The sequence below is a fragment of the Amphibalanus amphitrite genome, unplaced genomic scaffold (genome assembly GCF_019059575.1).
Source record: "Amphibalanus amphitrite isolate SeventyFive unplaced genomic scaffold, NRLGWU_Aamphi_draft 000485F_arrow, whole genome shotgun sequence".
Taxonomy (NCBI): Eukaryota; Metazoa; Arthropoda; class Thecostraca; order Balanomorpha; family Balanidae; genus Amphibalanus; species Amphibalanus amphitrite.
The window spans coordinates 1-144,179 of NW_024881979.1; the positions used below are offsets into that span (position 1 = coordinate 1).

Here is a 144,179-nt window from a genome sequence, read left to right on the forward strand (position 1 = left end):
GAGAGGGAGAGAGAGAGAGAGAGAGAGAGAGGAGAGAGAGAGGAGAGAGAGAGAGAGAGAGGAAAGAGAGAGAGAGAGAGAGAGAGAGAGAGAGGAGAGAGAGAGAGAGAGAGACCCTGGCGGTCATCCCCGTTCAAAGTGAAGCTAATTTGTGGCACCTTCTCTCCACGTCATGGATCTAAAATCCATTTAACCCGCGCCCTGCTGGGGGGGTGTTTGAACACCCCCTCTTGTGGTTTTTTGCGAATATCTCAAAAACGGCGGCGCGGAGCGCCGCCGTTTTTGGTACACCTTATCATACATCAATTCTACACATGTTGTAAAAATTTCAGAGAAAGGTCATTCAAGGTCAGGTCACCAGGTCACTTGAAGTGACCTCACCTCATAAAAAGTTTCAATGTCTGCCATAGCTACACGAGTGACCGATCGCTTTGAAACTTTCAGCGATCGATAAGGGTAACAGTATCTATCAAATGTATATCTTGGAATTTTGATATCGATGACCTAAGGTCAGGTCAATTTTGCGACCTCCCCATTATAAGTCAATGGGAGAAAATTGAAATGCGCCTCTTTTGAACGAAAGACATTATAAACACTCCCAAACACTGAATTACAAGTGGTTTAGACACACTGAACATGAAAATGGTGTCCGTGACCCCTATTTATGCCCCTAAGGTCATCTCAGGTCACGAATGGTGTCTAACAGTTTTTCGCAAATAACTTTTGATAGAGGCATGCTAGAGCGGTGAAAACGCCTTAGATGTGCTCAGCTCGACGATACGGATCGACTTATATGCAACATGACCCTTTCCGGTCAGGTTATGACCTTGGCCTGAGGTCAAATTTTCAAGTTGACCTTTCAAGGTCAAGTTATAGTTCATTCGATGCGCCTTGACGAGAGGAACACGATGCCGGTAAAAGTAAGCTCGTACAAGGCTTGGGTCAAAAGTTATTGCAGAAAAACTGTTTCCGAAAAAATCGGCTATTTTTGCAGTTTTTGCCCCCTGCAGGCAAAACCGTTGACTTTAGGTCAAATCTGAGAGAATTACTCAGAAAGGGCGTTAATAGGGCTATCGAATGCGCTTTTCTGCGGCGCTGTAGCTTTATTGGTTCCCGAGTTATGCGTTGGCTACTTGGAAATTGTCGACATTCGACCTGAAAATCGGCGAAATTTTGCCTTCAATGACCTCTGGTGACCTGACCTTTGACCTGACCAAAAAAGTGACCGAAGTGATTTCGTCATTATTTTTGGCGCTCTTTCGAACGCCGCCTTCCGCGTATCGCTACGTGGCCCAGGAGCCGAGTTAGAAGGGGGGGGGGTGTTCAAACATCCCCCCCCCCAGCAGGGCGTGGAAATCCAGGACCCCCAGCCGGGTGCGGGTTAAGGCAGCCTTCAGCGGCCTGTGCTGAATTTCCGGGACCCGTGTGTCCCCCTGTGCGCGCCCTCGTCCAGTGAGGAAGGTACTGAGAATGGCGGCGCAGCTACACGTCCCCGGGCCGACAATCGATGCTCAGTTGTCGCTGGACATCTCGTCAGGAGACGACTGGTGGCGTCCTCCGTTCGCCTGACCGGGCATCGTTAGCCGGCCGGCAAATCAATCGTTTGCTGAGATTTTCACCGGGCGGGACCTGCCGCTGTCAAAAGCCGGCCGGTCGTCGGCTTGGAGACCTGCTAGTCTTCAACAGAGCAGAGCAGAACAGAGCTGAGAGAGAGAAAGAGAAAGAGAGAGAAAGAGAGAGAGAGAGGGGGGAGAGAGATATCTAGGCAGGACGACTGAGTGCGTGGCCCAGCTTTGAGCTTCTGGGCGAAGAGACAATTAAGAGCCCGTTAATGAATCCACCTCGGCTGGAGACCTAATCGAATGGTGAGGCCGTCAGTAGATTTATTTCGACAGAATGCTGCAACCCATTACCCACGCACATTGTGACTTGCAAGTTGCAAATTCAAAATAGCGCGACACACCACACGCTAATAATGCTGTCATGTAGGAATCGGCATGTTGATTGTGTGCGCATGTAATAATGCGTCACAAAAAGCAGGGGTTGGTATTCGTTTAATTTTCCAAATAAACAAACTGTTCACGAACGATTGTGTTCGCATACAAGTGACGTCATTCAGGCGCGCACACAGGATTTTTGAATGGGGGGGGCACGACCTTCGAACTGGGCCCCCCATGCCGAAGGGCCCCCCCCCAAAAAAAATACGGCCCACGGGGCTATATTTCGGTTGGTTTGAAGCTTTGGGCAATTGGTTTGTCAATGCATGGTAAAACAATTATTTCGGTACCAGCTTAATTTTCAAAACATATATATTTTTACGCTAGGCTGTTTTTTTCTCAAATACGACTCAGAGCCGGTACATATACCCAATCATCTAATTTATTACGTAAAACATTTCATTAATAAACATTTTTGCAGGTCCCTCAGAAATCAGCCCCGGGCAGCGACTGACTGCCGGCCGGCCGACCGGCCCCGGGTGGCTAGAAGCAGGGGCCGGTCACTGTTTGGCCCAGATGTGTAGGAGCGGGAGCAGCACTCCTTTTTCACGTATATTCGCATATTTTTTCTAGGCACATCGACATGTAATGTCATTATATCTGATACGATGCGGGATCACAGACTAGAGATCCAGCTTATAACTTATATTTAATGCTTAACCAATGAATCAAATCAACAGGACTATGTACGATGCATGTCGGACACGTACCCAGAATTTCGCCCAAGAGGGGGTCACCTGCTGGTCACCTGACCCCGGGCCCGCGAGTTACCCGGGCGCCCGGGGTCAGCTCAGGCAAGGATGTACCCAGGACCTTTCGATGGGAGGAGGGAGGCACGGTGGGTCCAGTCTCACTGGCAGACGGGTCTCTTTAAAACGGTCTTTGCATGAGAAAATGTGGAAAATTGGCAAGCAAAAGCATCGTTTATGCCCGAGGAGTGTGCCTAATGTACACTAATGCCTAATTTACATGGTATTTTACGAGCGAGCGAAGCGAGCGAGCTCCTCAGAGTCACCGGTGTGTGGCGCGTTCAGAGGTGCCAGTGAAAGGCCGTCAGATGCGCTGGTGTTGGGTCCTCACAGGCGCCGTTGCGGGGTCTTAGGGCTTAGAGACACTGGTGGGGCCATCATTGGCATGTGTGTGGCCCTGCAAAATGGCCTGCAAGTGGAAAGTGGCCCGTCATAGGCTGGCAAGGACACTCGGAGGCTGGTAAGAGGCCCTCAGAGTCACTGGTACGTGGCCCTCAGAGGCGTCGGTGTGGGGACTTTCAGAGCCGCCGATGTAGGCCCTTAAGATGCGCTGGTGGGGGTCCCTTGGAGGTGGGGCGAGGGGCCTCGCAGTTGCCGTTGTGGGTGCCTTTAGAAACACTGGTGTGGACCGTGTGTCTATCACAGACGGATGTGGAGCCATAGCAGCCAATCCCTCGTTGGCCGTTACTACTTAGGGCCCTGAGCGGCCGGCGAGGTCTCTCAGAAACCGGCATTGGGCCTTAATGAAGAAAATTGTGGCTACATAGGAGCCAATAACGTCCCCCCACAAGCCCTGTGGTGTCCTTCCGAGTTGAAGTGCGGCCAGCGCGAACCCTCTGCTACCAACTGGCGCCGCAGGGCCCCTCGGTTTCGAAGGAACCCTAAACCCGAGAACGGGCACGTACCCCATCGCTCCCTTGCTATGTCACTGAATCCAAGTGATGGGACCCTTTAGGTAATCAGGGGCGTTTCAGATGACCAGGGGTTTTCAATTGATCAGGGGCCCACCAGGTGACCATAGGCCCCTCTGGTAACCAGGCGCCCCTTAAGTAACCAGGGACCCCATCAATAACCAGGGCCCTCAGTAAACGGGGGCCACTCAGGTAAGTGTAGGAGTCCCGCAGATAACCAGGGCCGGCAAGGTTTCTCAGGTCCGTTTTTTTGACAAGGCTCTTATTGACTCAGGTGCGAGCCCTTTGCCATCAGCAGAGGGCCCTTTCAAGCCTTTTGAGGGCCGTTTAACGTCTCTTGAGTTCCCATTGAGGCCTTCTAAGGGCCCTTTGAGCAGTCGAGGGGCCTTTGAGGCCTTTTGAGGGTCTCTTGACGTCAGCTGAGGACCGTTGGACGCCAGCTGAGGATCGTTTTTGGGCCTTCTGATGGCCATTAGACGCCAATGGATGACCCTCTGACACCAACTGGGGCCCTCTGACACCAGCTAAGGGCACTTTAAGTTTGACGCTAGCTCAGGGCCCTCTGACATTAGCTGGGGGCCCTCTGACGCTAGCTCAAGGCCCTTTGACGCTCTTTAAGGCCTTCTGAGGGCCCCTTGAGGTCTTCTAAGGGCCCCTTGAGGCTTTTTGAGGGCCGCTTGACGCCAACTGAGGACCGTTTGAGGCCTTCTGATGGCCATTTGGCGCCAGCTGGGGGCCATCTGGCACCAGCTGGGGGCCCTCTGTCACCAGCTAAGGACCCTTTAGAGCAGTGGTCGGCAGGTCGTTCGGGGTCGTGCCCCCTTTTTGGGCGCCAGGCAGGGCCATTACCCCCACCTACCAGACCCCATTGCTGACACAACTAAGTTTACTGAAATTTCATACCGTCCTGGAACTCTTTGGGTATTTGTGCATTTCCAATGCATCAAATTTAAAACATGACACTTCCTCCACAAAACATTTAATGCCTATATCCCAGTAGCGGCGGAACACCTCCAATTAAGGGGGAGGGGGAGCACTGCCGACTTTTGGTCCCATTCTTTCCATGCAACGCCCATAGGGCTAATGTTAAAATGCAAAAATCAAAGGGTGCACGGTGCCCCGGTGCCCTCCCCGTTCCGCCGCCTATGCTATATCCCATTAACCCTTGTACGTATAGGGGCGGCGGGTGGTTTTTCGTTAAAAGCTCACGTAAAAGGCATTGGATCACGACCAAATTGTACCCTCGAGCCCATCATTTTTTTTTTCGACAGCCCGGAAAATATCATGACCTGAGACCAGTTTTACCAACAGAAAAATAACCGCCTGCCGGAATTTTTGCCTCAAGACCGCTTCACATACGGAGCGTAAACGCGATGGGCTCGTAAGCGGATAGGGCTTTACCGTTTACGCTCCATATGTGAAACGATCTTTAAGCAAAAATTCCGGCAGGCGGCTGTTTTTCTGTTGGTAAAACTGGAATCTGGACCCATAATGACCGTTGGCTTATGAGCTTTTTCTGGAGATCATCTTGAGCCATAAAATCTCACTTCAAGAAGTTATAGCGGGTCCCGATTTTCTCGACACTTATCATTGCCCTCTTGAATGAGACGGAATGACCAAAGACCTTAAAAATGGGCAGCAGCGGCTTCCTATGGTTACGGGTAGTACGCTCGTCTTTTTTATGCACAGCTCCATATCAGAGTCCGAGAGGCCGCGGGGGTCCGATCGACTCCTCCCCCTTACGTTAGCGGCTGTTGAAACGCCAACAGACGGGCGACGGTTAAAAGTTGCAGCTGCTTTTGAACGACTGTACGGAGGGGTGAGATGGTGAGGCGAGCAGGTACGTGAAAATTGGTATCTAATCAATGTGTGCTGTGCCTTTGGCCTGGGCTAATCTTTGAACCCTGGGATGCAACAGTCACGATGGCTCCATCACTGGAGCTACAAACTCTAAAAAGATAGGCTTTCTCAGAATCCCTCATTACCCCCACCGAAAGGGCTCCATTACCCCCAAAGGGGGCATGCCCCACCATTTGCCGACCCCTGCTTAGAGCATTCGGAGAGCCATTTGACGCAAGGGCATGGCCCTCTGACGCCAGCTCAGGGACCTTTGACACCCTTTAAGGCCTTCTGACGTCCGTTTGACGTTAGCTGAGGGCCCTTTGAGGCTATCTGAGGGCCCTTTAAGGCCATCTGAGAGTCCTTTGAGGTCATCTGAGGGCTCCTTAAGGCCATCTGAGGGCCCTTTGACACCATCTAAGGGCCCTTTGACACCAGATGAGGGCCCTATGACGCTAACTGAGGGCCCTTCGAGGCCATCTGAGGGCCTTTTGAGACCATCTGAGGGCCCTTTAAGGCCATTTGAGGGCCCGTTGTACACGGTCTTCGGTGGTCTAAGGATTAGTTAGAGGTCCATTTGAGGCGGCCTTCGGCCGCCTCAAATGGGCCCCTTCCTTCGAGTTGGGCCCCCCAACTCGAATGGGGGGGGGCACGGGCCCGTGTGCCCCCCCTTGTGTGCGCCCTTGACGTCATTGGCCAACTTTTAGCGAACAAACAGCGAACAGTTGGCGGTCGTTCATGAACTGTCCGCGAACACGGTAAAAATGCGGTTGACTAGACCCTGTAGCCGTTTCGCTCCTATTCGAGCTAAGCCTTTGCAGAAAAAGCGAGAGTGTGCGTCGTTGCGAGACACATCAACTGGTATCCGATTTTAAGGTCTTAGGCCAGCCGGTGACCCCTAATGTCTGGTCAAGTGTCCCAAACTAGTTATTTAGTTTTGGCAAACAGCTTCGCCACAAATGGTGGCACAGCCGCTGTGGTACTTAGTACTTACCATCGTTCTCTTCGTGGCCAGACGCGTCTAATGATGTACTTACTTTATGTTTGGATTGGGTACAGAGGCGGATCCAGCTCAGAGGTTTGGGGGGGGGCAAACCATAAAAATTTATCGATTCTTTCCATGCATCGCCCATAGGCGTAATGTTAAAATCATGCCGTTTGGGGGGGGGCAAATGCCCATTTTGCCCCCCCCCCCCTGGATCCGCCACTGATTGGGTAACTTCAAAATGTTGACCTCAGGTCAAGGTCTGATCAAAGGCACTCCGGTTAAGTTGCATGGATGATGCCACACTGCATATCATTCGCTTTGACAGTTCTTTCTCAGCCATTGAAGGCTCAACCGACTCGCTAGCTCAATTTGATCGAGAGTTATTATAGTTCGTTTTTTTTTTCAAAAGGACGCTGGCTCAAAGTTCAATATCGAAGCTCTCACGTGAGTTTTGGCAGCTTGAGTGTCTGGCGAAGAATTTCTTACCGAAAAAATAACCGATTTCAAATTGTGCACGGTAAGTAGCTGGAAATTGTTTCTTAAAAATGAACATACTATGATGACGTCAATGGTGGCAGCAGGCACCCAAATGTCCGTGCAATGGGACAAGTGTCAACGAATTTGGGCGAAACTTAGTTTTTCACTGTTGTCGAGCTTATAATCGAGTAAGCAGTTCCGTCCATGATAGTTACCAGTAAAACGCCTTTTGGGCGAAGGACGAGCGAGCGAGATAGCGAGCCCTGCACGTGCGGAAGGGCGAGAGGGTACTTCCAACGGACTTGTGCAAAGCACCGTTCTAACCGGTCGCTAGCGGTGTGCCAAATTTGAACGCAATCAGCCCAGCCGTTTCTGAGATCTGGAAGCGGCATTCTGCACGTGCGCACGTGCAAACGGGGTCCAAACTGACTTTTGCACGGCACCCTCCTAACCGGTCCCCAACCGTGTACCAAATTTGAGCGCAATCGGCCCAGCCGTTCTCGAGATCTGGAAGCGCCCCCTGCACGTGCGCACGTGCAGTAGCACCCTAACCGCAACACATGGGAATGCATTGCCTGGTGGGTGCCTACCTGTATGCCAAGTTTCAGCGAAATCGCCCCAGTAATTACCGAGTTATTGAAATGGGAACAAATTTGACACCTCTTATTGTTGTATTTTGCACGTGCACTGGGGGTCACTCACATAGATCAAGAGTATCCGACCTTTGGGAGAAGGGATGCAGCTACCCTATAAAAATTACCGCAAGACAATCGCTCAAGCCGCTGCTGAGATATGGGCCTCTCAAAATCACTACTTTTGCAAAACTGCTTGAACACCCTTGACTTTTCACGTGGCACGTGCCACGACGGTCACTGAGATGTATCAAAAGTAGTCAATTACGGGGTAGAAGGGATGGGGCTACCCAGCAAAAAAGACCGCAGGGCAATCGGTCCAACGGTTGCTGAGATATAAGCCTCTCAAAAGCGTTACAGGCCGGGCCGGGCCGGGCCGGGCCGGGCCGGGCCGGGCCGGGCCGGGCCGCTCATACTGAGATTTTTCCCTTATATTGAAAAGACTTCGCTTCGCTCGCTGCGCTCGCTCGCTCGTAATAAGTTACATTGCAATACATGTTCGACAGTATGACGTCACCACTGTTCTCATATATGGTTCTAAAACGCACATATGGAAATTATCGGGAAGAAATCACATGTTAAAATTAGTCGACGTTCGATTTTCTCAGGCTCAGTTTTTGCTCGTTTTGCTCGCTAAAACACGTGCTTGTTCGGAAAACATACTTGGAGCCAGCGTCCTTTTGAAAAAAAAAAACGAACTATAGCGACAAACTCCGATTGCACCGAACGGCCTAAGTCAGCTCTCTTATGACGTCATGCAAGGTCTGAAATGTTCAATTAAAGACCCAGCGTTGCAAGAATCATGAAAGATCACGATTCTATGAGCTTGAGATAACATTGGTGCATTTTCACATGTAAAAGATGTCTGCAACCGTGTGTGCTACTGTAGGAGAATGATAACGCGAAAGATATCAGAAATGATGACTTGTTCATGAACGTTCATGAACGTTCACGAAATATCCGTGAACAGAACATCGTTCGCAATCATGTAACCTGGAATGAAGGAATTCGTTAATTATCATATGTATAAACAAACAAGCCAACGCTGTTCACGAACTGTTCACGAACAAATATACAAACACCAAACCCTGTAAAAAGTTGTCATCAATCTGCAAAAAAAACTTTCTGAACCTCCTTTACTTGACGTCGTTATTTCTGGTAAAAGTTCCGAAGTTTAAGTATGCACGCAACTTTGCAGTATGCCCGATCTTCGAGGTTGCTAAGGCTAATCCGCTTTACCTAGTTCGGGCATAATAAGGAATAAGGATACTCCAGTAGAGGTCATAGAGACTTACGGACATAATAGAGCATGAGGTCCTCACAGAGACTCTAGTCAGACCGTGAACTGAAACGTGAGGGCACTGCTGTCCTAATAGATAGGTATAACAGCCATTATCCTGCACCGTAGACAGTGTTTACAATTGCTTCACGTGCAAAGAGAGAAAATTATCAGGGCCCTGTTCATGAAGTCTGCGGTCGCTGCGGCCGGCCGCAGGTTCTAAGCCCCTCCCATTATTGAAACGTCATCACTCACTCGGCCGCAGCAGCGTTCCTATGAACAGCGTCTGCTGCCGAAATAGTTTCCGACAATTGTTTACAACCATAGAAATAAAGACTAGAAGGGACAGCTGCCTCTGCGGCGTACGTGAACTGCGCCGCCATTGAACCACAGTCAAGGACTGTGGTTGTTTACATGGGACCCTATGGCGGAATCGTGTAGTTGGGTGCTTTCGTGCTCTATTACATGAAATTAAAGGGGTGCAGGGAGATTTCGGATAGAGTCCCATGAACAAAATTCATCAGAGAAAACGCTGAAACACATTTTGGGTGAGTGATTGACTGTTTTCTTTGATATTCTGGAGGTTAAATATGAGGAACTCCACGCAGACGTGACTTGTAACAGTTGTGCTATCGATGGGCATGTTATTAGTATCATGTACTGACAGAAACTCAACCTTTGTGTTCTTTACATTCTAGTTTACTTCAAAAATAGTCATTTTATTCATTTATTTAATTATTTTGTGTCACGCTTATTGTCTGAACGACTTGCTCTCAGCTGAGTCTCAAGCAGCTATATTTCTGGCTTTATATGCACCCATGGCTAGAAAGTTTGATGAAATACCAAGTAAATAAAGTTCAAAAGAGCACGTTTTATACTTGAACTGCTCTTAAGTGCTTAAACCTAACTTTGTTATGCCTGCGACTGCCCCTCGCATGACAGTCGTTGATGGTGTTTGTGGTTAATTTATTCAAATAGCTGTGGTTAATTTATTCAAGAAACAATCATTTTGTATCTTTATTTGAAATGCCTCCAGTTTTTTAAGTAAAAAAATATGAATATTACCATATGTATTTCATTTTGTCCCTGAATTCTGGATTTGGACTTGGTGCAATTCATTCAAACCAATCCCTACCTTGACCTACCACCTGCAATGAAAATGATTGCAATATGAAAGTGAGATCTTTGGCTTTTCATGAATGAGTTGTATCTCAATTTATGTCTTTCTCTTTTTCAGTTCTGAAGCTCAGCTCACCAGTGGATGCAAGAAGATGCAAACAAGAAGTTGTATTTTTTGGATTCCACTTCCAGGCATAACTGTCAAGTGTCGAGCAGCCCAGTATTGCCCCATGGGTATATACTGCCTTGGCCCCATGCAGGTATGTGCTGCTCAGTCAGCATGAGTTTATTATTCACATGCTAATGATAAATTAAAAGGAATGTCTGAATGTTGAACAGTGAGTGCAAGCAGCTGTTGCGAATTGCCACTAAATACACATTACCCACATTTATTTTTTATAGAAATAATTATTGTACACTTCCAGCTACCTAATGTCAAATTTGATGTTGTAATTATGTTAGATGTGAAAACATACTTGTTTGTCTTGTCAGTTTGGCTCATATTTAATTCATTTTTATCACAAAAGGACATTTTTACCTCAGGTTCATGCAGTACTGCAGCTTAAATGACTGCTTAATGTGTCATCTGTCCATTCCATGCACACTGCACAGACATTATCTGTTCAAAAAAGTTAAATATCTCTGTTTTGTCTTATCTTTCAGTTTTCCTAAGGATCACCAGGAAAGTAAGGAGTGGCGAGGAAGAGGCTGTTCTACCCTGGTCAGACACACAGCAAAGCTGACACAGCCAGCAGAGCTCTGCAACAGCAATGGGTCTGCTACCACTTGGTTGAAAGCATCCTGGCTTCTGGAACGATAAGACTGGGCTGCAGCAGCAGCTGCAGCTCTGTTGACGCTTTTGGTTGACGAGTGACAGTCTAAGTCGGCCTCGGTTGTCGGCCAAAGGCCGCCGCGGCGCCTAGTGTGGTGATGGCTGCAATGTCTGATGGCGTCTGTGTGAAAGCACATGCTTATAGCAGAGAAGAACTTTGTTTCACACAACGCTGTATGTTAAAAGTGATTTGTTATACGGTGCATTTCTAGATATCTCGGTCAGTGTATTTGATGGTGTATTTTCTCTCGCTGCTTGCCTCGGATTCCGCATCGTTCATTGTGAGCCGTGAGGGGATAGCTAGGTAGCGGCGATTCGCCACTGTGCACATGATTAACAGGGCCAGCGTGTGCTGCATTGTTGGGGTCCGTCTGTTGTTTGGCATTGCATAAATATTTGGTCAGCTCAGCTGTGGCCATTGGTTGGGAAAGCTGGCCTGCAGGGACGATTGCCGGACGGTACGTGGCGGGGCGGTGGTCTGTCGGTTGCTGGGACTGAGTCGAGCCGACTGGGTGCTGCGAGACGCGGACGTAATGTCTACTACAGACCTACACAATGCTTTAAAGGCCAAAAATGTTAATGTAGGCATTTTATGTAAACCTCCGTAAAAATCATTTGACGCAAGGCTGGTTCGTTATAAGACGGCGAAAATCGAGCGGGTTATTTGTGTACTGTATACTTATCCCCTTTCTGAATGATTGTAGCGATTGTAGCGAGAGTCAGTGTCGTCGACTATGCTCGAGGCTGTGAGACACGGTAGCTGGTGTGGTCGATGGAGGGGGGGGGGGGGGGTGGCAGCAGGAGGACGAGACTGAACGGAAGACGTTTGATGTGAAATGCCTTATGCCGTAGTATCAAAGTAGTATCCACTAGTGACTTTGCTTGCTATCGCTGCGCATGGAAATGATGATAAAATTTGAAAACGATTGGTGTTTTTCCCGAGTCGATTGGACGTCTAGAAGCTGAAAAGGGCAAATTAGGTCACGCTGGGTCATGCCTGGTCACAAAGGGTCATGGCAGGTCACTATGAACCCCTCAGGTCACAGTAGGTCAGGTCAGGTCACTTCAGGTCATCATTGGTCATGACAGGTTACTGGGACCCCTTAGGTTACGATAGGTCGGGTCAGGTCACGATGGGTCATGCAAGGTCACAGAGGTCGCCTCAGGTCACGATTGGTCATGTCAGGTCACAGAGGTCATCTCAGTTCACGATATCAATTGTTTGTTCGTTCTTCTCACTTCTATGCGAAAATCCCCACTGACCCATCTAAAATATCATTTTCCCCATTGCCATAACATTAGAAGCCGACACTGCAGTGTCCTCTTAGGAGGGGTCCTGCAAGCTGTCAAGGGCATGTCAGCCACTAAAAACCCTGGCAGAGGTGCACAAATAGCCCAGCCTGTCTCCTACACGGTCTCCGATGGCTCCGGTTTGTCTCACCGATCATCCTTAGGTATATCCCAACATATCTATACTTTCAAGTAAAGCTGGTTATTTACATTACAGTTATTAATAGTTACAGGACGTAAACGCTATTCCTGAAGTGTTTTTATTTCTGAAGCTATCCGCAGATATATCGTCATTTTTTTAAGAAGCCGACAGACATACGGTATGCGCTGATTTGGGCAAAGTGCGAGGCAGGACTTGGTACACCTCCACCTGAAATGCATACTGGTGGTGTATAAATAGACTAGAGTGAGGCGGTCTGGTTGTTGACTGTGTCTGGAAACACTGGAAAGTCAAGAACTACCCTCATAAAACCACCGGGACGCTCAATTAATTCCTCTCATCCAATGAGGGTTCAGTTCCACATGGACCAGACGGGCGTCCATCTGCCGTCCCATAGCGTCCCTCTCCCGTTTAGTGGGGCAGTTACTACTTGGCGGGCTGAAGGTGAAGTGACGTAACGCTGCAGTGTACGGTGCACATAAGTGTTTCTGTTTAGGAAATTGAAACTTTAAGGAGTGTGTAACAAGTTTTTTTCCTGGATCAACATTACTACATTTAGGTAAGAAAACATTATTTGAGGACGATTTTGCAATATTTGCTAATGGGACGAAGCCCATTAAATTGCTATGGAATACCTATCATATTGAGGACCACAAACGTTCAGAAAACGTTTTGACTGTAGGCTTTAAGAAGCGGCTTTAAATCCTTTTATAATCCATCGCTGACTACATCTATACTGCAATCTATACACATTTCACGTGCATCGCTAATCTCTTCGCTAATACAGATCCTGGTCTATTTTTTCTTGCTTAGCAAACCTCAGCTGTCTTGTAAAATTTTCACGACGCATTCATACATTACAGTTTAGAGGCAGATAAATCCGATATTCCTGTTTTCTGCGTGGCTCTGTGAGGTCGGTCCCTGCCATGGATGGTGTGAGACCATCCATGCTGCCGATCGTTCGACGCGCTAGTTTTATTGGGGGTTATATGACCGAAGGACATCGACGGCCGACGGAACTGCCTCGCCTGGCGGGGTCACCAATGTGGAACACGCTGCCGGTTTTTCCGAAGTAAAACTGGAGATTTGCTAGACAAAGTTAGACTAAGTGAATTAATGTACTTAGCCATATGAAAGCAAATGTTTGACATTTTGTCGGCCATTTTGTCGCTGCTGGAGACAACTGCCGGAAAACTAACTGCATTCCCGCAACATCCAATTACTCATCGATACGTATCAAATGAAGCAGGGCAGATTACCATCTTATTTTTCTTAGGATGTCGGAATATACCTAACAACATGTTAAGATACCAAAAAGGTGCAATATCCTTGTTTATAACACAGCCTTTGTTCCGAGTCTGTGCCTTTGGATGGATCTCATGTGCTTAAAATCTTTAGAAAAATGCACTAAGTATCCATTTGAATTATTACTTATGCCAGCATGAATGGTAGAAGAATAATCAATTGTAATTTGTTGTCAAGTCTAGATGTGTTTTCTCCATTGTCAATGACTGATTTCTTCTTGCTGAGTAATGTTTTGCAACCTATTAATTTCTATGCCAATGGTGGCTCAAATATTGCTGTTATAGCTATGCAATGTGTAATCTTATATTGTTTAAATAAAGTTAGGCAAATTCAACTGAAATCATGACTGTACCTAATATTTGAAATATGTCATCTGATTGACCTTCATCATACCAACATATAGCCTGGGCCAGTCTGCAAAACGTGGCAGGGTTCGACGAGATCTCGTCGGGCAGACACAGTGGGGCGGGGGCAGATATCGGGGCAGCTTTTGAGAAATCGGGGCAGAGTTCGGCAATTCCGGGGCAGACCGTTTGCAGTCGGGGCGGACCGGGGCGGGGTGCACGCTACCGGTGGAAAATAATAAAGAAGCAGAGTATTGTTGAAACGCGCGAGAAAAAGTGAGCTGCGCCACAAACGTCGCTGAAGCGTAGAAATTGTCATTTGTAACTGTTACCATATTCGAGTTTTCCCTTCATCGGGGCTATGAATGTTTTACGCGCCGTGTTTCGTATTAGCAACCAAGGAAAGGCGCTACCCGCAGATACCTACTCCTTTCTAGCCTCACCAAACCAAATCAAACCAAACCAAACCGAACCAGACCAAACCTGACCTAATCGAACACTCGTAAATGTGCTGTATAGCCCTCACGATGATTGCCGTCCCCGTCCGGCTAAATGATATCCACATTTCCACTTAGAAACGAACGCGTGCTAAAACGCTTAACTGACCGGCTGCGAACCCGCGACCTACAGATTAACCCTCGCCGGCCGAGGGGGGGGGGGGCGGGTGCCGCCCCCCCATAGGGTTTTTTCGCGATAGCTCCGAACACGCTGGCGATAGAGAGCTGAAACTTGGCATACCTGAACTTTGATCCAAGCCGCATCTTTTGACACCAACCGCATTTTTGGGTCAGGTCAGGTCACTGACCTATGACGTCATAAGTGAACCTCTGCACGGTCTTCAGATGTCGCAACTTCGCAGCGCCCTCACTGCCAGAGGAGATGTCACAGGGAAATGAAACTTGCAGGATCTAGTATCCATTATGAGTCCCACAACTTGTATATCTCGGATTTTTCCTAAAGGTCATATGAGGTCAGGTCATTTTCGTGACCTCACCATTATAAGTCAATGGGGAAAAATTCAAACTGCTATTCTGGCGCCGGGAACGATCTCCAACTATCTCAAGCACACAGAATCGTGATTTGATGCACTCCTTGCAAGGTTAGATGCGTCACTTTTGCAATGTTGACCTTCCGTGACGTCATTTATGACGTCATCAAGGTCATATTAGTTTTTCGTCAATAACTCCCGATCAAATTGAGCTAGCGAGTCGGGAAAGCCACCAATGGACTCAGGAAGACCTGCCGAATCGAATGCTATGCGACATGACCTCTTTCGACCAGCTTCGTGACCTGGGGGTGCTGACCTGACCTTGACCTGAGGTCAACACCCCAAGTTGACCTGACCAGGACAAAAAGTATATCATTCGACGCGCCTGATCAAGGCGAACACGATGCTGCCAAAATTGCGGCTCTGCGGCCGTTTTTTGCGAAGTTATTCACCAAAAACTGAACCGTACCCTGGGGCACTTGACCTGACCTCAGAGGTCACCGGTTGACCTAGGACCTTAAAATCGGGTACCAATCTCTGCGTCTCGTAACGGCGCACACGCTCGTTTTTTTCCGCGACGCGCTAGCTCCACCAGGGGCGAAACGGCGAGGGGGGGGTCGTACCCGCCCCCCCCCCCCCCTCGGCCGGCGCGTATGTAGAAAACCAATAGGTCCGGCGAGGGTTAACCCGCGCCCGGCTGGGGGTCCTGGATTTCCACGCCCTGCTGGGGGGGGGGTGTTTGAACACCCCCCCTTGTAACTCGGCTCCTGGGCCACGTAGCGATACGCGGAAGGCGGCGTTCGAAAGAGCGTCAAAAATAATGACGAAATCACTTCGGTCAATTTTTTGGTCAGGTCAAAGGTCAGGTCACCAGAGGTCATTGAAGGCAAAATTTCGCCGATTTCCAGGTCGAATGTCGAAAATTTCCAAGAAGCCAATGCATAACTCGAGAACCAATAGAGTTACAGCGCCGCGGAAAAGAGCATTCGATAGCCCTATTAAAGCCCTTTCTGAATAATTCTCTCAGATTTGACCTAACGTCAACGGTTTTGCCTGCAGGGGGCAAAAATTGCAAAAATAGCCGATTTTTTCGGAAACAGTTTTTCTGCAATAACTATTGACTCAAGCCTTGTACGAGCTTACTTTTACCGGCATTGTGTTCCTCTCGTCAAGACGCATCGAATGAACTATAAGTTGACCTTGAAAGGTCAACTTGAAAATTTGACCTCAGGTCAAGGTCATGACCTGACCGGAAAGGGTCATGTTGCATATCAGTCGATCCGTATCGTCAAGCTGAACACATCTAAGGCGTTTTCATCGCTCTAGCATGCCTCTATCAAAAGTTATTTGCGAAAAACTGTTAGATACCATTCGTGACCTAAGATGACCTCAGGGCATAAACAAGGGTCACTGACACCATTTTCATGTTCAGTGTGTCTGAACCACTTGTAATTCGGTGTTTGGGAGTGTTTATAATGTCTTTTGTCCAAAAGAGGCGCATTTCAATTTTCTCCCATTGACTTATAATGGGGAGGTCGCAAAATTGACCTGACCTTAGGTCATCGATATCAAAATTCTGAGATATACATTTTGTACATGCTATTGCTCTTAGCAATCGCTGAAAGTTTCAAAGCGATCGGTCACTCGGTGTAGCTATGACAGACATTGAAACTTTTTATGAGGTGATGTCACTTCAAGTGACCTGGTGACCTGACCTTGAATGACCTTGGTCTGAAATTTTCACAACATGTGTAGAATTGATGTACAATAAGGTGTACCAAAAACGGCGGCGCTCCGCGCCGCCGTTTTTGAGATATTCGCGAAAAACCACAAGGGGGGGTGTTCAAACACCCCCCCCCAGCAGGGCGCGGGTTAAGAGACGAGCGTACTCTGCACACTTAAAACTAAGCCACCAATTAGCTGATCATCGCCGAGACGAGGTGTAATATCAGTTTTTCAATGATGCATTGGGGTATTGTCCGAGAAGCGCCTCTCTTTGGTTGCAAAAACGAAATGCGCCCCTCGCTGCCGATTGATTCGACGTTGCCATGGCAACATGAGGCAGTTTTGCACCCCAACTGCTTCATCACCACATTTTAACCGGAACACTAGCCGCTCTATATAATATAACCTTGACCAATGATCAGACCCTTTCGTTTAAAAATTGTTCGAGTCTCATTACCGCGACCGACTTAAATTTGCGCGGGTGATGTATTGATATGAAGTTTTTATGCTATATATAGTACATTTAGGGCATAATCTAACCTGCCCCAATTAGATGCCCCATTTGGGGCAGAAATTCGACTGCCCGGGAGGCTAACTGCCTCATTTGGGGCAGGATTCCGGCTGCCCCAAACACCTCGTCGAGCTGGCTGCCACGTTTTGCAGACTGGAGCCTGGGCAAGGATTATGTCAAAAATGGCAAGGCAAGAGGAAAATAGAACAAGTCAGATTGTATTGCCACTTCTTTAGTCAGAGAATGAGGACAAGTTATAAGCAAAAAGCACAGATCACCTTGAAATCTTGAAACCAATGTCAAAGCCTACCTACCTGACAACTTGTATGGTCTCCCTCTTTTTAAAGTAATGCAATGCATTAGGTAGGTACATTGCTAGGTGTGAAATTTATGGAGAACTTCACAAACCCCATTACAAATCAGTTTTATAAGCATATGCTTCAAATTGCTATGCTTCCCACACTAACTGAAAGGTTTTTGAGCAAACTCATGAGCAAACTCCATGCCAGCATATCTTGTTATTGAGTAAACATGTTGACTACTTAACTGACCATTCCTTTTTCTATAATCATATAAATTACAATTCTACACAGACCTGTAGACAATTCATGACACATTTTCCACCCACAAAATTATTATATACACAACTGAACACAAAGCCTATGTTTAAAATAATCACATATCTGTTGCATTTTTGCTGTATAGGTACATGTCTATAGACATGAATAATTTGATGTTGTGAGCCTTGTGCCCAGATGAATGTTTGTGGTATTGGTGTTACAACAAGGAAATTGAAAATTTGTCATGCAGTTTAGGGAAGTTATACCTACCTAGGTAATGTTCAAAATGAAGTGAGATGCCTTCAATTACTAAATCTCCAGTACATTGAAGAGCCATATATTCTTTTGAAGGAAATTTTTAGGTACCTATTTACATTAGAGCTAGGTAGGTAGTTACCTGCATGTTGGCATCTTTCAATGTTGTTCTTTATCAATCAAAATGAGTGGAAAATTTAAAAAAATAAGTAGAAGTGATCAGATTGGATAGGTAAAGCAATTTCACAATTCATTTGACTTTCAGTTTCAGTTCTCATCAAGCCAATTAGGTTGGGTACCTACCTACTTACCAGCACCTCCATAATCGCTCCCCAAAATGCCCCCTGCCACGAACCTCTTATGAAGAGTTTATAGAAGTGCAGGCTGCAGATTTCCGGCCCATGCAGAGTTTTCATTTCTTTGGCAATTCCTCAACTCCATGCACTTGGAGCTCACAACCTTCTATTACCACACCATCACATCACAAAATATAGTGTGAAAGTCCTTATACACTTCGCTTACACTGCACAAGACACACATCCACAGCACAGTACAGCAACTGAAGCGAGCTGTTCACTGTTACAATTATCTTTCAAATTCAACTGACACCGATAGCTGGTTACCACGCAACGCGCTAGCAAATGGCGTCAGCTTGTCCCACGAATGGCGGTTGCTATGGAAACCAGCTGACGAAACTTTACCAGAACCCATTTTCGAACAGGAGTTTTGTTAAGGCGCCCCAAGAATTTGTGCGCCGTTTTTCGAAACATGCCCACCACTTTCGCAGTTTTTCATCCTACATTTTACCTACACGGTGTCTCATGAGACACAATGTTAATCCAATGGGAACTGTCTCGTGGGTGTCTCATGGAGGAGATTTGTAGGAACTGTTTTTGAAGACACGTAAAGAAATGTAATGACCAAATGCCGTTGACAGCTGATTGTACCGACCAATTGCTACCAGTTAGCTGTTTTTATAGTCATTTTTGTACAGAAAACACAAACTGAAATCTGTCTCGCGGCTACCCTCTTCGGCTCTTTCCTGTCTCCTACATTGTAGGCAAGTAGGAAGGTTTGTGCACCTCTGAACCCTGGATGCTAATAAGAAGACGGTCCAATCTTTCATTTGAGACCCTTTATGACATCTAACTCGCATTCAAAAACTCGTACGAGTCCGTCAAAAATGCTCATTTTAACATGGGAAGGCATTAGCGACTCTATGATGTCGACTGTGGTTGGCCGCCGGGCCGCTTCACGTATCTAGCGAGCGGGTTTTACACAGGGCTGTCCTATCTAGTCTTTATATCTATGTTTACAACTAACGCACACCGCTAGATAATTTGTTTACAAAATCGTCTCCATGACAACACGGCTTGCGCCTATTTGACTTCAGTGCGCCAAGTTCAGTGCAATTAGTTTTCTTGCGGCTCGGCGGTTGCTGGATTGCGGCCGCAGAGATCGCAGCGGCCGCAGTAAGGTGACGTCATACATTCGTCATACTACATGAGCCCCGCCCCTTTTCGTGACGTAACAACCCGGCTGACCGCAGCGACCGCAGTGGCCGCAGCGACCGCCGGGGTTCATGAACAGGGCCCAGATGTCGTTTAAATGCCGGCCCTGTTTCACCGGTGATAGCACTAGCAGCACGCTGCTATCACACGTGTCAAATTGGGTTTCCATGGAAACATCAACAAGCCACGACGCCGTCAATCTGTGTGATGTCATCAAATATTGCTGCTAACATCTTCACGGCTGTGCGATCAAACAAGTGTATCAAACGCAATTCAACGAGACAGCAACTCTGTTCCAAACGCATGCAGCTCACGGATTACACGAAACGTCATTAATGTGACCTCATCACATTACGTCAGCTCGCGCAATTTGATAGTAGCGTGCTGCTGGGGCATTCCACGATAGATCGTACCACTTTTTTCCAATTTGACACCCTCATCTCTCGGAATTTGACGAGAATTGGTCTCAGGGGTAATCAGGGGCTCTGAATCCACCTGTAACAATTTCAGGCTTACCAGATAAGTATTTTTTGAGTTATGGTGTATAACATTTTTTGGATCTTGCTTTGCAGCGCTAAGTTTGGCGGGCTGTAACTCTAAGACGGATTATTCAAATGCCAAATGTTATATAACATTGAACTTGCAATGAAACAGAGATTAATTTGTATTTTTGAAATTTCGAAAAATACGCTTTTTTTGATATATGACATATCGAGTTTTCTTTCATTTGTATTTTTTGGACTTTGGGACCAAACTTTTTGGAATTTTTATTTCTTTAAAAAATATTTGGCTCATTGTTAAGAAGTATGCAAAAAATTAGGAAGGTGTTCTTTCTATAAATGTATTTATTTTACGTCACGATAACGGTTTCGAATAGTGATTTCGGGAGGGGAGCTTACAAATGGCGTGGTAAAGCTGCCTAGTGACATCACGGGTTACTGAAATTTCAATTCAAGTCTGAGTCATCTGAAAAAAAAGTGAAAAGAGGGTTCATTTAACCCTCTTTCCAGTAAGCGCGAGGGTCAAAAAGGCTGTTTGGTTCTGACATTGTTTTGGACGCCAATGACCATAGCTGTCCGAGGTGAAAGTTACAGGACGCATACATGGTGTCCTCCAGAGGTCTCACAACTTGTATATCTGAGAATTTTACAAGGTTACATGAGGTCAGGTCGGTCACGTGACATCACTGTTATAAATCAATGGGGAAATATAAAAACTGTTATTTTGGCGCCGAGAATGATCTAAAACTATCCCACGTACATGGTATCGTGATTTCATGCACTCCTTGCAAAGTACAATGCTTTACTTTTGCATTGTTAACCTTGCGTGACGTCATTTATGACGTCACTAGGGTCGTACGAGTTTTTCGTCAATAACTCCCGATCAAATGGAGCTAGAGAGTCGGGAAAGCCACCAATGGACTCGGGAAGACCTTCCGAATCGAATGATATGCCATATGATACCCTTTGCCCAGCTTCGTGACCTGAGGGGCTCTGACCTGACCTTGACCCGAGGTCAACTACTTAAATTGACCTCACCCTAGCAAAAAGTATACCATTCGATGCACCTGAGCTAGGCGAACACAATGATGCCAAAATCGCGGCTCTGCGGCCATTTTTTGCGAAGTTATTTACTAAAAACCGAACCCGTAACTTCAGTCACGTGACCTGACCTCAGACGCTACCGGTTAACCTGAGACCTTAAAATCGGGTACCAATCGCTGCGACTTGTAACGGCACACACGCTCGTTTTTTCCGCGAGGCTCTAGCTCTATTAGAAGCGAAACGGTGTGCTGGGGTCGTATCAACCCCTCCGAAACCCATTTTGTTTGCGGGAAAATGAGGACCTTATAGAAAGAACACCTTTCTAATTTTTTGCATGTCGATTTGCAATGACATGAAGATTATTTTGAAAAAATAAAAATGTGAAAAATTTTGGTCCCAAAAGTCATTAGAGGCAAATGAAAAAAGATTAAGGTTTTTGCTCAACAATGAAATTTTTTCTTTGTAATTTTTAAATAGTAATATTAATTTTTGATTCATCGCAAGCTTAGTGTTGTTTACTTTTTGTTGGTTGCTTAACCCGTTCTTGAGTTATAGGCCATCAAACTCACCGTTACATACCGAAGTTAAAAAAATGTTATGCAATATAACTCAAAAAGTTTTGATCTGAGAAGTCTGATAGTTTGCCAGGCGTCTTTGGGGCCTATGATTACCCCTAGGACCGATTTTCATTAAAATCTGAGAGATGAGGGTGACGGGCCTGGTACGATCTATCGTGGAATGCCCCTGCTATCACCGGTGAAACAGGGCCCCGGTTTCGGGGGAGCCGTATGGCCTCCCCCGACAACCCATTTATGGACTGGCCCGCGCCCTGGAATGTGTGACATCACAGGTCGCGAGCTCGTCTGGACGGGAGGAACTGCTCGAGGCTCTTTTCGTGACCGGTCTCGGTGGCGACCGGTCGTGCACGCATCCTGCACCTCCGCCCCATCATCCGCCGCATCCCACCTCCGCCCCATCATCCGCCGCATCCCACCTCCGCCCCATCATCCGCCGCATCCCACCTCCGCCCCATCATCCGCCGCATCCCACCTCCGCCCCATCATCCGCCGCATCCCACCTCCGCCCCATCATCCGCCGCATCCCACCTCCGCCCCATCATCCGCCGCATCCCACCTCCGCCCCATCATCCGCCGCATCCCACCTCCGCCCCATCATCCGCCGCATCCCACCTCCGCCCCATCATCCGCCGCATCCCACCTCCGCCCCATCATCCGCCGCATCCCACCTCCGCCCCATCATCCGCCGCATCCCACCTCCGCCCCAGCATCCGCCGCATCCCACCTCCGCCCCATCATCCGCCGCATCCCACCTCCGCCCCATCATCCGCCGTGGTCAAAATGTAATGTTCATAGATTTGTTTTGGTGGTAAATAGCTATTTCAGCGACATTCAAATAATTCATGTCGTCCGTTGGCACTCGTATCAAGTCGGTGAATTTCATCACAATACGCACTACTGTAATCATTCGGGTGTTTGGAACTTCGGAATGTAATCGTATTGTCATGGTGGGCGGGCCACCTCACCCATAGTGACATGTGATGTGTAAGATGTACCATTTCGAATACAATCCAAATTCACAAGCAGATGTCTTTCCTGGGGGCGGATAGGTGCATAAATGATTTGTTACACGTCTAGACGTTTAACCCGCGACCGCCTGGGGGGGGGGGGGTCGGATCCGACCCCCCCCCTCCGTTTTTCTTGAATAACTCATGAACCGCTTACGCTATCTACTTGAAACTTGGCATACCTTCTCCCCCATCAATTTGACGTCTCCTGTGCAATTTTTAAGAAAAAATTTCCATTTTTTAAAATATATCGATTTTAGTGATGTAACTACATGGCGTTTTCAGTCAAAAATGGTAAATGTTTAAAAAATCACCAAAAAATCGAGGTTTTAAGCAAATTGCAAATTAAGGACATGAATAGTCGCATCTTAACGAGTTCTTTAAAATGGCTATCTCGGATTTTCCATAAAATGCGTTTTCTACCCCTAAAAATTCAAAAAACTATATTTTTTGGAAAACAGCTAATAAAATCCAAAATTTTGGGAATTTTCAAAAGACCGGAATACATGTTATAGAGCTCTATTAGAACATTAGAGGCCCCAAATTTCAACTTTCTATCTTGATTTTTGACCCCCAAATTGTAAAAAATAGCTCCAACATGCATAGGGCATGGTGACGTCATAAGCATTTTCGTGAATTAGAGGCACTTCTGAACATCGCACGTGAAAACAAATGGCACCACTAGATTTCTGGGACAAAGCTCATCTAGAAAAGTGCATTTTAATGTCAAAATTAAAAAAGTTGAAAATTTGATATTTTTTTTCTTGACCCTCGTTTAGTTATGTATGGTATAAACGATTTTCTATATAACCTTCGCGCTAGCAAAGACCGATGTTAGTGGTTTCGGGACTGTATTGTCATATTGCATTGGTCTTTGGGTGAGGGTCCAAAATGCCCACACTTGAACATACAGTCCGATACACATATACACCGCATAACATGTAGGTGTACACTGTACATAACAGTCGTGCAGCAACGCATGAACCGACAGTATAAAGGTGTAGGTAGAACAAACAATGATAACAACGCATTACTAGCATTCGTTGCATTAATAGTGTGATACTGAGGCGAAGGCGGGGTGGTGGGCGGTGTTGATCTCCGAACCCAACGAGGTTTGAGGTAAAAGTGACCGCTCCCCGCGGCGGCCGCCGCCGAGCGCTCATAGGTCCCGCCCGACCCCTGGCGGCGGCTCCCCGCTAAACCGCTGCCGCATTTGGTAACTTCGCTGCCGCGCCGGATACATAGAAAAACATTTTGCGTTCGGAACGCAAAATTACATTTCTATATAACCTTCGCGCTAGCAAAGACCGATGTTAGTGGTTTCGGGACTGTATTGTCATATTGCATTGGTCTTTGGGTGAGGGTCCAAAATGCCCATAACCCCCACCCGAATCCGCGAAGGAAAAATTGAAATGAACCTGAGATATATGTATTGCAGACTGCAGTAAGGCACGTATACAGCCAGCAATACGCAGCGCGTTCTCGACGGACCGGGAACCGGGGACAAAACCAATCGACTGACCAACCTAACCACAGGTGGCAAAAAAAAAAAAAATCTGAACAAAACTAACTTGAACCCTATCCCACATGAGCACCACAATAACGCTGGCCACAGGCCAAACCGCTGGGATCTCTCGCGGCTAAGAATAAGCGTAAGAATAAGCTAAGAATAAGTGAAAAATAAGCCATAAAACATGTGTCGCACGCCCATGTAGCAGAAAGTGAAAACCGTGACCTTTCGTGACCTGACCTGACCTTGACCCGTACTTAGTATGACCCCTATACGCACATGGTACCTTCACTAGGCCTTTGAGGTCATTTTTGGTGAGTTTCGAGCAGCAGCTATCGATTCCGCTGTCCGAAAGCTTAATCATGCAAAACCCCTGAATTTGACCTTTGACCTGACCTTGACCCGAAAGTTGACCTCAATCTTAAAATCTTAAGAGTGCTTTGGGAAAAACTCGTAGAGACCTTTCGAACGCCGCCTCGCGGAGCTCGATACGACCATTGGTTCTCGAGATAACAGGGGGGGGGGTCGGATCCGACCCCCCCCCCCAGGCTGTCGTGGGTACGGAAATAGCCCAGGCGGTGCCGGGCTATGGCAGGTAGCACTACCAAATCCCACACACGACTTAGGGCACCTATTTGACACTTGAACTGGGAGTTTAAGATTCCAGTGATTGGAGGTCAGGTCACAAGGTCACAAAAAGCGGTACATTGTCAAAATGGCACTAAAAATGAACTATTTGTTCATGGAAACTAGAGTTCTTCATCGATTTGATTCAAAATTGCAGGATATGCTTAGGTTGCCGAGTGCCATCATGATATGCACCCCTGATTTTCAAATTCGGTTGACCTGAGGTCATATAGAGGTCATGACAATTTTTCAGGAAATTTGCCCGAAAGTGTAAAGATAAGAGATTTGTGCTTTATTTTAACGTTTTTGTGTTGTACTTCCTTGATTTACATCTACTTGATGTTTGCAAGCTGCAAGAACGCTATAGGATCGCGGGTCAACTGAGGTCAACTAAGGTCAAACTACGTATTTGCTAATAACTTGGCACACAATGAGGCTAGAGCTTCACAAATGGTGTCGTTGTGTTCCTTAGGGTTGGTGTCAAGGTCACCTGAAAGTCAGGTCAGGTCATTAACCTTTGATGACCTCGGTTCACTTTAAGAGTTTTACATGCTTCTGGGCTAGTTTTTGGAGCTGATTTCGAATTTAGCAACCATATGAACATTTGCCAAGTAGTTTTAGTGCCTTCGTAACATGTTACGAAGCTGTCAGAGGCGGTTGACACCTACTACAAATACCCGGCATGACCCTTACTGGTTGACCTGACCTGACCTGACTCGACCTGTCCTAAATGCATGAACACATCATCTGTGATCAAAACGAACCTGATATTCGTTAAACCATAGCCATAGCCCGAAAAACCATAGCAACCACACTTTGCGACTTTCTAACAGGTCCTGATTTTCCCAACTTTTGGGTCATTGACCTGACCTATGGAAGGTCAACCGATGACCTAGTACCTTAACCCGCGCGGGGCTGGGGGGGTAAATTTTACCCCCCCCCCCTCGCGAATTTTTGCATTTAAACTTTCATTACCTTTTCTTACATCAATTTGACACGTTCCCTGAAAAATTGAGCGAAATCCGTCGGAAAATTTTTGAGAAATTGACATTTTAGTGACGTCATGTTCGCCATTTTCGCCTCAAAAACGGCAAAATTTCAAACGCCGCTAACATCTTCATTTTTAAAGGAATCAAAACGTAACAAAAAAGGTTATACGTAATTTTACTTTGTCTATCAAATGGCTATCTCGGTTTTTTGAAAATTTTGGATTTCGCCCAGAGTTTTTCAAAAAACTGACTTTTTTGGGAAAGTAATTATAAAATCCAAAATTTTGATTGTATCGAAAAAACCGGAATACATGTCAGATAAGTGGTCTATGTGCACCTACATACCAATTTTTAGAAGAATCGGTTCAAAAATGTGGGAGTTATTCAAAATTTTATGACGTCACGACACACAAAAATTTTGAAAAATGATAATTTGGAAGTTCTAGACCTCGTAGGGAAACAAAAATAGCACCATTCGATTTGCCGTGAAAAACTGCATCGGATAGACACCTTTTTAGGCCTTAACAACCAACTTCAAAATTTGACCTCACTTGACCTGACCTTGACCTGACCTCGACCTGAAATTCATTCAGAGGTGGTCCATATCACTTATTGAGTGTGCCTATTGAATTATATGAGTAAAATGACCCATAAAACATGTGTCGCACATGCCCTTTTCTATATTTTGTTTTTTGGTGACCTGACCTGACCTGACCTGACCTTGACCTTGACCTCTGAATGATATTGTATGCAACGAATATTGTCTTGGTAGCCTAAGAACACGTTTTGGGCAATCAGTCTCAGTCCATGACTCCATTCTTCGGCAACTACGGTGCAAGGCCGCGTGTAGAAAGTTGCAATTTGTACCCTTGACCTGACCTTGATATTGACCTCAAACTTTAAATTAAGTACATGTTTTTAGTTGTTCGTGATGAGAGCTTTCGATTGGCGTTTGAATTTTCCAAATGGGACCATTTGTTCGGGAGATAACAGGGGGGGGGTAGACCCCCCAGCCCCGCGCGTTCGGCTGGAGACCCCAGCCCCGCGCGGGTTAAAATTTGATATCATCGGTTTCCTCTCGTCACAGGCAACACGCTCGTTTTTTCCGCGAAGCTCTAGCTCGATCAGGGGCGAAATGGCAAGGGGGTCCAACAGACCCCCCCCCCCGCCCCTATTACGTTCGCGGCTGCCAAGACACGAATACGGGCGAGGGTTAAAACATGGATTTCCGTTTGTAAATGGTTTTAACGCACGCCGAAAATGGCGCGGGGGAGGTGGCAACCTAAAGGTGCGTTCTAAGATGGTAAAATCGCTTGTTCGAGCGTCAGGCGAGGGTTAACAAAACAGCAGTGTTGTCATCATCTTTATCGAACACATACTAGTTTACACTCTATTGGTTAGGCAGTTTGACAGACTACCAAAGCGTCGTATTGTCCAGAGGTAGGAACTTTATGCCACTGGGTCAATACACTATCCAACACGACAGCATCCTCACCAGTGAAGCTATCAGCTTCCGCCCAGTTGGTGTAGGTCATCAGTTCGCCATCATCACCAATAAACTGATCGTCTCCGATACTGAGAAAACACGCACCAAGTTTGAAAGTCAAATGATATGCGTCAAACAATGCACGAGACAGTTACTCGTATGTACAATTGAAGGTATACACGGCACCAAATAGCTTTCTTGGCGTCTAGCTGAACAAATCTCTTTGGCATTTGACATGCCTAAAAATTAATACACTTTATTGCACAACAAGAATCAGAATTCTTCTTTATTCTAGTTGTTTTCAATTTCATTTTATTTATTGCCGCAAAAATTGTTAATAGATATAATATTTTCTTGACTTTGATTTCTCAAGTTTCCGTCACTCTGATAAACGCTCTGCAGTTGCCGGGGGGGGGGGGGGGTGCGTCAAAGGTTCTCGTGCCTGGCGACATGCCCCCGAGCGTAAAATGCTATGGACTGGTTTATCATGCATGTGCAGCAGCATTCGTTATGCCTGGGCCTAAGTAAGATTTCGTACTTACCTCATATAGCCAAGATAAACTAAATGGTCACTTGTGAGGTTGAAAGACAACAGACACGCATCTTCTTCTGCACTTCTTGGTGTAGCCAAGATGTAGCCCATGGCGTGACACACGTTCTGAAAACAGATGCAGAATCATTAAAATTAAATAAAGAAGATCTCTCTCAAACCTCACATACGTCTTTTCCACAACGTCGCGGAGAGAAAAAGGATTTGATACATTATCCCTACCTGCAGCATAACCTGTGCATCTTGCATCCTGTTGATTGGCTTTTTAGACGTTGATCTGACGTTGACATTTAGACGTTAGACGTTCAAAACTTGACTTTTTGACCTGAAAGTGTTTGGTTTCAGCTATATTCAACTGAAAACGACCCCAAATGACAAAGAAGAATCAGTTTTCGAAATATTTGGCTGAAATGGACCATAAAACATATGCCACATGACCGATGCATGATATAAAATTTCCGTGACCTAGGACGTCCTGGCCTTGACCTGACTAAGTAGATGGCGCGCTACGGTACTCACCAAAGCATCACTCAGTTCAGCCTGGTATTTGGTGGCCCTGTAACAATGTCCGGCGCAGGAGGTGAAGTCGGTCGGACAGTCGCACGTGCCGGTCTCTGTGTTACACGCCCCCGTGGCACACTCGCCGTCCTGTGCGCAGGCCGCTCCCAGAGCCAGTGCTCCAGTGGGTGCGCGGCAGACCCAGCCGTCTGCTGCAAGGCCTCGTCTAACATGTTAACTGGGGGGGCCAAACCCCCGCAGTCATCGACCTGGCCCCCCCAGTCAGGGCAAAAAGTCCCTACTGGGGGGGCCGGCAATACTCAAAAGCAAACGAATTTTTATTTCGAGGCGTCAGTGCACATAAAAACAAATGCGTAAACGAAACGATGCAATGTGAGCACATTGAAATACCCCATTACCTAGGGCTGTTATGTGTTTATTTTGTTTACCTGAACCTTTTTTTCGCTCAGCAATACGTTACATTTCGTCTTTTCAGGCGACCAACTCCGTGTCCCGGATATTCTTTTTTCATTAATTTAGTCCGAGCCTTTTGAATGGAGGATTCACAAGTACAGAGCCCCCGCTAAGCAGAGCTTTGCGTTGGCCCTGCCCTCTACCCTCCGATCGCGCAATTCGTGATCTATGACAGAATTTAGAGCCCAAAGTTTAACGTATGCACATAGCCGCGCACGGCCGGTCCCCTCACTGACTTCGAATGGCTACGGCCTGCCACCAACCGTAACCATACTCGCCAGGAGGCTCATAAAGATCGCGCGATGTCGCGCTTCGAACCTGGACTGTTATAACCGGGACGCGTGCCCTCACCACGCGGAGTCCAAGGCTCTACCGGCAAAAATTTCTCCTTTAGGTATCAATCTGTTGTTTCTGTCCTCGGGGCGTCAATCTCTTGTTTTTGCCTATCGTCGTCCTCGCTATGCGGCGTCCAACTTCTGGCTGGACGGTCACCGGTGTGCGGCTAGAGTAGCTCTTAATCGTAATGAAGCAGGCTCCCGTTCTGGGTGGTCAAACGTAGGCGCAGATGCCAGATTGGTGGTCTGTCTGTGGGGACGGGAACTCTGACAGCTGGATTATCTCAAGAAGTCGGCATGGAGTCCTGAAGGGCAAATGCCAGCCACTTCGGGTCCCAACTCCCAACGGGCCTCAAAGCACTACTATCTTCATTTTTGCTTAGTTTATAGCCTCTGACGACCTTAAGGTTGTGTCGAAGATCCACGGCGATTACGGAGAATCCACCTGAGAAAACATCAGTCTCCAAGTTGATACACAGGCATTACACTGGTCTGAGGGGGCCCTAGTGGGAAAATACGGGCTCCACTCAGATTGACCCTTAAAGCCTGGTATTGATCATATAAAACCAGTGTGGGCTACTATAGAGGCCGAGTGCCGACGTAGGTCCAGAAGCTGGCATTAGCCCTCAGAGATCGGCATCGAGCGCTCAGAGGGACCCATCAGAAACCGATGTGGTTCTAAAAAAAAAAAAAAATGCGTATGGGCCCGCGACATAAGGCTCGGCATGCAAATTCCTTAGACACGGCACTGCCACTCAAACACACGCTCAACAACGAGAAGTGTGATTATTATTGTCTGATGAGGCAATGTGAGGAGGCTATAAACTAATATACAAGCATGGGTCGGATGGCCTACTATTTTTTTTAGTTTAAAAAAAAAAATATTCATAGTGTCAGGGCTGTGATGAAAAACAAGTGGTCTAAATCCGGTGAGAAAACAGGATTTGGGGGTACCCTAGGTTTAGCTCCTTCAGTCTCTGGCCCCCCCAGTGAAAATTCCTTAGACGAGGCCCTGGTCTGCTGTGCTGACACACTCCTGGCCAGTGCCGCAGGCCGGCTGGTTGGAGCGACAGTCCCCAGTGCCGCGATGGCACAGGCCGAGACGGCAGCGGCCGGAGCGGCACCACGAGTCGGACAGACACAGCGTGCCCGCTCCGCGCCGCTTGTAGCACCGCCCCAGCAGACTGTACCGGCTGGGCCCACACCCGTCGGAGGTGGGTTTGGTGCGCGCCGCGGCGCCGGCCACGGACACGGTCTCGGGGCTAGCCGGCGTGGTGGAGCACCGAGTCGCCTGAAAACATGACATTGGCTACATGAGTTGATATCAGACATGCGCATGGATCCGAGTGATGGATCTATGATCTCAGTGGATCTCGAAGCAAACTGCAGGTTCGGATCTATGATCCCACCGGATCCGGCGTGAAAAATTTATCCTCACTCAAAACTTTTTTACCACCTCCTGGAGGATTCATTTTCACCAAACCCGCAAGATAAGAGTATATTGAAAGGGTACCTCGCTACTAACATTATGTGCATGGTAACGGTACGTGGTTCAATTGAAGTTATTCGCCAGCAAAGAGTGTTATTACCATGTAAATATCAATATTACTCTCGCAATCCTTGACATGACGAAAACTCTTTCCTCCTGGGTATCGTGCCTCGTGTGCAGGTGGTCGTTTCATGCGTGGATCTTGTTTACCCTCGTGAAGATAATATTTGAAAGAGTATCAATCAGCCAATCAAAAACGAGATCGGCCGTTTGAAGGTTGAAGGCCGCGCGCGCGCATCTGTCAGTTTTCCGTCGTTGGTCTCCGAGGGAGGGTGTGAGCAGTGTCGGTGCGGCGCCACGTGGCCGTTGGTGATTGTGCTTGTGTGCTGTTCATCGCCTATAGAGCCTCTGCGGACATTTTATTGTAAGTACCGATGTGATAGAGCATTGCGTGCTGTTGAGTGGTGCTTGTTTGATCTGGCTAACAGAACCCCGTGCACGGCCACGTGGCAGAGTGTTGTAAGTAGGTACATACATTTTGTTGTGATGCATTTTGTTGGCGACTTAGAAAAAGCCATGCACTGTAGTGATGCAGTTTAATTATCCCACGTAGACGGGCGACAATCCAGGAACGCTGCCGTTCACTTCAAATGTTGTGCGCTGTGCCTTATCCAATTCGAGGGAGCTTTATTATTATTTATATTCAAGTACTCATTTTAACCCTCGCGGGCCCGGGGGGGGGGCGTTTTTCGCCCCCCCTGGCGAATATTTGCGATAGCTCCCGAACGCTTAGGGATAGAAAAGCGAAACTTTCAGTACCTTTTCTCCCATCAATTTGACATCTTCTGAAGCAAAACATTTGGACCTAGCCCCCTTGATGACGTCACAAGGTCCATTTTTCTAGACCTCTGCACGGCAAACTTCGGCGTCACAGACGCAAACTTCAAATAGCTGCTAAAAATAGAGTTTTGGAGATAAAGACAAATTACGAGCACGGCTGTGTAGCGTTTGACATAGAGAAAAATAGAAAAATAGTTTTGATGACCTGAGGTCAGAGGTCAGGTCAACGACCCCGAAATGTGGTTTTAGTTTTTCGCAAATAACTTCGACAAAAATGGTCCTAGAGCTTCGGCAGTGGTACCATCGCATTTGCCGTGTCAAGCCGCGTCGAATGATATATATTTTGTTCGGAAAAGGTCAAGTTTTAGGTTGACCTCATGTGACCTCGAATGACCTCTGGTTGACCTTGACACATGAAAGGTCGTTTCTGATGGATTTGTACCCGCTGATCACGAATCTGGCATCTATTTTCCTCTAAGCCTTCATTTAGAGCTTCCGGATGGCAAAATTGTCTTACTTATTATTACTAACTTGAATTAGTGAAATAGCCTCTAGCAGGGATACTCTTCAGTTACCTTGACCTTTGAGCAGCCTTGTATCGTAAGATGAACCACAAATAGGGAACTGATAAGCCTCAAAGCATTTCAAAACATCTTGGAAGTTAGCACGCAAGGTGTGCGAAAAAGTGCCAAGTTTGAGGTCAATTTTGAGCGTGACCTTGACCTTGACCTTTGATTTTGAGCACATTTTCGAAATCCTCAGATTCTCTTCTTTCGTTTGACACCCAATTTTGCCGGTTTGATGCAGCCTGCCGTCCTCTAGAAGGCTTACTTTGAGATCACTACACATGTGCCGGTTTTTGCCTTTGACCTTGACCTCTGACCTTGAAAATTGACCTGAGGTCAAAAATTTTAGGTGCTTTAGAATCGTCTCGTAAGGACCTTTCGTTTGGTATCGCTTTTGTTTCCGTAGCTCCCTTATTTACGGAGTTAGACAGGGGGGGGGCGAAAAACGCCCCCCCCCCCGGGCTGCGGTGGTTGGGATTACCCCCCGGGCCCGGCCGGGTTAAGTGTTCATATTCAAATTGCATTCAAGTTGTATCGTAATGTTTATTTACCGCGTGTGCATCGCTGAACGCTTTGTTCACTGAAAACTTTTTTCCATTTCCTGAAGGGTAAACCCGCCATAGCATGGTATGCTTGACACACAGACGTTTTTTACCACCCTCCAGATGGTCAATGTTACTCTTTCATGAAGAGTAAACTCGTCAGTGAGGGGTAACGTGACACACAGACGTTTTTTACCATCTTCTGTATGGTAAACTCTTTTGATTTACTTTCGTCTTGAGGGTAACATTTTCGAAGTTACACGCCGTGGAAGGGTAACTCTTTAACTGACCCTCCTCTAAAGAGTAGCATGCCATATACTCCGTGTTTACCCTCTTGCAGAGAGTATACCCTTTTGGCTTACCCTCAGTCAAATGGTAATGCTTACTCTTCCCTAAAGAGTTTACCCCCCAGAGGATGGTAGCTTGACACACAGACGTTTTTTAGCACCTTCCAGATGGTAAATTTTACTCTCTCATGGAGAGTTAACTCGTCAGGGAGGGGTAACGTGACACACAGACGTTTTTTACCATCTTCTGTATGGTAAACTCTTTTGATTTACTCTCGTCTAGAAGGTAACATTTTCGAAGTAACACGCTGTGGAAGGGTAACTCTTTAACGTGACCCACCTCTTAAGAGTAGCATGCCATCTACTCTGTGATTTACCCTCTTACATAGAGTATATCCTTCTGGCTTACCCTTAGTCACATGGTGATGTTTACTTTTTCCTTTAGTGTAAACCCCCCCAGAGGATGGTAACGGACCCACAGACGCTTTCTTCAGAAGCTTCGCGAAGCTTCTGATAACCGGAGTTAATCAACATGCTTCAAGAGCAACACTATATATTTGGCATTCCGTACAAACAATACGAGGGGTTCACCAGCCATGAACATTGTGAGACTCTCCACTTATTCATACGGAGTTATAACTCCGTATGAACATCGAATGAGACTCTCTGCACTTATTCATACGGAGTTATAACTCCGTATGATTAAGTGGAGAGTCTCACAATGTTCATGGCTGGTGAACCCCTCGTATTGTTTGTACGGCATGCCAAATATATTGTTGCTCTTGAATCATGTTTTTAGTTGAACTCCGGTTAACAGAAGCTTCGCGAAGCTTCTGAAGAAAGCGTCCGTGGGTCCGTTACCATCCTCTGGGGGATTTACACTAAAGGAAAGAGTAAACATTACCATGTGACTAAGGGTAAGCCAGAAGGATATACTCTATGTAAGAGGGTAAAGCACGGAGTAGATGGCATGCTACTCTTTAGAGGAGGGTCACGTTAAAGAGTTACCCTTCCACAGCGTGTAACTTCGAAAAATGTCACCCTCTAGACGAGAGTAAATCAAAAGAGTTTACCATACAGAAGAAGGTAAAAAACGTCTGTGTGTCACGTTACCCCTCCCTGACGAGTTTACTCTCCATGAGAGAGTAAAATTTACCATCTGGAAGGTGGTAAAAAACGTCTGTGTGTCAAGCTACCATCCTCTGGAGGGTAAACTCTTTGGGGAAGAGTAAGCATTACCATTTGACTGAGGGTAAGCCAGAAGGGTATACTCTCTGTAAGAGGGTAAATCACAGAGTAGATGGCATGCTACTCTTTAGAGGAGGGTCACGTTAAAGAGATACCCTTCCACAGAGCGTAACTTCCGAAAATGTTACCCTCTAGACGAGAGTAAATCAAAAGAGTTTACCATACAGAAGATGGTAAAAAACGTCTGGGTGTCACGTTACCCCTCCCTGACGAATTAACTCTCCATGAAAGAGTAAAATTTACCATCTGGAAGGTGGTAAAAAACGTCTGTGTGTCAAGCTACCATGCTATGGCGGGTTTACCCCCCAGGAAATGGTAAAAAAGTTTTCAGTGCTGGATCTATGATCTCTCAGGATCTGATGATAAACCAAGAACATGGATCTATGATCTGAGTGGATCCCACCATGCACAACATTTTAAACCAAGTTTGCAAGTGTTTCTATGTCAATAAGTGCCATAAAAATATGGCTTATGATGTGTTATCACCAGGGATGCGGAGCCGTGGAAATTTCAGACGGCTCCGGCTCCGGCTCCGGCTCCGGAGAAAAAAATCGGCTCCGGCTCCGGCTCCGGCTCCGGGTGAAATGTCATGGCGGCTCCGGCTCCGGCTCCGGCTCCGAGTAAAATGATCCGGCTCCGGCGGCTCCGGCTCCGGCTTCTACTCAGTACATCCCCCATGCGATCAATTAAATACGGGTGGAAGAAAAAAGGCGATGGGATTGGTACACGTTGCTTCTGTATTTGTATAACAAGGCTATTTTGAAATTTTGAATACCACATTGTTTTACGCCTTGTACTGTCAAACCGAACTAGGTAAATAATTGTTTCCTCTTAAGAAAAGGAGCCGGAGTCGCCCCCCTTTTTGGCGGCTCCGACTCCGGCTCCGGCTCCGGGCTATATTGTTTCACAGCTCCGGCTCCGGCTCCGGGCAAAATATGCCGGCTCCGGCGGCTCCGGCTCCAGCTCCGGCTCCGGCTCCGCATCCCTGGTTATCACATAAATCACTAAATAAGAACGTTTGTGAGTTGCAACGAGCGATTTTTTTGGGATTTCTGTGTTGACAATAAATAAATGAGGATCGATGATCTCACTGGATCTCAAGCAAAAATATTAGACTCGGATCTATGATCCCTACGGATCTGTCGATAAATTTAAGAACTGGATCTATGATCCCAACGGATCCGAGATCAGGATCCGTGGGATCAGATCCCAGATCCATTTTTTTCGGATCCACACACATGTCTGGTTGATATGACATTGAAATGACATGCACATGATGTTACATACATGACATGACATGACAATATATAGACAATGGAAATTGGACAATGGGCATGCCATTGATATAACTTGACATGCCATTGATAGGTATGGCATGGCAATGATAACCCGCGCCCAGATGGGGTCTGCCGAGCAACGCGGTCTGATGGGGGGGGGGGCCATTTTGCCCCCCCCTCAGATCTCGAGAACCACGCAACATAGCGACAAGCGGTAAACGGTGTTGGATAGCCCCAACGGGGAACTACCTTGTGACCAAATTTCATTGACCTCGGTCAAACCGATGACGTCACAGGTCAGGTCAAAGGTCGAATTTTCACCGTTTACAGGCATTTCAAGAAATGCGTTGTAAAATCGTGTAAAATGCATTTCATTGAAAATCATCGATGGGGAAATGTTCTTCAAACACATATTTTGCTATTTGAGGTCACTGATACCAGGTCAGGTCACAGAGGTCAGGTCACTGGGGGGTCACAATATGAAAGTGTCGTGTGATACATGTTTTATGGTCCATTTTACATGACAAATGCGATTATGTGGGTCAGACAGACTTTAGGGCCAGCTTAGGTCACGTTTTGGTCAAGGTCAGGTCAAGTTCAGGTCAAGGTCAGGTCAAATTAGGTCAAATTTCAAAGTTGATATTTTTGCATAAAATGGGTATCGATTCGATGCAGCTCGTCACGGGGAGTTCAATGGTGGTCTCCGTTTTGCGCTACGAGGTCTAGAATTGCTAAAAATTGAGTTCAAAAATTTGACGTCATCAATTTTTAACAGTTTTTTCGCTATAACTTGGCCAAAAAAAGAGGTATCGATCTAAAATTTGGTATGTATATCGAAGAGCGCAGGGACTATCACATATATTCCGGTTTTTTTCGAAATTCGAAAATTTTTTGGAAATTTTTTGAGTTTTTCTAAAAAAAAAATCAATTTTTTTGATTTTTGGGGGTCAAAATCCCAAAATTTTCAAAATCCGAGATAGCAGTTTTGAAGCGCCGTCTTTTTTCTACACAACCACATAAAGAACTTTAAAATTGCTTGTTAACTGTAGAATTGGTGAGCGTTTCAAGATGTCATGTTTTTTGCTCATTTTTACTCGAACATGACCTCAGTTTGACCTCAATAACTCCTGACCTGAGGTGACCTGTGACTTGAAATTTTGTGTGAAGGTGTCAAATTGATGTCCGGTAAGGTACCCTAAATTTGGCGGCGCGCAGCGCCGCCGTTTTCTCGCTATTTAAGAAAAACCACAGGGGGGGCCAAAATGGCCCCCCCATCAGGGCGCGGGATAAGCAGTGTGCCGTGTGGGATGCAGTACAAATGTCATGTCCATGTCATGACATACCATGTCATTGATTAGAGGCTCGTGTGGGCGGTGCTGGGGAGAGCATTCGAGGGTGCAGCTGCACATCTAAAATTGACACTGGTTTAAAATCATAACTGTAGTTTGTGTGATTCTTATCCGTGGGTCATAGTTCGTGCAATATAACTAAAGCGTCATGGAATAAACGTCATTTATATTGAGCTACATTACAATGCGTCCAACACTCGACAGATCGACCCCGATCAAACCAACCGCTGAACAATGTCACACTCGCGTTGCCATGGTGACGACCAATAACTGGGGGTCGCCCATGGTAGCAATACAACTCTCCGAACCTCACACCTCCCCCCAGGTCGGTCCGTATGTCTTCAGCCTCGGATCGACCTGGAGTCTCTCTGGGGGCTGACGTCGTCGGCTGCCCGTCGTGGGGAGAGCTCAGACTCGCCCAGAGAAAACCGCACCGTCTTGCGGCTTACCGGAGCCGGGGTCGGTGACAACGTCTCGCCTCTTCTCTGGCTCGGATCTGCTCGGCTTGGATCTGGATCTGCTCGCTGGGTCGCGACGATCCCACGGAATGGCCGGACATGCCTGCGGTTACGCCATAGGGTGCGGCCACTAGGCGTCTTGATCAAGTAGCTTCTGTGGCTCCCGATCCCCACTACCTGGCCGGTCCTGTCCCATAGGCCTGTGTCCGGATCTTGCAGCGATACGTATGCTCCTATACGTAGAGGTCTCAGCGGCTTGGCGCTGGTGTTGTATGATTCTCTGGCTGCCGCTTTCATCTCCTCCCCCTTTCGGTCGCAGTCTTCCGCTGACCTCTGCCATCTCTGATCGAAGGCACGATAGTGCATGGGAACTGCCGACCGAACTGGATGTCCATACAACACCTGGGCGGGAGAGCGTCCGTCTCCTCGGGGCGTGTTTCGGATTTCCAGGAGTCCCCTGGGGAATTCGTCACAGTCTGTGTTTCCTGCGACAGACGTCTTCTGGAGCAGTCGCTTTACGAGTTTGACGGCTGACTCGGCGTGGCCATTCGCCTGGGGATAGTGTGGACTGGACAATATATGTTTGACTCCCCAGCGTTTCAGAAACTCCTTTGTGTGGTGCGCTGAGAACTGTGGGCCTCCGTCACTCCTCAAGACGTTCGGCACGCCTGTAGAGGAGAAAATCTCGCGTAGAGAGCAGACGAGCGTCCGAGCAGTCGCTTCTCTCTTACAGGACACGACGATGGGCCAGCCAGATAGCCTGTCTGCGTACAAGAGAAACGTCTTTCCAGCGTGATGAAAGAAGTCTACCGACACGGACTGGAAGACTCTCGTTGGACGGGGATCTGTCAAGAGGGGTTCCTTTGGCAGGCTGGGAAGTCTCGCATGGCAGGCTGCACATGCCGAGACGACGTTACTGATGTCTTGGTCGATGTTGGGCCAGTACACTGACTGTCTGGCGCGTCGCTTAGTTCGGTCTACGCCCTGGTGACTGTCATGTAGACGTTCCAGTACTTCACGTCGTAGACTGTGTGGGATGACGAGACGTGCTCCGCAGACGAGCAGGCCGTCGTCGATCGATAGCCGCTCGCGAACGCACCAGTAGGGGCGAACCAGGCTGGGGAGGTCCGCCTTGTGTTCAGGGAATCCGTTCATGACTGTCTCTGTCACCTTCTGGTACGTCTCGTCTGTTCTGCTGGCTTCCCTCACTTTCTCCAGGATGATGTCTTGCATCGGGGAAGCTGTCGTCTCGTCACCGTCCTCTTCATTTCTTATTCGAGCCAAGAGTGTGCTTCTCGTCTGGTGCACGACCTCTCGCTCTGCTTCCTCGTCTTCAGGGCTCGGCTGCTCCACCGGTGCCCGAGATAGGGCATCTGGGAGATGATGCTTCTTACCAGCTTTCCAGACTGCTGTGAATGTGTAAGCCGTGAGCTTCTCCCGGAGTCGTTGGAGTCGCGGGTTCTCGATCTCCGCAAGTGACTTGCTGTTCAGGATCGGTACTAAGGGTCTGTGATCAGTGATGATGTCGAACTCCGACATTCCAGCCAGATAGATGTGGCACTTTCGCACTGCCCATGTGATTGCCAGCATCTCTAGCTCCACGACGGCATATCGTGACTCAGCATCAGACAGAAATCTGGAGCCGCACTGGACCAGTTTCCACTCTTGGTCGTGGCGCTGTAGCAGCGCGTAGCCCAGGCCGCCGACTCGCGAGGCGTCTGTGTGGATGGCGGTTGGCAGTGACCGGTCAAAGTACGCCAGCACGGGAGGGGTGACAAGTGTGGCTTTGACCGTCTCGAACGCTGCCTGGTGCACCGATGTCCAGCTCCATACGTTTCTTGGTCTCAGCAGGTCTCGCAGGGGCTCGGCTGCCCTGGATGTGTCCGTCGAGAATGATCCGAGCTGATTCACCAGTCCCATGAAACTCCTGAGATCCGTAAGGTTCTCCGGGACAGGGAAATCTGCTATCGCCTGCACCTTCCTTCTGTCCGCTGTGTATCCAGTAGGGCTGATCACGTAGCCACAAAAATCGAGAGCCTCAGCAGCGAATGTCACCTTAGCCGGGTTCAGAGTGATCCCGTGGCTGTCACAGCGCCGCAGAATCTCGATGACGTGCTGCAGATGCGTTGAGTAGTCGCTGTCGTATGCCAAGATGTCGTCTACCACTTTGCCCGTCTTGGGTAGTCCGGCTAGCGCGACGTCTCCGCGCCGCCCGTACTCGTCTCCGGACGTGCATAGCCCCATGACGGCTCGTTTGAATTTGAATCGGCCCCAGGGTGTTATAAAACACGTCAGGTCCTGGTCCTCTTCAGCGATTGGGATCTGAAAGTATCCCGACTTCGCGTCCAGCTTCGTGAAGAACCGACTATCCCCTTCGATCCCGGTGATGACGTCATGTGGAGTAGTCACTGGGTGTGCTCCGCGCCGCACATACAGGTTCAGCCGGGTCAGATCCACACACATTCGAACCGGTGATTTGCCGTCTTCTCCGCCCATCGGCGGTTTCGGCACGGGAACCATTGGGTGGCACCATTCTGTGGGATGGGTCACGGGCGTGATGACGTCCTGGCTGACCAGCTCGTCCAGCTGGCGTCGTATATCTTCCCTCCATGCGTGCGGAATATTCCTGGCGGCTGTTGCGGCGTACGGACGGGCGTCTGGTCGCAGCTCGATCCGCATCGGGCCGCCGCTCATTTCCCGCAGAGGTGGCTGAGTGCTGAACACCCTTGGGAAGGACTCCTTCAATGCTCTCAGGTGCTCTTCCTTCTGTGCCGCTGTCGGGTCACCCTGGTCTGCATTCCAAGTTGGCAGGACTGGGCTGCGGCTGGTGTTCTGGTCCCTTGCAGGCTCTGTCTTAGATGGAGGCTCTTCGGCTGTGGGCTGTTCTGGTGTCTCAGAAATGCCGTATATTTGTCTCGGGAAGTCTGGCGGGATGATTCCGACGGCGATGGAGTCGTACCAGGACAGGAGGGCTGCATCCAAGTCCTTCACAACTGTCACGGTGGTGACAGTCTGGCGCCGTCCCATGGTCAGCGTGCACTGAAGTGAGCCGGCGCACTCCAGTTGATGCCCCCCAGCGCCCAAGAGTCTGTTGGTGGGCTGCGTCAGCCGGGTTGTGTCGATGCCGATGCGTTCCGCTTCTCTCGATCCGATGACGGACACCTCTGCGCCAGTGTCTGGTGTCCATGTCATTGTTCCCTCGCCTCGCTGGTGGCGGACGTGCAGGGTAACTTGCGGTGTTTTCTTGGCCGTCACGCCTTGAACTCGCACATCGTTCAGTTGGAGTCTATCGGACGTCTGCTCTCCGAAGTCGGTCACAGTGTTGGCCCGTCTGGCTTTTCTGCAGACTGATGTGTAGTGTCCCCTGATGCCGCACTCTCCACAGGTAGTGTTCCTCGCTGGACATGACACCAGCTGCTCCCTGGGGTGCCATTTTCCGCCACAGTATCCGCACCGTTTTTCTTGACTGGGCGATCCGTCCTGCCGTCTGGCTTGCCTTTGCCGTGTTTCTCTGTCGTCCCGACTGTCGCGTCGGTGCCGGCCGTTCCTGCCGTCTTGACCGTCCCAGCGGCCTCTGCTGTCCCGGCTCCGTCCACGCCGGTACGCAGATACAGCGTGAGCGAGGCTGCCACGGAGCTCGGCGCTGTTCTGCATTGCGTTCTCTTTTGCCCGACAAATGTCTATCGTCTTCTGCAGTGTCAGGGCTGGCTCAGCCAGAAGGAGTTGTACCGTTTCTTCACTGCGAATTCCGGTCACGATTCTGTCACGGAGCCTGTCGTCCATGCAGTGACTGCAGAAATCGCAGAATTCCGCCAACTCCTTCAGAGCCATTAGGTAGTCGTCAAACGGCTCTCCGTCCGCCTGCGGTCTTGTGTAGAAGTCCTTTCTGTCAAGGATGACGCTTCTTTGGCTTCTCAGGTAGCTTTCCATCCTGTCCAACACAGCGTCTACAGCTGTGGCGTCGTCTACATCCAGAGAATAGCGTACGACACGCGTCCATTCGTCATCCAGGAGTGCCAGTAATGCCGCGCGCTGTTCGGGAACTGACATGGAGTCTAGACCTGTGAGAAGTCGATATCCTCTGTACTTCTCTCGCCATGCCGAAAACTCTCTGAGGCTAGCTGACGTCATCAGGTGCGGGGCTGGAGTGGCTGACGGTGGGAGACGGATTCTGCTAGCTGCAAGATCTTGGGAGCCGACATCGTCTCCAGACTGGCCACCCACTACTGCTCTGCCCTGTAAGGCCTGCGTCACGAGTTCGGCCATTCGTTGTTCCCTCGTGTTCGCAGCTTCGGCCTGTTCCCTTAACAAGCTTGTCAAACTAGCATCCACAGCGGCAAAGTCGTTGTCGCAGGACATTATTCTTATTCGAAGAGCTACGGCGTTGAAAAATTTGCGTCCCCGCCGGGATTCGCACTCCGGACCTTTTACGCGAAGACAAGCACGCTAACCACTGCGCCACGGAGACCAGATTCGGAGCGGTCCACTAGTAGTAGGTATATAACCAGCTTGTTACTCTTCTCGGCTGACTGCCGGCCATCCCCATGAGTGAACACTGTTGACAAGCGACATGCAGGTATGACAATTGACGAATGTGCGTTACATAATCGAAACTGATTCATAGCTGATGTCACCTTTTACCTTTTTTGCTGCATCTTACTTGACGTGTAGCTAGTAGCGTGATGCTTTTGAGGTATTTTCATCCGTCACATGCCATAAGTAGATACCGCGCTAGGTCATAGGCGGCGGAACGGGGGGGGGCACCGGGGCACCGTGCCCCCCCTTGAATTCTGCAAGGGGGGCACCAATAGCAAGGTGCCCCCCCCCCCTTAAATTTGATGTACCTATTAGTACTAGGGGCAGATTCGGGAAAAACTCCAAGGGGAGGGCCATGAATCGAAGTGGTGCCCCTACCTATGCCCAAAATTAAAACCTCAACGGATTTCGGCCACTTAATTTTGGTGGTGCCCTATTTTCAGTTTTTTTTTTTATTTTCTTTATTTTTGGTTAGTCATGTGATGACTGGTGCCCCTGCACCTGCTAGGCCGCTGATGCCCCTGGAAAGACTGTGGTACCTACCTACCCTGCCCCCTGACAAGCCTACGGTGGGCCCTGACATGACTTAGGTGCCCATGGGCCCTGACAGGCCTGTGGTGTCCTTGCTAAGCCTGTGGTGTCCCTGGGCCTTGGCAGGTTTGTGGTGCCCCTGTTAGAACGCAGGTGCCCTTGACAGGTTTGTGGTGCCTCTGACAATCCTAAATTGCCAACGACAGGCTTGTGGTGCCCTTGACAGGCCCATGGTGCCCTTGCGAGGCCGGTGGTTCCCCTGCGAATCCGATAGTGCCCCTGGCAGGCCTCTGGTGCCCCTGGCAGGTCTGTGGTGCCCCTGGAAGACCTGTAGTGCTTTTGCTAGGCCGATGGTGCTCCTGACAGGCCTGTGGTGCCACTGACAGGCCCGTGGTGCCCCTGCTAGGCCTATGGTACCCCTGGCGGGCCTGTGGTGCCCCTGTCGGCTGTCAGGCCTGTGGTGCTCCTGGCAGGCATGTGGTGACACCAGGCCCTAAGTCATGACCCATGTGACCTCCACCCTGGGATTCGCCACTGATTAGTACCATGCGATGGCTTCTTGGTAATTTGTTACATGTAGGATTAATGGAATTTATCAAACGAGAATAAGGAAGAGACAAACACATAGGTACTTGGGGATCAGCTTAAAGTTAACCACACATACGGGCAGGGGTGTAATTTTCCTAAAATGATTGTGGGTGCCCAGCTGTAGGGGCGCCCGGCGCCAGGCCGTTTTGGGGCGCGATAGATATTCTTTATGTGGGAGCCTAAATTAACACCGAATTTGATAACATTGCTAGCCGAATGGCGCTTCAAGTGACGTGTCTGACTAAGCAAATACACGCTTAAAAGTGGAAACTGACCGGAAGGACGTAAAAAGCTGTAGAGGGCGCCATCCAGTAGGAGGGGCAACAAATGTGGAGGCACCAGACGGTTACGACTTACGAGGGCGCCGTGAGACGATGAAAAGGGCGCCATTCTCTTGGGAGGGCGCCGAGTGATTGAAAACGCTATGTGGTCCAGGGGCGCTAAGAGGCCAGAAGGGCGCCGCACAGTCAGTAGTGCTACGTTGGTGGGGACGTGGGGACGCCAGATGGTTACGAGGGCGCATTGAGATCATGAAAAGGGCGCCATTCTCGTAAAAGGGTGCCGAGTGATTGAAAACGCTATATTTGGTTCAGGGGCGCTGAGAGGCCAGAAGGGCGCCGAACAGTCGAGGGATGCACGGTGAACAGAGACCTAAGGACGCGAGACGGTCAGGAGGGCGCCGTTAGACCATGAGAATGGCGCGGTGCTGTCAAAAGTGCGCCATTCTCCCAGAAGGGCGCCGAGTGATTAAAAACGCTATATTATCCATGAACGCGAGACGGTCAGGCACGGTCAGGAGGACGCCGTTAGAGCATGCGAAGGGCACCGTACTCTCGAAAGGACGCTTGCAGCCTTGTAAAAGACTTGTGGGTGCATTTTCATCATTGTGTGGGCATACATAATTCAGGATTGTGGGTGCATATGCCCCCACAAAGAGATATAAAATTACACCCCTGCATACGGGGGTGAACTGCCATTTTCGTTTAGTAAAAAATAAAATTAAAAAAAAAAAATCATCGTGTCAGGGCTGTGACGAAAAATAAGTGGCCTAAATCCGATGAGAAAACAGGATTTGGGGGTACCCTAGGTTTGGCTCCTTGAGCCATGGTGCCCCCCCTTGTCTCAAATCGTTCCGCCGCCTATGCGCTAGGTGCAATAGAGAGCATGTGTGGTAACGCTACCGACCGCGCCATGTGTGATTCTTATCCGTGGGTCATAGTTCGTGCAATATAACTAAAGCGTCATGGAATAAACGTCATTTATATTGAGCTACATTACAATGCGTCCAACACTCGACAGATCGACCCCGATCAAACCAACCGCTGAACAATGTCACACTCGCGTTGCCATGGTGACGACCAATAACTGGGGGTCGCCCATGGTGGCAATACAACTCTCCGAACCTCACATAGTTCGTTTATTTTAAGTTCAACCCTCACTGTAAGCGTCTCTTTGAACACAGCACGAGAATTGCTGGCTGAATTACTGAGAAAACTGGTTGGCGCACATTGAATTTCACTGACGATCAACCAACGATCAAATATATCAAAATTATTTCTTCCTGGCTCCTAGTTCCCAGACTCGCAGCTCGTATTTACTCATATTTACAGCCCCACAGGGAAAGACGATTTGTCAGGAATGATATAACTGAACTAATTAATTAATCGCACGGCGTTTAACGTAACGGTACATCATCGGTGTTCAAACTTTTCTTGGAAATATCATTCACATATTCAATACAATGTGCTCTGACCAGTGTTCTCAGTGATTCAGGCAGTAATTTTCGTGCTGTGTTCAAAAAGATGTTTACAGTGAGGTTCGAACTAAAAAAAAACGAACTATGTAGTAAAATTTTGTCACTGCAGACAATAACAATACAAACCCAGCAAAACTAAAAACCAGACGTTTCAGATAACAAAACCTCTCGATAGTGGAAAATTATAAACACATCTTTTTATAATGGTTAAGTATGTATTACATATTTATATACCTCATCAACGTATAAGATATGGAGGATTCTTCATGGGTCAAGTGCATGATACGGATATCTTTTCCAAGCTGATTACTGAAAAGCCGAGCGACGAAGGAGCGATGTTTTTTTTGGCACGCGAGGAAAACTTATCCGATCTTCCACGAGTGAGCCATGAGGAACCCTATGTATATCTTTCTATGTAGAGGTTTATTCTTGATTGATTTAATGTTATATTCAAATGCAAAACTAGCAAAACAAAATATCTATGCAAAAACAGATTTAAAATACTTTGTTTTTAAATCAAAAGTTTCATTCTAAATTCTCCCGTTACCCGGAATTGCGCGATCGGACGGTAGGGGTCGGGGTCTACGCAACAAGCTCTGCTTAGCGTAGGCTTCGGCTCTGTCAATCCGTCCATTCAAACATTCGAGCCAAATTTATTTTAAAAAATCACACACAACCTTTAAAAATCATTCGGTTATTGACGCATCATCACTTGAACTCTTGATTTTTGGCTATCCGAACCCTTGAGACTCTATCTTTGCATTTCAGAGGGGTGCAAAGATAACAAATTCTTATATTTGCATATCAGAGCAGTGCGAGATAGAAAAGCCTCGTTATAGCCCTGCACTGTAGACCTAATGGCAAATAAATCTCTACTAGAAAGATAAGGATATCTTTTCCACGCGGGTTTAAGAAAATTGAGTAACGAAGAAGGAGCGCTGTTTTTTTTTCTGCAACGCGAGAAAAAGATATCCGAGTTTCCTCGTGTAAGCCAAGGATAATCTTTTATCTCTCTATGTAGAGTTCTTTTTCATAGTTCATTTAACTATTATGTTCACATACCTGTAGTCATTTTTGCCCACAAAAAAAAACATATTAACCCTCGCCGGACCTATTGGTTTTCTACAAACGCGCCGGCCGAGGGGGGGGGGCGGGTACGACCCCCCCCCTCGCCGTTTCGCCCCTGGTGGAGCTAGCGCGTCGCGGAAAAAAACGAGCGTGTGCGCCGTTACGAGACGCAGAGATTGGTACCCGATTTTAAGGTCCTAGGTCAACCGGTGACCTCTGAGGTCAGGTCAAGTGCCCCAAGGTACGGTTCAGTTTTTGGTGAATAACTTCGCAAAAACGGCCGCAGAGCGCCGATTTTGGCAGCATCGTGTTCGCCTTGCTCAGGCGCGTCGAATGATATACTTTTTGTCCGGGTCAGGTCAACTTGGGGTGTTGACCTCAGGTCAAGGTCAGGTCAGCACCCCCAGGTCACGAAGTTGGTCGAAAGAGGTCATGTCGCATATCATTCGATTCGGCAGGCCTTCCTGAGTCCAATGGTGGCTTTCCCGACTCGCTAGCTCATTTTGATCAAGAGTTATTGACGAAAAACTAATATGACCTTGATGACGTCATAAATGACGTCACGAAAGGTCAACATTGCAAAAGTGACGCATCTAACCTTGCAAGGAGTGCATCAAATCACGATTCTGTGTGCTTGAGATAGTTGGAGATCGTTCCCGGCGCCAGAATAGCAGTTTTCATTTTTCCCCATTGACTTATAATGGTGAGGTCACGAAAATGACCTGACCTCATATGACCTTTAGGAAAAATCCGTGATATACAAGTTGTGGAACTCATAATGGATACTAGATCCTGCAAGTTTCATTTCCCTGTGACATCTCCTCTGGCAGTGAGGGCGTTGCGAAGTTGCGACATCTGAAGACCGTGCAGAGGTTCACTTGTGACGTCATAGGTCAGTGACCTGACCTGACCCAAAAATGCGGTTGGTGTCAAAAGATCCGGCTTGGATCAAAGGTCAGGTATGCCAAGTTTCAGCTCTCTATCGCCAGCGTGTTCGGAGCTATCGCGAAAAAACCCTATGGGGGGCGGCACCCGCCCCCCCCCCCCTCGGCCGGCGAGGGTTAATGGCGGTTTATATTTAATTCACAAGTTTCATCACAACCATCAAAAAGGGTTTGGTCATTGATGCATTATACGTAGAATGCTTGATTTTTTGTTTTTGCTATATGAACCTTCGATATTTTATCTTGTCATTTTAGAGGGATGCAAGGATAACAAATTCTTGGCTTTGCATCTCAGAAGAGGGCAAGATAGAAATTGTATTGCACCGTAGACCCCGAGCAAATAAACCTCTACTATAAGAATGCATCATAATGCATCAAGAATGTATAAGAATGTATGTATTATAGAAAGATGTATCCGTAATTATCTGTCCGAAGCATATTCATTAATATATTTGCCAAAATGCAATTGTTTCAAAACAAAAGACACGACAAACAATGTTTAGGTTTTGCTTTTTCGCCGTAGTTTTAGACTTTTTAGCTCCCTGCATGATAAATTTATTAAAAAGAACCATTTATTAGTTATTTCAGACACTACATCGATTCAATATAAATTGGCATTCATGAACAATTCCAAAATGACCTCACCTCGAGAATGCATACCACGAGCAGGGTCGCCACCAGCAGCAGCTGCGGCAGAAGCAGTCGGCTCATCTCGGAGCTGTGGAAAGCTGCGCTCGGAAGCTGCCAGTAGGTGACGGGAAGCTGTCAGAAGCTGACTGGAGTCGGCCGCAGATTTCGGCAGCGGATGCCTGCCGCGGATGGCGGTTAGATCGGAACTGCCGCCCGTCACCCGGCCGGCCAGTCACCCCACTTTGTTTACCAGCACAGACCTGTTTACGTGTTTACCATGGGACCAACGGGCTGTTCGCCAAAGGGCTGAGCCGGGCCGAGGAATGCGGACGTGTTTGTGTGTGCGTGTGTGTTTGTGTGTGGAGCCCTTAGCGTGACCCGACCGTCGTGCTGCGGTTGGGGCGGATGTGGGTCGGCGGTCTAATGGAGTAGCGGTCCACGCATACACACACAGTCGCTGTGGTGTAAGATGTGTAGCCTAGCACGGCATTTCCCTTTGTCAGTATGAACCTCACAGGTAGCAAATGCATCAGAGATTCACAACCTGTTTGTTCTAACTGCATGACTGCACCGCACATATTATTGGGCTTGCTGCCTGCTGGTGCTTTTTACAATGAACACAAGCATAAACCTCTTATGAGGACTGGACATTGGACAATGTCTACATATGTATACATATAAAAGTAAGGGGATTGGTCAGAGAAACTTATTGATAGTACATCAATCGATATGTTTGTGATTGTTAGAGGAAGATAAAACAAAAAGGAAGTAGAGGATCGTAATTTGTCTGCTTGCCATGCGAGTTCATATATGATTCGAATCACAAAATGTGTTTCTGTGAATATTTAAGATAGCGCTTTTGTAACACCCACTGATTATTGACTATCATTGACTAGCTATGGAATCATAGGCACATGAATAGACACAACCGGGTTTCGTTTGATGCCATTACTCGCTGCATTCTCCTGATGTGTTCTATAGGTGACATCAGGCATTCTTACTAATGCACCCCATTGTGAACTATGACTTGGGCTCGCCGGCGCTGGCTCCGGTCTGCGCATCGCTCTGCATAAGTGATGGATCACACGAAAACTCGAGATACTTTCCCGGGCGGCCGTATTTCATTCCGTTTGACGGCGAAACAGCGGGCTGGTGGCTACTGACGAGCCGAGGATCCTAGCCGGGAAGTGTTTAAAACGCCCTGCGCGGCCCCACGTGATGGATAGCCGCAGCTGCAGACGCCTTGTTAAACGACTGTGACCATATGAAGATTTGGACGTTGATATTTTAATATGGCCGCCGACCGACCGATGGCCGCCGTTTTCACGACGGCCATCTTGTACACATTTGGTGCACATCTGGTACAGATTAGGTGTAGATCTGGTCAAACCAGGTTCAGTGTGTCTCTTAGCAGCTATCAGCTAGGGTTGCACTAATTGCTTATATGCCTGCCTTGTCATATTATCAGAGAGCATCATCAATTAAAACACTGAAATAAATTCAGAAAATGAAGATATTTGCTGTAAAAGAAATTAGGTGCAGATTTGCTCAAATCAGGTGCATTCGCCGGATAGCCCGTCGTGAAAACGGCTATTATGGTCAGCCAAAGGCCTATAGGTGGTTTGCTAAGTTCAAGATGTTATTAGCGGTTACTGGTCAGCTCTCATGGGATGAAGGTCCAATGAAGGTCCAATGGGATGAAGGTCCAATGAAGGTCCACATCCAATATTGATTGTTCATGGCAGTAACTCATGCAAAATCGAATTATTGTGCTTCGGTTGTCGAACTGCGCTGAGTTATTGATGGAACTGAATTATTGTCTTCTGTTCATACTCATTACCTACGGCTGATGGAGGAAACATTTTTATGAAGCAGAGCTCACATAAAAATAAAATGATATTGTGAAAGCATTAGTATATTAGGCAATGCCGCATTTGCACTTAGTTCGTTTCTCGTTTGTATTTGCAGGCACTGTGTGCTAAAGACATTCAAGGCTAGCAGGACCAAAATCCTAAAGCAAAGAAACCTTGTATTTCCTGACTACATGTTCTCTCGTGCATATTTCAACCGGGATGTAAGGATTCTAGCCCGTGGTCAGCAGTGTCGTACCGTGAGCCGGCCGCGCCGGTGCTGTGGGGACCGACCCGCGGCGGCCCGGTCGACCTTGCCTGCGGCGAGTACAGGTCACGTGGTCGGGCACCGGGGAGGGAGGTCAGCTGGCCAAATACACTCAGTTTGGAACCGGAGCTCGCTGTGTCACAAGAAGTAAGGATCACTGTTTACAAGTAAAAATCCCGAGTGTTGTAAAACACGGAACAAATAAAGCATGAATGCGTTTCGATTATTAACGCTTGCGTGCTATATTTGTTCCGTGTTTTACTACTTGTCTCTATCAATACTTATACAATCCCGAGTGTGTTTTCGGCCAATGGCAGGATTCCAATTACTGTGCTGCGCTTAGTAATAAGCTATAGCTGGATATGGATGCAAATGCAAGCTTTTGGACATTTTTAAGCTAAATTCATGCGTAGCTCCACCTCATGCGTAGCACCATGCCTGGCTATATCATTTATCTGTCGTCTCTCGGTCAAGTGTTGTGTCAATTCTGTTTCAAAGGAACCACCTAGTCTCGACGAAAGACCAAAAGCACGCTGGTTCAATCGCGAGTCCCGAAGGTCTTGAGTGAGTTAGGATGGGAAAATACCTGTTGCTGACTCTGATTAAGAATAGACCGCTATAGGGGAAGAATAATGAGACCCACCGGAACAGTCGTCCGCGTTGGAGATAAGGAGCACATTAATTTCAGCACACACCGTGCAGGAACTCCGGTCGGTGATATATCGGTGCAGTATATCAGAACTTTACCGCGCCAATGACCTCACGGCAATTCCAGAATATGGAAAGGATGTACTCGCCAAGTGTCAGTCGGTATGCAGTTAATCTCTGAGTCAATGTGATGCTTTGTGGCACGGGTTATTTTTCAGGTGACTGGATGCAGACACAGTATGTCCCTGACTTGCAACCGTTCCGATCACTCGCCGACTGAGACTCAGAATGCAGTAAGACGGCCCTAGCGAAATGGGTTGTCGTAGGCACAGGAAGCTGCAGGAAAACATTCTCAGAGATATATGTGTACAAGCGAAGAAACTAGCAATATTTTGTATAGAGATGTCGATTCTCATTTGCCACAATATTTATTAAGGAGAAGGGAAAAAGAAAACAGAAAGAAGGAACTGCATCGCATAGAAAGAAAACGTAATAAAGAAATAATGAGAAAGCGCGAAGAGAAGTGGACGAAGAGAGGCAGAGGGAGAAAGATAGAGAGAGGGAGAGAGGGAGAAGGAGAGAGAGGGAGAAAGAGAGAGAGAGAGAGAGAGAGAGAGAAAGAAGCAACGAAAGAAAGAAAGAAAGAAAGAAAGAAAGAAAGAAAGAAAGAAAGAAAGAAAGAAAGAAAGAAAGAAAGCGGAAGGAGAGAGCGACCTTGCCTCTCCTGCACACGGTGACAAAGGCAGCTGCAGCTCTGCTCAGTAACTGGCACCCCCGCCAGTGAACTCGCCTCGTGAGATGGCCCTCGGACGACCAATAAAGCTCCTCCTCGGCAGAAGAGCCAACGCCCGGTGCATAGCACGTCGGCCGTGCAGATTGGAGCGGTCTAGTGTGGCTGCTGTCGGAGGGAGGCACTGGGGAACTCTCAGTAGCACGGGTGCTTCCTCGGTATTACGGTATTACGGTGACTTGAGTCACACCTCCCATATGGGCTGTAATGGTCTACAGTCTACACAGTAGTGCCCTTGAATGTTGACTATTACAAGAATTGAAACGAAATTTTCAGCTCTTCAATATTACGCCGCTCTGCGGGCCATGATTTTCTTTAACACGCAAAAACCGGAGGGTAGCCACAAACTTTCCACCCCCGACAAAGGTGGAGAGCAAAAAAAGCAATTTTGAAAATGAAGTAGATCTACAGCAATAACTCGCATTCAAACATTTCTCAGTATTCTCATCATTCGTTCTGGAAGGGACGCGGCTGACTGCTTTTCCGACGGAGCAGTGTCGCTAACATCTCATTTGGTGTGCTGCCCGGTCGATGTAATTAAGTTGTTGTTCCGTTCCCATTCTCCGACCCTCAGGAATGAGGGTTTGTTCGAAAATGTCAGGCCCGACGACACTGGCCGACTCAAAGCACAAATACGGCTGCGCTGCTTGTCAGCACGGCCGACATTTCTAATCGTGATTTGAAACCTTCCTCTACAAAATGTGTGGCTCTGTGTGCAGTAAAACAACGGTGACCTGCAAGATATACAGGTGGCTGACGTGCAAAAATAATTTAATGGTACGGCCAGACGCTTCAATGTAGCTAATCGCTCTTTGTTTGCTAAAACGACCTTTGATGCTACATTTGTGCCAGCCTGGCTTCATCAAGCATCGGGTTCTACTCATAAAGCCAAACCGCGAATGAAGGGTACTCTCATGGCTTATGACAAGGGATGTGAAAAGGAACGACAAGTTGGAATAATGGGCATTGATTAAGTGAACTAATTTATGAAAACAGCAGCAATATTTGATGCATGTTCAATACGATAAAAACATGAGCTAGAAATATAATTTCAAGGGTATGGGAAGGACAGAAAGAAAGAGGATATGTTCAACATTTTTTTTGACATTATGTTAAGCTTAAGTTTGAGCCGGTCCCGTAGCTCAATCGGTAGAGCGTTGGACTTCGCGTGGTGAGAGCACGCGTTCCCGGTTATAAGAGTCCGGGTTCGAAGCGCGACGGACACTCGATGTTCATGAGCCTCCTGACAGGTATGGTTGCGGTTAAAAGACGATATTCAGAAATTTTATAAAAAAAACGCAGTTGGCTGCAAGAATCCTACATGCATCTTCTCGAAGTCGAGTGCTTCTCCGATCACATCCCTGATCCCAGACCAAAAGTTGGACGTGACACTATTGCTTTAGACACGGCTCTGGGCTTGGGTTTCGGATGGCGCTCGGCGTAGCTTCCAGACTTGTGATTCGAGTCAGGGTTACTCCGCTTTGTCGGGTAGCCCCACATGCCTTATAAGGAAGGGAAAGGTCGGGTCACTGGAGATGCGACATTTCCTACGGACGGGACTGAAAGGGTGCGTGTTCCCATATTGGAAATCTAGCATCTCCACACGCCAGCGCTCGGAACGATCTTGGCATCCTGCCAGGTCACGAAGGGTTGCTCGACAAAGCGGAATAACCCTGACTCGAATCACAACTCTGGTAGCTTCTAGTGTCGGACACGGCAGTTTTTTTCGGGAGGCAGCGTCCGTAAATAGTGGGCATCCAGTGGCGCACGGGCGGCGCCGTCCGTTTATTGAGCCCTCTAAATTACCGCTCTGCCAGGCGGCGGATTTATTAACACAGCCGCTCGGCGCGTGTGCAGCGCCGCTGAAAGTTTCAGCGCAGCCGCCTGCGGCACGGGCGCCGCCGCGCGTCCGGCCGACAGCAAAACAAGCCCGCTGAGTTACCGCGAGTCACGACCGCCGGCCGCCCTCCCTCTCCTCCCATTTGCTCCTTCTCCTCTCCCTTTTGCTCTCTCTCTCTCTCTCTCTCTCTCTCTCTCTCTCTCTCTCTCTCTCTCTCTCTCTCTCTCTCCCTCTCTCTCTCTCTCTCTCTCTCTCTCTCTCTCTCTCCCTCTCTCTCTCTCTCTCTCTCTCTCTCTCTCTCTCTCTCTCTCTCTCTTACCACTTACCACCTCTCGGCCTTTGCTCACCTTCCCTCTCCGCGGGTGGGTTGTCCGGTAACCAAAGCTTTCGATGGTAGATCTAAAATCTACGGATCTATTTGTATTATAGGCCTATTCACAAGATTGATATCGAAAATATGTAGAATGAACGATTTAATTAATCGTGCAATAAAGTTATACTACATACCTATTGCTGAACCAGAAATTAACCCACGCATGACTGGGGGAGGGGCTCTACAGAGCCCCCTCTCGTTTTTCGGCAATATCTTCTAAACCGTTTGACGGATCAGCACGAAACTTGTGGTACCCTCAGCGACATCAATTTGACACCTTGTGTTAAAATTTCAACTTTCCACTTACCATAGTCTGACCCAGGGGGGTTCGCTCCCGTGCCTTCAGCATTACGAAAAATGGCAACAACCCGTGAGCAGCATCAGCGCTCACGCACATGTTCAAGGAAAACAACGTGTAATGGACTGCTAACGACGGCCCTCTCCACCAATCAGCGTTCGGCATCTCGAGCGCTGATTGGCTGGTAGCAAACGCGTCATATGTGGGTCTCATTTTTTGCTATCAGTGAACGCGTTATTTAATACACAGTGGCCTATGGAAAATGGCACGCGGAATTGAAGGTCAGTGTTTTATTGCTTCGTACATGCGAATGGGGGTATTTGAGTGGCATTTGACACCATTTTCGAAATTTACAGTGAATTTCTGATCGACTCATGTATATAATTTTATTAATTTGACAGTATTAGTGCTACATAGTCCGTGTTTTATGTTGGTGTTGTTTCTCTCGACCTTTGTCTTTGACTTAAATCATATCTTTTCTCGAAAATGCTTGCCATAACCAGGTCTAAACTATATCTGTATAAAGGGAATATGTGTTGAATATGAGGAGAAAGTAGTAATGACCATTCTGCCTATCAAACTGCCAGAAGGTGTGCTTGTAAGGTGATTGAAACTGCAGTACGGGTTGCAGATGTGGGTTTGACATTAGCATTGTTGTTGTAACCCCACTTGCTCTAATAAAATGGCAACATGGGGTTATGTACACACTATTGCACAGCCTGGTATCAAGCTGGTTGATATGTGGAGGATAATGAAAGCATAAAAACCTTTCCTAAGTGAATAGGAGCGTTGCGTCTTGTGACTTATGTCAAGTCCTTTTAAATCAAATGATTGTGATTGTAACTTTTACTTCAATTATTATTGCGAGTTTTGACCTTTCCAATCATCAAGTTTTATGTGTACCAATTTCATATCCCTGCGTAATGTCCGTGCTGCTTTGTGCAGTGTGCGTGTCTTGAAACAAACCAATTTATTTTGTACCTTTTTGTACTTCAACAATTGTATGTCAAAGGCCAAAAATGTCATGTCTATTATCATTGACACTACTACTGCTAACTTTGCCTGTATTCCTATCTTTCAGAGGCATTCAATTCAATCTGCTTTCCAGTGCAGTACCCAGGAGGCTGCAACTGAAACTCGCACAAAGGCAATCAAGTGTCACTTCATCAGCCTACAGCAACAGCCCATCTGTAACCAAGATATGGATGAAGTGGCATAGAAGAACAACCAGTTAAAACATGGAAAAGATGTATTTTGTTTTGGACTATTTCTTAGCATGACAGAACAGCACACTTGCTGCTTTTTATGTTTGCCCTGTGTGCAGTTTTGAATAATTTTAACTATGAAATGCTGTTGCCAACTCTTCTCTTTACATAAGCTTCCTTTGTCATGCATGTGTAATTTTGAGTTTACATGCATGATGTAGGCATATTTCCCTTGGCTTCATAAAACTACTTTGCAAGCTTTTGTTATGGACATTGGTGCTTCCTCAGATGTGTCCAGTAGTTGATGAAGGGAGAAGAGGAGTAGGACAGCTGATAGCTATTACCAAAAATATGTGCCTGTCTGCACTTCGGGCTGTTCCATCATATGCAACCTCTATTTACCTCTATTTACACCTCATCTTTTGTTTCTTTCCTGTGTGGCCATTGTTTCCGTGGTGCTATAAACGTCAAGTTTGAAGTTGGTATCCAAGTGAGCAAAATGTGCATTATTTCAGTCCGTCTTGAATCATCCGTCTTGAATTATATCCCTTACTGACATCCTGTTATTTGTCCTCCAATGTCTGTGCCTGTGTCCGCCCTTACCTCCGGCTCCAGCCTCCAACCAGCCCTGCTGAGCTCTGTCGCCGGCGCGGTGTGTCGCAACGTGGTTTCTCCACTCCAGCCGACAGCTGCTAGGAATCGTCCTGTGCCATGCGCCATGCGACACAGCAATTGTAAGCTGCAGGTCACATTCGGACTGATTGGCTCCGCATATGTGCATCCGACCGAGTGCTAGTCGATATCAGGGACGTTGGTCGGACTGTTGTGGCGGCGTGCATTGTGCTGGTTGAAGTTGTTGTATTTCTGTTAGTGAAAAGCATTAATACATAACCATGGCCGCAGCCCAATGTTATTGTGGATTTCAGAGGGAGTGGCCAGTCAGGAGGGCCCCATGTGGGTATGGATCCAGTGTCCAGTGGGATTGGCTAAGATTTCCGGCGATTGATAAACGCTTCTATGATAGTAAACCTAGTCCTATTGAGTTATGAGGAGAGGTGACGTGAGGGACCTGACCTTACTAAACTCTTGTGAAAAACACGATACATACGAACGGTAAGAAACCGACAGCCATTCTTTCCGCCAAGTGTCATCTTTCTGTGAAGGATTTCTTGGCACTGAGTGTTCAGAAATTGCGTTGTTTTTGGACTGTGTAGAGGCTCACGAGCGACAACATAGCTCAACAACCTGACGTACCTTAAATATGCGACTTGTACCAGAAGATCCAGCTTGATCAAAAGATTGGACATGTCAAATTTCAGCTCTTTAGCTCAAAAGAATTTTGAGCTGTCGTAAAAACCGTCAGTGTGGCACCATATCGCCTCCCCGCGCGGTCGGAAGGTAAAAGTTCGCCGGCTCTAACTAAACAAATAGTCGTCGTATCGCAAATTCATTGACCGCGTTCGAAGCGTCGTTCAATTTACTTTCGAAACATATCCTAACATTAACATTTAACTGCCTAGCGCAATCTCCAACAAGCAAAAGTTCCGTGCATTCATCCTCATACAGTGTTAGCGGCCGCCGGCCGCCGGCCGCTGACCCACATTCGCGTCATCAGGGAATGCCGCAACTAATTTATTGTTTCCAACTTTTTTCCCGGAGCGTTCTACCTGGTTTATATAGCCTTGGTCTGACCGGAAATGACGTCAGAGTGACGTCATGTCGGCCGATTTTGATGCAAAATATTGAATTACGAGAGACGCTCTCAAGAGCTTAGTTTTAAAGCTAGATCCAATTTCTTTGCATCACTGGACTACAAATACACTTAGCTATCAAACTGATATCTCGAATGTTCGAAATTTTGAAAATTTTGAAAAGATATGTTTTTACCATTACAAAAAAATGTATTTTTTGTTTTATGATTTTTCGCAAAAAAAAACCGGAATATTTGTGATAGAACCCACACTGGTGTCTTTTGATGTGTGTTTTTAACGGGTCGGTAAAAGCTAGCTGGCTAATAAGCCCTTTAAATCTATGAACAATTTCTTTCACTGCTGAAAAAATGTGACACCGATTTATAGGTCAATTAGTTAATGATTTCCTTCACGCAATACACAGGTCTTAATTCCATTGTGATTTACCATATTCATGCCAGCTATTCTTGCCGGTAAAATTTTCCAAACATAAGAATCAAAGAAATTGTGAACTCTTCCTTTTTCAGGTGAAAAACAGTAAACAAAAAACCAGCTCATGTCTTGCCACCATTGGGCCTATTTGATTGGTCAAACAGATCTGATCACCAATTGGATGGTCGCGTTGCGTGCGCCACAATCGTCCTTCGTTGACGTCATTAACGATACCCGATCGATGACGTCAGCTGCTGGCATCGCGCTCTGCTCCAATCACCGAGATGCGATCATGATCTGATCGATCTCGGGAAATGTGGGCTGCTGCCAACATAAAACAAATATGCTTATGCACATCAGTGCTAGATCCCGAAATCAATCAACGCAATCGAATGTTCACTACTCGTTTTTGAATGACCGTTTTACATGACACTGGGCTACCGAGCGACGTCAACCTTGAGCAAAACATCGTCCTCCTTCAACCGACGTTTTCAATTGAAAAGAGAACGTGAAAAGTGACGGGTCCGCCTCCACATGGAACAGGATTTTTCCGCGACAAAGGAGCGTGTGTTAGCTTATAACATGGTCTTTTTGACGTCACTGAAGGTCATAAAAGCAGCTCGGTTTATGACACAGATGGCTTCAGGACCAATTTGGCCGCCCGGATGGCGGGGAGGACTCAGTGTGGGACGTGCCGGCTATATCTCCGGCCGAGGTCAGTTTCCATTAAAAAAAAAATCCTTCTTATGAATGAACCAGAGAACAGGACGGACGGAAGCCAGCATTCTGAGGCTCTGCTCGTGGGATTTTTAAAAATTTCAGATGGTATTTATTGTATATGCAGCCCCCGGTCAACAGACATGGTAGCCCAAACCTAGTCGGATATGAATATTCTTCTAAATCCATAGACTTTAATGCTAAATTGACTATATTTGAGAGGGTTTTATGAAGATATATGACCAGATACAGAAAAAAACGAGATGCTATCTTGTAGATTAAATCGTCTACTATCTGCGACTTTTGAAGTGTTTTTCAATATAAGGTACGGAAATCGTGTTCCCAAGAGACTGAAAGTAGCCATGCTTTACATTAGACCCAATGGCAAAAATTCGGAATCTGACGAAATTGGCCATTTTTACGTCTGATTAATGAACATTTTGGACAGGACATATAAAAACCCGAGATGCTATCAGGTGGGAAATTTCATTGTCTATTACCGCTTTTTGAAGTGTTTTTCGATCTGAGACCGGTAAATCGTGTTCCCAAGAGACTGAAAGTAACCCTGTTCTACAGCAAGACAATGGCAGAATTGTAATATTTGATGGAAGATATCTTAGGTGACAATAACCTTACTACTAATTGCAATGCTTCATTGGGAAGCTCAACACTGGCACTATTATCGGTCTTTGCATTGCTATTTCACAGAACAACAAGAAATAATGTTTTGAAGCCTTTGAATATTGACTTACTTTTCATCGACGGGCTCGATCCCCATCACCACCAACAATTTTCCGGGAAGTCAGGATTTTGCAGATATTTAAGCAGAATTGCAGAGCTGTGTTAATACCGGCAACTAGATACACATTTTAAGAAAACTGCTTTTTTCTTAGCATGAGTTAGGTCTCAGAAACAGCAACATGTCGATATAATGAGGAAAAATAAGTGAAAATGGTCGCGCAAGAGAGTATCCTTAGCTCCCTAGCAACCACCTAGCAACGTAAGGCAAATAAGTAAACAACTCCTGTTGATGTCAGGTACTCAGCCTTGGAAGCACACTAGACGGTCACCATACTGGGCTTCATACTGAATTTTGCATACCAGAATGTATGTTTCCAACTAAAATTATTTTTTCGCGAAATTTATCTTTGTTGCCTCACTATTTTTCGTAAAACCGAGATATATAAACTTCATGATATCAAAAATAATATTGTGATAATGAAAACTACCATATAAAACAAGACAATTGCTGAGATCATGCCTACTAAACTTGGTCCTACCCCCTAATTCAATATACCCTGTGTATATGTGCATTTTTGACCAATCTGAAATTAACCCACGCCCGGCTGGGGGTCCTGGATTTCCACGCCCTGCTGGGGGGTGTTTGAACACCCCCTTGTAACTCGGCTCCTGAGCCACGTAGCGATACGCGGAAGGCGGCGTTCGAAAGAGCGTAAAAAAGAATGACGAAATCACTTCGGTCAATTTTTTGGTCAGGTCAAAGGTCAGGTCACCAGAGGTCATTGAAGGCAAAATTTCGCCGATTTCCAGGTCGAATGTCGAAAATTTCCAAAAAGCCAACGCATAACTCGGGAACCAATAGAGCTACAGCGCCGCAGAAAAGCGCATTCGATAGCCCTATTAACGCCCTTTCTGAGTAATTCCCTCAGATTTGACCTAACGTCAACGGTTTTGCCTGCAGGGGGCAAAAACTGCAAAAATGGCCGATTTTTTCGGAAACAGTTTTTCTGCAATAACTTTTGACCCAAGCCTTGTACGAGCTTACTTTCACCGGCATCGTGTTCCTCTTGTCAAGACGCATCGAATGAACTATAACTTGACCTTGAAAGAGCAACTCGAAAATTTGACCTCGGGTCAAGGTCATGACCTGACCGGAAAGGGTCATGTTGCATATCAGTCGATCCGTATCGTCGAGCTGAACACATATAAGGCGTTTTCATCGCCCTAGCGTGCCTCTATCAAAAGTTATTTGCGAAAAACTGTTAGATACCATTTGTGACCTAAGATGACCTCAGGGCATAAACAGGGGTCACGGACACCATTTTCATGTTCAGTGTGTCTAAAACACTTGTAATTCAGTGTTTGGGAGTGTTTATAATGTCTTTCGTCCAAAAGAGGCGCATTTCAATTTTCTCCCATTGACTTATAATGGGGAGGTCGCAAAATTGACCTGACCTTAGGTCATCGATATCAAAATTCTGGGATATACATTTTGTACATGCTATTGCTCTTAGCAATCGCTGAAAGTTTCAAAGCGATCGGTCACTCGGTGTAGCTATGACAGACATTGAAACTTTTTATGAGGTGAGGTCACTTCAAGTGACCTGGTGACCTGACCTTGAATGACCTTGGTCTGAAATTTTCACAACATGTGTAGAATTGATGGATGATAAGGTGTACCAAAACGGCGGCGCTCTGCGCCGCCGTTTTTGAGATATTTGCGAAAAACCACAAGGGGGGGTGTTCAAACACCCCCTCCCCCCCCCCAGCAGGGCGCGGGTTAATATGCAGCCTAGACAATAATAAAACATCACTCAGCGTTTTGGAATCTAACTCAGCGGAGAGCCACCAGTTATAGGCAGCTGATAAAAAGTAATGGCACAGAGGTAGCGGAACGGGGATGCTTTCTGCTTCCAATGTAATTAGATCCGTTCCTCATCAGGTTATGGGTATTTGGCGTTAGTCTTCGCAACTAGCTAAGAACTCATTTGCAGCGTAGGCCGCGTCAGTTAGCAGCCCATTTTCTTCGCAGTGAGGATCCTTCTCTTTACCTGCCATCACGTTTCAGCGTGGGACCGACAGAATGGAATTCTGAAGCCATGAAACTGCTGCTTTTCTCGCGGTCGGTCCTCCACTGCCCTGGCTAATGGGACTGTTTTCGTCAGTGCACCCTAGCCGCCCGTCCGCGCACGCGCTGCAGTTGTCCACCGTCTCCGGCTGGTATATGGCTGCCCTGGCCGGTCGGCGTTTCTCGCTGCGCTGAAGCCGTTTTAATATTTTTTTTTTTTTAGAACGTAGCGGTGATGTCAGAGATATTAACCCGCGCCCTGCTGGGGGGGGTTTGAACACCCCCCCCTTGTGGTTTTTCGCGAATATCTCAAAAACGGCGGCGCTCCGCGCCGCCGTTTTTGGTACACCTTATCATGCATCAATTCTACACATGTTGTGAAAATTTCAGACCAAGGCCATTCAAGGTCAGGTCACCAGGTCACTTGAAGTGACCTCACCTCATAAAAAGTTTCAATGTCTGTCATAGCTACACCGAGTGACCGATCGCTTTGAAACTTTCAGCGATTGCTAAGAGCAATAGCATGTACAAAATGTTTATCTCAGAATTTTGATATCGATGACCTAAGGTCAGGTCAATTTTGCGACCTCCCCATTATAAGTCAATGGGAGAAAATTGAAATGCGTCTCTTTTGGACGAAAGACATTATAAACACTCCCAAACACTGAATTACAAGTGTTTTAGACACACTGAACATGAAAATGGTGTCCGTGACCCCTGTTTATGCCCTGAGGTCATCTTAGGTCACGAATGGTATCTAACAGTTTTTCGCAAATAACTTTTGATAGAGGCATGCTAGAGCGATGAAAACACCTTAGATGTGTTCAGCTCGACGATACGGATCGACTGATATGCAGCATGACCCTTTCCGGTCAGGTCACGACCTTGACCTGAGGTCAAATTTTCAAGTTGACCTTTCAAGGTCAAGTTATAGTTCATTCGATGCGTCTTGACGAGAGGAACACGATGCCGGTAAAAGTAAGCTCGTACAAGGCTTGGGTCAAAAGTTATTGCAGAAAAACTGTTTCCGAAAAAATCGGCTATTTTTGCAGTTTTTGCCCCCTGCAGGCAAAACCGTTGACGTTAGGTCAAATCTGAGAGAATTACTCAGAAAGGGCGTTAATAGGGCTATCGAATGCGCTTTTCTGCGGCGCTGTAGCTCTATTGGTTCCCGAGTTATGCGTTGGCTTCTTGGAAATTTTCGACATTCGACCTGGAAATCGGCGAAATTTTGCCTTCAATGACCTCTGGTGACCTGACCTTTGACCTGACCAAAAAATTGACCGAAGTGATTTCGTCATTATTTTTGACGCTCTTTCGAACGCCGCCTTCCGCGTATCGCTACGTGGCCCAGGAGCCGAGTTAGAAGGGGGGGTGTTCAAACACCCCCCCAGCAGGGCGTGGAAATCCAGGACCCCCAGCCGGGCGCGGGTTAAGTACTTACAAAGTTGTAAACTCGTTACATCCCCCGCAATTGCAAGGCCACTGAAATTTTTGGGCCCCTTCACTTTTTCAAAGTGAATCATTTGAAAGTCTAGCTTCATTGTGTGCCAGGTTATTAGCAAAGACGTAGTTTGACCCTGTTTGACCTCCGTTGACCCGACCTATTCGGACAAATTTTCTTAGAAATTATCATGACCTCGGGTCAACTGAATTAAAAAAAACGTTGGGTTTCTTTGGGTTAAAAAAAGTTTCCTGGCATGTTATGGCATTTGGTGAGCTTGGCATATCCTGCAAGTTTGAATTAAATCAATGCATAACTCTATCCTCCATAAAAATAATGAAATTTCAGTGCTATTTTGACAATGTACCGGTTTTCCGACCTGGTGACCTGATTCATTATGGTTACTTGGACCCAAAACTCCCAGGATATCAGTGTCAGATGAATGCCACAAGGAGTGCTTGGAATTTGATTGCGCTACGTGTCACGGTGCTTAGTGCTCACGCTGATAATGAAAAATTTTGTAATTCCGTTGCTGCTAAACTAGTCCAATTTTACCCAAAAGTATGTACTGATACCCAAAAGCTTTGAAATTTTCAGGGAATGTGCCAAAAGGATGCCCTAGATGGTATTGACAAATCTGACGCCATTTTTAGATTAAGGATAGGAGATTAAGGATAATATAATTCTCCTAGAAGGATCAGATATATTCAACCACTAGGTATATAAAACTCCAGTGTACCGAATCCTTTTTATTTTTCGTGATCCGTCGCTTAACTATGCACTGTGACACGAAATGGGAAAGAAATTCGACTTGTAAATACCGTACTACAAGTATGAGAAATGACGAGGGATTGAATCGAGTGAGAGGGAGAAATAATTACAAGGATGGTTGGGAGTAAAATTTTGAGTATGGGCCTCTAAGATCTTTTCCAACGTCAGCTCTTCGCTACAAACTATGTATATCGATAGGACATTTGGTTATAAATTTGCGGACGCAGACCACTAAGGAACTGCCCTATCGTTTCTTTGTTTATACGCTAACGTAACTTGCATTTTTTAGATTATTTTATTTAGATTTGCATTTTTTGTTTCAGTTTCAATAATTGCTTCGATCAGTTGTTTTCTCAATTATGGCAGGAGATGATTATTCATCAGTGAGCACGTATTTGTACACAATTTTTGCTGATTTTGATATGAATTTATTGCAGGCTGGTACTGATAACGCTGCTGATGCGGCTAGCATATTCCTTCCACCCCCTCCTTAACCCTCGCCGGCACAGGCCATTTTGCGTCCCTCGACGGCACAAGGGGGGTGGGGTGGTACGACCCCCCCCCCTCGCGTTTGGCCCCTGATCGGGCTAGAGCTTCGCGGAAAAAACGAGCGTGTTGCCCGTCACGAGAGGAAGCCGATGATACGCAATTTAAAGGTCCTAGGTCATCGGGTGACCTTCCAGGTCAGGTCAATGACCCGAAAACCGGGAAAATCGGGACCTGTTAGAAAGTCGTAAAATGTGGCTGCTATGTGGTTTTCCGGGGTGCTGATCACGAATATCGTGTTAGTGTTTATCAGAGATGATGTCTTTAAGCATTTAGACCAGGTCGGGTCAGGTCAGGTCAGGTCAACCGGTAGGGGTTGTGACGGGTATTCGTAATACGTGTCAACCGCCTCTGACAGCTTCGTACCATGTTACGAAGGCACCAAGACTACTTCGTAAATGTTCAAATGGTTGCTAAATTCAAATTCAGCTCCAAAAACTCGCCTAGAAACATGTAAAACTCGAAAAAGTGAACCGAGGTCACCCGAGGTCACCAAAGGTCAATGACCTGACCTGACCTTCAGGTGACCTTGACTTCCACCCTAATGTATGGGAGCAACGTCAAATCACATGTTTGAACGTTTGAAACCACGAAAAGCTTGCAAACGCGCGGCTAATGCGAGCCGACATACGCCGAATCGCGATTCCGGCCAAACATGGTCTCGGAAAAGAGGTCACAGGTCAAAGGTCATTTGGGTCAGGGTTATGAAATTTTCAGGGTATGTGTAACATTGATCAATGCGAGGGTATTGAAAGTTTCGTCGCGATCGGCCGCCTTTTACGCGAGTTATTCGCGAAAAACCTTAGGGGGGGTTGCATCAACCCCCCCCCCGTGCCGGCGAGGGTTAATCCCCCGGAGGCCTGCCTCGGGTAACCCAGTCATGGTTTTGCCAGTGATTTCCAGTGGTCAGCGGTTTCCAGTGGCTCGCCAGTGGTTTCCTGGCATTCCACTGATACCAATTCCGGTCCGAAGCCCAAGGGAACACACATACGGAACGGGCCTCCCGACCCAATCTTGTAACCAGTGGATTCTACCGGTTGTTTTGCTTTGAGCTGCTGCTGCGGCTAATTATTCCTACTGAAACAGCTCGCAGCTGTGACATTTTTCTCGTACATCTAAATCCATACGTGAGATGGACTTGCACTCTGTCTGCCGCAGCTCTGGATCGGAGAGGGGCGGCCGGTCAGAAAATCTCACATCCTGCCCACGGTCTCCATTGGATGTGCGCAAACATGACCGTCGGGACAGACTCCCTCCCCGCCTCGGTGGAACCAGCTGGGCGGGCGCCGGGCCGCGCGAAAGTCAACAGGCGCCCCGAGCGGACGTGCGCATCGGGTGGACGGCCCCAGTAGAGGGGTGCCATGTCCGACGGAAGAGCAGGGAGGAGGGCTGTAGTGACCTTCGGCGGGACGGAGGTGGCTAGGCGCCCCATGCACAGCTCTTCCGGTGCCGGAAGAGGCGCCGCGGTCACGTATGTCACCCCGATCCTGGCCTCCGTTCCGGAACCACCAATCAACACGACACAGATGCTTATAAACCGCTGGGAAAGGAAGGGAGGGACCTTCTTTCGCTCAGGCAGTGGCCTCAACCAAGCAAGTGCACGGTATCCGCGCGGGTAGTGTTCTCTGCAGGCAGTCGTCGAGGTCTGCACTTGTGCCGAGCGATCCAGGTTTCAACGTCGGAGAAAAAGTGAGTCCGAAAGGCTGCCTGCCTTACGCCCATGGGCTAGAGGTCTGCGCGGCTGTATTTTCCACGGCCTAACCGCCGCACATCCATGGCTAGTTGTGAGTAGCCACTAGCCACTAGCCAGCCGTCAGCCGGCTGTGGGTATATTTTTACAAAAGTTAACCAAATGGTATGCGTAAGAAGTTAAAAGCAAATAGATAGAAACACATGGGCCATGGCGATAGGCTGTATAGTTTCTCAAACTCGCGGTGCAGCATAAACTGAAATATCCATGAACTAAAAACAACCGATGATCACGATAAAATTCGACAAAGTTTGGGTACCTATTATTACGGCAATGTTTGCATGCCAAGAAAGACTAAAACTCACATATGCTTTGCAATACCTATGACCCGACCGACATGCATGATGGGTAGACAAACACCTCTGTGCCGGCACGCGCTTCAATGGCCCGTCCCTTTAATATTTTTCGCGGAACATATTGGAGTAGTTTGGTTATACAGATACTGCTCTCAAACTGGATCTTAAATATCCAAGCCAATGATACCACTCATTACTTAGTGTTTAACCCGGCAGTTGCTGGGGTATTTCGCCACCCACCGTTTGCTGGGGGGGGGGGGGGCGTTAAACGCCCCCAGCCGATAACTCGAGAACCAATAAGCGCAGCGAAACGCACGAGGCGGCAAACGAAAGAGCGCGACGAAACGCTTCAGATGAGTACTTTAAAGTTGAATTTTGAGGTCACAGGTCAGGTCAAGGTCAGGTCAAACACCTGAAATCGGGCTTTCAGTAGCATGGACTTCAGGACTTCGCAATGGGCGCCTCTCGTCATAAACTCTGTCAAAACGGTGCACAATCTATCATATAAGGCCTACAAGAGTGTCAGCTCCATGTAGGGGTCAGTCAAGCATAGGTCAGGGTCAAGGTCAGGTCAACCGGGCAGGCACATATCCCCGAAAATCAAAACTAATATTCGCAGCCTGTGACACATGTTTTAAGGTAATTTGGAGCGTAGAACACGATGGTGACATTCCTTTTCTCATATGTGTACGTACGTGTTTGGCTCAAAAAGTTCAATATAAGAAATGCATGTATCATGGTCGTGAAGTAGTCACGAGAAATTGCCAAGATTCAGTTCAAGATTTTGGAAAATGCGGAACAATAATCAATAATCGAAGATAGCCATTTGATTGCTCAAGGTATTGGCAGTCTAATGGCGTTTACGGCATGTCTGTATATCTATTCTGTGATTTTATATAATTTTTTGAACATATGCCGTGTTTGGTCGTAAACTCAGAAACCATGACGTCACTAAAACCTCGATATCTCAAAAATGTTCCGACCGATTTTTTTGAAACTTTGTCACAATAAACTTCAATCAATTCCCTACAGGTACCCAAAATTTGGCGCGCCTGCGGCGCGCCGTTTTTATGCTATGGCCCGGCGAAAAAAGTGGGGGCGTTTAACGCCCCCCCCCCAGCAACTCTCGGGTTAAGGTTGCCAGAGCAGATTGACGGAGATCCGAAATCCGAACGCACAACACGAGGGCCGGAGTCACTGAGTCACCCTTAAAATATGTGTCGCACATTTCCTAGTCTATATAGTTGGTCTTTGATGACCGGAGTTTGAACTTGACTTTTGCATGACCTTGTATGCAATGCATCTTAGGCTTTGTTCAAAACTGTGATGCATTGAACGTAGCCTAAGAACGCGTTTTTTGCTAATAAAGCTCAGTCAATACTTCGCCAACTGTGCTCTGCAAGGCCGATAATGTAGAGATTTGCAGTTTTTACCCTTGACCTGATCTTCCTGATCTTGGACCTACTGATGCAATAAAATGTTCTAAAGGTATGTCTAGTTGAATACTTTTGATTGCCGTTTTCCGCGTCATTCTACGTTAATCGGTTCGAAAATTTGACGGGGGGGGGGGCACAACTGCCCCCCGTCTCCGCAGGTCGCGTATGGCTGAATAGCCCAGCGCACGGGCGCTGACTAAGAAGGGGGAGGGCGTTGTCATTAATTAATTATGACAGATGTAGTCGGTCAATCGGAGTGAGTCGGAAACAGTATGGCCGGCGATGTGGATGGCTAAGTGCCGTATTCATTTTATCGATCAAGGAAACAGGAGCACTGAAATCACACGGATCATGGTACTTTACCTACTTGAACAAATGGAGGAGTCGACCGTGTGCATCCTTATGCATCCTTACAGTTGCATAAATGCATAAGGATGCAACTGTAATGGATCCTAATGCATCCTTACAGTTGTGTTCTAAATAAATACGTTGTCATTAATTAATTATGACAGATGTAGTCGGTCAATCGGAGTGAGTCGGAAACAGTATGGCCGGCGATGTGGATGGCTAAGTGCCGTATTCATTTTATCGATCAAGGAAACAGGAGCACTGAAATCACACGGATCATGGTACTTTACCTACTTGAACAAATGGAGGAGTCGACCGTGTGCATCCTTATGCATCCTTACAGTTGCATAAATGCATAAGGATGCAACTGTAATGGATCCTAATGCATCCTTACAGTTGTGTTCTAAATAACCGCAGGTTGTTTGAAAAGACAAACACTATTCGTTAGAATTGTGTTTTTCTATTGAAAAACAACCGGAGCGGTCGTTCTCCGGTAACCGCAGGTTGTTTGAAAAGACAAACACTATTCGTTAGAATTGTGTTTTTAACCGCAGGTTGTTTGAAAAGACAAACACTATTCGTTAGAATTGTGTTTTTCTATTGAAAAACAACCGGAGCGGTCCTTCTCCGGGCTATGTTTTGCATGTCTGGCCGCGAATTGGGGCAACTTGGGTCAGGCCTAAACTTGTGGCTCGATTTTCTTAAAAATTTCAGTGTATGGGCTCCCGCAGGCGATCTACCTGTTGGCACCGGTCGCTACTCGCTTAAAACCTCGTGGCACGTGGCACGTGCGATTCCATTTTCCCCATGTTAAGTCAACGGGGTTTTGGACACTTTTTGCGCGATCGGGAATAGCGGAAAAACGAGCCAAGGAAGAGGTGGTTTTCTTCCCAGCATTTTATGGCAAACACGTTTGGGTACACGCTGGTGTGCGCCGTATACCCCTCAGAACTTCGTAACGTGTCTTTGCACGAGGTCAAAGTTGAATTTTTTTCGCTCCCCATGTTAAGTCAATGGGCGTTTTTGCAGAGACTTTTTCATTCGCTCATTGTACAAAATTATATGATACGATTTTGTTTAAACTTTCAGGACTTGTTGAGAAAAGACCATAGAACATGTTGTTATGCTTCTTTAAGCTGTGCAAATTCGTTTGTTGTCTTTAGGCTTCTTTAAAAATGAAAAATTTTAACATGGAAAGTCAATGGGAGCGTCTTTGGTGCTTAATAACTTTGTACCTTGAAGACATATTCAAGTGAAAAGTTGATATTTTATACAACTTTTGATGCTCTTTCCAATGATATATACAACTTTATTGCACGTGGTGCCGTTTTTGAGAAATATAGTAAAAAAGCACGACATTACCGAGATTTGAGCTCAGACCTATATCGTTACGGTGTCAGGCGGACACGAGGACAGGTGGCGCCGCCGCCGCCCGCATAGCGGCGGGAATGTGAACTAACCTGTTTACCATCTATGGTATGGTACCATCGGGGGACCGGCCGCCGTCGGCACCATTTCGGGACTTTGCATCGCAATAAAAGGCTTATTTACAATTGAAAATGGACTAGCGAGAGTCGTTATGGAATCAGAATTTGATGCTGTACAAAACTAGGCGCCTATTTTCATTGTGATGGCATCACAGACTACACCGCTAACCCCAATAAAGCAGATTTATGTCGCGTCATCGATGATTACATATAATGTTTCTTTGATATATATGTAGTCGGGTCTTTCAGCTGCGTTCCTCCCCTCCCTCGCCGCGCTGGCGGGTCGGCCATCCGCGCCCTGCCGCCCGCCGGCTGCTGGCCGGTCAGCTGGCCGGTCAGCTGGTCGCCCGCGGCTGTCGGTGCAGTGCGGGATGCCTACTTGCGGGGGGCCGTCGTGGCGGCGGCCCGGGTGGACTGGGCGAGCAGTGAGTTGGGGAGCGCTGCGCTGTCGGTGCTCTAGTTTGCATTGCGTTCGCATGATACGGCTTGAGCCAATACAGAGTGAACTGATTGAGCTGAGCAAGTCTTTATATACATTGAAAAGTAAAGCACTTTTTACTGCATCTACGGTGAGATGCTAGATAAAATTTATGGTCTACCTAATGGTACCCATTACTTAACAATTAAGTGAATCATTTCGTCGCTAAACTCTCGTAAATTCGTATGTCCGCCTCACTATGGAGTTTGGACCGTAACGTATGGTCTTTGCTCAGACAGTATACGAACAGGTGACGGGGATACCTCCCATAGAAGGATGCGACACGATTTTACTGCTAAATAGCGGCCGGCCGCCGTGGGGACGTTTTTGTACGACTTATATCTCGGCAACCACTGGGCTGATACACGTGCGGTTTTTTGTGTTGGGTAGCTTTTTTCCTTCTTTCACATAGTGTGCTACTCTCGATGCATATGGGTGACCCCTAACGCACGTTCCACGTGCAAAGCCAAGAGGTGCCTGTTTTGTAATAAGTGCAATAGCTCGCGGTAATTACTGGGCCGATTGCGCTAAAACTTGGCATGGAGGTAGACACATTCCAGGCGATGCATTTCCACGTGTCTTGGTAGGGGTGCAACTGCACGTGCGCACGGGCAGGGTGACGCTTCCAGATGTCGAGAACGGCTGGGCCGATTGTGATCAAACTTGGCACACCGCTAGAGGCTGGTAAGTAGGGTGCCGTGCACAAGTCAGATGGGACCCGCTATGCACGTGCGCACGTGCAGGCTGACGCTTCCAGATCTCAAGAACGGCTGGGCCGACTCTGCTGAAATTTGGCATACCGCTAGAGACTGGTTAGTAGGGTGCCGTACACAAGTCAGTTAGTATGTATTTTCATGTGCCACGGTTGGGGTGCAGTTGCACCAGCGCACGTGTAGGGGTCGCTTCCAGATCTTGAAATTGACGGGGCTGATTGAGCTCCAATTTGGTACACCGCTAGAAACCGGCGAATAGAGTGCCGTGCACAAGTCAATTGGGGCCTAGGCTGCACGTGCGCACGTGCAGGGTGTCGCTTCCAGATCTCGAAAACGGCCGGGTCGATTGCACTCAAATTTGGCACACCGCTATAGACCGACGAATAGGGTGCCGTGCACGTCAGTCCGTAGCACACCGACTGCGGTCTGCACGTGCAAGGCTCATCCTCTCGTTTGGTGGCGGGCGTTTTTGCTGCGTTTACAAAGGTGCTTGCTCAAACAACCTGCGGTCCCGCGATGCGGAGCCCGGCATCGCAGATGCCGGGTAACCGCAGGTTGTTTGAAAAGACAAACACTATTCGTTAGAATTGTGTTTTTCTATTGAAAAACAACCGGAGCGGTCCTTCTCCGGGCTATGTTTTGCAAGTCTGGCAGCGAATTGGGGCAACTTGGTAGGGGCCTAGACGAATCGCTCGATTTCCGTAAAAAGTTCAGGGTATGGGCTCCCGGAGGCGATCTACCTGATGGCACCGGTCGCTACTCGCTTAAAACCTCGTGGCACGTGGCACGTGCGATTCCATTTTCCCCATGTTAAGTCAATGGGGTTTTGGACACTTTTTGCGCGATCGCCAATAGCGGGAAAACGAGCCAAGGAAGAGGTGATTTTCTTCCACGCATTTTATGGCAAACACGTTCTGGTACACGCCAGTGTGCGCCGTATACCCCTCAGAATTTCGTAACGTGTCTTTGCACGAGGTCAAAGTTGAACTTTTTTCGCTCCCCATGTTAAGTCAATGGGCGTTTTTGCAGAGACATTTTCATTCGTTCATTGTACAAAATTATATGATACGATTTTGACCAAACTTTCAATACTTATTCAGAATAGGCCGTAGTACATGCCGTTATGCTTCGTTAAGCTGTCAGAATTCGTTTGTTCTTTTTAAGCTCGTTTAAAAATGAAAAATTTTAACATGGGAAGTCAATGGGAGCGTCTTTGCTGCTTTATAACTTTTTACGTTAAAGATATGTTTAAGTCAAAAGTTGATATTTTATACAACTTTTGATGCTCTTTCCAATGATATATACAACTTTGTTGCACGTGGTGCCGTTTTTGAGAAATATAGTAAAAAAGCACGACATTACCGAGATTTGAGCTCAGACCTATATCGTTACGGTGTCAGGCGGACACGAGGACAGGTGGCGCCGCCGCCGCCCGCATAGCGGCGGGAATGTGAACTAACCTGTTTACCATCTATGGTATGGTACCATCGGGGGACCGGCCGCCGTCGGCACCATTTCGGGACTTTGCATCGCAATAAAAGGCTTATTTACAATTGAAAATGGACTAGCGAGAGTCGTTATGGAATCAGAATTTGATGCTCTACAAAACTAGGCTATTTTCATTGTGATGGCATCACAGACTACACCGCTAACCCCAATAAAGCAGATTTATGTCGTGTCATCGATGATTACATATAATGTTTCTTTGATATATACCTATGTAGTCGGGTCTTTCAGCTGCGTCCCTCCCCTCCCTCGCCGCGCCGGCGGGTCGGCCATCCGCGGCTTGCCGCCCGCCGGCTGCTGGCCGGTCAGCTGGCCGGTCAGCTGGTCGCCCGCGGCTGTCGGTGCAGTGCGGGATGCCTACTTGCGGGGGGGCCGTCGTGGCGGCGGCCCGGGTGGACTGGGCGAGCAGTGAGTTGGGGTGCGCTGCGCTGTCGGTGCTCTAGTTTGTATTGCGCTCGCATGATACGGCTTGAGCCAATACAGAGTGAACTGATTGAGCTGAGCAAGTCTTTATAAACATTGAAAAGTAAAGCACTTTTTACTGCATCTACGGTGAGATGCTAGATAAAATTTATGGTCTACCTAATGGTACCCATTACTTAACAATTAAGTGCTTTCGTCGCTAAACTCTCGTAAATTCGTATGTCCGCCTCACTATGGAGTTTGGACCGTAACGTATGGCCTTTGCTCAGACAGTATACGAACAGGTGACGGGGATACCTCCCATAGAAGGATGCGACACGATTTTACTGCTAAATAGCGGCCGGCCGCCGTGGGGACGTTTTTGTACGACTTATATCTCGGCAACCACTGGGCTGATACACGTGCGGTTTTTTGTGTGGGGTAGCTTTTTTCCTTCTTTCACATAGTGTGCTACTCTCGATGCATATGGGTGACCCCTAACGCACGTTCCACGTGCAAAGCCAAGAGGTGCCTGTTTTGTAACCGCAGGTTGTTTGAAAAGACAAACACTATTCGTTAGAATTGTGTTTTTCTATTGAAAAACAACCGGAGCGGTCGTTCTCCGGGCTATGTTTTGCAAGTCTGGCCGCGAATCAGTACAAGTTGAGCCTCTCCTAAACGAATCGCTCAATCTTCGTAAAAAGTTCAGAGTATGGGCTCCCGGAGGCGATCTACCTGATGGCATCGGTCGCTACTCGCTTAATGTTAAGTCAACGGGGTTTTGGACACTTTTTGCGCGATCGCGAATGGCGGAAAAACGAGCCAAGGAAGAGGTGGTTTTCTTCCCAGCATTTTATGGCAAACACGTTTGGGTACACGCTAGTGTGCGCCGTATACCCCTCAGAACTTCGTAACGTGTCTTTGCACGAGGTCAAAGTTGAACTTTTTTCGCTCCCCATGTTAAGTCAATGGGCGTTTTTGCAGAGACTTTTTCATTCGCTCATTGTACAAAATTATATGATACGATTTTGTTTAAACTTTCAGGACTTGTTGAGAAAAGACCATAGAACATGTTGTTATGCTTCTTTAAGCTGTGCAAATTCGTTTGTTGTCTTTAGGCTTCTTTAAAAATGAAAAATTTGAACATGGAAAGTCAATGGGAGCGTCTTTGTTGCTTAATAACTTTTTACAGTTGAGATATATTTAAGTGAAAAGTTGATAGGTTATACAACTTTTGATGCTCTTTCCAATGTTATATAGAACGTTATTGCACGTTGTGCCGTTTTTGAGGAATTTGGTAAAAAAGCACGACTTTACCGAGATTTGAGCTCAGACCTATATATGGTCTTGGCTCAGACAGTATACGAACAGGTGACAGGGATACCTCCCATTGAAGGATGCGATTTAATACTAAACATTAGCAGCCGGCCGCCGTGGGGACGTTTTTGTACGACTTATATCTCCGCAGCCACTGGACCAATACACTTGCGGTCTTTTGTGTGGGGTAGCGTATACCCTTCTTAGAAGTATTTTACTATGGACGATGCATGCGGGTGACCCCCATTGCACGTGACACGTGTAAAACTGAGATGTGTCACTTTTGTTGTAATGACAGTAACACGGCAATGGCAGGGCTCATTGCGCTGAAACTTCACAAGGATGTAGGCACACACCGAACCATGCGTTTCCATGTGCTACGGTTGGGGTGCAACTGCACGTGCGCACGTGCAGGGTGACTCTTCTAGATCTCGAGAACCGCCGGGCCGATTGAGTTCAAATTTGGTACACCGCTAGAGACCGGTTAGTAGGGTGCCTTGCACAGGTCAGCTGGGCCCCAGGTTGCACGTGCGCACGTGCAGGGTAACGCTTCCAGATCTCAGGAACGGCTTGGCCGATTGAATTCAAATTCGGCACACCTTTAGAGACCGGTTAGTAGGGTGCTGTGCACAAGTCAGCTAGTATGTATATTCATGTGTCACGGTTGGGGTGCAACTGCACGTGCGCACGTGTATGGGTCGTTTCAAGATCTTGAAAACGGCCGGGCCGATTGAGATCAAATTTCGTACACCGCTAGAGACCGGCGAATAGGGTCCACTGCACAAGTCAATTGGACACAGCTTGCACGTGCGCACGTGCAGGGTGACGCTTCCAGATCTCGAAAATGGCCGGGCCGATTTTTACAAAGGTGCTTGCTCAAACAACCTGCGGTCCCGCGATGCGGAGCCCGGCATCGCAGATGCCGCGTCTATTGAAAAACAACCGGAGCGGTCGTTCTCCGGGGTATGTTTTGCAAGTCTGGCCGCGAATTGGGGCAACTTGAGCGGGGCCTAGACGAAATGTACAATCTTCGTAAAAAGTTCAGTGTATGGGCTCCCGGGGGCGATCTACCTGATGGCACCGGTCGCTACTCGCTAAAAAGTCTTTTGCGCGTGGCACGTGCGATTCCATTTTCCCCATGTTAAGTGAACGGGGTTTTGGACACTTTTTGCGCCATTGCCAATGGCGGAAAAGCGAGCCAAGAAAGGGGTGGTTTTCTTCCCAGCATTTTATGGCAAACACGTTTGGGTACACGCTCGTGTGCGCTGTATACCGCTCAGAATCTCGGAACGTGTCTTTGCACGAGGTCAAAGTTGGAATTTTGCTGTGTCCCATGTTAAGTCAATGGACGGCGATGTCGAGACTTTGCAGAGACATTTTCATTCGTTCATTGTACAAAATTTTAGAGATAGATTTCGCCCAAACGCTTATATCTTGTAAAGGAAAGAGCATAGTACATGCCGTTATGCTTCGTTAAGCTGGCATAAGTCATTTTTTCTTTTAAAGTTAATTTGAAATTTAAATTTTTTAACATGGAAAGTCAATGGGAGCGTCTTTATTCCTCTATAACTTTTAGCTTTAGTAAGATATATAGGTGAAAAGTTAATATAATATACAACTTTTGATGCTCTTTCCACTGATGCATAGGACGTCACTGCACGATGTGCCGTTTTTAAGAAAAGCTGTAAAAAATCAGGGCTCGACTGTGACTTGAACCCAACCACATTAGAGTATACGAACAGGTGACGGCGATACCTCCCGTGTGCGGATGCGACACTGATTATTGCTAAATATTAGCAGTAGGCCGCCTGTGGGGTGCCTTTGCACACCTTATATCTCTGCAACCACTGGACCGATTCACTCGCGGTCTTTTGTGTGGGATAGCTTCTTCCTTTCTTACACGTAGTGTGCTGTTTTCGATGCGTATGGGTGACCCCTAATGCACGTGCCACGTGCAAAACGAAGAGGTGTCAGTTCGGTAACAAGTCTAATAACTCTGTAGTTAGTTTGCCGATTGCGCTGATACTTGGCATGGTTGTAGGCACCTGCCGCGCAATGCATTTCCATGTGTCACGGTTGGGGTGCCGCTGCACGTGCACACGGGCAGGGTGACGCTTCCAGATCTCGAGAACGGCTGGGCCGATTGTGATCAAAGTTGGCACACCGCTAGAGGCTGGTAAGTAGGGTGCCGTGCACAAGTCAGATGGGACCCGTTATGCACGTGCGCACGTGCAGGCTGACGCTTCCAGATCTCAAGAACGGCTGGGCCGACTGTGCTCAAATTTGGTATACCGCTAGAGACTGGTTAGTAGGGTGCCGTGCACAAGTCAGTTAGTATGTATTTTCATGTGCCACGGTTGGGGTGCAGCTCCACGAGCGCACGTGTAGGGGTCGCTTCCAGATCTTGAAATTGACGGGGCCGATTGAGCTCCAATTTGGTACACCGCTAGAAACCGGCGAATAGAGTGCCGCGCACAAGTCAATTGGGGCCTAGGCTGCACGTGCGCACGTGCAGGGTGTCGCTTCCAGATCTCGAAAACGGCCGGGTCGATTGCACTCAAATTTGGCACACCGCTATAGACCGACGAATAGTAACCGCAGGTTGTTTGAAAAGACAAACACTATTCGTTAGAATTGTGTTTTTCTATTGAAAAACAACCGGAGCGGTCGTTCTCCGGGCTATGTTTTGCAAGTCTGGCCGCGAATCGAGACATTTTGGGTGGGGCCTAAACGAATCGCTCAATCTTCGTAAAAAGTTCAGTGTATGGGCTCCCGGAGGCGATCTACCTGATGGCACCGGTCGCTACTCGCTAAAAAGTCTTTTGCGCGTGGCACGTGCGATTCCATTTTCCCCATGTTAAGTCAACGGGGTTTTGGACACTTTTTGCGCGATCGCCAATAGCGGGAAAACGAGCCAAGAAGGAGGTGGTTTTCTTCCCAGCATTTTATGGCAAACACGTTCAGGTACACGCCAGTGTGCGCTGTATAACCCTCAGAATCTCGGAACGTGTCTTTGCACGAGGTCAATGTTGGAATTTTGCTGTGTCCCATGTTAAGTCAATGGACGGCGATGTCGAGACTTTGCAGAGACATTTTCATTCGATCTTTGTACAAAATTTTAGAGATAGATTTCGCCCAAACTCTTATATCTTGTAGAGGAAAGAGCATAGTACTTGCTGGTATGCTTCGTTAAGCTGGCATAAATCGTTTTTTTCTAAAAAAGTTCGTTTGAAAATGAAAATCTTTAACATGGAAAGTCAATGGGTGCGTCTTTATTCTTCTATAACTTTTATCGTTAGCAATATATATAGGTGAAAAGTTAATATAATATACAACTTTTGATGCTCTTTCCAACAATGTATAGAACGTCACTGCACGATGTGCCGTTTTCAAGAAAAGTTGTAAAAAAGCAGGGCTGGACTGTGACTTGAACCCAACCACAATGAGCATACGAACAGGTGACGGCGATACCTCCCGTGTGCGGATGCGACACTGATTATTGCTAAATATTAGCAGTCGGCCGTTGTGGGAGCGCCTTTGCAAAGGTTATATCTCCACAACCGCTTGACCGCTTCACTCGCGGTCTTTTGAGTGAGATAGCTTCTTCCTTTGTTACACGTACTTTGCTATTCTCGATGCGTATGGGTGACCCCTAATGCACGTGCCACGTGCAAAACGAAGAGGTGTCAGATCGGTAGCAAGTGTAATAACTCTGTAGTTAGTTTGCTGATTGCGCTGATCCTTGGCATGGATGTAGGCACCCGCCCCGCAATGCCTGTCCATGTGTCACGGTTGGGGTGCCGCTGCACGTGCGCACGGGCAGGGTGACGCTTCCAGATCTCGAGAACGGCTGGGCCGATTGTAATCAAAATTGGCACACCGTTAGGGCTCGGCGAGTAGGGTGCCGTGCACAAGTCAGATGGGACCCAGTTTGCACGTGCGCACGTGCAGGATGACGCTTCCATATCTCAAGAACGGCCGGGCCGATTGCACTCAAATTCGGTACACTTCTAGAGACCGATTAGAAGGTTGCCGTGCACAAGTCAGTGAGTATGTATTTGCATGTGTCACGGTTGGATTGCAACTGCACGTGCGCACGTGCAGGGGTCGCTCCCAGATCTTGAAATTGAATGGGCTGATTGAGTTCAAAGTTGGTACATCGCTAGAAACCGGCGAATAGAGTGCCGTGCAAAAGTCAATTGTAACCGCAGGTTGTTTGAAAAGACAAACACTATTCGTTAGAATTGTGTTTTTCTATTGAAAAACAACCGGAGCGGTCGTTCTCCGGGCTATGTTTTGCAAGTCTGGCAGCGAATTGGGGCAACTTGATTGGGGCCTAGACGAAATGTACAATCTTCGTAAAAAGTTCAGTGTATGGGCTCCCGGAGGCGATCTACCTGATGGCACCGGTCGCTACTCGCTAAGAATTCGTTTGCGCGTGGCACGTGCGATTCCATTCTCCCCATGTTAAGTGAACGGGGTTTTGGACACTTTTTGCGCCATCGCCAATGGCGGAAAAACGAGCCAAGAAAGGGGTGGTTTTCTTCCCAGCATTTTATAGCAAACACGTTTGGGTACACGTCAGTGTGCGCTGTATACCCCTCAGAATCTCGGAACGTGTCTTTGCACGAGGTCAAAGTTGGAATTTTGCTGTGTCCCATGTTAAGTCAATGGACGGCGATGTCGAGACTTTGCAGAGACATTTTCATTCGATCTTTGTACAAAATTTTAGAGATAGATTTCGCCCAAACTCTTATATCTTGTAGAGAAAAGAGCATAGTACATGCTGGTATGCTTCGTTAAGCTGGCAGAAATCGTTTTTTCTAATAAAGTTCGTTTGAAATTGAAAATTTCTTAACATGGAAAGTCAATGGGTGCGTCTTTATTCCTCTATAACTTTTATCGTTAGTAAGATATATAGGTGAAAAGTTAATATAATATACAACTTTTGATGCTCTTTCCACTGATGTATAGAACGTCACTGCACGGTGTGCCGTTTTCAAGAAAAGTTGTAAAAAAGCAGGACTCGACTGTGACTTGAACCCAACCACATTAGAGTATACGAACAGGTGACGGCGATACCTCCCGTGTGCGGATGCGACACTGATTATTGCTAAATATTAGCAGTAGGCCGCCTGTGGGGCGCCTTTGCAAAGGTTATATCTCCACAACCGATTGACCGCTTCACTCGCGGTCTTTTGTGTGGGATAGCTTCTTCCTTTCTTACACGTAGTGTGCTGTTCTCGATGCGTATGGGTGACCCCTAATGCACGTGCCACGTGCAAAACGAAGAGGTCTCAGTTCGGTAACAAGTCTAATAACTCTGTAGTTAATTTGCCGATTGCGCTGATACTTGGCATGGTTGTAGGCACCTGCCGCGCAATGCATTTCCATGTGTCACGGTTGGGGTGCCGCTGCACGTGCACACGGGCAGGGTGACGCTTCCAGATCTCGAGAACGGCTGGGCCGATTGTGATCAAAGTTGGCACACCGCTAGAGGCTGGTAAGTAGGGTGCCGTGCACAAGTCAGATGGGACCCAGTTTGCACGTGCGCACGTGCAGGATGACGCTTCCATATCTCAAGAACGGCCGGGCCGATTGCACTCAAATTCGGTACACTTCTAGAGACCGATTAGAAGGTTGCCGTGCACAAGTCAGTGAGTATGTATTTGCATGTGTCACGGTTGGATTGCAACTGCACGTGCGCACGTGCAGGGGTCGCTCCCAGATCTTGAAATTGAATGGGCTGATTGAGTTCAAAGTTGGTACATCGCTAGAAACCGGCGAATAGAGTGCCGTGCAAAAGTCAATTGGGACCCAGTTTGCACGTGCGCACGTACAGGGTGCCGCTTCGAGATCTCGAAAACGGCCGGGCCGATTGCACTCAAATTTGGCACACCGCTATAGACCGGCGAATAGGGTGCCGTGCACGTCAGTCCGTAGCACACCGACTCCGGTCTGCACGTGCAAGGCTCATCCTCTCGTTTGGCGGCGGGCGTTTTTGCTGCGTTTACAAAGGTGCTTGCTCAAACAACCTGCGGTCCCGCGATGCGGAGCCCGGCATCGCAGATGCCGGTAACCGCAGGTTGTTTGAAAAGACAAACACTATTCGTTAGAATTGTGTTTTTCTATTGAAAAACAACCGGAGCGGTCGTTCTCCGGGGTATGTTTTGCAAGTCTGGCCGCGAATTGGGGCAACTTGAGCGGGGCCTAGACGAAATGTACAATCTTCGTAAAAAGTTCAGTGTATGGGCTCCCGGGGGCGATCTACCTGATGGCACCGGTCGCTACTCGCTTAAAACCTCGTGGCACGTGGCACGTGCGATTCCATTTTCCCCATGTTAAATGAACGGGGTTTTGGACACTTTTTGCGCCATCGCCAATGGCGGGAAAACGAGCCAAGGAAGGGGTGGTTTTCTTCCCAGCATTTTATGGCAAACACGTTCCGGTACACGCCAGTGTGCGCTGTATACCCCTCAGAATCTCGGAACGTGTCTTTGCACGAGGTCAAAGTTGGAATTTTGCTGTGTCCCATGTTAAGTCAATGGACGGCGATGTCGAGACTTTGCAGAGACATTTTCATTCGATCTTTGTACAAAATTTTAGAGATAGATTTCGCCCAAACTCTTATATCTTGTAGAGGAAAGAGCATAGTACATGCCGTTATGCTTCGTTAAGCTGGCAAAACTCATTTTTTCTTATAAAGTTCATTTGAAAATTAGAATTTTTAACATGGAAAGTCAATGGGAGCGTCTTTGTTGCGTAATAACTTTTTACGTTGCAGATGTATGAAAGTGAAAAGTTAATAAAATATACAACTTTCGATGCTCTTTCCAACAATGTATAGAACGTCACTGCACGATGTGCCGTTTTTAAGAAAAACTGTAAAAAATCAGGGCTCGACTGTGACGTGAACCCAACCACATTAGAGGATACGAACAGGTGACGGAGATACCTCCCGTGTGCGGATGTGACACTGATAATTATTGCTAAATATTAGCAGTCGGCCGTTGCGGGGGCGCCTTTGCAATGCTTATATCTCCGCGACCACTGGACTGATTCACTAGCGGTCTTTTGTGTGGGATAGCCTCTTCCCTTCTTACACGTAGTGTGCTGTTCTCGATGCGTATGGGTGACCCCTAATGCACGTGCCACGTGCAAAACGAAGAGAAGTCAGTTCGATAACAAGTCTAATAACTCTGTAGTTAGTTTGCCGATTGCACTGATACTTGGCATGGTTGTAGGCACCTGCCGCGCAATGCATTTCCATGTGTCACGGTTGGGGCGCTATTGCACGTGCACACGTGCAGGGTGACGCTTCCAGATCTCGAGAACGGCTGGGCCGATTGTGATCAAACTTGGCACACCGTTAGGGATCGGCGAGTAAGGTGCCGTGCACAAGTCAGATGGGACTCATTTTGCACGTGCGCACGTGCAGGCTGACGCTTCCAGATCTCGAGAACGGCCGGGCCGATTGTGCTTAGATTTGGCACACCACTAGAGACTGGTTAATAGGGTGCCGTGCACAAGTCAGTAACCGCAGGTTGTTTGAAAAGACAAACACTATTCGTTAGAATTGTGTTTTTCTATTGAAAAACAACCGGAGCGGTCGTTCTCCGGGCTATGTTTTGCAAGTCTGGCAGCGAATCAGTACAAGTTGAGCCTCTCCTAAACGTGCATTGCGATTTTCGTAAAAAGTTCAGTGTATGGGCTCCCGGAGGCGATCTATCTGATGGCATCGGTCGCAACTCTCTTAAAATCTCGTGGCACGAGGCACGTGCGATTCTATTTTTCCCATAGTAAGTCAATGGGGGTTTGGGACACTTTTTGCGCAATCGCCAATAGCGGGAAAACGAGCCAAGGAAGAGGTGATTTTCTTCCAAGCATTTTATGGCAAACACGTTCTGGTACACGTCAGTGTGCGCCTTATACCCGTCAGAACTCGTTACCCTGAGTTGCACGAGTTTGAAGTTAAACTTTTTTCGCTCCCCATGTTAAGTCAATGGACGTTTTTGCAGAGACATTTTCATTCGTTCATTGCAAAAAATTATATGATACGATTTTGTTTAAACTGTCAGGACCTGTTGAGAAACTACCATAGAACATGTTGTTATGCTTCGTTAAGCTCTCAGAATTCGTTTGGTCTTTTTAAGCTCGTTTAAGATTGAAAATTTTTAACATTGAAAGTCAATGGGAGCGTCTTTGTCGTTTAATAACTTTTTATGTTAAAGATATATTTAAGTGAAAAGTTAATAGGTTATACAACTTGTTATGCACTTTCCAATGATATATAGAACGTTATTGCACGTTGCGCCGTTTTTGAAAAATTTAGTAAAAAAGCACGACACTACCGAGATTTGAGCTCAGACCTATATATGGTCTTGGCTCAGACAATATACGAACAGGTGACGGGGATACCTCCCATTGAAGGATGCGATTTAATGCTAAATATTAGCGGCCGGCCGCCGTGGGGACGATTTTGTACGACTTATATCTCCGCAGCCACTGGACCGATACACTTGCGTTTTTTTGTGTTCGGTAGAGTATACCCTTCTTACAAGTATTTTACTATGCACGATACATGCGGGTGACCCCTACTGCACGTGACACGTGTAAAACGGAGAGGTGTCACTTTTGTTGTAATGACAATAACACGGCAATGGCAGGGCTCGTGGCGCTGAAACTTAACAAGGATGTAGGCACACACCGAACCATGCGTTTCCATGTGCTACGGTTGGGGTGCAACTGCACGTGCGCACGTGCAGGGTGACGCTTCCAGATCTTCAGAACGGCCGGACCGATTAAGCTCAAATTTGATACACCGCTAGAGACCGCTTAGTAGGGTGCCGTGCACAAGTCAGTTCGTATGTATTTCCATGTGTCACAGTTGAGATGCAACTGCACGTGCGCACGTGCAGGAGTCGTTTCCAGATCTTGAAAACGGCTGGGCCGATTGAGCTCAAATTTGGTACACCGCTAGAGACCGGCGAATAGGGTGCCGTGCACAAGTCAATTGGGACCCAGGTTGCACGTGCGCACGTGTAGGGTGCCGGTTCCAGATCTCGAGAACGACCGGGCCGTTTGCACTCAAATTTGGCACACCACTTGAGAGAGGTTAGTGGGGCGCCGTGCACAACTCAAATCGAAGTATCCTATCCCAAAGGTCATGCGCATGGCTCACTCTCCCGCTCCTTCCTTTGTCGCCCTAAAAGGCGCGTTGCTGGTATCAACCCTCACCGGCCGAGAGGGGGCAGATGCCGCTCGCCCCCTAGGTTTTTTTCACGATAGCTCGGGACACTCCGGAGATAGACAGCTGAAACTTTGCATACCTGAACTTTGATTTAAGCTGGATCTTTTGACACCAATTGAATTTCCAGGTCAGGTCAGGTCATTGACCTATGACGTCATAAGTGAACCTTTGCACGGTCCTCAGACATCGCAAATTTTTCGACCGATTTTTTAAAACTTTGTCAGAATAAACTTCAATCAATTCCCTACAGGTACCCAAAATTTGGCGCGCCTGCGGCGCGCCATTTTTATGGCCCGGCGAAAAAAGTGGGGGCGTTTAACGCCCCCTCCCCAGCAACTCGCGGGTTAATAGGGCTATCAAATGCGCTTTTCCGCGGCGTTGTAGCTCTATTGGTTCCCGAGTTATGCCTCGGCTTCTTGAACATTGTCGATATTCGACCTCAAAATCGGCGTAATTTTGCCTTCAATGACCTCTGGTGACATGACCTTTTACCTGAGGAAAAAAGACTGAAATGATTTCGTCATTATTTTTGACGCTCTTTCGAACACCGGTTTCCCCGTATCGCTACGTAGCCCAGGAGCCGAGTTAGAAGAGGGTGTTCAACCCCCCCCCGCCCCCCAGCAGGGCGTGAAATTCCAGGACCCCCCGCGGGGCGCGGTTTAGCTTATAAATACGCGGTGAAGTAAAAACATCCATTGATAATCAAATTCTTAAGTCAATTTTTTAAAACGCGACCCAGTGGCGGTCTCAACCAACTTTGCCTTATTGGTGGGAGGGGGGCATATGTTACCACCCACCTCTAACTCAAAAACTAAGAGGGATAGAAAGACGCAGTAAAAGCAGTCGATAGCTCCCATTGCATACGTTTGAAAGTATTTCAGTCATTTTTCATCTTAGAGCAATATTGGGGTCACTGGAGGTCATCAAAGGTCAAAATTTGCCAAATGTCATTAAAAAAAAAAATCCTGATAAAAGTGTTATCATTAGGAAACATAAGGTACGTTTTGTCTCTTTCAGGCGATGCAGGGGCCAGGGGAGGGAGAGTAAATATTTGCTTTAAACGCCCGCTCCCTGGATCCGCCAGTGGACGATGTAACGCTTTTCGTATTGCTGTATTAGAAAAAAGCTCCAATAGAAAAAGTTGTGCCATAACCCGATCGCATATCAGATTTTGAAGAACGGTTCCAAACCTTTTGAAGTAGGCGAGCGCTATTCTTCAATGAGGTAACTCGTTACCATTTCCTCTGTTCATTTTACGTTCGATTTCCGTTTAACCTTCCTTTAAAAGTATTTCTGAGACAGATATCAACTGAACCTAGCTCACAGCGGGAAGAGACCGCTCAAACATTCAGAGACAGTCGGTCGCACTCGCATCTACTATACTATTTGAAGTCTAAACCTATTGGCACAGCGATCCGCCAGAAACCCTCCCCAAGGCAGTAGTTCGCCAACTAAGCTCACCGAGACGGGCTGTCTCGATGGGTTTATACAGTAAGCCTACAGCAAGGCTTAACTAAGGCCCAAACGCTCGTCAATGAGCTGGGAACAGAGGGCTGAGGTGAGGGAGCGTGGCGGTGAGCTGGGGTGAAGGAACGGTGGACTGGAACGAGAATCCAGAAGTTCTGGGTGGGGCGTTTCTTTATTAGGGCTTTAGGGTGCGCTGACTGCGGTAAGGTCCAAATTATCACACCAAATTTTGCCACGACATCTACCGGTTCAGGCACTCGAGAATCAGCCGCCAGTGATATCTGCAAAGACGAAGCATTTCCAACCCAGCTTCAGCCTGGTGTCAGGGCGCCTCAGGTGGCTTTAATTACAGTTGCACATACCAAACGACCTCGGTGCAGCCAGTCTGTGGCCGAAACCATTCGGAACAGACTTCAACAAAAAGTGAGACAAGGTTAGTGCTATCGTTAAGTGCCATTATAGACTTGGGTCCCGTTGGCTTGACCCACTGGAAGGTGGTAGTTATCGGACGCTGCGGGGCATACTCATTTTTCCAAAATGCCTCAGATTTTGCTTTCGTGTTCATAGGCGGCGGAACGAGGAGGGCACCGGGGCACCGTGCCCCCTTTGATTTTGGCATTTTAACGTTAGCCCTGTGAGCGTTGCATGGAAAGAATGGGACCAAAAGTCGGCAGTGCCCCCATCCCCCCTTAATTGAAGGTGTTCCGCTGCTACTGTTCGTGTTTGATGCTCTTAATTATATAGTCAGCCTTTAGACAGAGGGGGGCCACTAATGATCAGTGCCCTAACCCTCAAAAGTTTCCAACATTAATTTTTACTTTTTTATAGTGAAAACTGAAATAAAGCGGATACTGAACTGTGAACATCCAGTTTTCACACTGGCCCCACACAAGCCTCCGAATGCCCAAAGCAGATCTCTGATGACTGGCCTTTGGGTTTCATACCATACCGTACATTGGTCAATGTCGTCAATGTGTACTACCTCGCCGTTTACCATTTTATGCGCTGGAAACTGTTGCGCTCGAAAAAAATCAGGGGAGTGGCTTATTATGAGCGCTCATCAGCCCTAACTACCCGCAAGCGAATGGCTAGCCCTTCCGTCTCTGCCCGCTTGCGATTTGGCACTTATGTAGGAACAAAATAGAGGCAAACGACCACTGAAGGTATGAGTTGCGTCTCTTGCACACATCTATAAATCGAATCTGAAAAGACAAAAAAAATATATAAAGCGGAAATGGTTAGCATTTACACATATTCAAAAGGCACCGTTGGACAAACTGTAGGAGCACATAGCTGCAATATCAGGTTATATAAATTTCCTCATGTTTAGGGCACAAATTATGGAGGGGCAAGAATATGCGTTTGCCCCTCCTCCAAAAGTTTCTTAGGGAACGATGCCTCCTCTGCCACCCGTATCCGTCGCCCCTGTAAGCGGTCAGAAGGCCTGGGTTGCACTTGCCGCTGCGTCACGTTGACGCTTATAATGCCTCCAAAACTAGGTTGAAGAGAGGAAAACTTCAATTGAACGTGAACGCTTGCCATTTAAGAAAGGCAACGTATGATAAAGTATATGGGCATCTGGTTACATCTTCAGATGATCGAACAGAATAATCAGATATATGGTTTCTTGTCTAAGCTTTGTCACAAATTATGGGGGGGCAAAAAGATACTTTTGCCCCCCCACGAGTTTACCAGGGGGGGGCAGCTGCCCCCCCTGCCCCCCCGAATCCGCCGCCCCTGATTAGGTTCAACTTAACCCTCGCCCCGTTGGGGGGGGCCATTTTGGCCCCCCCCCCCTGTGGTTTTTCCTGAATAGCAAGAAAACGGCGGCGCGCAGCGCCGCCAAATTTTCAGTACCTTCCCGGGCATCAATTTGACACCTTCACACCAAATTTCAAGTCTTAGGTCACCTTAGGTCAGGAGTTATTGAGGTCAAACTGAGGTCATGTTCGAGCAAAAATGAGCAAAAAACATGCAATCTTGAAACGCTCACCAAATCTACAGTTATCAAGCAATTTCAAAGTTCTTTATATGGTCTAGTAGACAAAAAGCGGCGCTACAAAACTGCTATCTCGGATTTTCAAAATTTTTGGTTTTTGACCAAAAAAAAATCAAAAAATTGATTTTTTTTAGAAAAACTTTGAAAAAATCCAAAAATTTTCCGAATTTCGAAAAAACCGGAATATATGTGATAGTCCCAGCGCTCTTCTATATACATACCAAATTTCAGATCGATATCTCGTATTTTGGCCAAGTTATAGCGAAAAAACTGTTCAAAAATGATGACGTCAAATTTTTGAACTCAATTTTTAGCGATTCTAGACCACGTACGGCAAAACAAAGACCACCATTGAACTCCCCGTGACGAGCTGCATCGATTCGATACCCATTTTATGCAAAAATACTGACTTTGAAATATGACCTAATTTGACCTGACCTTGACCTGACCTTGACCTGACCTTGACCAAAACGTGATCTAAGCTGGCCCCAAAGGCTGCCTGACCCATATAATCGCATTTGTCATGTAAAATGGACCATAAAACATGTATCACACGACACTTTCATATTGTGACCCCCCCGTGACCTGACCTCTGTGACCTGACCTGGTATCAGTGACCTCAAATAGCAAAATATGTGTTTGAAGAACATTTCCCCATCGATGATTTTCAATGAAATGCATTTTACTCGATTTTACAACGCATTTCTTGAAGTGCCTGTAAACGGTGAAAATTGGACCTTTGACCTGACCTGTGACGTCATCGGTTTGACCTAGGTCAATAAAATTGGGTCACAAGGTAGTTCCCCGTTGGGGCTATCCAACGCCGTTTACCGCTTGTCGCTATGTTGCGTGGTTCTCGAGATCTTAGGGGGGGGGGCCAAAATGGCCCCCCCCCCCCAACCGGGCGCGTTGCTCGGCAGAGCCCAACGGGGCGCGGGTTAATAGTTTGTCTAGGGCTAACAAACGCCGCTTGAATTTTGACAATCGGCCCAGTAGTTTCGGAGCTAGGAGGGATGGGCTATGAATGCCCCCCCCCCAGTAGCGCGCATTATGAGAAGACCCCAGTGGGGCTGGGGTTAAAAGCGTTACAGGCCGGGTAGGGGCGTGACGCTGGTCGATCCCCTCGGTCCGCTCATACCTACTGAGATTTTCATGTTACATTGCAAAGACACGCATCGCGATCGCCCGAAATGAAGGTGCCCAGTTGAACGAAGTCATGTGCTTTTGGAAAAAGTGAATATGAATCTCTTGCATCGCTCAGCGGCTCAGCATCGCTTCGGGACCCTTGACGGCTGCGGTTGTCAATTGTGATAGAAGTGATTAGATATTATTTAAAAAGAAATCGTTAGACATTGTTGCTGTCATAGAATTTCATAGAAAATTGTGAGCTTTGTGAGCTTGGTTTTGCTAGAAGAATTGAAGACCCGTGAAAGAACAGGCACGGTGAGTTCGACGCTGCACTGCAACGCTTGGCCATCTCCGTCGGCTCGGCTAACTTGTTTAGCGTCTGTTTACTTTTTTTGGGGGTATATTTGTTTCTGGTCCCTAAAAAGCTGTTTCTGGCACCTAATTGCTGATCAGCCCCAAAATGCTTATTCGACCCTAATATCTGAATCTGGCACCTAATTGCTTCCGCACAGCCTAAAGTTGCCAGATCGTCTAGTTGAACTCCGTATTTGCTGTTTGCTGATTCAGCACCAAAACCAAAACATCCAGCACCTATTTTATTCCACGTTTGCCTACCTAATTCGCGTAATCTTCCTGATTTTATGTATCCTAACAAACATGAACGTTGCATTCGGTGATGTCAAGTGCCATTTTCGCCAGTGGAGATAATGATTAATGCCATTTCTAGCCAAAAGAGAATCACTAGCCAGCTATGGTGCAGCATAGCAAGACGCTCCTATACCTACCAGCCCGCTATGTAGAGATTATTGCACCCTCAGCCATTTTAACGTGAAAAGTTTGGATCCGTCACTTCCAGCCAGGCTCTCAGGTCATAAACTGGAGTAAAGCAAAATGTCAACTCTGAACAGACATGCCACGCAACCGGCCCTCTTTTCAATATTATTAGCTTTCTGCAATCATCGTCTGACTCCATCTCGATCAAACGCAGCATCCGGTTTCTACAGGGGCGTTTGACTGACCGGCCACACAATAACCAAAAACAAAATCAAAGCTTCATGCACACATAAGTAAGAAACGGATGAAAAAGGCACAACCACGGCACAACTCTGCGCGGCGAACAACGGACAATGTCCCACGTAAGATCCCGCGTTTCTTCAGCGGCCTTGAACGGAATGAAAACATTACATTTCTTTTTTGGAGCTATTTGATGACGTCAAAAAATACAATACCCGTTTTAATGGTCAAAATGGAGACAATTACTCACAAAAATGTTTCCCTTTAAGCATTACAAATAAATACTTTTAGATATTTAAAGGAAATAGTTCACTTTTTAACATGGGTTTTGAACTGGAATAGCAGTTCCGTAGCCTGGGCTGAGACGAGCATAAATCAGGAGCTTTTACAGCCCAACGATCACCCTAGGCAAAGATATTCTATTTCTCGTCCCGAAAAAGGTGTCGATGTGTGCCTTGCATATATTCGCATCCAGTATGAAAAGAGCATGGGTACCGAAAATTCTTCAGAAACTAGAGAAATTATCTACGAGAACTCTAGAGAAATTCTCGTACTGATCAATAAGGACATTCAGCAGCAGCAGATCGCCCAAATGCCGGTGGCCGCGATAATTTCTCTAGTTTCTGAAGAATTTTCGGGACCCATGCTCTTTTCATACTGGATCGCCTGTGCCTTACAGAAACTGAAAAGTTCTTCCTATATCAAAATATAGAAAATAATCTTTTGTTATAAATAGGTTTTATTTTCTTTGCTGATCATTTTGAACATAAAAAATCATAAATCCATTGCAAAAAAATAATTTCGTGAAAGTGAACTATTTCCTTTAAATGACATTGTTTTTTCAAACAAATCAATATTATTTGCTTACTTAAACGTCATATACAATGCTGAGATCACTACGGGGCTGTCTTAGAGTGTAGCTGCACTGGCAACCTTTAGGCTAGACTCCAGGGGTCATTATACCAGAGCAACATGATTCTACCAGCCAGTAGTTCATTTTGCTACTAGATTGGTGCTACGCTCAGCATTTAGGTGCCAGATTCAGAAAAAAGAGTAAGGCATACCGATGAATAGGTGCCAGAAACAGCTAATTAAGGTCATTTTCCATGATTGGTGCTGGTATCCACCAAATAGGTGCTGTGGACCAATTTTGGGGCGAGTCAGCTTTTAGGTGCCAGAAATAGCTTTTCTGGGACGCAATTAAATGGCGTCCCTTTTTTTGAAAGGTAGTTAGGCATTAAACATGAATTTCGCAAAAATCGTCCTTGTCGATAGTCAAATGGTCATTCTGTTTTGCAACATTCATTATGAGGCCCAGTATAACAGATTATGGTTAGATGCTCTGCTCCGAAATCTGCGCTTCTGTTGGCGCTTCTGAGACAAACGAAAGTTGTTTACAGCTTTGTTTCACGTTGCTAGGTGGTTGCTATGGAGCTATGGATACTTCCTTACACACTGTAAAAAAGGGGTAAAAGTATACATTAAGTCCGAGTGACTGTTAAAAGATAAAATTTTCATATTCTTACATTATTTGACATCCTGAATCCAAAAATGATACTTATAGGTCCTGGAAATAAAAGAAAAACATAATCAACCTGACCTAACCTTACCTATTTACCTACAACCTACCAACCTTGAACCTACAACCAACAATCTAACCTAACCTAACCTAAAAGTACAAACCTACAACCTAAAACCTAAAACCTACAAACCTACCACCTAACCTAACCTAAAACCTAAAATTTTTGCTGTTACATATTTGTTTCAACAGCGTCACAATTGTCCACTCGGACCTAATATATACTAATACCAAAAAAGGTTAGCAGTTTCACCTGCTATTCTCGCGCCAAATTTCAGCACTTTATAACTGCTATTTTCGGCTGCTATCAGCCCTGTTAATCGGTTCCTGCTAAAATTTTAGTAGCCTTGAGCTGCTAAATTACCTGCTATTCGTGGTGCTAATTAACGTGTTGCATTTACTAACCCTACCCTCGGCGCCAAATTTCAGCCGTTTTAAGTTCGTTAGTTTGTGCTAAATGACTGCTAAAAACGAAAGAAGTCACCACTTAGCACCATATTAACAATTTTAAACTGCTAAATTTTGCATCTCATAAACTCAATTACAAGTTATATTCATACGTAAAATTAACGCAATGCGAAATAAATGGCCGCTGACAATGCCGAACGCCTGCATACCTACCCCTATTATAGGCACGCACGTTGATTTGTTGAAGAGGATAATGAACTGTATGAATAGAGCTCTGCAATCTTGTTTTAATTAGTTTAGCGGTAAGCGGCATTCAAAAGTGCGTCAAAAAACTTGTCGGACGGTTTTAACCTTCGACCCTGGGCGTTTTTGGCCACACCTGCCAGTTTTTTTTTTGTAGGTGAATAAAACCACGATCAAATTTACATAAATCGAAATTACAGCTTATGTAGAAATGTAGGTGGTGACCGATAACAGTCTTCGAGTTATTCTCTATTTTGTAGAAAAAAAATACCTGCCACGCAATGACAAGAGGGCTGTATATTGTATAATGTGTATGCAATGCCTACATTGATTCGAGCCGGCAGGGAAGGGGGATGTTTTTGGCCACAAATGTCAGTTGTATTCTTCGTGTGTGTAACGAAAACCACGGCATTATTGAGGAATTGAAATGCTATTCTTTTGAACGAAAACACCCTCAAGCATTGTGATTTGTGATACAGGTAAACATGACACGCTGAACCGGAAATTCACACCCGTCATCCCTTTTCTCTCCCTTAACTCCCGAGCCACTGGGGGTGGGGGGGGGGCATTAGGTTGCCTCCCTTTACGTTTGGTGTGGTATCTCCGAAAGCTCATAAGATACGCAGCTGAAATTTGGCATAGCTTCAAGTGAATACTCAGACCAAATGAATACTTCAAATGAATACTGTGAGGGAATGTTTGTGGTTGTAGGCTGTAGCACCTAAGGTGACGTCAGGGGGGTTGCATCAACCCCCTAAGTTTTTTTTTTCGCGAATAACTCGCGTAAAAAGCGATTGATCGAAACGAAATTGTCAGTGCCCTCGCATTGATCAATTTTACACCTACCCTGAAAATTTCATGACCCTGACCCAAATGACCATTGACCTGTGACCTACTTTCCGAGACCATGTTTGGCCGGAATCGCGATTCGGAGTATATCGGCTCGCATTAGATTAGCCGCGCGTTTGCAAGCTTTTCGTGGTTTCAAACGTTCTAACATGTGATTTGATGTTGCTCCCATGCATTAGGCTGGATGTCAAGGTCACCTGAAGGTCAGGTCAGGTCATTGACCTTTGGTGACCTCGGTTCGCTTTTTCGAGTTTTACATGTTTCTAGGCTAGTTATTGGAGCTGATTTCGAATTTAGCAACCATTTGAAGATTTACGAAGTAGTTTTGGTGCCTTCGTAACATGTTACGAAGCTGTCAGAGGCAGTTGACACGTATTACGAATACCCGTCACGACCCCTACCGGTTGACCTGACCTGACCTGACCCGACCTGGTCTAAATGCTTAAAGACATCATCTCTGATCAAAACTAACACGATATTCGTGATCGGCACCCCGGAAAACCCCATAGCAGCCACACTTTACGACTTTCTAACAGGTCCCGATTTTCCCGGTTTTCGGGTCATTGACCTGAACTGGAAGGTCATCCGATGACCTAGGACCTTAAAATTGGATATCATCGGCTTCCTCTCGTGACGGGCAACACGCTCGTTTTTCCGCGAAGCTCTAGCTCGATCAGGGGCCAACGCGAGGGGGGTTGTACCAACCCCCCCCCCCTTCTTGTGCCGTCGAAGGACGCAAAATGGCCTGTGCCGCCGAGGGTTAAAATGTCACTATTTTTATTATGCTGTTTATGGTTTGTTCAATTGTGGTTAAATTATGATATTAAAATCCTTCGCCCCAGTGGGGGGGGGGGGGGCAGTGGCGTAGCCAGAAATCAGCGAAAGGGGGGGCCATGGTGCTCGAGGGGGCGACTTTTTCCCTTGAGAGGGGCGCCATAGTGAGCTAGTGACAGGGGGTCAGTCTAAAATGTAACGTCATATAGGTATTCATGCATGATTTACTAGGTGTTACTAGTTACTACGGAACCGGCACGAGTAGCAGAACGTTTCGCTGATTTTTCATAAAATCCAATTAATGCAATTTGCAGCTCAGTGTTTTTTATCAAAAGCGATAAAAATCTTTATGCATATTTAGCACGATATAGGAAACGAGCTCAGGCTACGGACATGTTATTGTCAAAATACACACCCATTCGAATTCGAAACGGTAAAATATGCGTTGATCGATTGGCACAATCTTTATTCTTTGCAAAAAAAAAAACATATGTGTTCACTCACTGAACCAAAGTGACCTGTGGACTGCAGCCTCTGGTCGACCGGGGTGGCCGTGCTTAGAATCTCAGACACTCATGACTGCATGAGTGCCAGATGTGTGAGGCGTGAGACTGTCCCATATAGTGGCACGAAGGTTAAAATGTCTTCGGCCGGCGTAGTATAGAAGACGACTTTTGATGATGTGAGTGTGCATGGTCGACTTTGAATAAGTGCCATAGAAACCTGCTGATCTCGCCGAACATTCGCCTTGCGTAATCCCCAGACCAAATATCTTCATTGAGGGCCAGGTCAATTTTGCGACCTCTCTATAAGTACCTATAAGTTACCGATTACCTATAAGGTAACCCGCGCCGTGCTGGTGGCCTGTGCTTTCCGTGTCGTGCTGGGGGGGGGCTGTTTTCACGTCCCCCCTCTAACTCGGCTCCTGGGCCACGTAGCGACACACGTTAAGGGGAAATCGAAAGAGCGTCAAAAATAATGACGGAAAGACTTCGTTTCAATTTTTAGGTCAGGTCAAAGGTCAGGTCACCAGAGGTCATCAAAGGTAAAATTTAGTCCATTTCAACAATTTTGGAAACTGCCAACGGCTAACTCGGGAACCAATAGAGCTACAGCGCCGCGGAAAAGCGCATTCGATAGCCCTTTTACAGGCTTTTCTGAATATTGCTCTCGGATTTGTTCTCAGGTCAATGGGTTAGCCTCCAGAGGGCAAAAATTCCAAAAATAACAGTTTTTATGAAAAACGTTTTTTTCTGCAATAACATTTGGTTCAAGACAGTGACGATATTTATTTTGCCTGCCTCGTGTTCCTCTCGTCGAGACGCGTCGAATGAACTATACGTTGACCTTGAAAGTTTATTTTAAAAATTTGACCGCAGGTCAAGGTCATGACCTGACCGGAAAGGGTCATTCTGCAGATCAGTCGATCCGTATCGTCGAGCTGACCACATCTGACGTGTTTTCACCGCTCTAGCACGTCTCTATCAAAAGTTGAAGCCAAAAAACCGTTTATGGTGATAAAATAGGTGACCGTTTATGACCTGAGATGACCTCAAGGGCACATAAAAGGACACATGTGCATTTTTACGATTCAGTGTGCTATGTTTACCTATGAACCGATGTTTAGGGGGGGGGGGGGGTTAAACGACATTCGTCCAAAAGAGGCGCATTTCACTTTTCTCCCAATGACTTGAGGTCCCAAAATAGACCTGACCTTAGGTCACAGAAATAAAAAGTCCGAGATGAACATTTGATGCATATTGTTAGTCTTATCAATTTCTAAAAGTTTCAAAAGTGATCGTTCAGTCGGTGTAGCTATAGCGGGTCTTTTAACTTTTTTTTAGGTAAGGTCACTTGACGTGCCCTAGTGACCTGACCTTGAACGACCCTCATCTGAAATTTAACAAGCTGTGTAGAAAAGATGTATGAACAGGTGTACCAAAGACAGCGCAGGCGCTGCGCGACGCCGTTTTTGAGATGTTCGCGAGAAAAAAACGTAAGGGGGGCGTACCTCCCCCCCCCCCTCCACCACGGCGCGGATTAATGGGAGACAATTGAAATGCTCTTCTTCTGAACGAAAACAACCTCAACCATCGGGATGCAGGTAAATATGACACATTTAATCGGTAAATGTCACTCGTGATGTGACCACTTTTATGTTACTGAGGTCATCTCAGGTCATGAAAGGTCTCCAGTAGATTTTGGACAATAATTTTTGATAGAGATATGGTAGAGAAATGGAACACCCTATATAATTATTTTCCTTCTCGAAAATATGGATCGACTAATATGCAATATGACCTTTACCGGTTAGGTTATGACCTTTACCTTAGGTCAAATTCTCAAATGCCCTTTTAATGTCAAATTCTAGTTCATTTGACTCATCTGTCTCGAAAAATGGAACACGATGCTGGTTGAACTAATCTCATGCAGGTCTGAGCCAAAAGGTATTACAGATAAACGTCCTCCGCGAAAACGTATATTTTGAGGCTAAAACGTTTACCTTAGATCAAATCTGAGATAATCAATAAGAGAGAGCATAAAAAAGAGCTATCGAATATGCGCTTTGCTGCGGCGCTGTAGTTCAATCTCTTTCTGAATCCTGACTCAATTGGGGAGAACGCTATGCGCCGCTTTGTCGAAAAATGTCAACATCGGCGAAATTTGATTTTCGGTTGTCGCTGGTGACCTGACCTTCGACCAGTTCGACCTACCCTTAAAATGATCTAAGTAGTTTTGTTATAGTTTCTGACGCTCTTTCGAACGCCGCCTACTGCGTGTCTCGACGTGGCCCACAAGCTGAGATAGAAGTGGGTGTTCAAACACCCCCAGCAGGTTCAATAAAAAAACGCTTACGCTGGGGGCGGTACCCCACTGCTAGGCGTTGTCGGCATCGCAATAATGGGCGGCACAGCGCTGAGGGGCGCCACTTGCATTGAGGGGTGGCATTGTACGGTGAAGGGGCAGCGTCGCGTTGAGGGGCGGTATCGCAACGAGGGTGGCACTTACAAGGCTGCCTAATAAGGAACGCTTGGCACATCCAAGCTCAGCTCGGCGCCGCCTAGCTGCTGCATCTTGAAAAGGGCCCTTGTAGTCGATGAGAAAGCCCCATTGTCAAAAAATTGCCTAGCGTCAGTGGTTTCGGGGGGGGGGGGGCGACCGAAGTATCCAATTCAGTTTCGCGTCAGTGACTACTGGAGGGCGTCAACGACCTCGGATAGGGCGAATGTGATCTTCAGAAGGGCACCGGGTGCTCTAGAGGGGTGCAATGCTTGGATGGGGTCACTGCTGCCTTCAGTAGGGCGTCGGACGCTCTGGAGGGGCGCCATTGATCTCGGATGGTCCGACTGGGATTTTCAGAGAAGCATCAGTGGTTTCAGAGGGGCGCCATTGATCAAGGATGGGCCGACTGAAACCCCGGTTCAGGTGGGCGCCAGTGGCTCTTGAGGGGCGCCAGCGACCTCGGATTGATGGGGCGACTGTGATCTTTAGAACGGCGTTGAGGGCGCCATTGGGCATGGATGGGGCCACTGTTGCCTTCAGCAGGGCGCCGCAGGGAGGCTCTGGAGGGGCTTGAGCTTGGGTGGGCCGACTGTAGTCTCTAGAGGCGTTGTCTCGGATGGGGCGAATGTGATTTTCAGAGGGGTGCCGGGTAGTCTAGAAGGGCGCCATTGGCTTCAGAGGGCTGCCATCGTTCTTAAAATGGGGCAGCTGTAACCTTCGTTTAGATGGGCGTGGCGTGATCTTCAGAAGCGCGCCGGACGCTCTGGAGGGGCGTCATTGGGCTTGAATGGGGCGACTTTAGTCTCAAGCGGGACGACTTCAGTCTCAAGGGGATGGGGCGCTAGTGGCTCTTGAGGGCGCTATTGATCTCGGATAGGGCGACTGTGATCTTGAGAAGAATGCGGGTGCTTTAGAGGGGCGCCAGTGGTTTCAGGGATCGATCTTGGATGGGTCGATTGGGGCAGCTGTGAACTTCAGAGGGGCGCCGGCTGCTTTAGAGGGGCGCCATCAAGCTTTAATGGGGCGACTGTTCCGTTTAGGTGGGTGCCAGCGGCTCTTCAGGGGCGCCATCGACCCTGGGGGTTCGGAATATTCTGGTTTCCGGAGGGGCGCCCTTCAACATTTGGGGGCTCAGGTCGTATTTGGGGACGCCCTTGAGATTATTTAGGTGTCCAGGCACCCCCAAAGAGATATTGAGTTCGATCCCTGCCTGCACATCACTTTTTAATTCATGTTCTCTCTGTAAAACGGCATCAGCCTAGTCGGCGCTAATTGGGGCGCCATTTGGGCGGCTGGGCGGAAAGGGGGGGCCATGGCCCCCATGGCCCCCCCTGTCTACGCCACTGAATGCGGGTGCTTTAGAGGGGCGCCAGTGGTTTCAGGGATCGATCTTGGATGGGTCGATTGGGGCAGCTGTGAACTTCAGAGGGGCGCCGGCTGCTTTAGAGGGGCGCCATCAAGCTTTAATGGGGCGACTGTTCCGTTTAGGTGGGTGCCAGCGGCTCTTCAGGGGCGCCATCGACCCTGGGGGTTCGGAATATTCTGGTTTCCGGAGGGGCGCCCTTCAACATTTGGGGGCTTAGGTCGTATTTGGGGACGCCCTTGAGATTATTTAGGTGTCCAGGCACCCCCAAAGAGATATTGAGTTCGATCCCTGCCTGCACATCACTTTTTAATTCATGTTCTCTCTGTAAAACGGCATCAGCCTAGTCGGCGCTAATTGGGGCGCCATTTGGGCGGCTGGGCGGAAAGGGGGGCCATGGCCCCCATGGCCCCCCTGTCTACGCCACTGGGGGGGGGGGGGCATATATTACCACCCTGTCGCGTTTTTTGCGTGTAAATAAGAAACCGCGGCGCATAGCGCCGCGCCGCTTGGGGTAGCTTTTGGTACAGCCCACCGCTAAAGTAATGTAGGGTTTTACCGATCTCAACGGTTGGCTTTGACTGGCGATTGTTTAATGCGGTGTGATCGAAAAGAAGATGTCAATAGCTAAAGTTGCAGCTGCAAGGGTGACGATACATATAAGCTACATTCAAAGTTTCATTGTAGTCTGGCTTATCGTTCCTAAGCTTCAGAAGCAGAACATACCCATGACTGAAACCCTACATTACTTCTGCTGTGGACTGTACATCAATTTTGGACAATGTGTGAAATTTTTGACCCCAGATCATGTCAGATCAGGTCACCAGGTCAAGTTAACTGACCAAGCCTAAAAAAAAGTTTGCAATCATGTCCAGCCTGCAGTGTTTGTCAGAAAGGTTTTAAACTTGGTGGATTGCATGATATTATGGGCGCCTACAATTTGTATATTTTTATATCCGTGACCTAAGGTCAGGTCAGTGGCGTGACCTTTCCATTACAAGTCAATGGAGAAAAATGAAAATGCCTCTAGATCCGTGTGTACGCATAGGAACAGTCCAACTATTTCAGAATCACAATTATTTGGACCACCCGTGATGACCAGAGTGTCATTTTTGCTGATAGCCTCCAGAAAGGTCATCCGAGGTCATTTGAGGCTACAAACAGATGTTTGCCAATAACTCGCGATTGGAAAGAGATAGAACGCTGGGGATGGTCTCATTGTGTTTGTCTTGCCGAGACGCATCGACTGATATGCAACATGGCCTTTTCCGGTCAGGTCATGACCTTGACCTGAGGTCAAATTTTCAAGTTGACCTTTCAAGGTCAAATTATAGTTAGTTCGACGCGTCTCGGCGAGAGGAACACGATTCTGGCAATAGAAATGTCGTGGCTTTTTGTTGTCGAAAGTTATTGTCGAAAAACACTTTTCGTAAAAACAGCTATTTTTGGAGTTTTTTCCCTCTGGAGGCTAAACCCGTGACCTGAGGTCAGTTTTGATAATGACCTTTTCAAAAGAAGAGTTCAAGAGCTATCGATTGCTTTTCCATGCGTTTTTCTGGCTACCATAGTTCCTGAGATAACGGTATGTTTTCTGAAAAATATAATGACCATTGGCAAATTTTGACCTTTGATGACCTCTGGTGACCCCAATATTGCTCTAAAATGAAAAATGACCGAACTACTTTCAAAGGTGCGCATTGAGAGCTATCGACTGCTTTTTACCGCGTCTTTCAATCGACAAGGTGACGCCTATGCGAATTGGAACCAAACTTGTAACAAGGAGCCAACTTGTAGATTTGGTTTAGAGTGTACGTCCAAGTGACCCGCCTCGTTCCTAGTTAAGCTCTAATTAGATCAAGTGACTCATAGGGAGCGAAAAACGACAAAAAAACATGAATTTCCCTATGGCGGCGGGCTGCCGGGTTGCCAGACGGCGCACCGGCTATTTTCACTTTTGACACACCATGGCATCCCAGAAGTTTGAACTCGGGCTTTTGCATGAGAAAATCAGTATGAACAATTCGTATATCTCAGATTTTTTATATCGGTGGGCGGCCTAAGGTCAGGTCAGTTTTGCGATATATCCATTATGTCAATAGCAAAAAATTGAAATGCTCTTTTTTCGGAAATACCCTCAAACATCGTGACACAAGCAACATGACACACTTAACCGGAAAATTGTACCTGTGTGCACTTTTTTGCACCTTTGCACTTTTAATTGCAAATTGAAAATTGAAAATTAAATTGCAAATTGAAATTGAAATTGCGATGGTCCTAAAATCAGCGTCATACAAGCAAGGAGCCAATATTTGATGACTCGTTGCTGACATATTTGATGTTCGTTTTCCAAAGAAATCCCGTGAAAGGCAGTCTTCTCAGTGACTTGACATATTATTATCTTTTGACCTGCTTCACAGCCACGTTATTTTTGGTGACTTATTTGCTCGCTATTTGCAGATATACTGCATTGTCTTGGTACATTGTGGTTCAGCTCTGGTCACGGCTGTGTCTGTGCTGAGGTAAGGCCTTGGGTGCAATCAGCCTACATCTATTGAGACCTCCCAGGGATAGGATATTTTCGTCATGCAAAAACCAAGTTACGCCAACATAGCGGAGGGCGTAAAGCCATCGTTCGTAGAGGTGCTGACGGGGATGTCCCGTGAGGCCAGGTCTGGAAGGATTTATTATCATGATTGGCAATCCACTCCAGTGGTCAGCAGGCAGGACCCCGTTTACACTGACTACGGTGCTAACATCATCGGCATACATGGCGACGGCAACTGTCTGTTCCGGGCGCTCGCCTATGCTGTCGGTGATCCCTTGCTAGATCACGTGGCCCTTCGGCAAAAGATATGTGAAGAGGAGCGCAAAGATGAACTTCTTAGGGAAGTGTTCCCTGACCTGGACGGCTACATCAATTCCATGCGCAAGGGAGGTAAGTTCGGTGGTGAGCCAGAGATAAGAGCAGCAGCACGTGTGCTTCACCGTCTCATCTATGTGTGGGAAAACGGTCATCAGGTGGCTGCTCATGGAACACCAAACCAATCTCCTATTCACTTATGCTATTATAGTCAGAGGCAGCACTATGACCTGCACATGGTCGCTCCATCTCCCCCAACACCACCAACACCCCAGGAGGAACCAACTGCCCAGACTTCACCGGCCATCACTGAGCAGAGCACCGACAATGATGGTGCTTGGACTATTGTTAAGGGACGAGGCGGTCGCCAGGCAAAGTGCCTAGATACTGTGACAAAACCAGCGAGTAAGGAGAGCTCCGCAGCTGCTACGAGCCTCAACACTTCAGTCTGTGGCAATGCAGCAAAACGGCCAGTTGGCCGTCCCAAAAAACAGAAACGTATTTTCACGCATCTCTTCGGACGTTCAATCAACGTCGAGGATGTCTGTGTAGAAGCGCAACCAGCCTCTGAGGGTGCAGACGTGCCAGTGATCGTCTCCGAAACCATTCCGGTTGTTCCACTGGGTACAGATCATGGGGAAAATGAGGACACAACAAAAAGCTGTGAGGAGTCTGACACCGTAGTCAGCGCTACTGCCAAAAAGGCACGCGTTGGGCGTCCTAAGAAACGGGGCCCACCACCGCCATCATCAAAACGTACAGCCCCTATGGAACTTGATGCAGCAGAGACCAAAGAATTAGTTCCTCAAAACACCGTTCAGTCGGTTGGAGCACTTGAAGCTGACTCGTCAAAGATAGGACAGTCGGAGTCTAGTGCTACGGGAGGAAACGTTCAGCGTCGTGCCGGTCGCCCGAGGAAAGGTAAGGCTGTCTTCCCACGCCGGAAAAAGGATATCACCACGGACGCTGGCGTGTCTCAGGCTATCGAGACAGTTGGTGAGGAATCTGATCAACTATTCACTGAACCAGTAAAAAGTTCATGCAATGAACCAGGAGTTAAGTCGCCATTGGCTGTTGATGTCACTGGCCGTAATGTCCAAGGATGCATTCAATCTCCAGCCAGCTACATGCAGTCAGATTCAGACATCGAGGGGGTTTCCACGCTGACTCGTGCCACTCTGGATGACTTTGTGGATAAGTCCTCGCATAGTGTGGTTATACAAAGTGTGTCAACCGATCTCAGCTCACCAACGGACAGCAATTTAATCGGTCCATGGCGGTACCGAAACAGTAATAAAGTTACTGTAACGTACCTTATTGGTGACGATGGGCAAATACGTCAGATGAGCCTGAAAAACCTAAAACGACGTGGGTTTGGCGCTCCATCACTTAGCGGTCAATTCCGGTACAGCTCTTACTCGTGGCTCCGATTTAAGGTTATGGTAACAAAATCTGGTCACACATTGACGACGGTTTTGGAGGACGAGGATCTGTTCCACAAAACGCTCCGCCTTGTAGATCGCTTCTACTCGACACATCCACGTCGGGCGGAGGAGGAAGGTCTGCAGCCTCATCGGGGTCCGCAGACTTGGGAAGACCGGCATAATCTTCTCCAGCTGCACTACTATGGTAAGGGCTGGTATAAATTTTACCGTTTCTCTACACTTCGTGAGATATTCATATCCAGACATGGAGCTGATCGCTGGGCCGAGTTTCAGGCTGACCCATGGTCGGAGACACTTTCAGACGAGCATTTCGAGCTCTTGCTTCGAGATGTTCATCATAAGCTACGGCAACACCATTTCAGATACATTCACCTGATTGACGCCTTTGCCGGACCACAGTGTCACGAAGATCGCGGCAACGCCACTCGCGTTCAGTACAACGTAATGTTCGTCACTCGTTCCGCTACGTCTGGTAGGCGTCAACAGCGCAGGCCGGTGGCGCAGGCGCCGCCTCAACGCATTGCAGCCCCTGCCGCCGATGACACCAGTGTTCTCACGTCGTTCTTCCTCCGATCATGCACTGAGTGCGGCACGCTGCGCGTTCTTGATGCCAGAGCTGCGTCCAAGTATCCACTAGGTCATTACACCTATGCCGGCGATCAGCGCAGAGTTCGTTTCACTTGTGACCGGCTGGTCGGCATCACGTGCGACACTCCAGCAGACTTTGTCACCTGCACGGCGGAAGAGAAGCCGTCCACCTGGGTGGCCATGGGCGCTCGGACGGCGGGAGACGCGTTACCGCCACCGGCAATGCAGCTTCGCTCATTACGTGTGCTGGACGCGTCTGATCATACAGAGGAGACTGAGGTTCTGGCTAGCTATCATTACCGTGGTGATGACAGAGTTGCTGAATGGACTGGTCGTCGTGCCGTACTGACCCGAACGTCAAACAGTGGCGTCGTCACACTGGGCACGCAGGCGAAGCGCAGACGCTTCCGTCCTATTTCCAGCAGTCAGTTCACAGCCGGCCGTTTCACCGTGGACAGTCCGCGCGAGGCAAAATGCTGCCAGGCGTGGCACGATCCACTCGACACGGATTCTGAAGATCCGTCGTCCGAGCTTCAGTTCTCCAACTTACAGGTACTACGTGACATCCATGCCTTGTACAATTCGCTTCGCCGTGTGCGTTGCGTCAAGTGCAACCAGCAGACGCCCGGATTGCCGTATCCCGACTATCAGATCCAGGTGCCTGAGCATGGCCGTTTGGTTAATTTGCCGCCGGACAGCGTTGTTTCTGGCGCCGTATCGCGCTCGTCGCTGCTCCGTGAAGGCGGGCGTTGTACGGTGACGCTAGACCCCGAATTCAGGGGTGCCAACGGCACAGTTTTCACTGACCGAGACATCACGGGCGTTTGTACAGCATGTTCATCAGCATATGAGGTTGACGCCAACAATAACATTGTACCTCGGCCGCTGGTGTCGGACATAAATCAATTACGTCCCGATCCGAATGACGTTGGCGACTTTGTCGGCGGCGCCGAGCGGCCCGTCGCCTCCCAGCCAGCGCTGAGCGCATCGGCTGCAAACAACGGTGGTCCAGAGGACGACAGTGACGAGCCAGAGCCGACGGATATGAGCCTGTTCTCGGCAGAAAATCTGGTAGCCACTGATGTATACTCAGACGAGGCGTATCATCAGTTTGTTAAGTCATGGACACCCGCTGAGACAATGGTGCTGCGGCCAGTGCATCTGGTTGTCAGCGTGCTGCGTTTGCGTGCCAACCAGGTTCCGTTCTGCAAGCACGGCACCATTTCTTATCCGCTGAAGGACGCCTGTCGGGCACGGAATTTACCATGGTATGATTTTGAAAGGCTGCCATTCGTTGTGCTGGTGCAGAGCAGACGAGACGGCACGTCTGCCGAGGCCATGGTAAACATGCAGACCATACTGAGGGCCAAACACTTTATGGAACGCACCATGGAGTGTAAATACAACCCACGGCAGACGCGTCCATTCTATCGCTTTGTCGGCGAACAATGGATGCCATTTTCAAACGAAAACCTTGCAGCTCTGCAGCGGCGGCTGTCCGAGCCGGATCGGCCGAGCACACCTGCCGGTCTTCGTGTCGTACTGGCCAGCGACATTCACGCCCGTGCAGACAAGGTGTTGCGGTTCAACGAGTTCTGCAATTGGCTAGAGTCCGGCTTCACCATGGCCGACGAGCTGTGGAAAAGCTTCCGGCTGTCGCGCAGCGGTGAGGGTGCCGACACCACAGAGGCTGGCCAGGATGACTTATGGGAGGTCATTGAGAACTTTGTGGTGGGTCAAGCTGTCGACGCGGCTGCCGACCGCCACAACGGAGGGCAGCACGAGCGACGCACAGGTGACGACGACGAATCGGACGCCGATGAAATCGACGTCACCATGCGTCACGTTCTCAACTGTGCCGTTGCTAACGGCTGGCTGCTGCCCGCCCCCGTCGACGGAGACAATGTTGACTCGACCGGCGAGCCGAGTAGCGTGCTGTTACGCTGTTGTGAAGAGCTGGAGATGCTTGGCCGCGAGTTCGGCAACGACGAGGGCTTCCGCGCTGGCGGCATTTCTGCCGGTGCCGTCTGCGGGCCACAGAGTGAACGTCCCGAAGACATTCGCCGGCAGGGTATCGCGCGTTCTGCGCTCCTTCACATACCGATGCCGGGAGTCGACCGGGAAAATCCGCTGCCCGAGTCGACACCCGGCTACATGCAGATGGCTTTCCCAGAGGTGTTCCGCTCGGGTGACGCCGATCCGTACCAGGACCGTAAGGTCAGCATTCGTCAGCCAGTCACCTCCTGGCGACAGAACTGGCTTCACTGGATGTCGCGTCAGCCCGAGGCGGAAGGCAACGTTGACCTTCAGTTCGTTGTCAGCAACCAGCTGAGTCGTGATAAGACCGGCCAGGAGGCCAATGTTGCCATCAGAATGACCGATTTTCCAGACGGGTTGCCAACCAAGGAGCAACTGGAAAACGACCCGGCGCTGTGCAAAAGGCTTGCTCAGTCGCTGCTTTGTCTACGCTCAAAACTGGAGGATTCTGACGCTTACTGGCGAGTGCAAAAGCAGGACGCCATCGGCATCGCTCGCTACCTTGAGAGCCCGCCGCCGTGGCGGTCTAATGCAATCCCCATGGAGGTTTACCTGTGGCAGACACGAGCCGTGCCCTACAATCATCATCCGGCTATTCATCGGCTGTGTGACAACGCTGCCGTGAATGAGGCGCTCAGTGACGAGCGCTATCTCCATGCACGGCTAGCCAACACGCTGCGACATCCCGGCATCGTGGCGTGGGTGTCGGCGCTGATTGGTGAGCTGGACACCTTGGCACTATCTGTGGCACGACACTCTGCAACATACTTCCTGGTGCGCTCTGAGTGGGGTGCTAACGCCAACCCACACATTCACCGTCACGTGATCAGTGAATCGTTCTCACGATTCCTACACCAGCTTCAGACCTCTCTGAAGCACAAAGTGGCAGAGATCGAAAGAGATTTGAGGGTGGAAGACCCCACTTTGGAGAGCGATGATTCTCGCGTCACTCTTGAGACGCGCGTCAGCGCGGCTTGGCGTGAATGTCAACAAGAGTATGTCAGGCACATCGGTCGCTGCTACACCAACTGGAATGCCGGCTTCACAAAAGACGGCGAGCGCACCTTTGACTTTGCCTACGATCGCAAAACAACCGTTTGCCGTGCTAGCATGGCCGTCCAGCTGGACAACGCGCTGTCAACTGGCGACTTTGCCGCCATTGACGAGCTCTATGTGCGCGTCATCAACGGCACGCTGCGACACACGGGCCACAGCGGACGCGGAGACGCGCCGTCTGCCAAAGACGGGTGTGCCGTGCGGCGACCGGTCGTGGACAAGGCGGCAACCGAGGCGGCCCGTTCGGCAGATGGACGTGCCAAGCAGGTAAAAAAAGAGGTGATTGTGTGCAAGAGACGCATGCCACGGCGTCTCCGCACCGAGCCGGCTGTGGTGAAAGATGCACACGATCCTCGCATATATCAGTTCGAGACGGCCTCAAACGACAAATGGCTAGGTAGTCATGACCCGTTCACCATCCTGCACGTCCTCAACAACGTCGACGACAAGGCAGTGGTGCCCGCGTGGCTCACCCGTACGCCGCGTGTCGAATGGAAAAGCTCGCCCACGGACAGCGGTGGCTACACATTTAACGTGCTCCTCGCTCAGTCCCGCGGCGACGGTAGCGTCGAGTACGCGCTCAAGTATGCCATGAAGCCGGTGGCTCCGATCAGGACCACCGGCGACATGCTGTTGTCGGCAATGGAACGCCGTGAGGCGAGCGACAACGTGGATATCGGTGTCGTACAGAAAATGTACAACCAGGCGGCAGCATCCATGTGTCAGTCCATCTTTCAGGCAGTGCACAAAAACTGGCAGCTGCCGCTGCTGCAGAAGAATTTGGACGTGAAGAGATTCAGTATGAGCGGCTGCCGCGTGGTGAAACCGGCCAATGCCGCTGACAATCCGGTGTACGTGTATGCCGACTCGGTGGAGCGCTTCAACGCGCGGCTGGGCGACAACATTCGTCATGGCAATATTCCTCTGGCCGATATTCAGCGCAAAATGTCAGTCTACGAGTTTTGCGACACGTTCACGTGCACTGAGAAAACTATAGATGGTCAGCGCGTATTCCAGATAAGTCGTCGCCAGTCTTCATGGTGTGGTGTGCTGAAAACAGTCATGTTGGCACCACATCATGGCATATCAAAGGCAAATCCGGCCAGAGTCAATTTCTGGAAGTATGCTCGCGACATCGTGCTGTGGTGTCAGCCGTGCCTGACATCGCAGGAGCTGATGCCGCCACTAGATTGTCTCACTGACTGCGCCATAGCCGCTCACTGGAGAGCCATGTACGAGCAGCTGATGGCATCTGACGTACACAAGCCTGTGTGGGTCACTCGGTATTACGAAGACCACAAACGCCGAGCGACGGCAGCCACAGGAGAGGACGTGTCTGACGAATCGGACAGCGACGATGACGACGACGGCGACAACGCTGACGATGCTGCTGATGTTGTCGAGCCGCCTGAGGTAGAGGAAGAGCGTGAGCTGATGGCTCAGCGTGTGCGTGATCGCTTCTACCAGACGGCTCTGGACGCCATGCTGGCGTGTCCTGCAGAGGACATTGACGACGCAGTGCAGCGAGCTGACAGAGCGGCGGCGAGCGTCGCAAACCCGGCCGGCTACGACTTCCAGGCGCAGTGGCTCGGCGATCGCATAGTCAATCCAGAACATGTGCGTCGCAACTATGGCCGACTGGCTAGTCTGAGCGCCGGAGACGCTGCGCATTCTGCTCCGGTGACGCCGAGTGGACGTCAGCTGGTGCTGCCGCGTCTGGTCACAGGCTATCTGAAAGAACAGCGCGAGTGGCGACGCTCCTGTCGTGAATGGAATGCCTACGATCAGGCGGTGGCCAAATGGCGCCGTAATCGGTCGTCACGCATCGCCGAGCCTGTCGCGCCCCTGGTCCCCGATATTAGGGACAAACGGCCCAAGGCACTGCGTGCATTCCTGCTGGGTGATCCTGGCGCGGGCAAATCGACTACGCTGCGCTCTGCCGTGCACGAGTTGAACGAGCTGCTCGTCTCTGATGAGGCCGACTGGACTGACGTAGTCAAACTTTCGGCGCCAACGGGCTGCGCATCGTTCCACATGGCACACGGTGCGACCACCATCCACCGTCTCTTTGCTATAAGAGTCGGTCAAGTAGGCGATGACCCGTTGCCGGCCGAGAGCCGACAGTTCGCATCACTGTGTGAAAGGCTCGGTCCTGAGCTGGGTCTTCTCATATTCGACGAGTTCTCAATGATCCAGCGCAGGATGATGCGCTGGATAGTAAAGCGACTCGAGGAGGCCGGCATCAATTTGGACGACATCGGCGTCGTGCTTGTCGGTGACCCGGCACAGATACTGCCGATCGGCGACAGTCCTGTATGGAGTCTCCGCCAGCGAATGGACGACGGCAAAGACTGCTGCGAGGCATCGCGGCTGGGCATGCTCGCCTTCCGTGAGGTGTTTCGTATGCCGGCGCTGGAAACAGTGGACGGCTTCGCGGCTTGGAGTCACGCCGCTTCACGGGAGCCGAACACGCTCAATGATGATGAGCGCCGTGCGGTGGCTCGTTTCCGTGCGGCAGCACTGGACGGCGATTACGAGACCGTCTACTTAAATGAAGTGCGGCGCACTGTCCAGAACGACGAGCTAGCCGACCATTTCACAAAGGTGATCATTCCATCGTTCCGCTACGGCAGGGCGACACACGCCAGTCTGCAGTGGCTCCGCGACAACACGGCCACCGCCGACCACATGGCTGCTGATCCACTTTGGGCCGGCGCTGTCACACTGCACGGTAACCATTGGTTTAGCGAGCTGGCCGTGAATCGTGCTACCGTCGAGTCGGACAACGCCAGGGCGCTCGTTCGCTTCGCCAACGAGCGTGACACGCCGGTAATGGCCGTGAACGCACAGCATTTACCGACGAAAAAAGCAGCCCGACTGCAAAAGGTGTCACCCAGAGAGTTCCGCAGCATACCGGCAGTGTTCTTTGCGTGCAGTGGTCTGCCGCTGATGCTGTTGGAAAACGTGGCACCCAGTGTCGGTCTGTTCAATGGCGCTCACGTCGAGTTCGTCGGACCGCTGTACTTGGAGGATGACTGGCAGGTAACACTGTCCAGCTGTGAGTACAGAGAAAGGGTGCGGACCAGTGGCGTCACGCTGACCACTCCCCTCGACACACCCGCCTCGGACCGTGAGCGTATGTACCAGGTTCCCGTGGGCAGTGTCATTGTGAAGGTCAACGGTCACACGGTCGACGGCGATGAGCATCGTCTCGACGAGCTGGTCGCGGCGTCTAGCACCGTCCAGCTGGTATTTCACACGCCAAAGCACCCGCCTCATCTGCCCGAGTTCATTGTGGTGCGTGTTCCAAACTACACCGAGAATCGTGGCCCAAATATCCTCGGCATCGAAGATGCCGACGATCTGGTGCCAATACGGATGGTAAAGCGCGCCCGTGACAAGGGCAAAAACAATCGGGCGATAGGCGGCGGTGAAGAGAGTCGGACCGAGTTTCGCGTTGGACCGCCGCTGGAGGGCGGCAGCGCATTCACCGGCTTTAAAGGCCAGGGCGCCACGCTGGATCGAGTGGTGGCCAAAGTGAAAGCGTGGGTAGAGACACCCGGCTTCTGGACGGTGGTGGTGTCGCGTGTCAGGCACCCACATCACCTGCACATTCCCACTGACCAGTGGCCAACTGTCGAGGAGATTCAGGTTCAGCGTCTGAATCCAGACGTGCTGGAGGCCGAGATCTTCGAGCGCCAAATGAAAATCAATGCTGCAAAGACGTGGCGTCACTTTGTGGCTGCCGAGGATGACGGCCAGTGGAGTAGCGCCGATAATGTCATCGGAGACGCTGTCCACGTGGCTTGGAGGCGGCTGCACACACGCGACGTGGCCTCTGTTGTGTGCGACGAGCTGCATGCCAAGGGAGTGAACGTGTCTGTAAGTGACGTACAGCACGTCATCCAGAAAATGTCGCAGACGGACGAGGCACTGATCCTTGCAGATCATATATACCTCACCTCACGGCAGCACTGCTGTCTTGTGCGCAGTAAAATACAGCGTGGACGACGACGACCCACAACCACCAAACCGTCTAAGCGGCCAGCGTCCACGTCTGCTGGTCGAGGCCGGCGTGGTAAGGGTCGCCGCATCTCGTGAGAATGGACGCAACGCATCGTTCGGGGATTTTCCGTGTGTATAACTGGCGCGAGAGCAAACCGTTTGAAAAGCATTAAAGTGCGTTTCAGTACAGTCGTGCACCATTCCCACATAATTTTGGTCTTTGTAGACAATTAAAGTAACGCACCGATGTTCGTTTAACAGGAGCGGGGAGTGGTGTGACCCAGTGCGCATGAATAAAACTGGTATTAACGTAATCGGGTCGCATGGGCATGGAAGGGCACTCCTGCATGCCTGCTCGCCATGCACAGCTTACCGGCTGGGGCATTTTTTGTCCGTTGGTAATCAGTTTTTGTGGCGGGTTTTCGAAGGCATGGGACAAAATTATTGGCATTGATTGCTTTTCATTCAACACCGATATTCACCTTGAAACAAGTGCATTACATGGCTTATTCGTTTCCAAAGATTACAAAGATTTCGAGTGGCAACAACAAATTGCGTTCAGCATATTTTCATTTAACAAATAACTCTTCATTGGGTCACGGAACATGCTTTACATAAAAAAGTAAATGACTTGAATAACTTTAAGGGCTTGTAGCTAACTTCTCACCGTGGATGTTCCATTAAATATTGCTCGTTTTCATTTAAAGGAAATATACCACTCTTAACATGGGTTTTTGAACTGAAATAACAAGTTTTGTGGCCTGAGCTGAGACTAGCACAAATCAGGAGCTTTTACGGCCCAACGATGACCCTAGGCAAAGATATTTCATTTCTCGTTCCGAAAAGAGCGCCTTGTGTAGGAATATTTCCACTTGCGGATAGACGCCAAGAATGCAAGTATACCTGTGGCAGTGGCCAATATTCGGCCAATAATGCAGCTGGTTTGAACTACGGAATATGATAGGTGAACGCGTAAGCAGCTGTCACTGAAAATACTGTCTAGTCTCTACCAAATATGGAAGAGTTTTTCCTGTATGAAAATATGTCAAAAATGTTCAACATTTATTATTTTGTTTCCTAAACATTTTCAACAAACACAATCATAAGACTGTAGCCAAAACATAAATGGAGAAAAGTGGTATATTGCCTTTTAGAGTTCTTGAACTTCTCATTAGTAACATCCTGTACATTTGTACCACGGAAAATCCTCGACGTTTTAAAATCGTCCAGGGCAACAGACGTCCCACGTTTCCGACAAAGAGGACTCACCACGCTGTGGTACCATTAGGGCACCAGGCTGTCGAACTGTACCGGCAATTCCAGCCTAACCGGTGGATTGCCAGCCATCATCGACGAGAGTTTCAACCAGACTCGCCTCCAACACCGTGTGGTGGTACGAAATGGGCACCAACGGGCTGTCCTACGTACCGGCGATTCCAGCCTTAACGGTGGATTGCCAGCCATCATCGACGAGAGTTTCAACCAGACTCGCCTCCAACACCGTGTGGTGGTACGAAATGGGCACCAACGGGCTGTCCTACGTACCGGCGATTCCAGCCTAAACGGTGGATTGCCAGCCATCATCGACGAGAGTTTCAACCAGACTCGCCTCCAACACCGTGTGGTGGTACGAAATGGGCACCGACGGGCTGTCCTACGTACCGGCGATTCCAGCCTTAACGGTGGATTGCCAGCCATCATCGACGAGAGTTTCAACCAGACTCGCCTCCAACACCGTGTGGTGGTACGAAATGGGCACCAACGGGCTGTCCTACGTACCGGCAATTCCAGCCTTAACGGTGGATTGCCAGCCATCATCGACGAGAGTTTCAACCAGACTCGCCTCCAACACCGTGTGGTGGTACGAAATGGGCACCAACGGGCTGTCCTACGTACCGGCGATTCCAGCCTTAACGGTGGATTGCCAGAGACCACACCTGGGCCCGAAGAGGACATGGTACGATGTGGGCACCAGGCTGTCCAGCGTACCGGCAATGCCGACCTTAACGGTGGATTGCCCGCAAGCATCAACGAGACTTCGAGATCACACCTGGGCCCGAAGACGACATGGTACGATGTGGGCACCAGGCTGTCCAGCGTACCGGCAATGCCGACCGTAACGGTGGCTTGCCAGCCATCATCAACGAGACTTCGAGACCACACCCACTCCGAGACGAGGCGGTACGGAATGGGCACCAGGCTGTCCTAGCGTACCGGCAATTCCGACCTAAATGGTAGAATATGACCTTTTTGCAAAGTCTGAGCTCATACAATTATCTGATATAGCGGTACACATTTATGTTAGCTTACAGCTATTCACTCCAATCAAGGCCTAGCCGTCAATACCTAACTCATCTTGAAATTGCGCAAAACGCTCCAAGTCATGGTTGTGCCAGCATTGATTGCAAGCACTTCAATACTTTTATTTGATGTTCAATACTTGAGGTTGAATACTTTAAATGTACAGAGCATTATTTTTGCAAAATATTCGTTAAAAAAAAAAACAAAAAAAAAAACGGCACGAATGAAGGAATGGACTGAATGAGTCACTGATGCTGGCTTAAATGTACAGAACAATATTTTTCCTAAACATTTCGCAAAACCTGTGCGAATGAACAAATGCCTTCAGATGCCACAAAAGGTGCCTTCAGTTTGCAGCAATAGCATCATATTTGGCATCCTCAGTGTAGTATAGGATGAATATGGCTTGCTGATGTCAAGTATTGAATTGTGCTCATATAGTATTTGCATTTCTATATGCATTTCATTGAATTTTGGTTTCTCTACTCATATACGTTCCATTGAAGATGTCAATTATTCTTCCTAGGAAGTTAGGAAGGTCATATTCCACCTTTTCCGTTGGATTGTCAGCCCTCGTGGACGACTTCAGGGCCGAAGAGGAGGGTACGAGATGGGCACCAACGGGCTGTCCTACGTACCGGCGATTCCAGCCTTAACGGTGGATTGCCAGCCATCATCTACGAGACATTGAACGCTGTCCGCACTGTGCCGGCGCGGGTGGTGGATGCCGACCACCCACCACTAAGGGCTTACATGTAAAATCCCAGCCAGTGCGCACTTTGGTGCGAAATGGGCACCAACGGGCTGTCCATCGTACCGGCAATTCCGACCGCCAAGGTGGATTGCCTGCCCTTGCACAGTTAATCCCTCTTGCCGGGGAGTGTGGTGGAGTGCACACACCACACGCACTGACACATTTTGCCAGTCAGTGCTCAGAAGATAGTCGGCCGTCGATATTTGGAGTTTCGTCCGGGCCCATACTCTCCAACGACGTAATGCCCGTGGTTGCTTAGTCCTGCACCATGCACGTACGGCTCCACAGCTGGGCATCATCGCCGTGGTTGTGGACCAGGCTCCCACGCTAACCACGAAGGCAGGCTTGCTGGGTCGTTGCTGCGGCGACATGCGTCACCTTTAGAGTAAAATAGATAATTTAACCGCATTTGTGTACATTTCGCAAGCTGTCGAACTCGGGCCTCTCATTGTAGTGCCGTTTGACACGCATTCTTTATACCAGTGTTCGCCATGGGCCGGGCTAGCCCAATGGGCCATAGGCTGGGCTGGGCCCTCAATTATGAAGAATCGATGGGCTGTGAATGGGCTGGGCCAAGAACTGTAAAGTGGACTCAGAGGTTCCCGACTGAGACAAATCACAACTAGCTTATTATTGTGCAAGACAAAAAAAAAACAGTTACAGCATATATGTGCAATGTGCATTGTGCATGCTACTACCCAAAAGATAATTACCCAAAAGATAATTGCTTTGCACCTATGGGTGACATATGTATGGTGTCCATCACTTTCGATCCATTCATTTTGACGAGCTGGGCCGTGCTTGGCTTTGACAATTTTACCATGAATGGGTTCTGGCTGGGCCTGGCTGTGAACCCATGGCCTGGGCGGAGCTGGACTGGGATTTTGCGGCCCGTGGCGAACACTGCTTTATCTCTTTACTTTCTGACATTGGTCAGATGTTATTATCCTAGTTCACTGAGCTTCCAATGGAATGCATGAAACAATGATTGCATTTCCTGCTTCAAAAACAAAATGTGTTTTTTAATTGCACACTAAGCGTTCGATCTTTGCTCGGTGGCTTACCTTCGGTGGCTTGAGCTAAGCTGACAGGCCATTCACGATATGCTTAATAACCACATTGGTATGAAGCATATCATCTGGCTTATCCGAGCGTGAACTGTTTTCGTTGTTAATACTGGTGATGCACAAGCCAACGTAACGTTAGAGGAGACTTCATCTCAAAAGCCGCACTGCCTGCAGGGCTAAAATCCCGGGGGGCGCGTATGGCTCGTATCATTTACGAGGCACGCGACGGGAGCCCTGAGTGGCTCTCTATCGAAAGCTGCTCTAAACCCAGGTCTCACTTGGAGATCGATCTCACTCGGAGATCACGAGTCTGTTGTAGAGTGGCGTCATCTTACGTCCAGTCCACCGAACCAGTGTGCACAATTGCTGGCGGTGGATACCAGACTCCCCCCACGGGTCGTCATGTGCGAGGCAAGGTCGGGGATAAGATATCACGGCAGCAATTGAAGATAAAATTGAGTTTATTCATGTAAATGCTATTAGGCTGCTACATTTGCACAATGAGTGAGTGCAAACTGCAAAGCTTCTCTTTACCTAATTGATATTTATCATTATCCAAGCCGGCTATTGCCTGATACGTCTGAGTCTACATTCACTTCATCCAGGAAAATGCTTCAAAAACGCGTTTTTCGTCAGTAAATAGCATTGTAAGTTGTAACCTTGCGTCAGTTGACACAAGCTTTCACTGCCGCATCCGGAATCTCAGTGCATAGCTGTCTATGCATCATGAGCTTAGGTATTGTTTCCTTTTTCGTTAGATCATGCTTCAACTTGTAGCGCTTAATCGCTCATGCCAAACAAAGTTTGCGGACTTGTTAAAGGTTAAAAGAAAATATATTTCCTTCAACAAATGTCCGTCAAATGAGGCTACAAATGAGCTGCTTTCTTCTGCCAATTATGTTACTATAGCACGTTGCTAATGGAAGGCGGTCATTTGCATTTGCAGTTGTGCCTCATCATCACTTATTTGCCAAATGCAATTTCAATTGCTGCTGTTATCCCCGGCTATAGTGTCTACGGTGGCGAGCTTTCTCCGCGGACCTTCAACTTCAAGACCTTCTACTTCAAGACCTTCAACTTCTAGACAACTAAAGGGATATTCTCGTCATACTGTACTCTCGATGACCTGCATGTCGGGCGTGCCATGTCCTGAGGAGCGTTGTTTTCAATACCCTCAGTGCACATACTGCACCAGACTATATTTGCGGACGTTGACTGTTTGTTTTAGGCACTGTTTCAAGCATTGTACGATGGCCGAAAACAAAAGTATTTGTTAACGTTTTCAAGTGTCATTCGGAATATCCGAAACTACGACGCAATGTTAGTCGGAAATAACGTATATAGTTAATCATGTTATCACATGATGTTCTTGTTCATTGGCAAACATTATTTCAGCAGTCGATACGTCCTCCAAACTTTAGTAACTGTTACTATATAGTCCCCGTTCGTCACAAACAACCGTTGACATTTTGTCAACCTCAAATTCGAATATATTAACCGTTTACACGCACGAGAATATCCCTTTATCCAAACTAGCAAGTGTGTCTACTGTTTTCTTACTAGGCAAACAAAAGTTTGTCACAGCATGTGCGCAGTTCACTTTACCTATGTGCATTCATACTAAAAGCCATTCGTCCACAAGCAAGTTATTTATTTGCGCTATTGACGTAAGCTTTCATGAAGGCCAAACCAATGCTGATTCGTCAATGCTGATTGTCAGCTTGAAAGTAAAGATGAGCAAAGTGGTTCAACTGAATCTTATGGTTGCAGTAGGGCATATTAGAAGTAAGTGACAAGTATGTGTCAGCAATTGTTTATGCTTCTTAACCCTAGATACTTTTGATTCGATCCTTTTGGTGATGACGTAATGTGGCAGAAAACAGTAGACACACTTCATCTCATCGGAAACCCTGAATGATTGGTATTTGTGAGCATGTGTGCCTGTGAGTGTGTAAGGGTGGATGTGGGTGTGTGGGTATGTATGTGCGTATGTGAGGGTGTGCGTGTCATCTTACACGTAATTTAGTGAATGAGTGAATAGGTACTAGTTTTCAAGTAAATACGTGCATGAGTGCGTGTAGTCAGTGGTGTATGGAACTAGCATTGTGCCTGCCTGCTGCCAACGAAATATGCAAGCCCACACAGAGAAAACAGTTTTATTGTGCAAAACTTCATGCTGCTGGCAGGGTTTACATGCAAGTCACATATTGCAGGTCTACCATAAGCAGAGCGATGTGACATCTGATAAGTACCTAACTCACAGCAACACATACTCTGCATGTCCAGGGAAAGCGAGTTGTGCTCGGAACAGATTGGCCAGACAGTTTTGTCCTATCAAATTCAGAATTGTTTCATCCTCCTCACAGTTGCCATTAACATCATGAGCACACATTATTGCTAGATCTGAATGCCAGCTGCCTATTGCACCGCTGGCACGTAGTTTGAGACAAAGGTGCCGCCAGTTTTCCACCTCGCTGCTGATACAATGCAATACTGCTACAAAATGTCCGTGTTCTGTGTTTTTAGTGTTGTATGTTTGTATATGAGTCTTGCGTCGTGTGAACATTACCTACATGAGTTTAAAGTGTTCCCGCGAAAGTAGGTACTGAATTAGCTCAAGCCAGGATTGCGTTGCGGATATATTTGTAGGCCATACAATGTTTTATGGCGTCATTTACGACATTTCCTGTTTTTCTTGTCGTTGTATGCACGTGAGTTGTGCCGCATGTTGCGCTTGCAAATTATCATGTTCTCAATGTCATTTTCTTTTGGTACAATTGGTCACCACTACACATCACTCGCATACACTCGCCCAAGCAAGTCGGATATCAATCACTGTCCAGAAGTGCATGATGCATTCAACCACGCATAGAACACTGGCACACCAAGAACATGAACTCACGCAAAAACGAGAGGGCTATCACACGACTTCGCATTGGACACACCGCTATCACACACAACTACATCATCACAAGAAGCCCGAGACCGAAATGCAACACCTGCAACACTTTCATCACTGTCAAACATCTGCTACTCACATGCCCACAATACCAACACCACAGGACACACATACAAACATACTGCAGAGACGCCAACATCCCACTAACACTCACAACACTGCTCGGGGACTTACACCCCGAGCTAACAACACTACTCATCCACTAAAGACACAACACTGGGCTGATCAATGACCTGTAAATCTCCTCCCCTAGAGCCAAGGACAAAAAAGCCAAAAAAGCCAAAAAAAGAAGCAAAAAAGAAAAAACAATATTCAAAACAATGAGAATCAAAATAAAAGACCCCAGAATGGCAAAATGGCAAAAAAACAAAAACAAAAAAAAAATAATAGAAGGGGCAATCCGGCTACCCGGGAGGAGATAGCTAGGAACCCAGTCCCACCCCTCAGCCCACCCTTACGAGCCAAGAAGACAACGGACACTTCAAGGCAACGGACGGACCAACAACGAAGACGGACGACAGAACCGGGCCCAAATACAGGACGCTGTGGTGGCCCGTAAGCTACAAATACCATACCATACCATACCAGTGCATCATGCAGCAGAAGAAGCTTCATTGAACACACTCGTCATCATGAACGGCATCTAGGAGTTTCATGAGTTTGGATCTGTGACCAGTAAGTGGAATGGGAGCATAATGGTATACGCTACCAAAGCAGATTTTTTATAAACAAAAACATTACGTTTATTACCGTTTGGAGGTGATTTGTTTTATTCGGTCATAGTGTCAATGTCATGTTTGATCATATAGGTAACGAAAAGCGTACCTATTCAAAACGTTTATTCCTTGTCATGATGTGCCTGCAGGTTGTTTTCGCAGTATCCAATAGCAACCGTGTATGACCAGGCGCCGCTTGGACGCCTTGTCCAGCCACGTCTTCCGGGACTGTGTGATGACTGCCTCTGCAATCTCAAGTGCCAGTTTCTGCCTCCGGCCTATTTCTTTATCAAAGGATGTTGGTAACTGAACGACCAGCTCTGCTCCAAGATTCCAAATCGTTTTACGGTATTGTATGCCTACAAAACGTTAGTATTTGTTTTGGAGGCGGTAATACTCGGATGAACTGACCTTTATGGGTGGGTATTCAACGTTGAATCAAGTAGGCTTGTAGCCATCTGCCTATTGACTTCTAAGGGTTTTAGTAAAATTTATATAATATCTCATCTGAAATGCATTTTCACTCTCAGTCGTCGAAATTGAAAAATCATAAGCTTAGAAATCCGCGGGCTTGACATATTATATTTTCTCGACGATTCGTTTCGACTTGCCGTCATGTCAGCTAATCATCCGCTGCTTCTCCTATTTTCACAGGTGCATTACCAGTCGTCTTTACCGTCGACACCGTTGAAGATTTTACCGTCGATCAGGGAGCACCCATTGCGCTGGCCGTTGCTGGCACTTTTTTATTTGTCACTAGCTATTAGTTATCTGCACATATACATTAGTCACCTGTGCACCCGGTTACACTAGCTCTCATCATCTAGTTCTACGTATGTGTGTGTTTGTTTTAATTGAATTGCCAATGAATTCGGTAGACATGCTCCGCCCGCAAACATGTACCACATGATGCAGTCCACTGAATGTAGCAGTTAATCACTCGTAAAAAGCAGTCAGGTTTTCGTATAGTGTAGGTTTGCATCTATGTAAGCATGTGTTCACACTCATGAGCGATCGACACATGATATTGCATTTCCTGTTCAGTTACATTTTTAGCACTGGAACACGATGCTCATACACTGTGTTGTTATCTTTCTTTTTTCGCCTGCTCCTTCCTCCAACTTGTGTCTTTGAGTATTTCAGTCACATGCTCAAACGTTCTTAAATGCTCTCGCCATCGGTTTACGGATGCGTTGAAAACGGACATGTGTTGACCAAATTTAACAATATGCGGACAATGGATCGACTTCTTGAAGCCTCTGGGCGTGATACACCTTCTCCATCACCATCAAGAGATCAACATTTTCGAAGACACTTGCGTACGGCTGGTATGTATTCATATTTGAATGTCCATTGTCAACACGTTGCAGAATGCTTTACATTTTGTGTGATCATTTACTGTCCTCATTCCTACACAATGCCAACATGTTTGTCATCGTCTTCATGTACCTATCTATTGGGATTGATGTTTGCGTTTACTGACAGACACTTGTCAACATTTTCAGTAGTGTCCGGCGCAATGCTGAATGCGACCTGTTATCTGTTGGATCTACTCTGTGAGCCCGAACCCCAGTGCAAGTGAGTTGTTTGTTACACCAGTGCCCGAGCACTCTGTAATATGTGCAAGAGCCTGTGACTTTGTTTGCTTGGCTAACTAAACGCATACCTACGGAAAATCATTCCAACGTTGCTTTGGTTTTCAGTGTTTTACTGTATTTTTAAAGCAGTGCCTACACATATCAATCAAATATATCCCGCGCACCGACCGGGGGGGGGGCGGATATCCGCCCCCTGAGGTTTTCCCACTATCTACGCTTTTCAGGTTTACAGGAAAACCGTGCGCAGGATATTCTAAATGCCTTAATATGGTCCATTCCATAACCATCTAACCGAATTCCCGGTATTATTTTTTTCGCAAACCTTCTCCCTTTCTAGCAGTTTCACTGTTCGACTACAGCGCTGGACGTCGTCTACTTTTTGCTAGAAGCAAATGTCACCATCCGTCCATGAACTTCGGGCTGCTCACAGCTATATTGCCTTGGCAAGTTCTTTGAGCACTTAATACTGGACTTGGGCTGCGAAAGCTAATGACAATTTGGGGAGCTTGATATTGCAATGGCTATGACGTGAAGGTCCAATATGGCGAACAGCTCGACTATTCACCATTGTCAACGCTTATGATAGCTAAATATCATTGTGCTTGGTGTACATTCACGTCTCGTTTCCTTGCTCCATTTGTACCTCACCGGTCGTCCGTCCCCACAGGCCTCGGCTGCAGCACAAGCCACATTCATCGGCCCAATCATCAGTTATTCGTCCTGCAAGTTTCAAGTCACTTCGTTGTGACCCGGACATCGTCATCTTTCAACGAGTTCAAATGATTATTTCATTCATCATCGTCGATCAGACTCATCATGTAAAGACACTTCCATAATGCCAGCCGCCATCTACGTTTGTGCAGGAAGCAAATATCAGGTTGTTATTAGCTGCGGGCTACTCAGTACCGACTGAACTACTGGCAGTAGTGTGCGAGCACCTAATACGTGTATTGTGATACCAAAGCTAAAACGGATGATAGCTTAGCGCATAGCGCCCTACCGCTTTCCACACACACACACAAACAAAACTTGACTTTGGGCATTAGCACCATGGCAGGATAAACAGGCAGTTTCGCTGTTTTTCACTGCTTTCATTGGCAGGTGTTACTGCTCATTCCCGTTTTATGTGATGTTAGAACAGCCCTTCACCATAGTCCTGTTTTCTCCTTTGCCGTTTTCCATAGACATCAGATGCGACATGCACTCCAACGATCGGTCAGGCGCATCACCGTCAATCCGGTCGCCTGTTAAGCAGTTCGTAATCACCGTCAGTCTTCGACATCTGTCAACACACTTATCCACATTATCGCCTTACTTTTGATCTTATCAATATGCAAGAATGAGTGCAAAATGCATTCCAATATTGCATCAGTTGATGTTGTATCGCAATGACACCGCGTCCTCACCTCACATCTGTTGTGCATACTTGATCACGAATGCCAGTTATACGCAGATTCACATGGTGAAGTTTTACTCCGTTGACGTTTTCTTTCCATTCTTGTAGTCGATCAAGGGGGATTACAGTTGCACATGCGGCCTTACACATGCGTCCTTACATGTTAGCTGATTGATATGTTGGACACACTGGTTCCTGTGACTCCAAGTAGTTCTGCATTGGTATTGCTTCACTTTATATGTTCTACCCAAAGATCGTGTCTAGTTTTGTCTTAGCTTGCAGCTGTATGCCATGAACATACAGGGTACTGCGCATCTTTATCGTGACATTCCTGTAGTTTCGTCACTTTCGCGGATGATTAGGACCATGAGCTCAGTTGCAGATGCGTCCAGCAGCCACCGACATTTCTACACTTTAAATTCCTAGTCTCGGATCTTATCCACATACCAACATGATTTGAACATTTCACACGTTTAGTGATGAAATGAGCAGGTATCATCTACTACATTATATTTTCATGTAAAGCACACTCCAGTCAGTGAAAAAAGAAAACCATTAGGAGCAACAATCATGCCTTAGACAGTATAGTTGCCATAGATATTACGTTGTGCAGCGGGCAGGCCGGTGCACGAAATGGCGAATGTGAATGCAGGAATGCGTGTGAAAAACTGCCTAGGTGTGGAGTGGCTGGTTTGTCTTCCGTTACATCGTAACGGGCTCTTGACGTAGTCTTTTTTTAGTAACACCAATCATCTTTCGAACTTGAATTAACGTAATTGAAAGATGGCTATCACATTTGGAGCCAACTTATTTGCTAATTGCGTCAAGGGCGGGCAGCGCGGTGCGTGGATGCCTTTTGGTAAAGCTCACGTCCTAATATACTATCCTGCCCTTACCAAGCGTGCATCCATGTTTCCTCCATCCGGCTCCTCGTGCCGCTGCCTGGAATATTAGCCTACGGCTAATATACCAAGAGATGGAAAACTTTTCGTTGGTATGGAATATGCATGCCTCGTGGTTCAACTGGTGATGTTCAAAACAACTGTACCGTGTGTCAGGTAGGTCTTACTTACTCACTTTCCGCTTCATTTTTTTCTCGGCCGCGTAGGAAATATGATTTGACGGTAATCGTGGCGCTTTTGTTTCAGTGGCTGAATGACAGCGACATCTATAACTCAGGCTGCACTCAGAGCCCGAGTCTGAGTTTGGGTAAAAAAATCGCCCATAAAAAATTCGCCCATCGCCCGCCCGCCGCGATGCGGGTGATTTTGTTTTTGCGTCGTTTTCGGTAAAAGGTTTATTTTCGGTTGGCGGCGGCCGGGCGCATTTTTGCGGTTTTTGCGTTTGACGGCGGGCGGCCGTTTTTTGCGGCGTTTTGCGGTTGGCGGCGTAGAGTGCAGTGCACGTCAGTTCGTAGAACACGCACTCCGATCTGCACGTGCAAGGCTCATCCTCTCGTTTGGCGGCGGGCGTTTTTGCGGCGTTACAGAGGTGCTTGCTCAAACAACCTGCGGTCCCGCGATGCGGAGCCCAGCATCGCAGATGCTGGTAACCGCAGGTTGTTTGAAAAGACAAACACTATTCGTTAGAATTGTGTTTTTCTATTGAAAAACAACCGGAGCGGTCGTTCTCCGGGCTATGTTTTGCAAGTCTGGCCGCGAATTGGGGCAACTTGATTGGGGCCTAGACGAATCGCTCAATCTTCGTAAAAAGTTCAGTATATGGGCTCCCGGAGGCGATCTACCTTATGGCACCGGTCGCTACTCGCTTAAAACCTCGTGGCACGTGGCACGTGCGATTCCATTTTCCCCATGTTAAGTCAACGGGGTTTTGGACACTTTTTGCGCCATCGGGAATGGCGGAAAAACGAGCCAAGAAAGGGGTGGTTTTCATCCCAGCATTTTATGGCAAACACGTTTGGGTACACGCTAGTGTGCGCTGTATACCCCTCAGAATCTCGGAACGTGTCTTTGCACGAGGTCAAAGTTGGAATTTTGCTGTGTCCCACGTTAAGTCAATGGACGGCGATGTCGAGCCTTTGCAGAGACATTTTCATTCGATCTTTGTACAAAATTTTAGAGATAGATTTCGCCCAAACTCTTATATCTTGTAGAGGAAAGAGCATAGTACATGCCGTTATGCTTTGTTAAGCTGGCAAAACTCATTTTTTCTTATAAAGTTCATTTGAAAATTAAAATTTTTAACATGGAAAGTCAATGGGAGCGTCTTTGTTGCTTAATAACTTTTTACGTTGCAGATATATCAAAGTGAAAAGTTAATAAAATATACAACTTTCGATGCTCTTTCCAACAATGTATAGAACGTCACTGCACAATGTGCCGTTTTTAAGAAAAGTTGTAAAAAAGCAGGGCTCGACTGTGACTTGAACCCAACCACATTAGACTATACGAACAGGTGACGGGGATACCTCCCGTGTGCGGATGCGACACTGATTATTGCTAAATATTAGCAGTAGGCCGCCTGTGGGGTGCCTTTACAAACCTTATATCTCTGCAACCACTGGACCGATTCACTCGCGGTCTTTTGTATGGGATAGCCTCTTCCATTCTTACACGTAGTGTGCTATTCTCGATGCGTATGGGTGACCCCTAATGCACGTGCCACGTGCAAAACGAAGAGGTGTCAGTTCGGTAACAAGTCTAATAACTCTGTAGTTAGTTTGCCGATTGCGCTGATACTTGGCATGGTTGTAGGCACCCGCCCCGCAATGCATTTCCATGTGTCACGGTTGGGGTGCCGCTGCACGTGCGCACGGGCAGGGTGACGCTTCCAGATCTCGAGAACGGCCGGGCCGATTGTGATGAAACTTGGCACACCGTTAGGGATCGGCGAGTAGGGTGCCGTGCACAAGTCAGATGGGACCCAGTTTGCACGTGCGCACGTGCAGGCTGACGCTTCCATATCTCAAGAACGGCTGGACCGACTGTGCTAAAATTTGGCATACCACTAGAGACTAGTTAGTAGGGTGCCGTGCACAAGTCAGTAAGTATGTATTTTCATGTGCCGCGGTTGGGGTGCAGCTGCACGTGCGCACGTGTAGGGGTCGTTTCCCGATCTTGGAAACGGCTGGGCCGATTCAGATTAAATTTGGTACATCGCTAAAAACCGGCGAATAGAGTGCCGTGCACAAGTCAATTGGGGCCCAGGCTGCACGTGCACACGTGCAGGGTGCCTCTTCAAGATCTCGAAAACGGCCGGGCCGATTGCACTCAAATTTTGCACAACGCTATAGACCGGCGAATAGGGTGCAGTGCACGTCAGCTTGTAGCACACCCACTCCGGTCTGCACGTGCAAGGCTCATCCTCTCATTTGGCGGCGGGCGTTTTTGCTGCGTTTACAAAGGTGCTTGCTCAAACAACCTGCGGTCCCGCGATGCGGAGCCCAGCATCGCAGATGCTGGTAACCGCAGGTTGTTTGAAAAGACAAACACTATTCGTTAGAATTGTGTTTTTCTATTGAAAAACAACCGGAGCGGTCCGTCTCCGGGCTATGTTTTGCAAGTCTGGCCGCGAATCAGTACAACTTGATTGGGGCCTAGACGAATCGCTCAATTTCCGTAAAAAGTTCAGGGTATGGGCTCCCGCAGGCGATCTACCTGATGGCATCGGTCGCTACTCGCTTAAAACCTCGTGGCACGTGGCACGTGCGATTCCATTTTCCCCATGTTAAGTCAACGGGGTTTTGGACACTTTTTGCGCGATCGGGAATAGCGGGAAAACGAGCCAAGAAGGAGGTGGTTTTCTTCCCAGGATTTTATGGCAAACACGTTCCGGTACACGCCCGTGTGCGCCGTATACCCCTCAGAATCTCGGAACGTGTCTTTGCACGAGGTCAAAGTTGGAATTTTGCTGTGTCCCATGTTAAGTCAATGGACGGCGATGCCGAGACTTTGCAGAGACATTTTCATTCGATCTTTGTACAAAATTTTAGAGATAGATTTCGCCCAAACTCTTATATCTTGTAGAGGAAAGAGCATAGTACATGCCGTTATGCTTCGTTAAGCTGGCAAAACTCATTTTTTCTTATAAAGTTTATTTGGAAATTAAAATTTTTAACATGGAAAGTCAATGGGAGCGTCTTTGTTGCTTAATAACTTTTTACGTTGCAGATGTATCAAAGTGAAAAGTTAATAAAATATACAACTTTCGATGCTCTTTCCAACAATGTATAAAACGTCACTGCACGATGTGCCGTTTTTAAGAAAAGTTGTAAAAAAGCAGGGCTCGACTGTGACTTGCCCAACCACATTAGAGGATACGAACAGGTGACGGGGATACCTCCCGTGTGCGGATGCGACACTGATTATTGCTAAATATTGGCAGTCGGCCGCCGTGGGGGCGCCTTTGCAAAGGTTATATCTCCACAACCGCTTGACCGCTTCACTCGCGGTCTTTTCCGTGAGATAGCTTCTTCCTTTCTCACACGTAGTGTGCTACTCTCGATGCGTATGGGTGACCCCTAATGCACGTGCCACGTGCAAAACGAAGAGGTGTCAGTTCGGTAGCAAGTGTAATAACTCTGTAGTTATTTTGCCGATTGCGCTGATCCTTGGCATGGATGTAGGCACCCGCCCCGCAATGCATATCCATGTGTCACGGTTGGGGTGCCGCTGCACGTGCACACGGGCAGGGTGACGCTTCCAGATCTCAAGAACGTCTGGGCCGATTATGATCAAAGTTGGCACACCGTTAGGGATCGGCGAGTAGGGTGCCGTGCACATGTCAGATGGGACCCAGTTTGCACGTGCGCACGTGCAGGCTGACGCTTCCAGATCTCAAGAACGGCTGGGCCGACTGTGCTCAAATTTGGCATACCGCTAGAGACTGGTTAGTCGGGTGCCGTGCACAAGTCAGTTAGTATGTGTTGTGCCATGGTTGGGGTGCAGCTGCACGTGCGCACGTGTAGGGGTCGCTTCCAGATCTTGGAAACGGCTGGGCCGATTGAGCTCCAATTTGGTACACCGCTAGAAACCGGCGAATAGAGTGCCGTGCACAAGTCAATTGGGGCCTAGGCTGCACGTGCGCACGTGCAGGGTGTCCCTTCCAGATCTCGAAAACGGCCGGGTCGATTGCACTCAAATTTGGCACACCGCTATAGACCGACGAATAGGGTGCCGTGCACGTCAGTCCGTAGCACACCGACTCCGGTCTGCACGTGCAAGGCTCATCCTCTCGTTTGCTGGCGGGCGTTTTTGCTGCGTTTACAAAGGTGCTTGCTCAAACAACCTGCGGTCCCGCGATGCGGAGCCCGGCATCGCAGATGCCGGTAACCGCAGGTTGTTTGAAAAGACAAACACTATTCGTTAGAATTGTGTTTTTCTATTGAAAAACAACCGGAGCGGTCGTTCTCCGGGGTATGTTTTGCAAGTCTGGCCGCGAATTGGGGCAACTTGAGCGGGGCCTAGACGAAATGTACAATCTTCGTAAAAAGTTCAGTGTATGGGCTCCCGGGGGCGATCTACCTGATGGCACCGGTCGCTACTCGCTAAAAAGTCTTTTGCGCGTGGCACGTGCGATTCCATTTTCCCCATGTTAAGTGAACGGGGTTTTGGACACTTTTTGCGCCATTGCCAATGGCGGAAAAACGAGCCAAGAAAGGGGTGGTTTTCTTCCCAGCATTTTATGGCAAACACGTTTGGGTACACGCTCGTGTGCGCTGTATACCGCTCAGAATCTCGGAACGTGTCTTTGCACGAGGTCAAAGTTGGAATTTTGCTGTGTCCCATGTTAAGTCAATGGACGGCGATGTCGAGACTTTGCAGAGACATTTTCATTCGTTCATTGTACAAAATTTTAGAGATAGATTTCGCCCAAACGCTTATATCTTGTAAAGGAAAGAGCATAGTACATGCCGTTATGCTTCGTTAAGCTGGCATAAGTCATTTTTTCTTTTAAAGTTAATTTGAAATTTAAATTTTTTAACATGGAAAGTCAATGGGAGCGTCTTTATTCCTCTATAACTTTTAGCTTTAGTAAGATATATAGGTGAAAAGTTAATATAATATACAACTTTTGATGCTCTTTCCACTGATGCATAGGACGTCACTGCACGATGTGCCGTTTTTAAGAAAAGCTGTAAAAAATCAGGGCTCGACTGTGACTTGAACCCAACCACATTAGAGTATACGAACAGGTGACGGCGATACCTCCCGTGTGCGGATGCGACACTGATTATTGCTAAATATTAGCAGTAGGCCGCCTGTGGGGTGCCTTTGCACACCTTATATCTCTGCAACCACTGGACCGATTCACTCGCGGTCTTTTGTGTGGGATAGCTTCTTCCTTTCTTACACGTAGTGTGCTGTTTTCGATGCGTATGGGTGACCCCTAATGCACGTGCCACGTGCAAAACGAAGAGGTGTCAGTTCGGTAACAAGTCTAATAACTCTGTAGTTAGTTTGCCGATTGCGCTGATACTTGGCATGGTTGTAGGCACCTGCCGCGCAATGCATTTCCATGTGTCACGGTTGGGGTGCCGCTGCACGTGCACACGGGCAGGGTGACGCTTCCAGATCTCGAGAACGGCTGGGCCGATTGTGATCAAAGTTGGCACACCGCTAGAGGCTGGTAAGTAGGGTGCCGTGCACAAGTCAGATGGGACCCGTTATGCACGTGCGCACGTGCAGGCTGACGCTTCCAGATCTCAAGAACGGCTGGGCCGACTGTGCTCAAATTTGGTATACCGCTAGAGACTGGTTAGTAGGGTGCCGTGCACAAGTCAGTTAGTATGTATTTTCATGTGCCACGGTTGGGGTGCAGCTCCACGAGCGCACGTGTAGGGGTCGCTTCCAGATCTTGAAATTGACGGGGCCGATTGAGCTCCAATTTGGTACACCGCTAGAAACCGGCGAATAGAGTGCCGCGCACAAGTCAATTGGGGCCTAGGCTGCACGTGCGCACGTGCAGGGTGTCGCTTCCAGATCTCGAAAACGGCCGGGTCGATTGCACTCAAATTTGGCACACCGCTATAGACCGACGAATAGTAACCGCAGGTTGTTTGAAAAGACAAACACTATTCGTTAGAATTGTGTTTTTCTATTGAAAAACAACCGGAGCGGTCGTTCTCCGGGCTATGTTTTGCAAGTCTGGCCGCGAATCGAGACATTTTGGGTGGGGCCTAAACGAATCGCTCAATCTTCGTAAAAAGTTCAGTGTATGGGCTCCCGGAGGCGATCTACCTGATGGCACCGGTCGCTACTCGCTAAAAAGTCTTTTGCGCGTGGCACGTGCGATTCCATTTTCCCCATGTTAAGTCAACGGGGTTTTGGACACTTTTTGCGCGATCGCCAATAGCGGGAAAACGAGCCAAGAAGGAGGTGGTTTTCTTCCCAGCATTTTATGGCAAACACGTTCAGGTACACGCCAGTGTGCGCTGTATACCCCTCAGAATCTCGGAACGTGTCTTTGCACGAGGTCAAAGTTGGAATTTTGCTGTGTCCCATGTTAAGTCAATGGACGGCGATGTCGAGACTTTGCAGAGACATTTTCATTCGATCTTTGTACAAAATTTTAGAGATAGATTTCGCCCAAACTCTTATATCTTGTAGAGGAAAGAGCATAGCACATGCCGTTATGCTTCGTTAAGCTGGCAGAACTCATTTTTTTCTGATAAAGTTCATTTGAAATTTAAAATTTTTAACATGGAAAGTCAATGGGAGCGTCTTTATTCCTCTATAACTTTTATCGTCAGTTATATATAAAAGTGAAAAGTTAATAAAATATACAACTTTCGATGCTCTTTCCAACAATGTATAGAACGTCACTGCACGATGTGCCGTTTTCAAGAAAAGTTGTAAAAAAGCAGGGCTGGACTGTGACTTGAACCCAACCACAATGAGCATACGAACAGGTGACGGCGATACCTCCCGTGTGCGGATGCGACACTGATTATTGCTAAATATTAGCAGTCGGCCGTTGTGGGAGCGCCTTTGCAAAGGTTATATCTCCACAACCGCTTGACCGCTTCACTCGCGGTCTTTTGAGTGAGATAGCTTCTTCCTTTGTTACACGTACTTTGCTATTCTCGATGCGTATGGGTGACCCCTAATGCACGTGCCACGTGCAAAACGAAGAGGTGTCAGATCGGTAGCAAGTGTAATAACTCTGTAGTTAGTTTGCTGATTGCGCTGATCCTTGGCATGGATGTAGGCACCCGCCCCGCAATGCCTGTCCATGTGTCACGGTTGGGGTGCCGCTGCACGTGCGCACGGGCAGGGTGACGCTTCCAGATCTCGAGAACGGCTGGGCCGATTGTAATCAAAATTGGCACACCGTTAGGGCTCGGCGAGTAGGGTGCCGTGCACAAGTCAGATGGGACCCAGTTTGCACGTGCGCACGTGCAGGATGACGCTTCCATATCTCAAGAACGGCCGGGCCGATTGCACTCAAATTCGGTACACTTCTAGAGACCGATTAGAAGGTTGCCGTGCACAAGTCAGTGAGTATGTATTTGCATGTGTCACGGTTGGATTGCAACTGCACGTGCGCACGTGCAGGGGTCGCTCCCAGATCTTGAAATTGAATGGGCTGATTGAGTTCAAAGTTGGTACATCGCTAGAAACCGGCGAATAGAGTGCCGTGCAAAAGTCAATTGTAACCGCAGGTTGTTTGAAAAGACAAACACTATTCGTTAGAATTGTGTTTTTCTATTGAAAAACAACCGGAGCGGTCGTTCTCCGGGCTATGTTTTGCAAGTCTGGCAGCGAATTGGGGCAACTTGATTGGGGCCTAGACGAAATGTACAATCTTCGTAAAAAGTTCAGTGTATGGGCTCCCGGAGGCGATCTACCTGATGGCACCGGTCGCTACTCGCTAAGAATTCGTTTGCGCGTGGCACGTGCGATTCCATTCTCCCCATGTTAAGTGAACGGGGTTTTGGACACTTTTTGCGCCATCGCCAATGGCGGAAAAACGAGCCAAGAAAGGGGTGGTTTTCTTCCCAGCATTTTATAGCAAACACGTTTGGGTACACGTCAGTGTGCGCTGTATACCCCTCAGAATCTCGGAACGTGTCTTTGCACGAGGTCAAAGTTGGAATTTTGCTGTGTCCCATGTTAAGTCAATGGACGGCGATGTCGAGACTTTGCAGAGACATTTTCATTCGATCTTTGTACAAAATTTTAGAGATAGATTTCGCCCAAACTCTTATATCTTGTAGAGAAAAGAGCATAGTACATGCTGGTATGCTTCGTTAAGCTGGCAGAAATCGTTTTTTCTAATAAAGTTCGTTTGAAATTGAAAATTTCTTAACATGGAAAGTCAATGGGTGCGTCTTTATTCCTCTATAACTTTTATCGTTAGTAAGATATATAGGTGAAAAGTTAATATAATATACAACTTTTGATGCTCTTTCCACTGATGTATAGAACGTCACTGCACGGTGTGCCGTTTTCAAGAAAAGTTGTAAAAAAGCAGGACTCGACTGTGACTTGAACCCAACCACATTAGAGTATACGAACAGGTGACGGCGATACCTCCCGTGTGCGGATGCGACACTGATTATTGCTAAATATTAGCAGTAGGCCGCCTGTGGGGCGCCTTTGCAAAGGTTATATCTCCACAACCGATTGACCGCTTCACTCGCGGTCTTTTGTGTGGGATAGCTTCTTCCTTTCTTACACGTAGTGTGCTGTTCTCGATGCGTATGGGTGACCCCTAATGCACGTGCCACGTGCAAAACGAAGAGGTCTCAGTTCGGTAACAAGTCTAATAACTCTGTAGTTAATTTGCCGATTGCGCTGATACTTGGCATGGTTGTAGGCACCTGCCGCGCAATGCATTTCCATGTGTCACGGTTGGGGTGCCGCTGCACGTGCACACGGGCAGGGTGACGCTTCCAGATCTCGAGAACGGCTGGGCCGATTGTGATCAAAGTTGGCACACCGCTAGAGGCTGGTAAGTAGGGTGCCGTGCACAAGTCAGATGGGACCCAGTTTGCACGTGCGCACGTGCAGGATGACGCTTCCATATCTCAAGAACGGCCGGGCCGATTGCACTCAAATTCGGTACACTTCTAGAGACCGATTAGAAGGTTGCCGTGCACAAGTCAGTGAGTATGTATTTGCATGTGTCACGGTTGGATTGCAACTGCACGTGCGCACGTGCAGGGGTCGCTCCCAGATCTTGAAATTGAATGGGCTGATTGAGTTCAAAGTTGGTACATCGCTAGAAACCGGCGAATAGAGTGCCGTGCAAAAGTCAATTGGGACCCAGTTTGCACGTGCGCACGTGCAGGGTGCCGCTTCGAGATCTCGAAAACGGCCGGGCCGATTGCACTCAAATTTGGCACACCGCTATAGACCGGCGAATAGGGTGCCGTGCACGTCAGTCCGTAGCACACCGACTCCGGTCTGCACGTGCAAGGCTCATCCTCTCGTTTGGCGGCGGGCGTTTTTGCTGCGTTTACAAAGGTGCTTGCTCAAACAACCTGCGGTCCCGCGATGCGGAGCCCGGCATCGCAGATGCCGGTAACCGCAGGTTGTTTGAAAAGACAAACACTATTCGTTAGAATTGTGTTTTTCTATTGAAAAACAACCGGAGCGGTCGTTCTCCGGGGTATGTTTTGCAAGTCTGGCCGCGAATTGGGGCAACTTGAGCGGGGCCTAGACGAAATGTACAATCTTCGTAAAAAGTTCAGTGTATGGGCTCCCGGGGGCGATCTACCTGATGGCACCGGTCGCTACTCGCTTAAAACCTCGTGGCACGTGGCACGTGCGATTCCATTTTCCCCATGTTAAATGAACGGGGTTTTGGACACTTTTTGCGCCATCGCCAATGGCGGGAAAACGAGCCAAGGAAGGGGTGGTTTTCTTCCCAGCATTTTATGGCAAACACGTTCCGGTACACGCCAGTGTGCGCTGTATACCCCTCAGAATCTCGGAACGTGTCTTTGCACGAGGTCAAAGTTGGAATTTTGCTGTGTCCCATGTTAAGTCAATGGACGGCGATGTCGAGACTTTGCAGAGACATTTTCATTCGATCTTTGTACAAAATTTTAGAGATAGATTTCGCCCAAACTCTTATATCTTGTAGAGGAAAGAGCATAGTACATGCCGTTATGCTTCGTTAAGCTGGCAAAACTCATTTTTTCTTATAAAGTTCATTTGAAAATTAGAATTTTTAACATGGAAAGTCAATGGGAGCGTCTTTGTTGCGTAATAACTTTTTACGTTGCAGATGTATGAAAGTGAAAAGTTAATAAAATATACAACTTTCGATGCTCTTTCCAACAATGTATAGAACGTCACTGCACGATGTGCCGTTTTTAAGAAAAACTGTAAAAAATCAGGGCTCGACTGTGACTTGAACCCAACCACATTAGAGGATACGAACAGGTGACGGAGATACCTCCCGTGTGCGGATGTGACACTGATAATTATTGCTAAATATTAGCAGTCGGCCGTTGCGGGGGCGCCTTTGCAATGCTTATATCTCCGCGACCACTGGACTGATTCACTAGCGGTCTTTTGTGTGGGATAGCCTCTTCCCTTCTTACACGTAGTGTGCTGTTCTCGATGCGTATGGGTGACCCCTAATGCACGTGCCACGTGCAAAACGAAGAGAAGTCAGTTCGATAACAAGTCTAATAACTCTGTAGTTAGTTTGCCGATTGCACTGATACTTGGCATGGTTGTAGGCACCTGCCGCGCAATGCATTTCCATGTGTCACGGTTGGGGCGCTATAGCACGTGCACACGTGCAGGGTGACGCTTCCAGATCTCGAGAACGGCTGGGCCGATTGTGATCAAACTTGGCACACCGTTAGGGATCGGCGAGTAAGGTGCCGTGCACAAGTCAGATGGGACTCATTTTGCACGTGCGCACGTGCAGGCTGACGCTTCCAGATCTCGAGAACGGCCGGGCCGATTGTGCTTAGATTTGGCACACCACTAGAGACTGGTTAATAGGGTGCCGTGCACAAGTCAGTAAGTAACCGCAGGTTGTTTGAAAAGACAAACACTATTCGTTAGAATTGTGTTTTTCTATTGAAAAACAACCGGAGCGGTCGTTCTCCGGGGTATGTTTTGCAAGTCTGGCCGCGAATTGGGGCAACTTGAGCGGGGCCTAGACGAAATGTACAATCTTCGTAAAAAGTTCAGTGTATGGGCTCCCGGGGGCGATCTACCTGATGGCACTGGTCGCTACTCGCTAAAAAGTCTTTTGCGCGTGGCACGTGCGATTCCATTTTCCCCATGTTAAGTGAACGGGGTTTTGGACACTTTTTGCGCCATTGCCAATGGCGGAAAAACGAGCCAAGAAAGGGGTGGTTTTCTTCCCAGCATTTTATGGCAAACACGTTTGGGTACACGCTCGTGTGCGCTGTATACCGCTCAGAATCTCGGAACGTGTCTTTGCACGAGGTCAAAGTTGGAATTTTGCTGTGTCCCATGTTAAGTCAATGGACGGCGATGTCGAGACTTTGCAGAGACATTTTCATTCGTTCATTGTACAAAATTTTAGAGATAGATTTCGCCCAAACGCTTATATCTTGTAAAGGAAAGAGCATAGTACATGCCGTTATGCTTCGTTAAGCTGGCATAAGTCATTTTTTCTTTTAAAGTTAATTTGAAATTTAAATTTTTTAACATGGAAAGTCAATGGGAGCGTCTTTATTCCTCTATAACTTTTAGCTTTAGTAAGATATATAGGTGAAAAGTTAATATAATATACAACTTTTGATGCTCTTTCCACTGATGCATAGGACGTCACTGCACGATGTGCCGTTTTTAAGAAAAGCTGTAAAAAATCAGGGCTCGACTGTGACTTGAACCCAACCACATTAGAGTATACGAACAGGTGACGGCGATACCTCCCGTGTGCGGATGCGACACTGATTATTGCTAAATATTAGCAGTAGGCCGCCTGTGGGGTGCCTTTGCACACCTTATATCTCTGCAACCACTGGACCGATTCACTCGCGGTCTTTTGTGTGGGATAGCTTCTTCCTTTCTTACACGTAGTGTGCTGTTTTCGATGCGTATGGGTGACCCCTAATGCACGTGCCACGTGCAAAACGAAGAGGTGTCAGTTCGGTAACAAGTCTAATAACTCTGTAGTTAGTTTGCCGATTGCGCTGATACTTGGCATGGTTGTAGGCACCTGCCGCGCAATGCATTTCCATGTGTCACGGTTGGGGTGCCGCTGCACGTGCACACGGGCAGGGTGACGCTTCCAGATCTCGAGAACGGCTGGGCCGATTGTGATCAAAGTTGGCACACCGCTAGAGGCTGGTAAGTAGGGTGCCGTGCACAAGTCAGATGGGACCCGTTATGCACGTGCGCACGTGCAGGCTGACGCTTCCAGATCTCAAGAACGGCTGGGCCGACTGTGCTCAAATTTGGTATACCGCTAGAGACTGGTTAGTAGGGTGCCGTGCACAAGTCAGTTAGTATGTATTTTCATGTGCCACGGTTGGGGTGCAGCTCCACGAGCGCACGTGTAGGGGTCGCTTCCAGATCTTGAAATTGACGGGGCCGATTGAGCTCCAATTTGGTACACCGCTAGAAACCGGCGAATAGAGTGCCGCGCACAAGTCAATTGGGGCCTAGGCTGCACGTGCGCACGTGCAGGGTGTCGCTTCCAGATCTCGAAAACGGCCGGGTCGATTGCACTCAAATTTGGCACACCGCTATAGACCGACGAATAGTAACCGCAGGTTGTTTGAAAAGACAAACACTATTCGTTAGAATTGTGTTTTTCTATTGAAAAACAACCGGAGCGGTCGTTCTCCGGGCTATGTTTTGCAAGTCTGGCCGCGAATTGGGGCAACTTGGTAGGGGCCTAGACGAATCGTTCAATCTTCGTAAAAAGTTCAGTGTATGGGCTCCCGGAGGCGATCTACCTGATGGCACCGGTCGCTACTCGCTAAGAAGTCTTTTGCGCGTGGCACGTGCGATTCCATTTTCCCCATGTTAAGTCAATGGGGTTTTGGACACTTTTTGCGCGATCGCCAATAGCGGGAAAACGAGCCAAGAAGGAGGTGGTTTTCTTCCCAGCATTTTATGGCAAACACGTTCCGGTACACGCCCGTGTGCGCCGTATACCCCTCAGAATCTCGGAACGTGTCTTTGCACGAGGTCAAAGTTGGAATTTTGCTGTGTCGCATGTTAAGTCAATGGACGGCGATGTCGAGACTTTGCAGAGACATTTTCATTCGATCTTTGTACAAAATTTTAGAGATAGATTTCGCCCAAACTCTAATATCTTGTAGAGAAAGGAGCATAGTACATGTTGGTATGCTTCGTTAAACTGGCAGAAATCGTTTTTTCTAATAAAGTTCGTTTGAAAATGAAGATTTTTAACATGGAAAGTCAATGGGTGCGTCTTTATTCCTCTATAACTTTTATTGTTAGTAATATACATAGGTGAAAAGTTAATATAATATACAACTTTTGATGCTCTTTCCACTGATGTATAGAACGTCACTGCACGGTGTGCCGTTTTCAAGAAAAGTTGTAAAAAAGCAGGCTTCGACTGTGATTTGAACCCAACCACATTAGAATATACGAACAGGTGAAGGGGACACCTCCCATGTGCGGACGCGACACTGATTATTGCTAAATATTAGCAGTAGGCCGCCTGTGAGGTGCCTTTACAAACCTTATATCTCTGCAACCACTGGACCGATTCACTCGCGGTCTTTTGTGTGGGATAGCTTCTTCCTTTCTCACACGTAGTGTGCTACTCTCGATGCGTATGGGTGACCCCTAATGCACGTGCCACGTGCAAAACGAAGAGGTGTCAGATCGGTAGCAAGTGTAATAACTCTGTAGTTAGTTTGCTGATTGCGCTGATCCTTGGCATGGATGTAGGCACCCGCCCCGCAATGCCTGTCCATGTGTCACGGTTGGGGTGCCGCTGCACGTGCGCACGGGCAGGGTGACGCTTCCAGATCTCGAGAACGGCTGGGCCGATTGTAATCAAAATTGGCACACCGTTAGGGCTCGGCGAGTAGGGTGCCGTGCACAAGTCAGATGGGACCCAGTTTGCACGTGCGCACGTGCAGGATGACGCTTCCATATCTCAAGAACGGCCGGGCCGATTGCACTCAAATTCGGTACACTTCTAGAGACCGATTAGAAGGTTGCCGTGCACAAGTCAGTGAGTATGTATTTGCATGTGTCACGGTTGGATTGCAACTGCACGTGCGCACGTGCAGGGGTCGCTCCCAGATCTTGAAATTGAATGGGCTGATTGAGTTCAAAGTTGGTACATCGCTAGAAACCGGCGAATAGAGTGCCGTGCAAAAGTCAATTGGGACCCAGTTTGCACGTGCGCACGTGCAGGGTGCCGCTTCGAGATCTCGAAAACGGCCGGGCCGATTGCACTCAAATTTGGCACACCGCTATAGACCGGCGAATAGGGTGCCGTGCACGTCAGTCCGTAGCACACCGACTCCGGTCTGCACGTGCAAGGCTCATCCTCTCGTTTGGCGGCGGGCGTTTTTGCTGCGTTTACAAAGGTGCTTGCTCAAACAACCTGCGGTCCCGCGATGCGGAGCCCGGCATCGCAGATGCCGGTAAATACGTTGTCATTAATTAATTATGACAGATGTAGTCGGTCAATCGGAGTGAGTCGGAAACAGTATGGCCGGCGATGTGGATGGCTAAGTGCCGTATTCATTTTATCGATCAAGGAAACAGGAGCACTGAAATCACACGGATCATGGTACTTTACCTACTTGAACAAATGGAGGAGTCGACCGTGTGCATCCTTAACCGCAGGTTGTTTGAAAAGACAAACACTATTCGTTAGAATTGTGTTTTTCTATTGAAAAACAACCGGAGCGGTCGTTCTCCGGGCTATGTTTTGCAAGTCTGGCAGCGAATTGGGGCAACTTGATTGGGGCCTAGACGAATCGCTCAATTTCCGTAAAAAGTTCAGGGTATGGGCTCCCGGAGGCGATCTACCTGATGGCACCGGTCGGTACTCGCTAAGAAGTCTTTTGCGCGTGGCACGTGCGATTCCATTTTCCCCATGTTAAGTCAACGGGGTTTTGGACACTTTTTGCGCGATCGCGAATGGCGGGAAAACGAGCCAAGGAAGAGGTGGTTTTCTTCCCAGCATTTTATGGGAAACACGTTTGGGTACACGCCAGTGTGCGCTGTATACCCCTCAGAATCTCGGAACGTGTCTTTGCACGAGGTCAAAGTTGGAATTTTGCTGTGTTCCATGTTAAGTCAATGGACGGCGATGCCGAGACTTTGCAGAGACATTTTCATTCGATCTTTGTACAAAATTTTAGAGATAGATTTCGCCCAAACTCATATATCTTGTAGAGGAAAGAGCATAGTACATGCCGTTATGCTTCGTTAAGCTGGCATAACTCATTTTTTCTTATAAAGTTCATTTGAAAATTAAAATTTTTAACATGGAAAGTCAATGGGAGCGTCTTTGTTGCTTAATAACTTTTTACGTTGCAGATATACCAAAGTGAAAAGTTAATAAAATATACAACTTTCGATGCTCTTTCCAACAATGTATAGAACGTCACTGCACGATGTGCCGTTTTTTAAGAAAAGCTGTAAAAAAGCAGGGCTCGACTGTGACTTGAACCCAACCACAATGAGCATACGAACGGGTGACGGCGATACCTCCCATGTGCGGATGCGACACTGATTATTGCTAAATATTAGCAGTAGGCCGCCTGTGGGGTGCCTTTACAAACCTTATATCTCTGCAACCACTGGACCGATTCACTCGCGGTCTTTTGTGTGGGATAGTTTCTTCCTTTCCCAAACGTAGTGTGCTACTCTCGATGCGTATGGGTGACCCCTAATGCACGTGCCACGTGCAAAACGAAGAGGTCTCAGTTCGGTAACAAGTCTAATAACTCTGTAGTTAGTTTGCCGATTGCGCTGATACTTGGCATGGTTGTAGGCAACCCCCGGGCAATACATTTCCATGTGTCACGGTTGGGGTGCAGTTGCACGTGTGCACGGGCAGGGTGACGCTTCCAGATCTCGAGAACGGCTGGGCCGATTGTGATCAAAGTTGGCACACCGTTAGGGATCGGCGAGTAGGGTGCCGTGCACAACTCAGATGGGACCCATTTGGCACGTGCGCACGTGCAGGCTGACGCTTCCAGATCTCAAGAACGGCTGGGCCGACTGTGCTCAAATTTGGCATACCGCTAGAGACTGGTTAGTAGGGTGCCGTGCACAAGTCAGTAAGTATGTGTTAACCGCAGGTTGTTTGAAAAGACAAACACTATGCCTGTCGAAAACGAATCGCTCAATTTCCGTAAAAAGTTCAGAGTATGGGCTCCCGGAGGCGATCTACCTGATGGCACCGGTCGCTACTCGCTAAGAAGTCTTTTGCGCGTGGCACGTGCGATTCCATTTTCCCCATGTTAAGTCAACGGGGTTTTGGACACTTTTTGCGCCATCGGGAATGGCGGAAAAACGAGCCAAGAAAGGGGTGGTTTTCATCCCAGCATTTTATGGCAAACACGTTTGGGTACACGCTAGTGTGCGCTGTATACCCCTCAGAATCTCGGAACGTGTCTTTGCACGAGGTCTAAGTAGGAATTTTGCTGTGTCCCATGTTAAGTCAATGGACGGCGATGTCGAGACTTTGCAGAGACATTTTCATTCGATCTTTGTACAAAATTTTAGAGATAGATTTCGCCCAAACTCTTATATCTTGTAGAGGAAAGAGCATAGTACTTGCTGGTATGCTTCGTTAAGGTGGCAAAACTCATTTTTTCTTTTAAAGTTAATTTGAAATTTAAAATTTTTAACATGGAAAGTCAATGGGAGCGTCTTTATTCCTCTATAACTTTTATCTTTAGTAAGATATATAGGTGAAAAGTTAATATAATATACAACTTTTGATGCTCTTTCCACTGATGCATAGGACGTCACTGCACGATGTGCCGTTTTCAAGAAAAGTTGTAAAAAAGCAGGGCTCGACTGTGACTTGAACCCAACCACATTAGACTATACGAACAGACGACGGGGATACCTCCCTTGTGCGGATGCGAGACTGATTATTGCTAAATATTAGCAGTCGGCCGCCGTGGGGGCGCCTTGCAAAGCTTCTATCTCCACAACTACTTGACCAATTCACTCGCGGTCTTTTGTGTGGGATAGCTTCTTCCTTTCTTACACGTAGTGTGCTATTCTCGATGCGTATGGGTGACCCCTAATGCACGTGCCACGTGCAAAACGATGAGAAGTCAGTTCAGTAACAAGTCTATTAACTCTGTAGTTAGTTTGCCGATTGCGCTGGTACTTTGCATGGATGTTGGCACGCACCCGGCAATGCATTTCCATGTGTCACGGTTGGGGTGCCGCTGCACGTGCGCACGGGCAGGGTGACGCTTCCAGATCTCGAGAACGGCTGGGCCGATTGTGATCAAAGTTGGCACACCGTTAGGGCTCGGCGAGTAGGGTGCCGTGCACAAGTCAGATGGGGCCCAGTTTGCACGTGCGCACGTGCAGGCTGACGCTTCCATATCTCAAGAACGGCTGGACCGACTGTGCTCAAATTTGGCATACCACTAGAGACTGGTTAGTAGGGTGCCGTGCACAAGTCAGTAAGTATGTATTTTCATGTGCCACGGTTGGGGTACAACTGCACGTGCGCACGTGTAGGGGTCGTTTCCAGATCTTGGAAACGGCTGGGCCGAATGCGATTAAATTTGGTACACCGCTAGAGACCGGCGAATAGAGTGCCGTGCACAAGTCAGTTGGGACCCAGCTTGCACGTGCGCACGTGCAGGGTGCCGCTTCAAGATCTCGAAAACGGCCGGGCCGATTGCACCCAAATTTTGCACACCGCTCTAGACGGGCGAATAGGGTGCCGTGCACGTCAGTTCGTAGCACACCCACTCCGGTCTGCACGTGCAAGGCTCATCCTCTCGTTTGACGGCGGTCGTTTTTGCGGCGTTACAGAGGTGCTTGCTCAAACAACCTGCGGTAACCGAAGGTTTGTTGTCAATAGTTAAAACACTATTCTTTAGAATTGTGTTTTTCTATTGAAAAACAAATCTGAGTTCCCTGACAATTTGGCAAAAGCTGCCTGAGATCAGTACAACTTGATGCTCTTGAAAACGGCTGGTCCAAAAATTCTGATTTTTTCAGGATTTCTAGTGGGCCAGGTGATCTACGTTCTGGTATGGGTCTCCCCTCCGCGGACCATCTGGTGCACGTGCCACGTGACTTTAAAAATTCCCGTGTTAAGCCAATGGGGAAAATGAAAAAATGCGTTCCACGGCAGATTGCTCGAAAACGATCCAAACGACCCCCCATTTTCTTACATGCAGATCAACCACCATTCGGTGCACTACCCATGGGTATGTCGCAAAGTGGCCGGAAAAGTCCAGAACCACGTGCCACGTGCCGTTGAAAATGACCCTGCACACCGGAAATTGGGACTTTTGGTCATTTCGGCGCACCCATGATGCATACTATGGCGTGGGTGACCAAACAATGGGTGTCATCCGGTCGGCAACTGTTTAAGGTGTCGTCCAGTGGGCCAAAGTGGTAGTTTCAAACTTTTGGGATCCACCATTCTGGGGATTCTTTTTGACAATATACTTACGTTTCTTGGCGCAATGTTCATTCCACCCAGCCGGTCGTCAATGCGTACTAGATGACCCAAATGACGATTGACCTGAAGGAAGTTGGGGGCGAGGAACACGCACGTGCCATCCGTTTTTTAATCGGGCGCTTTCATCTAGGAGATTTTTGCAGATACGTCAATGCGTTAGATGACCCAAATGACGATTGACCTGAAGGAAGTTGGGGGCGAGGAACACGCACGTGCCATCCGTTTTTTAATCGGGCGCTTTCATCTAGGAGATTTTTGCAGATATCTTTTTGATTTGTGAAAATGACCAGCCTAGCGGTATGCCAGCCGCTGATAAATTATTATCTTGCTGCGGCCGGGCGCTTATTTGCGGTGTTTGCGTTTGGCGGCTGGCGGGCGACTTTTAGTCGTTTTCGGTTAGCAGTTAGCGTCGGTGCGGTGCGGGCGGTTTTATTTTTTCGGCGTTTCGGCGTTTTTTTCTGTGTGGTTTGCGGCGGTCGGGCGATTTTTTTGCCGTTTGCGTTGGCTTTTCGGGCGTGCGTTTTACACGTTTTGCGGTGTTTACGTTTTGCGGCGGGCGGGCGTTTTGTGTTTTTTGCGGTGTTTGTCTTTGGCGGCGGGCGGGCGGGCGGGCGATGCGGGCGTTTTTCTTTTTTTTGCGTCGTTTGCGGTGTTAAATTTGTTTGCGGTTGGCGGCCGCTTTTTCGTTTTTTTGCGGTGCTTTTTTTTTGGCGGCGGGCGGGCGATTTTCAGGCGTTTTCGGTTGGCGGTTAGCGGGCGTGCGATGCGGGCGGTTTTATTGTTTTGCGGCGTTTTTTGCGTTTTTTTATTTGCGGTTTGCGGCGGGCGTTTGTTTATTTTTGCGACCTTTGCGTTGGCGTTTCGGGCGTGCGTTTTGCGGTGTTTGCGTTTTGCGGCGGGCGGGCGTTTTTCACAATTCAAAGTTCAAACCTTCGGGCCACAGCGCTCCTCGAAAAGCGCTGCCCTCGAGTATGCATCCTTACAGTTGCATAAATGCATAAGGATGCAACTGTAATGGATCCTAATGCATCCTTACAGTTGTGTTCTAAATAAATACGGTACAACAGTGAAGTTGCTCTCTCTCTCCCTCTTTCTTTCTCTCTCTCTCTCTCTCCCTCTCTATCTCTTTCTCTCTTTCCCTCTCTCTCCCTCTCTCTCTCTCTCTCTCCCTCTCTATCTCTCCCTCTCTATCTCTTTCTCTCTTTCCCTCTCTCTCCCTCTCTCTCTCTCTCTCTCTCTCTCTCTCTCTCTCTCTCTCTCTCTCTCTCTCTCTCTCTCTCTCCTTCTCTGCACCAACCGCTTCAAAACCAAACACTCTAAAACCGGAGCCCAAGCGTGGGCGTGTATTCAGCTGTTACTCTTCTGACCAAGGGAGCGGCGGGCAGATGCCCCCTAGTATGACCCACCGTAAATAGGCCCGGACCTCCGGCCGCGGATTGGGCATATCAGCCGCCAACATGAGGAACCCTTGTCTGATGACTGTAGCCTCCGAACGCAATCGAGATATCTCCTTCTGAGCTCTAGCCTGAAAGAAAAGAACGAGAAGGATTAAGTTTCAAATAATTCCCATTGTAAAGGAGATTAGGTACCTACCGGTTAAGGAGTGACACACTTAAAAAAATAAGTGGGCACCCATTGATGCGACGACAGGTAGTACACCTTAGCCTTCCAGGCGGTGGGGGGACATTTTTTGCCCCCCCCCTTTAATTTTTTCGATGTAGTCCAGAACCGCTGCGCCTATCGTCACCAAACTTTCAGTACCCTCCCGGGAATAGCTTATACATACACAATACATTGTGACCAAACATCTTCCAAAGACTATGATAGGTTGGCCGCTTATGATGTCGGAGTGACGTCACATCTGGCCATTTTCGACAAAAAATGGTTCGCGGGAAGAGCTGTCAGGCCTACAGCTTTGGAGATACAGAAAATTGTTTTGGACATAAAAGGTGTAGAATTACCAGAGCTATGAAACTGTTATCTCGGATTTTAAAAAATAATTGCTGGATTTTCACCCCCAAAATGAAAAAAGTAATTTTAAAAATCTGAGACCTAACAGTATCATAGCTCTGTTAATTCTACACCTTGTATGTCTAAAACAATTTTCTGTAGGGGAAGGTGGGGTAAGACGGCCCAGCGGGGCAAGACGGACCACCAGCCCTCCCGGCTGAACCGCTGCTGGTATCTACTGCTTTATGCACTCACTATGTTTGTTTTCCTTCGTAACAATGGCCACCTTGAGCTCATGCTGCTAGGATGCATAGCTTTTGAGTTATTGAGAAAAATGTTGTTTTTCGTCAAACCGATCTAATATAAGAGGTCTACGGGTGATTCAATTACGGCGCCTTTCTTGCATGATTAGTTTCTATTTTGCACTTAACTGTGAAGAGCAAAGTTATAAACTTAGTTATAGTCACACTTTAGGAAAGGCAAGGTTTTGCAATGTAGGGCTATTTGACATATACGTCATCATGATAATGACAGAATTTAGATTTGGGGCAAGACGGACCACTGTGGTCCATCTTACCCTGTGGTGGTCCATTGTACCCTGCATATGGAAAGTTCTTTTCCAAAACATTGATACAAGTTTAACCCGCGCGGGGCTGGGGTCTCCAGCCGAACGCGCGGGGCTGGGGGGGGGGTAAATTTTACCCCCCCCCCATAGGCGGCGGAACGATTTGAGACAAGGGGGGGCACCATGGCTCAAGGAGCCAAACCTAGGGTACCCCCAAATCCTGTTTTCTCGTCGGATTTAGGCCACTTATTTTTCGTCACAGCCCTGACACGATGATTTTTTTTAATTTTATTTTTTACTAAACGAAAATGGCAGTTCACCCCCGTATGCAGGGGTGTAATTTTATATCTCTTTGTGGGGGCATATGCACCCACAATCCTGAATTATGTATGCCCACACAATGATGAAAATGCACCCACAAGTCTTTTACAAGGCTGCAAGCGTCCTTTCGAGAGTAGGGGAGAGTGGGGTAAGATGCCCAGGGTGGGAAAGACGCCCCACCCCCTCTAGCGGCGAAACAAAGAATCGAACCTGGAAATTAATGTTCTTAGCGTAAAGCGGAAGCCTGCCTTGTTAACTGCACAAAAATTTGCGAAGCTCAGTTGGGCAACGGCTGGCTGGTGATTGCGTGTTTTTTATTTGCTGCTTTCAAAAAATATTTTGGTGTCAAAACATTGTAAATATCAAAGAAGGTAGATAATTTTTGCGTCCCTTGCTATAGTCGTGATACATTAACATGCGTGTACTGTGTCCCAAACAGTTTGTTTCAGGGTGTAGTTTTATAGCTAACAAATTGTGCTGGTTTAATGTTACTTCGGTACCTTCGGGTAAGATGCCCCCTGTCCTGATGGGGAAAGACGCCCCCCTAAATCCCTAGGCTGTCCTTCAAGCAGCTCGTCAAATCATTTATTACATACTTGTGATGAGAGACAAAAGCCGATCTGGGACTATTGAGAGTCCAGTACGGTCGGGTGCTCCCCATGCCGGTCTCTCGGCCCACACAGCGACTTTTAGGCCGGCACCTGACTCTGAGAGTCCTCACGACGGCCTCTGTGGGCCCCATTATTGGCTCCAGGGCCCCTCACGACATCCTTTGAGGGCTCCCACGTTTGCTCCACGGGCCGCGCTGGCATCTGAGGTCCCCACGATGGGCTCGAGGGCCCTCAAGCATCATGAAGACATATAAAGGCCCCACAGTGGTCTCCGAACGCCACCACGGAGGCTTGTTTGGCCGCGCTGGACTATGATGGCCCTAACGATGACCTTTGAAGCCCCTTACGACTACTTTTGAGGGTCCTTACGATGACGTTTGGTGTCTTCTGCAGGCTCGAAGGGACAACTGATTCGTTCAGGCGATTCACGTGCCCATTTATGTCACTTATAGTGCAGGGGGCATCTTCCCCAACGCCAGGGGGCGTCTTTCCCACCCTGTGGGGTAAGATGCCCCCTTTCACTTCTTCAGGAAAATGCTTAATAGCAAAAAAAGTTATCATATTTCAGGCACGTAAGTGTGATATTTTTGGAGAAAAATGATGTCGGCTTCCGTTGCAACTCCAAGTTTTTGCTTTCCGATCGTCATTTTCGAATAATATATGACAAAGCAAAACCCTGGGCATCTTTCCCCACTCTCCCCTACGGTGCCCTTCGCATGCTCTAACGGCGTCCTCCTGACCGCAGGCCCATGTCGTCCCCTATCTCCGCGCGTGTCCACTAACACGAATGACGTCACGCATGTGGGCGGAGCTATGGGCGGAGCCTAACGCACGCGGCAGTCCAAGCCGCCATATTTGAATTTATATTTTAATAGAATCTTGCCGATATTTTGGGTGAAGTCAATTTATATGGATAGCTTGGTGACAGTTTAGCTATACGAATAATAATTTATTATGGATGTGCGTATATTCAGCTTGGAATTGCAATTAAAGTTCCGCACCGCATAGATTCGAACTCGGGATCTTTGGAATACTGCGCGGGCACGCTAACCACTACACTACCGCGACCGCGCGGCGGCCGGCGGCAGGGAGGCTGCGGAGACATGGGGGACATTTTACGCTTTTGTGAAAAAAGCAAAAGATTTAGCGAAAAACACGTAATAGATAACTTGCAGAAAATTGTCTGCTCTTTCAGATAAGATACTAAGTTTTGATATATCTTGTGCAGACTTCATTCTACAGTGCTTCGAAAATCGCTCATTTACATGGGGATTGAACGGGGCTTCGAGACTTGACTCCAAATGACGTCACGAGCTGACGTCACGAAAAGGTAGAATCGCCGGACGACCCTACCTGGTATATAGGGCCTTGCCTGACCGTCTCGCGTTCATGGATAATATAGCGTTTTTAATCACTCGGCGCCCTTCTGGGAGAATGGCGCACTTTTGACAGCACCGCGCCATTCTCATGGTCTAACGGCGCCCTCCTGACCGTCTCGCGTCCTTAGGTCTCTGTTCACCGTGCATCCCTCGACTGTTCGGCGCCCTTCTGGCCTCTCAGCGCCCCTGAACCAAATATAGCGTTTTCAATCACTCGGCACCCTTTTACGAGAATGGCGCCCTTTTCATGATCTCAATGCGCCCTCGTAACCATCTGGCGTCCCCACGTCCCCACCAACGTAGCACTACTGACTGTGCGGCGCCCTTCTGGCCTCTTAGCGCCCCTGGACCACATAGCGTTTTCAATCACTCGGCGCCCTCCCAAGAGAATGGCGCCCTTTTCATCGTCTCACGGCGCCCTCGTAAGTCGTAACCGTCTGGTGCCTCCACATTTGTTGCCCCTCCTACTGGATGGCGCCCTCTACAGCTTTTTACGTCCTTCCGGTCAGTTTCCACTTTTAAGCGTGTATTTGCTTAGTCAGACACGTCACTTGAAGCGCCATTCGGCTAGCAATGTTATCAAATTCGGTGTTAATTTAGGCTCCCACATAAAGAATATCTATCGCGCCCCAAAACGGCCTGGCGCCGGGCGCCCCTACAGCTGGGCACCCACAATCATTTTAGGAAAATTACACCCCTGCCCGTATGTGTGGTTAACTTTAAGCTGATCCCCAAGTACCTATGTGTTTGTCTCTTCCTTATTCTCGTTTGATAAATTCCATTAATCCTACATGTAACAAATTACCAAGAAGCCATCGCATGGTACTAATCAGTGGCGAATCCCAGGGTGGAGGTCACATGGGTCATGACTTAGGGCCTGGTGTCACCACATGCCTGCCAGGAGCACCACAGGCCTGACAGCCGACAGGGGCACCACAGGCCCGCCAGGGGTACCATAGGCCTAGCAGGGGCACCACGGGCCTGTCAGTGGCACCACAGGCCTGTCAGGAGCACCATCGGCCTAGCAAAAGCACTACAGGTCTTCCAGGGGCACCACAGACCTGCCAGGGGCACCAGAGGCCTGCCAGGGGCACTATCGGATTCGCAGGGGAACCACCGGCCTCGCAAGGGCACCATGGGCCTGTCAAGGGCACCACAAGCCTGTCGTTGGCAATTTAGGATTGTCAGAGGCACCACAAACCTGTCAAGGGCACCTGCGTTCTAACAGGGGCACCACAAACCTGCCAAGGCCCAGGGACACCACAGGCTTAGCAAGGACACCACAGGCCTGTCAGGGCCCATGGGCACCTAAGTCATGTCAGGGC

At 47.9% G+C, this 144,179-nt stretch overlaps 1 protein-coding gene and 1 long non-coding RNA gene across 2 annotated transcripts; one reads left to right on the plus strand and one right to left on the minus strand.

The window, feature by feature from the left end:
- The first annotated feature begins 9,244 nt into the window (after positions 1–9,244).
- LOC122392410 lies at positions 9,245–11,749 on the plus strand. Its single transcript, XR_006258510.1, has 3 exons — positions 9,245–9,420; positions 10,110–10,251; positions 10,655–11,749. It is a non-coding gene; the product is annotated as an uncharacterized LOC122392410 (long non-coding RNA).
- Positions 11,750–27,008: 15,259 nt separating this feature from the next.
- Positions 27,009–47,401, minus strand: LOC122392420. The gene is made up of 5 exons (XM_043387247.1): positions 47,195–47,401; positions 30,094–30,361; positions 28,283–28,476; positions 27,756–27,871; positions 27,009–27,302 (listed from the first exon to the last, which is right to left on the minus strand). The coding sequence occupies exons 1-5, from the start codon at positions 47,258–47,260 to the stop codon at positions 27,125–27,127; spliced, it is 822 nt and encodes a 273-aa protein (XP_043243182.1). The 5' UTR covers positions 47,261–47,401; the 3' UTR covers positions 27,009–27,124.
- Positions 47,402–144,179: the final 96,778 nt, after the last annotated feature.

Bases quoted from the DNA above. Each gene is read 5' to 3' on its own strand.
- LOC122392420 (XM_043387247.1), bottom strand. From the start codon at position 47,260: ATGAGCCGACTGCTTCTGCCGCAGCTGCTGCTGGTGGCGACCCTGCTC. The intron at 30,362-47,194 runs GTGAGGTCATTT...TCATGTTTTCAG, and splicing joins TCGTGGTATGCATTCTCGAG to GCGACTCGGTGCTCCACCAC. The intron at 27,303-27,755 runs GTAAGTACGAAA...GTGTTTTCTCAG, and splicing joins GTTTATCTTGGCTATATGAG to TATCGGAGACGATCAGTTTA.